This window comes from Populus nigra, chromosome 8, assembly GCF_951802175.1.
Source record: "Populus nigra chromosome 8, ddPopNigr1.1, whole genome shotgun sequence".
Taxonomy (NCBI): domain Eukaryota; kingdom Viridiplantae; phylum Streptophyta; class Magnoliopsida; order Malpighiales; family Salicaceae; genus Populus; species Populus nigra.
The window spans coordinates 17,870,606-18,012,785 of record NC_084859.1 but is presented as its reverse complement, the minus strand read 5'-3'; the positions used below and the strand labels follow the sequence as shown (position 1 = coordinate 18,012,785).

Sequence of the window (142,180 nt, the reverse complement as noted above, 5' to 3'; positions counted from 1 at the left end):
CCACCATTTTAGGGTTTCTAATCACCTCCATCAAGTAAGAGATTAATCAATTGTATGTTAATTTCTGAAAGGGGATCTTTTTAATAATTTTCACATGAATTTTTTTTGTTTTCTTTTTGTTTTTTAATTTGAAAAACAAGGATGGTGCCTGGTGTCAAGGGTTATATAGAAGCAGAGAAACAGAAGGTGAGAAAGATGATTTTCTTTTATTTCATTAAATGATGGGTTTTGTTTGTATTCTTTTATGTCTGATTTTGTGGGGTCATATTTATTTTTATCTTGAGATAACTATGAAAATGGGAATTTTGAATCATGCAGGGGACACATTAAAAAGGGTGTTTTTCAGTTGCATTGAAACATGATCAGAATGAAATTTATATAAATATAAAAAAAAGAACTGTTGCATTAAATGCTTGTTTTTCTGGTTTACACTTCGTGGTTCCTTGAAAAACTAATATGAATGTTAATTTAATAATGGGATCTGCTGTGCTTTCTGGGTTGATGAATAGATAACTTATTGGTTAATTTTCATCTGGGACCGTGTGGATTGCAGTAGTTGTTACGTGTAGGCTGTTCATGATGGTCATGAGAATCGGCCAGGCTTACTAAGTTAACTGGCTGAATGGAGAAAGGTTTCCTTGGACTAAATCTATTAAGCAGATTTTGATTTGCTGCATTTAATGAGGATACTACTCAAAAAGTCGGTAGGATACCAAGTCTTTTTGTTGGATGCTTTAATGTCGTATCTTCATGACATTAATCACTTAGAACCCGTAAGAGTCTGTATATTGACTTCTCAATAGCAGTGCCTTCTGAATGCTAGAAAGACAATCAGGGAGTTTTAAGTCTAATCAGAGCAGGTTATGAGCTCTATTTCCTCTTCTTAATCAACTTAAAGCGATCTCAGGGCCACCATGTGCCCTTCTTAGATCCTTTATTTCTGCTTGTCAAACCTTTTGGTGTAGAACCATGGTATTTTTTAACTCTTTCCTTGTGTTGATTTTTCATGTGGAGAAGGACTTGGTTTGTTGAACATGCAGGTCGTGGAGAAGTTGCAGTCTGGAAGTAAATCTAAAAGGGATGGCTGGAGATCGGAGCTACCAAGGGAAGGTTTAGGAGGAGCAGTGATAGAGAAATTGAAACAGGAGAAAAGTAATGATGTGGTTTGGCAAGGAAAATGTTCTGGTACAGTGTATGTTTGCAATTAATACCTTACATATTAAGACAAAAAAAATTGTGCTTTGGTATTGAGATGGTTCTCTGCTCTATCCGAGTTTAGTAAGTTACCGTGTTTTTTTTTTTCCTGTTTTTTTTGTTGTCCAGCTACATTGGAGGGAGTGAATCTGAAGGACATTTTTCTCTGATAAATGAGGCATGCTCAATGTTAGTAAGATACGGAACATGTAGTGCTCTATTTAGTTATTTATTTATTGTCAGTGTGAAGTTTTATTACAAGTTACTTGTCTTTTCTTTGAGGTATAATTTGAATAGTATTTACTAAAATTTTGGCTGCTGTGTGTTTTAATAAACCTGAAGTTTGTATTGAATGTTTAGTGCTACCTTCAGTACTTGTCATACTCATGATGGCCACGGAAATTAATGGAGGAGCTAACTTCTATAGTATTGTTAAGCTTACTCATTCAGAAAAGAAATTCTTGTCACGTCTGTTAATCATAGAACACTGGTGGTCATTTGAAGACATCTGTTATGTGTTGTCTGTGGATATGTGTCCTTGCAGAAGTGGGCATTACAGGTAGTCATAATTGCTTGGATCATTTTATTTTCTAAAAACTATTTAGAAACATTGAATCTTTAGTAGTTATTAATTTGATCTTACACATATTTACTCTGAACTATCAAAAACTATGTTATTTGTTGAACCTGGAATATGTCTGTCATTTGTGTTTGTAGGAACTGAACAGGTTATTTTTTGTTAATGTCAAAAAGGAAAGACCGGGCATTTGAGAGATCTTTCAAAAAATGACATTTTTGACATTAAGTTTAGTCAGGTTTGTAGTTGACAGTGAAACCTTCATAAGAAAATTATTTCATCCTCGCAGTTTTGTCATATGCTTTAATGTGGTTCCTATGATAAGCTTAGTTCTTTGCATTTCATCCCTAGACGCACTAAATTTGGTTGGGATTGTAATATCTGTTGAAAACATCTTAATTTTGACATTATGTGCTGTCCAAGAAAGGATTTTACCCTCATATAGTGGTTTTCCATATGATGATTAGTGTAGGTCTTCCTGTTCCTCCCATGTACACATCCTCATAAATGTGTTAGTGAAGCTTAATTGGAATTCATTTTCAGGTTTGCACATACTAATCCACTGCATATGGACGTGTTCCAAACCATAGCACAATGTGAGGCAGAAGTGGTAGCTATGACGGCAGCACTACTTGGCAGAAAAAACAAATCTTCTGGAGGAGAAATATGCGGTAACATGACTTCAGGAGGAACTGAAAGTATATTATTGGCCGTGAAATCATCCCGTGACTATATGAAAGCTAAGAAGGGAATCAAAAGACCAGAAATGTAGGCCAATTTCAAACACCTTGTTTTTTTTTTATTAATTCCTGGTCTGCAAGTTGTTAATGTGAGTGATTTTCTTCCCAAGCACAGGATCATACCTGAATCTGCACACTCAGCATATGACAAGGCAGCACAATATTTCAACATCAAGCTGCGGCGTGTTGCAGTAAATAAAAATTTTCAAGCTGATGTCAAAGCAATAAGACAGCAGATTAACAAGAACACTGTTTTGGTACACATTTGTAAACCCTTTTGTTTCATTTTCTTTTGTTTCATTTTGTTATTCAACACCTTGAGCTCTTGCCCTAAGAAAAAGCTCCAGTGTTGATGTTGTCATCATATTAAATGCTCTAACATAAGATTTACTTACCAGTAGGCCTAATATTGATACCATGATACTGCAGATTGTTGGATCTGCACCTGGGTTTCCTCATGGCATCATTGATCCTATTGAGGTGAGTGATCTACGCACCCACTACCTTCTCATTTCTCAATTTATTCAAATTTATCAATGTTCATTATCATTTAATTCCCAAAATATCAAATTGATTTTGTAGGAGCTTGGTGAATTGGCATATAGCTATGGAATATGTTTCCATGTTGACCTTTGTCTTGGTGGCTTTGTATTGCCTTTCGCTCGTAAGCTAGGGTATATCTTTTTCCCAAGCAACTGTTTTTTCCTCAGTGATTACTGGTTTGTTTGCCATTTTTGCCATTATCCCTGAAACTCTTACAAATGCCTCTTTGTTTATACAGAGTCTGCAAATATCACAAATTTGTGGCCCTTTTTATATTTCTGTGAAATGTACACTACCAGAAGTTATTCTAATGCTTGAATAATAACTATTTGGGGCTAAAGCTTGATTGTGAAATTCTTGGATAGCATTTTGGCTGTGGGGCTTTTTTTCTCCTTAAGGCATGGTTGATAAGAGAGAAACAAGATTGCAGACAATTTACAAAATTAACTGGTTTGGCAAGAAAGAAGATTGTAGCCTTGTCTCTTAGTTGTTGAAAAATCATTTCAACTCAAAAGCTTAGGTGAATTCCCAAGAATGGTTTTATATTAATGCCCATAACACTAATTACTTGATCCAAGAGAGTGCAATTCATCGAAGACTAGTCTATATTGAGGTCATAATTAAGCTCTAAGTTATGTAGGTCCACGAGAAGGATGTTAGTTTCCTGCAAGAAAAAAAGAGTTATCTTTCCTGTTGGAAATTGGACAGGGAAATGCAATAAATGGTGTATATTGAACAATGTTGCCCTAGTTTAAATCATTTCTCAAAATCTGACACTCAGGGGACCATGAGGCACTCTGTTCATGGTAGATGGTGCTCAACAAAGAATGTATGTCTATGGTGAGACCCCATCACCATAGGCAGCGCTATGGGGTCTTGGTTAAGGGGTTTAGAGCCCTTATTCTACCTTGAACTTCCTTTTCTTTCTAGGTCTATGCAAAGGGTCCAGTCCAAGGTTCCACTATGCTTCACCAGGACAACATATGACCATTGTTGAACTCCAATGATAGTTGTAACTGGCTCTGTTATTATTCTACATTTGTCTGTTGTGTGCTTTATAGATTTTGGTACACGGTATGAAATATCAGACTGTCAGTTGCTCTCTCATTTTCTTGCTCTGGCTTTTCCGCAAGTTCAGGTTTTCTTCCCATTTCAGGTACCCGATTCCACCTTTTGATTTTTCTGTTAAAGGAGTCACCTCAATATCAGCGGATGTGCATAAATATGGACTTGCACCAAAAGGAACAAGTGTAGTTCTATACAGAAATCATGATATTAGAAAGGTAAAAACAATAGTTTTATCTGTAACTCTAGGCATGAGTGATGTATGTCTCTCTATTTCAAATTTGGATCCTGAACTGGCTGTACAAATGTTGATGAAAGATAATATACTGGCGCTTTTAGTTCTCACCACGCTGCCTGGCATTGCAGAACTGGTGTTCAGTTCCTTGACTTGTGGATCTCTTGTGTAGCTCACATAGTTAATTATTTGTTCCCTTTTTCATCATCAGTGATTCAAATTGCAGAAATATTGCATCACTCACATTGTTAATAATCGAGATCCATATCAAATGTGTTACTTGACTTGTGGATTTCATTTTTTTTATTGGTGGTTCTTTTGTTTTAAATTCTTGATTTTTTTTCTGATATGAGTTTCTTGTTATGACATCTTGGGGGGCATGCTACTGATAATTTGTTCGCTTGGCTGTTTCCCAACAGCATCAATTTGTTGCTGGTAAGTTTTACTATTTATCAAATAGATTATCAAACAAATGAGGCCTTATTTTTTGGATGATTTTCAAGACCTACTTTAGTAAATTTCCTGGGCATTCATAAGCATTATCAACACGGAAAAGAGGCAGAGTTTATCTTAATATCAAGTTTTATACAATAGACAATAGGCTTTTCTAGTTGGCTGTTTGAAGCCTGTGCTTCTGGTATTCTAATTGTGTTTTCATTGTGTTGTTGTTGCAGTGACTGAGTGGTCAGGTGGGCTCTATGTCTCTCCTACTATTGCTGGAAGCAGGCCTGGAGGTTTGATTGCTGGGGCTTGGGCAGCGTTGATGGCTCTGGGGCTAGAAGGTACTATCATGTTGTTTTCCCCTACTGCCTATCCAGATGTCCCATTGAATGCTTCTGTTTAACCTGATGTTTCATTACATCCTGTAGGGTACCTGGAAAACACTAAAGCAATAATGGAAGTATCAAAGAGAGTACAAAAAGGGTCTGTGTTGTTTTTAACTTCATTTTCCTATTTTCTTGGGTTGTAAATTCGTTGAACAATGGAGAATGATTCATTCTTTTTACAGGATTAAAGAAATACCAGAGTTATTTATCATTGGAAGGCCAGACATGACAATTGTGGCATTTGGATCTAATGATCTAGACATATTTGAAGTCAATGATATCATGTCATCCAAAGGCTGGCATTTGAATGCATTGCAAAGACCCAACAGGTAGGTTTTTGTTTTTGAAGGAGAACTGTGTTTATATAGGGCATTTATGCTTGGTTCTCCCATGTCCTCATTATTCTTGTTAGAAGATAGCCACCTCTGGCGCCAAGCTATTGTTCATTGATGTGAGGCATTCGATTTAATATTATTATTCTAATTGTTTGCAGTGGCTGGTATAAGTAGTTTATTCTCTGTTGTATTTCAGTCTCATGAATTGCTTCTGAGCATGCAATTATGAGCATATTTTTGTACACTGATTACAATTTTTCACGTGGTTGAATCAGCATTCATATCTGCATTACCCTTCAACATGCACCCGTTGTTGAGGACTTCCTCCGGGATTTGAAGGAATCTGTACAAACTGTAAGTTGTATTCACCAAAGGAGTTATCAAAGTAACTCGTGTAATTTACTCATCTTTAGGGTTGTTATGTTTGCTTTTGGGAGGTGCTAGTGGGAAGGACATCCGGATATGGTTTCACTCGTTTGATTTTTCATTTTTCGTCCCTTTTTTTTTTTCCTGAAATCTACCAGGTGAAAGAGAATCCTGGTCCAATAAATGGAGGCCTAGCTCCAATATATGGTGCTGCTGGGAAGATACCAGATAGAGGCATGGTTCAGGAATTGCTGGTGAACTACATGGACAGTACATGCTAATGACATTTCCATGCTATGGTTTTGTGTCTGTTCTTTTTTCCTTTCATTGTTTTTTGCACCATTGATTTGTATTAGAACGTGTTGGTGAAGGGATGCAAACTGAAACAGCACAAGAAATAGAGCAATCACATGTAACACAAAATTATGCCTAATATGGTTACCATACAATAATTTCAATTCAGAATTTCATCACTCATATTTTTTTTTTATGATCAAAACTGAATATTACAACACAAAATTATGCCTGATGGGTTACCGTACAAAAAAATCAATTTAGAATTTTAGTACTCAGCTCTAAAAAACATTATCAACAAAGTTTTTTAAAAAATAATAATAAAAGAGTTTAACTAAATAGAAAAAAAAATTCTAAATTAACTAGAAAAAATATGGCAAATTCATCAAGGTTTCATTGAAAACCTTCCCAGCTTATGGCTGGATAAAAAAAAATTATGCCATTCCGTGTATTTTCTGAATTATGAAATATATAGTGGAAGAAATTGCTCGTTTCCCGTTGTCCTAAACCCCTTTCAGTCCTATGATGCTTGGGCCAACTGCCAACTTAACTAGGGAGTAATTGAAATGGTTAAATTCCATTTTCATGCTGATGTAGAAACTAAAGGATCTGATACTAGATGGGAATTGACCTAGAAAGATAATGTGAATGAGGATGTGATACTAGATGGGAATTGATCCAGAAGATAGATTATGGACGAAAAAAACATGTTTAGATCCAAAAGGTCTGATTATGTTAGACTTGATTAGCATTCTAAACAATGATAATGGGATATGCGATTATTGGTTTAAAAAAGATCATGGCATTTTGATAGTAGATCCATCCAAATGACCCATAACTCCTTCCTTTTCACAAACATGGAACTAGAATTCTAGTAAGGCTTACAATACAATTTTCTCCTAGCATAATAATTACAAAAAAAATAAATAAATTGACAGAATAAAGAAAATCACCACACCATCAAAAAAACCAATATCTAGCTGAGAACTCTACAACTAGAAACCCGAACTCCAAACTAGAGATCCACTTCCGCCAATACCCAAAAGAACATGGAAGACTTGCTTTCTGAAACTACCCACAACAAAGTACAAAAAAAACAAGAAACCAAAAAGATTCAGCCAAGCTAAGCAAATATTTTTATCTCTGCACCGTATTATTAATTACATACTGTATCACATCACACCATAATGTTAAATCACGGTTTCAGCTTACGATTGTGGTGGTCGCGATTGCGGACTTCATAGATGTTGAATAATGGGTTATAAGCATTGTTGCTGTACGTGAATTTATATTTAAGTCGTAATGAACTTTAATAACACATGATTTGCTAATAGATTTTCTAATTATACATAATGATAGCATTTGTAGCAGATAAAGATTATATAAACAGCATATTATAACTATAATGAAGAAGGGGAAAAAATGAACTTGAAATATAAGAAAAAATAAAGTCTAAGTAGACTGTTCTTATCAATATAACAGCTAATAATGGTATATAACTTTTTTATTTTTATGAATTGCCAATAACATTATTAAAACACCGAAAAGTAGCAACGTAGTGCTCCGTATTCCGTTATATAACAAGGTTATTACGTGGGTGTGTGTTGGGATGATGCATGGGGTAATGTTTTTCACAAAATTACGGTGCTCTGACGAATCTTGGGGCATGAAGGTGTCTCTGTCGAAGTTTTACATGTAAGCAATTTCACCGCATAATGTTTTCTACTCATTTTGAAACTTTCTCTTATCCCCATACTTTGCCTTTCGGTATCCTGGCCATCAATTATTCTTTCTGTATTTTATTTAAAAGAGAACAAATATCGTCTGTCTTGGTCACTCTGGCGAGTGATTCGCTTCATTGATTTGGATAGGTCACCTGTGTAGTCATTCATGTATAAAAAGGGTCTGCAAGGTTGCGGATGAGGCTCACCTGCTACCCTTTTTCATCCTGTATGATTCCCAGCTCATGTGTGTAGTCACAGTCAAGGATGATTTTAACAATTAGATGGTAGAGACACCTCCATGAATATGCTCCCCTTGAAACAGATTTAGCACATTAAATTATGTATCAATCTGGTTTATAGGGATACGGCCAACAATGACCCAGAAGACTACCCATAATAAAGACTGGAAAGGGTAGAACTACTAGTAAATGGATAATATTTGACAAAATGTAGCAGCTCGACTGCTGCAAATGCCTCTTAGAGCTCCAAGACAAAAATTTATAATCAAAACATGTGCACGAATCAGGAGGCTATCAACAGCAAAACAGAATAGTAGACACATGATAGCTGGTATCAGTACCAAAAGCAACACATCTGCAATACAGTCCTTGAATAGTCTTAATAATGATTAAGCTTAGCGTGGATTCAATTCTTCTGCTGTGTGACCATATCCTAGACCCACAATAGCAAGACTTTCTTCTTCTTCTTCTGCCTTTTTTTACAAGCTTCGTATGGAGCCATTTTTAATAACAATCGTTAATTTAACGTGTCATTTAGTGCTGTTTAGTATGTTCTGCGCTTAATTCCAGTTTTATTGTTATGTTTTCTTTCACTATCTCACCATACATGAGTGGTTAATTTGTTGCACACTTGGAATAACGTGCTGCATCCAAACGAAGCCTTAGTGTTACTGTTAGTCACTCCAGTGTAAAAAAGCTTTGGCAGCTTGAGCTACCTTTTCCTGTGTAACTTGCTTGTACCCTTCTGGCTCGGTTTGGTGTGTGACCTCTTTGTCTGGGGCCAATCTGTCGTTTGCAGCTCATTTACCCCAAGAAATGACGGTTGACATTCGAAATTCATTTGGATTATAACTGCCATATGCTTACCGCAAACAGATATACCTTACATTACATGACAATCACTCAAAAGGCAGGTTACTGTGAGAACTGCCCTTTTTATTTATTTTTCCCACACGAGTTCTTCATAATATCATAATCTCACTCACATATTACAAGCAACAATCACCTATAAGGAAATGTTCTCAAACCCAACGTTACTTCTTTCCAATTGAAGGAGATACTTTAAAACCATACTTGACAGCTGCATTTGCCTTTCACAGCTCCAAAACCAGGTCTGCAAAGCAAAACACACAAACTGAATTAGGACAGTTTCAGTTTCCACCAAAACAAGCACAAAATTAGATATATGATGCCACGTTCTGATGCTAAAATTAGCTGATCCACACTATGTCCCTGAACAATCAATCTTCACAATGCTTGAAAATAACATGGAGACCATAGAAGAAGTCACACTTAAAAGAATCTAGAGTAGAATCTCAAACAGAAGAATATCCCATGTAATGTCAAAGAACAGATGTGTTTGTGTTTTCATTGATCATAAAGAGTCAGAAACTGATCCCAGCCATATTTTCCAGAACTCGAGTTCTAAACAGTCAAGTTGTGATGACCATAAATTTAGTGAACATGTAACTTGAAGGTTGATTGCCCAATTATGGTCCTGTAAAAGAGCAGTTCTGTCAGGGATACTTACAGTCTGCATCTGTTTTAATCCAGCATTCCCTGCTTTCGTTAGATTCACAGCCCGTAAACGTGAAGTGGGGTGGGTTAGATTGACTCTTGAAGCGTCTTGTGCTCCTCCTTGAAAGGGTTCGAGGAACTATGGTGATGTCCTCATTCGGGAGTACCTGACCCCCATTGTTGTTGCTCTTCTTATTCTCATTTTTTTGGGGCTTGCCGGCCTTCCTCGTGGATGTTGAGCTTTCAGGATGAACTTTCCTGTGGAACATGTGTAGGATCTGCATACGACACATCAAGCAGAACTTCACAACTCAGGATATTGCACTTATTCAGTAAAACTGAAAATATGCACACTACTTCATCGGGGTCCAAAAAAATGTTCGGTGCACGATTATATGTGCAATACTTGATCTGTATTTCTGTCTTCGTGTTTGTTTTTTTAATGAGGTCATTTCAAGAATTTTCTTTAAATAAGCATTTTGAAGAACATATGGCTGGGAGATAAAAACTGTTAGAGTTGGTGAATTGCGTCACTTTTGCCTAATTCTTCTTTTCTAGTTCATTAGATTGTCAGCAGGTTTCGAGTATAGCAACAGGGACAGTATCTGTATTCCCTCATCTTACAAACCTCCCATCACAATCCATTGGGATTTGAAATTGGGATTCTCGAATTGGCCTACTAATTATATATACTTCCAATAATGATTTTAGTTTAGAAGTTATGATACCTGTAGACATACCTTGCTTAGTTTTGTTTCTGCTGAAGCAGAATCAAGAGTCCCTCCTCCAGCTGAAGTAGAGCTCCTAGAAGAAGCATGGAGAATTTTCTTCTTCAGAGTCTTTTTCATGAGATTCACGGCAGATTTATCAGCTTCCTTCTCCATGCGCTTCTCCTCTCTCTCAAATTTAATCCCAGAATTTTCCTCTGCTATTTTTGTTTTCTGAAATAGCTCGCCAAGTGATGTCCTGTGTTCCTTCTTTGCCACAGGTGTTGTCTCTGAAAGTTCAATTGATGATCCAAAGAGATATCCCTGCAGGGGACAGACTGCATTGGAATCTCGCCCTTCCATTGGCTTGCCACTGAGTGTAATAGTGCTGCCATGACTGCTTCTTCCAGCACTAACATAACTGTTCCTTCCTGATGAGTCATTGCAGCAATCTTCTGCCAGAACCTTTTCCAACTCATCATTAATGAGCTTCAGTTCATTCTCTGTCACCTCAGTCTCTTTCTCAGTTATATTCTCGACAGAGATGGGAAATGTTGGTGTTGATGGGTCAGTGTTGACTGGCTCTGAACCAAAGGTACCGATTGCCAGAAAACCATGGAATAGCTCGGATATTGCAGCTGATGATTCTTCTTCGTAGTCTCCTTCTTCTTCTTTTTCTTCTTCTTCTACTCGAGCTGCTTCTAAGCCAGAAAAAGAATTTCGAAGCTGCTCTTTCTGGGCTTGCCTAAATGTTCTGGTCCCATAGTTCGGTTTTCTGTAGTGTTGGTGGTCATCAAGTGATGGCTGTCCTGTAAGGCAATTGCAAGCATTGCCTGCCACACACACACACAAAAGAAGGAAAACGTTAGAACCTGATTCTAGTAGTGCATTTTGGCAGGAATGCCATGCCTTGGTTCTTAACCGTATTTTGCTAAACTAAGGTACAAAATTTATCATTTTTTCTGCGTTCGGGGTCTTATGGATGGTGTTCCAGTCATAATAGCACGCAGCATGGAAAGCTATCGCCTTTTCCGAAAGTCTGGAAATAATTCTATTATAATATGCTCATCATTTTTGTTTTCCTTTGTTAGTGGCATCGCACATCAGGTCTCTCATGATGGTTAACTACCTTTGCTAGGAGATTGATAAGATCCTGAAAGCCAAGAATCTGTCTTCTGTGCAAGTGTATGATCTGAGTCATGCATGACAACCTATTAATTTTGCACCTACATTTGGCCTCTTCCTCTACATGGATAATCTTCTACCCTCTCAAAAATCTAATGGTCATCATTTCTATGTTCATGCCTATTGGAAATAGGAAATGTTTTGCAGGAAAACAAAAATGGAAGATACCTACCAATAGCAAAATCCTTCAGTGGTTCACTACCATTTTGCCGAAGCTTACGGTGCATCCAACCTAGTAACTGCAATAAAGTGGGATTCAGCAATTAGATCAAGAAGCATTGAGAAAGATTAATACTTTCATTTTCACGAGTATAGTAGAGTTTACCTTCATCTCTCTTCTCTCTTGAGAAAACCTCAGTTTCAATCACTTTGGTTGTTATGAGGGCCGGGCTAGGATAGGAGTTGCATTTCATAATTACAAGTCGAACTGTTTATGAATAAGATGTCAAATCCAACCTGGAAGCTCCAATGATCTCAGATGAAGGTGGCTCGAGAGAACCACAGAGAAAGTTCCAAGATTCGGGTTGGCCATTCCTTGTCAAGATCAAATAATGCGGCCAAATGGACAATGGGTCCTGGACCTTATGAGCATATGTTTCTGTATAAGCCATGTACTCGTTTGGGTATGAGGTTGATAAATTTTTTTATTTTTACATGATTTCACATTGATCATTATATCTTTAGCAGCGTTGCAACATCTTATTTGTTACAAATCTGATAGACCTGTATTTGCAGGTGCATTTTAATGGCATTAGCTGTAATAGATGGCCCATATATGTGCCTTTCGAATTTGACATGTTTAAACGCATGCAATTTCTATATTGTTTTAATATTACTAACTGTTACTCCTATGGTACTCTACTAGTTACTTCGTGGAAAGACTTCAAATGCAAAAGCGGGGACTGAGAAGAACATCATGTCGGAGTTTAATGAGTTCAAGGACAAACTGACAAAGAAGAAGATCTGTTCTTATCGGGGTACAATAAGCTGAATTATCCTTTTGCTTTTTCCTTGGTCGACCTCAGGGTGGGGTATTTTAATTTCTAAAAGTCTCTTATCAGATGAACAATAATGAACTGTCATTATATTTAATAAGTATCTTGATTCTGCATTTTCTTTTATCGTAAACTTTGCCATGTTTTGCTTTCGCAGTAAACATCATAGGCATGGCTCAAATCTAAACCTTTTCACAGTTCTGGTGCCATGGAGCTCCTAAGAGCCTGGTTTTACTCATGCCAGGTAACACTACTATTAATCACATTCAGGCCGTATGATCTACACCGCTTCCTGGAAATTTCTGCCGTGGATGGCTAATTAAGTTGCCAAAAATACTGATCAAGTTGTTGTGTGTTTTCAGAGGAAGCCATAAAAAATTATAGTATATCACAGTCATTAGATGTGCTTTCTTAGCTCGTTTGGGAAAAGTCTGTTGCCTGTTGGCTATAAAACACTGACCGTGCCCCACAGTCAATTTTATGAACAGGAGAGCTGAAAAATGAGGAAAGTGTTTTTAGCTTAGAGACAAAAGGTAATAATAGCTAGAGTCATCCTAGATGAGAACAACAATCTTTCCACGATAGTTAAGTAGCATTGTAGGATCGAGCAACTTTGGTTTCAGTAAGTGTACAGGAGGATAAAAAAAAGAGACTTTTTAATGGATTCATATAAAACTATTAATCAATTAATAATTGAGACAAAACGCAAAACACATCATAAAAATAAATGTAGCCCTAGAGGGCTACCGAGCACACTGTGTAAAGCTCCATTGGAACAAACAGATGGTTTCGATAAAAGATAAAAAGATTGAAAATGATTTCTGTGATGACAGCGCGTGTAAACCATTTCTGAGTGAAACTGCATTACCTGAGCTCACATGTTCTTTGGCTTTCTAAAGCCTGTATTTGGGCAAACTTCAGTTCTAATAACTATCTACTAGTGCTTGGTCTCCATCACCTTCCATGTTAATACCAGTGGCTTCGAGTGGATATCTAGAATTACCTTGAATTTGCTTCCATAAATTTATTTTAACAAAAAAATCCTGGCAGAAAATACTCTATAAATCCTAAATACTAAAGAAGCTTTGCCGAGGACGGAAGCTAGTAAATAATTGTACTGCTGATTGATTGATATGCTAATTAATCTATCACCATCGATTTGATTTTACTTTTTAAAGTTAATCAAAGATAGCTGGGCCATATACTTTGATATTGTATACAGGGTAAATTTCATGATCTCAGGATATTGTTCCCTCTTAATCTGTGTACTATCAAATTGATCTTTGGAAAAGAATAAAAGTATGATGATTATCTAAGCATGACCTACTTCGGAATAGAGATTTCAGAAAAACTCATTGATGATGGTGTTACAAAAAAAAAAAAAAACCGTTAAAACAAAGAAGAAATTAATTAAAAAACCAAATCAAGAAAAAAAATCGATCAAACCAATTTAAAAGTCATAAAACTAACTTGGTTCGGTTCGGTTTTGGTTTTAAAAATTAAAACCGGGTAATCAAATCGAACCCAATATAAGTTATAAATCCAATTACAAAAATAATATAAATAGAAAATTAATTGATCCAATTTCACTGACCCTAAAAATTTCCCCCCTTTCCCCTTAAAAACAACCGTCAATTGTTTTGCTTTCTCATTCCATCTCTCTCCTTCATTATCTCTCTTGTTAAACTTGAGAGGTCATCACAAACAACATCCATCTCCCATGATTTGGTCTTTTCTTTTACTCTATTGCCTCTATTTGATGATTATTGGCCTTTGTTAACGCTTTTTTTTCTTTATCTCAAATGTGTTGTTTTCTTTTCTAGTTTTCTAAACTATTCAAACTCTCATTTTATGTTTCTTAGCCGTATAGAAAATGAAAAGCCTTTAACGCATGTTTATTGTTATGTTTTGATGGGTTTGTTCTTGCTACAATTAGGTTGAGATTGTCTCTTATTCTGATCACTAAAACTCCCCATGTCCATGCTTACAAATTTCAATGAAAATTTGTTGCTGCAACTTTATGTTTTCACCTTTTTTTTATTGTGTATTGGCCGTTGTCTCTTAGTATTATGCACACATTATTTTTTCTTTTGGAAATACAAAACATTTAGATAAGTAACTAGCACCTTATTTAGTAATGCAATAAAAAGTGACTAAGAGATTAGATTTTTTGGTTACAAAAAAGAAAAACAAGCTTGACCAAACCCAATCTATTCTGTTTGAATCAATTCTCGGTTCAATTCGATCTATTTTCCTAGAAAAGTTCATCTTACAGTTCAATTGGAATTTTGAACTCAACCCAAATCGAACTGGACTATGAACACCTCTATTGGTCATCATAATTCAATGGTAAAAAGAAAGTGTGGTTAGAAGTTTTAGAATCAAAGATTTAAAAATAAAAACTGATTGGGATGGTGAAACTACTGTGTATATAGATTTAGTGCACTGTGGACGAGAATAGTGTAAATATTATTTTGCCCTTCCTAAAAGAACTCTTTTACATAGCTTTTGGGGGTAAAATTGTAATTGCATAAGGACCAATTGATCATTATCATTTTAATTAGGGTCAAATATGTCTTTTTCTTTTTAATTGCATAATATAAATACTAGAATGCCCTTGAAATAAATAAATAAAAAGACTAGCTAATGCCCTTGAAATAATAATAATAATAAAAAACTAGCTCTGAAGTAGGGGTGAATTCATCTTTTTCTTTTAAAATGCATAGTTAATTTACTTGGTGAACCCTTGAATCATGAATTTTTAAACTTGAGTTTATAAACTTATTCATCTTTTCATTATGGTATTTTTGCAATTATAGGGTCAATGCAGGAACAAATTCATCTTTTAGTTTAAAAATGCTTAGAGAATTTAGTCCGTTACACATTGAATCATAAATTTTTAAACCATGGTTTAAGGGTTTATTTATCTTTTCATTGTGTTTTTTTTTTGTAATTATGGAGTCAAGACATGGGCAATTTTGTATTTTAAAAAGAATGATTAATATTTAAACAATAAAGTTTGTTAGAGCGTGCACAATACATACCAACATGTGAGGCCACTTTGCATGCTGAAAGTGGCACGTGCGGTGAAGGTAGGAGGTGGAAAATTCCCATCCACAATGATGTTAAAAATCTCATGAAGTCCTCTTCCAAATGATGTGGTGCGTGTGGTGGTTTGTTAGGCGATTTGGCTCCAATGATTTTTTTTCTTCTTTCTTCTTCTTTTTCTCTCGTTTTGCCTTGAAAAACATGTAGCTCAATAAAAAAAAATTCAGGTTGTCTTTTTATTTTGTTTAGATATTTGATTCAATCTTGCTTTTAATTGTATGATTTTTATCTTGATAAATTTCTCTTGAAAACTTTAAGTTTGTTTTCTTATTTCACTATTGATTGAGATTTTATTTTTCCTCCTATTTTATCTTGGTTTCAAATTCTTTCTTTTGATTTTAGGTTTTTAATTTGATTTTTTTGGTAAAATGTTTATTTTTTTTAATTTTACCCTTAAATTAATGAATGTTATCCCCCCCCCCCTCTATTTTTTTGTTTAGCATTTGGTCCTCATTCTGTTATATTTTTTTTTAGACTTTTATTAAATTGATTTTTTTTTAATTTAATCCTCTAACATTGATATGTTATTTTTCTCTTATTTTATTTTTGTTTCAGATTTGATCATTTTTCTTTTGATTTTGGGTTTTTGTTTTGATTTCTTATGTGAAACGTTTGTTTATTGTTTTTTAATTTTAGTCTTAAATCAATGAATGTTATTTTTTTCCTTGTTTTTTTTTTGTTTAGATTTTGGTCCTAATTCTTTTATGTTACTATTCTTTTTTTGGAAGCCTTTTATCAAATTGATTTTTTTTCAATTATGTTCTCTGACATTAAAAAGTTATTTTTCCTCTTATTTTGTTTTGGTTTAAGATTTGATGCCTTTTCTTTTGAATTTAGTTTTTTATTTTTATTTTTTATATAAGAAGTTTGATTTTTTTTTAATTTCATCCAAGTTAAGGATCCAAATCACAATTTTTTTTTTTAAAAAAAAAAGCATACCATCACTCTTGGTATTTATTTTTAACGCTAAGATTTTTTTCTAGGCCGCCTGAAGCGATGATCTCGGACTAGTAAATTACTGAACTGAGTTCAGAAGTTGGCAGCAATAAAAGCAGATTTCAGGGAAGGGGAATATGAGCAATCCCCTAAGACATATTCTCATGAATTCGGCAGCCATGAAAACAAAGATGGGAGATTTATGGTTTGTCGTGCAATTTTATGCCGAGACAGTACTTTCATCATAAAAATTAAAACCGAGCAAGACTAATGAGGATGTCAATTTGTCTCTGTATACATGGCTATGAAATTTAGTATCAATACTATTCAACATAGTAAGAAGTGGAAACGCATATAATCACAACAAAGATTAGTAAGATAATATGTATTTTATGTCATGATTAATTAAATGTTTAGACAATTACTAAATAATAACTTACTTTGTTAAAGAGAGTCTTCTAGTTTATATATATTAAACATAATGTTAATGTATTTTTGTGTGTTAATAAAAGACACATTACTTATCGTAATGGAGTTGGAATAAAGATTTTTTAACATTATTTTATTTTTTCATTCATAGTAGACGTGTCTAGTCCACTACTAGAGCTAGCTTAATAGCTACTAAACTTTTAATTACCACTTATAAATTTTATACAAAATAAATATATAATAATACATAGTATTAATTTAGGAAAAAAAATTACCTGATATATGGATATTTTTAAAAATAAAATGCTCTGGAAATGAAAGCTTGCATATATAGGGAGCAAACCATGTGTTTGCATCCAAATTATGGGTCAGGTGAGTTTCTGTTCCAACCTCTTTTGATTACCAACATGAAACTAGAATACGAACCCGTGGAAAGTTTACTGCCACAAACATGAGGGAGCCGACTATGCAGGAGACACTAGAAAAGGTCATCCATTCCCACTTAACATTTTCCTATCATCAAGTCCAGACACACAGATCCCCACGGTGATACGAATGCAAGGTCTGATCCCGAATTACGGTGGTGTTTGTCACTATCCTAGTAAACTCTCCTTTTCGAATCAATTTTGAAGATGGTGGGGCTGCTTAAGTTCTCCCTCTGTTGAACAGGAGGGTTTTTGCTACCAAGCAGCAAAGAATATCAAGCACAAAGATAGCGTCAAGCAAGTGGTGCAGATGCACAAACGGAGTCGTGAATGAGGATGACTTCATATTCTTTAATTCTTGCAGGCGGTGTCGATCCTACTGGACGATTGAATCTCGAATAATCGGACATAGTAAAGTACTGGATCATCTTCGTCAACTTCAATTGTGGATAGTATCGAATAGCCATTTAAAGCCTTAAAACTGTAAGGTCATGGATAGCGCAAATAAATGTAGGCATTAGCCCAATCATGGCTGAAAGCGAGAGGCTCTGATCAACCTCAATTAGCAAAAAAACTAGGAGACAAATCATCCCAAATCAACAATGGTCTTTATGCTGTTTTTGGTCTTCAGGACCTGGGGCCTTTTGAGCTTGTCCTGGATTGCGGTGAAGGAGGCCGATCATCACTCTGTACCTGCCCGACTGCTCCTCGACATTCATATGCTTCTGTGCAGAAGAAAGCAAGGAGGAGAGTGACAGATTCTGGTTTTGATCATAATCAATCCAGAGTTGTCATTTCTGATTTTGTCTGAAAAACCTCTCTGTAAGGATGTCCTGATTTCAATTCAATCGCAGGTTTCATATAGTTATTTATTTTCTATTTTGGTTTAGGATGTTCATTATTTTAATTGATTGATTCAAGCATAATTTACAGTTCAGAGATTTATGCTCTGATCAAGGAGTAATGGCACCAGAGATATCCGGAGAAAATGGTGCACTCATTTATTTCTTAAACTTCGAAGTTTTCGCCAGGCGAAGAAAATAATGCATGCGCAACTCCCTCAGAACTATTAAGCTTAGCTGGTTGGCGATAGCTTGATACTGTGAAAGCCGCTTGCAATTTGGAATTGGAAAAGTCTTGTTTTGTATCTAATGGTTCACTGAACCATAAACTCACTGCATCGATAATTAAATGGCTGTTGCGGGATTGGAAGGAAAATATTGGGAAAGAAAATATGCGTTTGGAATAAAATGATCTTGGTTTTCTTAATACCAAAACCATATAATTGTTCTCCATTATATGCATTTACAGTTGCAGGTTTATCAATACACAGTACATTACAATAGAGTAAAAAAACATTCAAGCACGGTAGTAATGGTTTATCGGCAGAATTCAAATGTTGCAAGTGTTGATAAGATAAAGAAGATAAGGAAGAATTTGGGTGTTAACACTACATTGGTAATATATTTCTTTGAAAAATAAGGCTAATAAAGTTTGTTTCGTGAAGTTTTACAAGAACTTTAAGTAGATTGAAAAACTCTACATCTACTAAAAAATAAATAAAAACCCAAAAGCATAAAAAAAAAAACAAAATCTAAAAAAATCTAGGAAAAATATCAAAATTGATCCAAACAACTTTCAAGTTTAATTTTAGGAGATCTAACAACCCAATAAGTGACATAATGTTTCTACGAGAAAAACTACATATAAAATTATCTGAAAAAATTTGAGTCTAGTTTTATAATTGAATATTTTATCATTACTATTTTAAACTGCTACTATAATTTAATATAATGTGACCTTCTTTTAGGATCAAACATGTCTTACTGCTTTAAAAAATATCAATATAATTTATTTAGATTAAATTTTCATAAAGTTATGATAAATCCGCATTCAAATGCTAACAAACTTTAGTTTCTACAATTCTAGCTATATCATATAAATAAAAATGCAAATATCAATACAAATCATTGAAGGCAAATTGTATTGATTAATTGATTATCATGACTTTCAAATATTCAAGAATTAATGTATCCTTTTAGATTAATTGGATATCTAAAAGGAAATGTTAAAAATATCGTAGAATACTTAACTAGTAAAATTTTAAAAAATATATTACTAAATCTGAAGGTGTTTAAAATTATAATGTGAGATATTTTTTAAAATATTTTTTGTTTAAAAATATATTAAAATAATTTTTAAATTTTTTTTATTTTTAACATTATCATCTAAAAACTATAAAAAAAAACATTAAAAAATATTTTTTTAATATTTAAAAAAAAACTAAAAACAAAAACAAAAATTTTCTTAAACTAAAGATGTTTCGTCTAGTTGGCAGCAATATTAACATGATCCTTATGGCAGCATCCATCACCATCTGATGGGACGTTATGTTGAATTGATTAAACCATTGCACCCACCACCCAAGCGCGTTCTTTAACTATAAAATAAAAAGAAATTCAATTTTTTTAAAAAAAAAAAGAAGCAAAAACAACCTGCCTCTATACAGCTAATTGGATTACATTTACAAGCATCTACAACAATCCACAACCTCTTTAAGAGAGGAGAGTGGATACCATCTATCTTATTTGTTTAGTTGCTGCAGTGACTGGTGAAGGTAGGAATTTTTTATTGTGTGGTGGGGGGTTAGAAAATTAATAAAATATTAATTTCTTAATATGAATTAATTAAGTATGAAGCAATTATCTATAAAATTAGCACAGTAAAAAATAAAGTATCTTCTAATATATGTCAAGCTTTTAGGTTATTGTGTGTATATATGGATGGAAAACACACAAATTTTTCATTAAACTTTTGTTCATGTCTTGACTAGAAATCCTTTATATATAACCTACTTTTACATCTGCATGCATGTATCCATCGTGAATATACTGGGCTTGTCGAATTTTAATTTGTTCTGTGGGAGCATGCATGTGATATCCTTTCAAATGACTGGATCTTGTTAAACATGGGATCTAAGAGAGAGAAATCACTGTTCAGTTGATTTTTTGCATCATGCATGCAGGAGTGTCTGTGCGATGCATACATTTGAAACATGTTCTTTTAGTTTTTATATCTTAGCAGGGGTGAAGTTCAGGATTGGGCAAATGAAGATGATATCGGGACTAATGTCCGAATCGTTTCTAAACATAATTTAAGCCACGCAGGGGTTGGTGGTCTCTCCTCAATCCATCCCGTCCTGGTCAATATCCAAATTAACCTGCTCTTTTGTCATTTGATTCAAGGTTCATGGACTTAGAAAGGTAACGTCTGACAAGTCCTTAACAAGTTCAAGAATCAGAGGGAAATTGTCAAAAAGTGCAATCTATTATTAGATATATGCATCAAAACTTTCCTTTTCCATTGCCTCCTGCAACCACTGCTCCGAATACAATAACTCCAGCTAGCTTAATTATTTAAGAGTCGCTGCATAACACGTGAATGCCTCCGAGTCTCAGGCAAGAAAGCCAAGAGGAATTGTTAAAAATGTGACTTGACATCTGGGAAACTAGGCTAACTTCGCCTAATAGAAACAGGCAGGGTTCGATATTCACCGAATGCGTTTTCGGCACCTAGTAGCTGTCGGATACACTTTAGGTCTTTCAATAAATGACATTCTATTTTATCTTATGATCCAATTGTGTACTATGGTTTTGTAATTTTAAACCAAGTATATATTAAACTTGAAATCAAGGTAATTTAAAGCATTAAACTGAAAATTAGAGCATTATGATTCTTGTAATTTCTTTCTGCGTCTTACATAATAAGCATCCATCTTCTAGTACATTATTCTCAACCAGAAGTGGGGAATTCCATAGATGATTATTCTCAGTATCATAATTGATCGAAGCCAGAGATCTTAATAATTTTCAAGTCTATTAATTGGCTTATTCCAGCTTACTGCTTGGCATTCTGAAAATTACTACTCTTTGCTTGTAGTCAGGAGCATCAATATCGCATGCAAATAAAACATTGCATGCACCTTTCAATAAGAAGAAGAAGAAGAAGAAGAAAGACTAGCAAAACTATATTCTAAGGATTGTTTTTTTATCTCTAATTTTAGTTCAGACTTTTTACTTTATGATATATTAAGGATCTAATTTGTCAAACAAGGATTTCTATATATAATTAGCATAATCTTTAGTTCCTAATACATACCTTTTACAGTGAAGTCATTACATCATAAAAGAATAATCAAATAGCAGTCATAATTTATCATTTATAGTTTGTGACCGTATAGGGCCCGTGCTTTGCTAAGCCCGGCCCAAATTTTTTTTAACATTAAAAAACATTAAAGGCAGTCTAATTTAAATAATACAAATAAAAAAAATACAATAACAATAAATAAAACTTATAAAAAATATTGACAAAATAAAAAAATAAAAATATTGATCTAAATATGGCAACCTTAAACTAAATAATCTAACAATTTTTTTTTTAATTTTTTGACACAGTTGATTTTCGATTTATTTTGTATTCAGCTGATTTTTTTTAATTAAAGTGTATACCCGACAAAGCGCATTTCAATTAGCTAGTTCGAAATTCTATAGGATGACCGTATAGATTATTTATTGGTACATTAATTTTTAATATATCTTTTCGGATTTTAAGATCAACATATAAAATATTTTATTAAATTATTCTAAAAGGTTGTATAGTCCCGACTTAAGATTTTCGAGACCTATTGCAGAAGGTTATAAAACATTTAAATTGCATTAAATAAATTGTCCATTTTCAAATTAAAAAGTCTCATAAATTGCTTAAGCTAGTTATCCAAAATTTACACTTTTCTGTGTCAACAATTTCACCGGATTTTTTTCCGATCGCCTTTTTCTTTGAACTGCCCAGCAAAAATCATCTACACTTCCAAACAATTGAGCCGAGATGAAATTCTAGCCACAGCTGAAGATGACGGCCGACTTCAGTTTTGAGAGGTTTGTTTTTGTGTCATAAACGTGCTCTAAAAAAAATTTTGAGGTTTTTTTTTTCCCCCTCTATCTCCTTGTCTCAATTTTCAGCCCCCCGGGCTTCAATGTTTTCCTGTTCTTTAATTTTTGTTCATTCTTGTAAAATTAATCAATTTAATATTAGGATAATTATTTGATACATCAATGACCCCACAAAAACATGTTTTTATTGAAACAAATTACTAATAAAAAACCTTAATCAACATGGCATAAAAAAATGAAATAAAAATAAAAACAAAAAAAATCTAATAACTTAAAACCCAGGGATTGTTATTCAAATTATTTTTTTTTGAAAATACATCAAATTAATATAATTTTTATTTTTTAAAATTTATTTTTAATATCAACATATTAAAAAAACACCTAAAAAATAATTTTTTACAAAAAAATACTTTTCCATCACAAAATCATGGCCTTGAAAAAACAAAAAAAAAAATAAAGGATTAGATTTGAAAGCAGCTTTGGATGATTCTTTGTTTGTTTGATTTTTCAATTTTGATTTTTTGTTTTAAATTTTATCTAAACAATAAATGAAATTATCTTATATGAAAATGAAAAATGAAATTATTTTATATGAAATTGAACACCATTCAATCACAAAATATTTTTCCCAACATCACATAACCGTAAAAAAAAATCAAAATAAATTATCATCTCTCAAAACCCCAACAAACAGGCAATGCAAAGACTAAAATTGAAAAGAAAAAAATGAATAGCAAAAGATAGAAAAAATAAAAAAAAAACCATGGTGTTTCCCCGCACCCTTTAAATTTTGCTTAATTAAAAGTTAATTAATCCCAGAGAGTGATTAGACGTGCATTTATAACTACTCTTGATTACTTGTGTTAGAAGCGCACACTTTCGTCCTATGGTAAACATTACAGGCTTCACCCTCTAATCGCCATTTCAAACAACAAGATCTTATGCTATCTCATTGGGTCCCAAACTCCCAATCTGTTTGATGTTGCAATAAATGCAAAAATAGAGAGCGTTTCGAGCAAAGGGCAGAACCATGAAGATATGCTAGCACATTTTTACACATAATATAGTCTAATCGCCATTTTATTGGCCCACCACCAGCAGTTAACCCAGCCGAAAGGAATCGAAAGAAAGCATAGAAAACCACATTCAAAAAAAGGAGAGCACCGAATAAAATAAAGCGAGCTTTCATGTCTCGTGGAATCCCTATATCCCAGTTTACCTTTATACACAATATAGTATAATCTCCACCATTTCATTGGCTAATCACAGTGCTTAGTTCCTAAGCAAACAAATTAATCCATCCATGTCAAATGGGAAAACATCCAAACAACTTCGATCGCCGAGAAAATGACTTGGTGCCGGTAAGTACATATACTTTCCAGCAGCCATATCACTAATTAATGATATTAAAAGAGAGAACTTCTTGGGCAGTGGTTTCCATTGGGAGGGGGCCATCATGCCCATATACTCCACCCAACACAAAAAGAAAAAAAATCCAAATTTCTCGAAAAACAAAAAGAAATTATAATAATAATAATTTCTTTCTTTTTGGAACTTACAAATTCGGACTCAAAAGACTCCATAAACGAGAATTTAACAACCCTAACACATCCGGCAACACCTTCCTTGCCAAACCCTTGTGGCGGCTACACACCGCCACCCCATGAGCAGCCGCTTCCACTTCTGTCTCCGCTGCCACCACTTCCTCTGACACTTCATCATAAAGCTTGACAGCCTCCTCCATTTCTTCCCTCTCGGTTATCTTCTCAGGTGACAAGCCATTATCCGGACAACCAACATTGACATTAGCAACATCATCAACCGGACCAGTAGGGGGAGATTCATGGGCAGAAGTATTACTGGTCTCCAGAACTGGTAGTATCTCGGGTTGACCCGGAACATCAAGAACCGGTTTTTCACCGGCCCGATGACCCGTTTTGTCTCTCCTTTTACCTCTATTACTTTTCCTTGACATTTCACCGCTGGTCAAGTGTTCTTCAAAGGCTTCGATAACTTGATGAATGAGTTCACGGTTAGGAGAAGAATCCCACCTGAACCAGTAGCTTCTATAGCAGTCAAAGCAATCACAATCAAAGATTGGAGCTCTATGGTTACTAGTCTGGCTATTATTATTGTTTTGTGGTTTCTTGGAGGATTTTTTCTTAGAATCTTTAAGGAAAGAAGACGGGTTGTTTGTGGTAGTGGTTTTTAAGGACCTCGTAATCATGTAAGCAAGAACTTCACGGTCTTCAAGTGAAAGAACAGAAGCTAAAGCAAGAATAGCAGCAGGTAAAAGCTTTAACACAGAGAGAACATCACCATCTCTTTTAGCACCAACAGAAGAGGAGGAGGAGGAGGAGGAAGAGGAAGAGGAAGATGGAGATGGAGATGGATATACTTTACCTTTGTTCTTTATCTTCATTTTCCCTTTCTTGGCCTTTTTTGGAATTTGGTTCGGTTTTTTTCTCTCGATGAAGCGACCGATGGGCACAGAAAAGAATTGATGAGGGTGGTTTTTTTTTTTTGGTTTTTATTGTGATATTTGGTGAGGTGAGAGAGAGGGGAGGGGAAATTAGGGTTTGTGTTGTTTGACTTGAGAACCAACTAAGAGAGAGGTGCTGCGTATGAATTATTAAAGTTGAAGTTTACGGTAATAATAGACGAAGTTCCTATTTACGGATACTGTATGAATTATTAAAGTATGAATCTTATGATAGGATATACTCTATGGAAAGTGGAAGAACAAAACGAGAAAATGGAGGGGAGAGGTTTTCATTTTTTTTGGCTACCCATTTTTGTTTTGTATATGAATTAATGGGGTAGTTTATTTTTAATGTTTGTTCCGGTGTGAAATATTTTTTTATTAAAATTATATATTTTTTTATTTTTAACATTAGCATGTAAAAATAAATTTTTAAAAAATATTAATTTAATATTTTTATGTATAAATCAATTTAAAAAACACTTTAAGAATATATCCAACCAAAAAAAAAAGGAAATGTCTTGTTTTCTTGGTTAAAAGAGAAAGAATAGAAATTTTTGATAAAGTATTTACCAAATACATGTATTTGAGATTTGGAATAGTAACAAGTTAATTATTTTGTCTTGGATTTGTAGCATCCTGCTTAATTGCTCTTGTGAAATTATATTAAAGTGTTTGTTAGGTTTTTTTATTATTATTATTTTGTGTTAATTTTTTTAGCATAGTGGATTAGTGGAATTTTTTTATTTTGTTTTTTTATTGATCGAGTCAAAACAAATCACCCGTAACCCGGATTCTTGGCGGGCCGAACCCTGACTGGAATTTAAAAAAGGGCGTCCCTGGCGCGTGGTTTTGGCACCACCACTACTTAACAGATAAGGGACCACTGTCTTGTGATACGAGTGGGCGAAGCAATTTGCTTGCCCATCTCCTCTCAGCCACGGATCGTACAAACATTTCTAGCACGAAGGCGAAAGCACAGAGGCCTGGTACGGTTTCTTACGTGTCTAGGTTTGATTATGTTCTGGGTCGGAATTCGGATAAGGACAACCGTCCACGAGCACAGAGAACGGTGTAAGAAATTCAGTCATGATATTCAATATGTTTTTTTAGAGAGGACTGACTGGTGCGGCGTTGCACATGTAAGACGAGGATTGGTCAAAGAATCAAAATATATTTTAACTTTCTCTGCTCCTGATTTTTGACTTTTTTAAAAAGGAGACAGACGGAAGGGTAAGTTTTTCCATTGAAAACGCTAAGGCAACCCCCTCGGTTACTGTCCATTCTGCAGAAGCTGCAGTTTTTAGTCACCCTCGTAAAGTGTACCCTATGGGCTGGACCTTCCTTGCAATTGTAAATTTGTAATTGCTCAGCTCGTGATGTTTTAAAAAGAATTTCTCACTCCTAATGCAGTTTCTGTAATCCCACTATGCCAATTGCCAGGTAGAGTTCTTCTTTGAAAAATTATAATTTTTTTATATTTTTATATAATTTTAATGTATTGAATCTATTAATATTAAAAATAAATTTTAAAAAATAAAATTATTTTTTTAATATATTTTTAGACAAAAAATATTTTAAAAAATAATCACTATTACAATATCAAACAAACAAGTTATTAGAAATGTTAAAAATAAAAAATATTAAATTAAATAAGAAAAACTGATATAAAATTTTAGGATAATTAATTTGAAAGAGAAACCTGATAAATATCTACTTTATTCTTATTCTCATTCTCATTCTTATTTTCTATTTTTTTATTATTTTATAAAATAAAATTATTTTAAATTTTCGGAATAATTTTTACTTTTCAATCCTATTCATACTTTTCGGTATAAACTGAACTCCTCGTACAGACATCGCGCAGTTTCGCAATTTGATCGACGGAGTTGGCAAATGGCGAAGGTTCTTCCTTCATGTGACCGGGGAAAACATGCAAGACCACGGAGCTTTGGCATTGAAAAATCACAGTATACGTTTCTTCCTGGGAAAATGCAACATGGAATGGGTCAATTAAGCATGTTGGAAGAGTCAACGGAAATTTATTGAACAATCTACCTCAGATCTGTTTACCTCCCAAATCCTTATAAACTGATATTTATGTGGTGTGGTGAGTTGAACTTTAGAGTAGGCGCCGGCGAGGTGGCTGCCTTGTTCTATCATTTTCCCTTTTCCACCGGTACTTTTTACTTGTATTTTTTTTTATTTTTTTGTAAATTACCGTCGCCGCCGGTACTTTCACTTATTGTTTTGTGACTAAATTAATCAATATTTTTAAATTAACTTGGGAAACCTTCTCCAAATAATAGTATTGTTATTTTATTTTATCATTTGCTTTTTTCTGTTGAGATTTTCCATCATTTAACATCTTTACCCATCGTGAACCATCATCTCCACCGCATCTCTCCCTTTCTTCTTTTTGTCTGCGCAATAACCTTTCTCCTTCACGTCGTAGAAACCCACTTTGTCACCTTCATCCCTTAATATCCAGCAACTAGAAACTCATGGCTCGTTTTGAATATTTTCACGTACTGATTTGAGGATGGGAACCTTGTAGAATTGCTAGGAATCTACCTATTGTCCTTGTTGGACTAAAGTTACGATTTTAGAATTGGTCAAATCTGAGTGTGATAGATTTGAAAGTATGCGAGAGATTTGTTGAACGAAATACATGGCAGCATGGTTGCCCAGCACAAAACGCAATAGTTTAGTAAATAATTTTTAAATTTCTGATTTGGGTTTTTCTATCTGGGCATGGGCTTGGGTCGGGGGCATGGTTTTGAGGGAATCTTGCATTTTTCATAGCCTTAATGAACTTGATTTGTTTGTCATTGATTTAGGGTTGAGTAAGAGTCACCAAATATCCGAGTACTGTAAACCAATGCATAAGAAAAACTATTAACTGTATGTATTAACGTAAAATCAAGATAGAGTAAGAAAAAAAACCATTACTTTCAAAAGGTGTCGATTGCTTGAAGGAAATGGCTGGGTAAATGATGGGAATTGAAAAGATGAGGGCGATAATGGCAGTCATTTATATTATTTTAATATATTTTTAAACAAAAAACATTTTAAAAAATAATTGATATCACACTTTCAACCACTCTAAAATCTAGTCTTGCATAGCCATTTCAATAATGATAATAATAAAAAAAGATAAGCTAAGATTTTTAGATGATTTTTGGTGAAATTCAGGTGGAGACTAGTGATGGCTACGGAGGTTGAAGGTTTTGATGGGTGTTGGCTCGGTCTATTATTACGAGAGAAAATGGCTGTTGTTATAAGTTATGGGTTTAAAGAAGGAGACTGTGATTCTTGATGGGGAGCATGAAATAGAAGAGAAGGTTAGTATGAAGAGAAAGAATAAGCTGTATGGTAATGGTTATATTCTATGCTTTAATTTATATGAAGGTATTATTGTTATTTCATTGATTTTTAAAATCTACTTTAATCCAAGTTGCAAAATATAATATTTAAAATTAATTCCATAATGAAAAAAAAATTATAGGATTCTTTGAATAATTTTCATTAAATAATATAATAATATGTAAAATGCCCTTAGATGGCAATTATTAAAACAAACATGTTTAGCATCATGATAATTTTTGTTTTTATTTGAAAATATATATTTTTTTATTTTTAATATAAATACATTAAATTAATTTTAAAAAAATTAATTTTTAAAAAAATATTTTTAAAACATAAAAATAACTAGCCCATGAAAAAAAAAAAAAAAAAGCAGCTGTGGAGACTTTGTTTTTCATACATGAAGAAGACATGGCCTTGCTGTGAGGCTAGTTTATCAGTCCAGGGCCCAGGGACATTTTCCTAACAGTTGAATCCATCTTGCAGATTCAGCGGCGGGGCAGCCGTGAAAGGTGAAATGTGTTTAAGTGTTTTTAAGTGGGATCTATAAAAAGTAAAAATAAATAAATAAATAAATATGTATTTTAGCTTTTAATAAGATATAGTTTGTGTTTTAAAGATATTGTACATTAAAAAAAAAAAAAACTCAGTCTCACCCCACCGCATCTCATTACAAGACAGACACAATTGCATACAATACCAAATTTTGTTATCCCCTCGGTAATGGCAACATGTCTAAACACGCCACCGCTCAAGAAAGGCCTTTATTCACTTGGGGAGCGGAGCGTGAGCAGCCAAGACATTCGCCTAAACAAACTCGACAGATGCTTCCCACTGCCACCACAAATTCTGTGGTCGTCAAAAATCAACGAAATCCTAATGCCCATAGTAGGGAAATTAAGATTCTTATTCCCACAATGAAAAGAATGAAAAGAATCATGGAATCATGGAATGTTTTTGAGATTTGCATTGCGGAATACTAGATCGCATATTTGAGCTGTAATGCAGTCGGATCAAATTTATTTTTATGTACAAGTACTGATCTTGTTTTTTCTTGTAAAAAATTAATCACCAACGATATATTTTTTAAATATTGATATAATAACGTATTAAATAATTATTTAAAAGGTTAGGCAAAACTCATCCAAATTACCATGAAAACTAGCTTCTATGTCGATGATGACGAAAGAAAAGGAGTAAAACCCGAAACCTAAATTGGATTTGAATTGGACTGAACTATGTAAGACCCGAAACCTTGATTGGATTTGAATTGGACTGAATTATAAGCCGATGAAATGAAATCACCAAGATTATCCTAAAAATAACCAAAATTTCACAAACTAAATGTCCCTTAACTCTTTCCAACAATTCACTTCCTATCTTTCTATGAAAGTGATTTCTCGACTATATCTCTACATGTATATCAGAATGGTCAGGAGGCGGTCGGACACTTCTTGCCTGTCGCTTAAAGTGTTGCGGCCATTTCATGCAACAAGCGCTGACACCTCATATGCTGGAAACCAATTAGAAGGCTAAACTCTTTAAGGAACGAGTAAAGTATACCAAATGCTCTCTTTCTAAGGGAATCGCATAGGCCTGGTTTATGATTTAAATTTGATACATGTAACATGCTTAATCTGGGACTCCTGTTGCCTATTCTAGAGTATATATATATAGGTGGTGTAGAAATAGCTTGTACCGCTTCAAGTCTACGAGGTTATATAAAAAAGTAAAAGTTCGGAAGTTGCTGATCAGAAACATGTCCTTTGATAACAAAAAAAAACCTTGCACAAGTAGAAGAACTGCTCCAAATGTTATGATAAATAAACAGAAGTGAACTAAGCAGCTTTCTTATCTGCTGATTTGGTTTTGTTTGCAGCGGCAAAACGCTTGTCCTCTGCCATCTTTGATTCATTTTCACCCATCTCCCTGAAATACTTCTCAAAAGCCCGTGGAAGGAATTTCGGGATCAAAAAAAGAAGAAGATTGCTTGAGAAATATGCTAGATTGGCAGCTGCTAGACTCCTCCCAAACCAATACCATGCAATGTCCTGAATCAACCACATGAAATATGTTAAGCTAATCAGCTCTCATTTAAGTTAAATCTAAATCATGGAAAAGAAATTAAGAACCACGTACCTTAACTTGAGCAGTTGCTGGTAGAGTTTTGGTAAGCCACACATCGTTTATCCAATCAATGATAACGAAGATCCTCCTGGCCGTATAAAGCAAGGGTACTAATGCCCTCACTGGCGGTGAAAACAAGGACAGACCACTTATTATGTTCTCAGTAAGGATCTGAAACGAGAGCAAGAACAAATGAGGTGTTACTGACCGGACTGCTTGATCATCACCCCTTGCAAACCCACCCAACACGTAGGCTAGGGGCAAGAACAGTCCTATGGTTGTTCCCAAAATGACGTAGAATCTAAAAAGTCTGCTTCCTTGGAAAATCTCTGATGAGGTTCTGCCATATGAAGGGAAAGCGAAGCGCGAGAGGGCTAGAAGATAAGCAGAGGTGAAGGCTGGGAAGACTAGATCAAGTAGTGGGACAAGGCCACTAACTGAGAAAACCATAATGAAGGCTACTAGTTGAAGTTCTATAACACGCAATGATCCCATTAAACCTCCTCCCATCGAATTCTGCTGTTCCTGTCGCTTAAGCGGAGCCTTTTGCTGAGCCTTTGTTGCTGAAACAGTGGTTCCATTAGGTTCATATGGTGGATTCACAGCGAGAGAGACACCCGACATTTCTCCTTTAACTTGGTATAAATTTCTCTGTATTAGAAGTTTGGATGGTTCAGAATAAGAACAGGGCATGCAAAAAATGGGAAAAATTAAAATGTGTTGAGCAGAATTAGCATGAAATGTCAAACGGAAATCAGATTTTGAATGAATATCTAAACAGAAAGTCATCAAAACTAAAGAGACTGACCATTGGGATTTATTTAAAAATGAAAAAGAACATTAAACGAAAGACGGGACTGTACAACTACTATATGACCAGCATCCTAAACTATAATCGGAGAATTATTCAACCTAAGAGGTTAAGATAACTAGAACAGCCTAGAAAAACATTAATATTACTGATATGCAAAGCAATAAAGGTGATCAAAAGTTATTATCAAGAGTTATGATAAAGGCAGGATGAATGTTTTATACTCCAAAGAAAACAGAAGAAGCAAAATGAAACCACGACAATGATACAATACCACCAGAAGATTAAGAAAGAACCTGAAACAAAGGGATTGGTACTGGTTCAAGAAGAAGAAGAAGAAGAGAGATCTTACTGATAAATGCAAACGAATGAATCATTCAAAAGTATGATCACCGAACAGAAAGGGTCAAAAAAATATTAACTAGCGGTGACTGTGCTGCAAATGTAATTGCCACAACGTGCCTGGTGGCTGCTCTTGAATGGGGGATGCTGTCAGCCTTGCACGTGCCAAACCACTATTTTTAGAATGGATTCGAATTGCTATTGCCAAACCACTCTTTTTTATTTTCTTTTCACTTTCTTTTGACTCTGTTCAAGGATGAAAATTTAACTCAACTCCATGAATATTAAATTGAATCGGCTTGAATAGATAGATTTTCTAGATAGTTGTTATATATATATATATATATCAAAAAAAAATATTTGGAAGAAAGTCAGAAAATAAGAAGAGCGAGAAAAGGATGCTGAAATGCCGAAAAATGCCAAAATTGATTGAGGAGGTTTAAAAATACAAAAGGTTGAAATTTGACAGTATATTTTTGACTGGTGAGAGCCTTGTTGACAAGAAAAATTCAATTTGAGGAAGAAAAATCCAAAATCAGATGTTTATGGACTCAATTAAATCTTATCTAAGGTTTAATTGAATTTATGGAGTGTTTGATTGCAAGAAAAATTGATTTTTGAGTCAATATCGGCTTTTATTAGATGAAATTAAAGTTCTGGAGTCTAATTATAATTTTGAAAAGTTAATTTGGTTAAATATGAGTTTAATTACATAATTATTGAAGTTTGATGGCCAATTAGGGACTTAATTGAAACAATCCGAAACCAAGGACCAAACCGGAAAAAACACTAGAATCAAGGGACCCAATTATAATTTATCCGGGGGTTTGATTACAAGATTGTAAAAACATCCAAGGACCAAATCAGAAATATCATTTAAAAATGGAAAACGGTGCCGTTTCACTGAAGCTTTCTTCACCAGCAACGGTTTCATGCAGCTGGCCCTTCTTCATTAGTAACGGTTCCATGCAGCTAGCTGTGAGACATTACAGCAGCAACAGCGCCAATTTGTTTTAATTACGGGGCATATGTCACGACTGTCATCCCTCTGCAAACGTTATCAAGCTGGCCGTTACCAGCACAAGGTCTTTGGCCTATAAAAGCAGGAGAAACAGAGGAGCAAAGGAGGAGGAGAACGACAGAGGAGAGTAAGAAAACCAGAGGGGAGGGAACGAGACAAAGGAGAAAGAAAGCAAAGAAGGTGAAACGTAAAGAGGAGAAAAGCACCGAGACAGAGAGCAGAACAGAGAGGAGAGCAGAATAGAGGGGGGAGAAAACAGAAAAGACGAGATAGAGAGGGAAAGAAAAAGAACAGGAGGAAACAGGGGGAGGGGAAAAGATAAAAAAAAATACAGAAAAGAACAGAGAAAGAAGAAGACGGGAAAGATATGAAAACAGGGAGGAGCTTGTTTTAAAACAGGGGAAGAACCGCTGCCATTCTCAATCACAACCGCACCAGCACTGCCAACGCCATCGTCAGCTCATCATCTTCTTCATCCCAGCAGCCACTGCCATTCTCCATCAGAACCGCACCAGCACTGCCAAAGCCATCGTCAGCTCATCATCTTCTTCATCCCAACAGCCACGCCAAGAACAACTGAAAGGGGAATACAGGAGAGAAAAACAGAAAGAAAAGGGAAGGGAAAGACGGAGAATACAGGGGCTTCATCATTTCAAAAAAAAAAACAGAGAAAAACCAGAAGAAAAAAGACCCAGCGTTGATCGTCTTCATCGTCCCCAGAACCAGTCACCACTGATCCTGCGCAGCAGTTTCATCGCCATCGTCTTCATCTGTTTTAGATACCAGGTAAGCTTTCCATTCCTTCTCCTTCCGTTTATAATTGCACAAACACTGTGCATGTGAAATTTAATTATATCCTGGCTGTAGCAGGCGTGCGTGAATTGTTCACGCACGCTTGCGTTTAAAAGCCAGTCGGGTCACTGGCTTGGGCCAGTGACCCGGCTAGGCCTGCTGGGTCCAGCCCCGCCACATGAGCCGGGCCGGGTCTAGCCTAAAAAAAAAATCTTTTAGAAAAAATTATTCAAAAAAATCTGTGATTTTCTGAATTTTACTGTAATTTGATCAATATTAATTTGTATTTTTATACTGTAAATATACAAATCCGGCATTAAAATATTCGATTTTCATCAAAACAAAAATAAAAAAATAAAATGTTTTGTTTTCATGCATATGGCCAAGTTTCTCTAAAAAAATTAAAAAATAAAAAAAAATCATATTGCATCTTCATAAAAAAAAAAAAGTTTTAGCATGCATTTTTGGCTTTAATAACCGGTTTATTAAAGTCACGAGAACTAGCCAATATTTCAAAATTTTCAAAAAAAATTATTTTGTTTTTATTTTAATATCTGGAATTGCGACATTATACGTAAGACATATTATGAATATTAAATTCTTTTGTTGGCGTTAGAACGGTTAGGTTTTACCTGATAAGACAAGGACCTCCTTACCGAGGAGAACTTTTCTTAAATCATAGACGGACCAACAACTAGACAACACGACAAGACCTTTTAGGTAGGGCGTATTTGGGGTGCTAATACCTTCCCTTTACGCAACTCCCCGTACCCGATCTCTGAGACCAGTTAAGGTTCCTAGTGACCAAAATACTAGGTGACGACTCTCATTCCATTTTTCCATTAATAAAAGACAAGAATTTCTTGTCTCCCTATATTTTGCCAGATAGATACATTTTAGATAATTTTGAGGGTGGATGTTCTCGCTGCGACACCGCACACGTTGCGACATATATATATATATATATATATATATATATATATATATATATATATATATATATATATATAAATCTATGTTAGAGAATAATACAAATTATATCATGAGACCTCACCTAAAAACTTAAGCTATTGGGTTGAGATGGTTCTTTGACATGATATCAGATCCTTGATGATCAAGTGGTCACAAGTTCGAATCTCACCATCCTCATTTATTTGATAAAAATTAAGCACAAGGTAATGTGAGCCTGTGCAAATTTCAAATCCAAATGACTTTCAATTGAGGGAGTGTATTAGAGAATAATACAAATCATATCCTGAGACCTCACCTAAAAGTTTAAGCTATTAGGTTGAGATGTTCGTTGACAATCTAAACATGTTACAAGATTTATACATTTGTATTATAATTATATATGTAAAGCATTTATATTTTTTTTAATATGATCTAATATATAATATCCTGAGCCCTTCATTTTGAAATCTGTATCCGTGAAGAAATATATTAAGCCATGTGATTCACTGTTTAAAATGTATTGAGATAAATATTTAATCATGTAATTAACCTCTATATTTTTTTATCTCTCTAGTTTTATCCAATTTATCATATTAAATCTAGGCGTGGAGTGGAGACAATCTAGAGATTACAATCACGTCTTGTTTTATTGTTGTAATAATATTTTTAAATGGAAATTAATAATTGAATTTTTAAAACAAGGAAAGAGTTGGTGTACAGACTAAAATCTCACATCATTAAAAAAAAAAGAAAAAAAAAACTCACACGTGGGGTGACTCTGGACATAAATCAGATCATCTGGCAACCGAATCAACTGATCCGCGCCAAAACCTTACACGGTATCCAGAATATTCTGAGAAACGAAGACAAGACCATTACAGCATCCATTCGAGCAACCAGGGAACTACTTGTTTTTGCGCATGGAGCAAAAGACAAAAGACATAACGTAAATGCGATCAATTTTCTGGCTGGCGTCGAGACCCCGAGATTTTAACATCCATAGATTTCTTAGAAAAAATCAGTTTGAATTGACCGGTTCAATTTTTTTTAAAAACCCACAGGATGTGTTTGTGATGATTTTTACTTCTGTTTTTAAATGCTTTTAAAAATTATGTTTATCTTAAAAAAACCCAAATATATTTATCTTGAAAATCATCAAATTGATTTTTTTCATGTTTTCTTATGATTTTGATGTGTTGATGTAAAATAAAAATATAAAAAAATTATTTAATATATTTTCAAATGAAAAACTATTTTAAAAGGCACTATACACCACGATCTCAGATATACATTAAATAATACTTTAAAAAACATGAGAAAAATACTATTTCTCATGTCATTGTTCACCAGGAAAAAAATCACTGCAAATTGTCATGTTAACTTGTTTTTCTTTATTTTTTTTATTGCACCCTTCTAGCCACAAATAATAGCTCATTAAAGCACATTTATTAAGGAAAGTCAAGAATTAAAGATACCATACCAAAATGAAAAACATAGCAAATAGCGATGTTTTTGTTAAAATTAGGTGCCGACCAAGAAAAAGCACTTGTGTCGACTCACGATGCTGTTTCTTTCAACGCGGTTCCACAATGTAGAGGCGGTATCCCTTCACAGCGGGATCAATTCTCTTACAAGTACAAGGTACATTGAAAGGACGATATTTCAATGTAAGTTTGTTTTGAAGTTTGTTTTGATTTGAGTTGGTTTGTGTTTAACAATTTTCAGGTTCACAAACATTGAGGTCGTCCAATTAATAACATCGGCCTTTAAATCATCGATGAAAATTCTATTGTTTAAATGGAGTCAGGTTTCCAGACATCCTGATTGGAACCTTATATCGATGCATGATTTATAAGATTTGATGTTAGTGTTAACTTAAATTTTTAACTATTTTTTATGTTATATTGAAATTATTGATTTATTTTTTATAAAATTTTTATACACAGCAAAAATTTGAGTGGGATAGCGCAAATGATAATGTTGCGAGGAGGGTTTGGGAGAATCACGTTGTAACTAGGTAACATAAAAAAACAATACGATATATTTTTTTAAAAATTATATATTAAAATCTCATTGGTCATTAACTCATATAAAATACATTTGTATCATGTAGGTTGCATAACTTTTGGTATGAGGCGCAAAAAAAAGCTAAAAAATATATCAGAGATGACGCTTTACCGGTCTAGAATGACATGACAGTTTGGAAGGATTTCAAGCCGCCATACATCCCGGAGGATATATAGGCGCAATATCAGTACATGATGTCTGAGTGATTCACACAATGCTCACAATTCAGCGTCGAGAAAAAAACCCGGTAAATTCACGGTTCGGCTACCACGCATTCCGGCAGCTCCGTTCATTGCTCATGCGAAGCGGAAGGTAATATTAATTTTAATAACATCTATCTTTAATTAATTCATTATTATTTATAAATATATTTAACTTGCAATATTTTTTTTACAAGCTATGACTCTTAGACGTGAGCCGAGCCTAATAAAGCTTTTTGTTGAGACGCACGTGTGGAGTGAAAACCGCCAAAAGCGGGTGCCACAGTTCGTCGACAACCGCGCTCAACACTTTGTGGTATGTTCATTCAACCATTTTCTTTCGTAAGTTATTGTTATTTTTTACTTGAATTTGATGAGTTTAGTTTTTATTTCTATGAGACATATGACAACCGGTTGAGGGAAAAATATGAAAACGATCATTTGACCCACCTAGATTTTGATTCGGATTTGTGGATGGACTGTAGAGGCTGGATCGTCTGGTAGACTCGATCGAAATCGGGTGTATAGACTCTCCAACATTATGACTGAGAACTTGCAGGCGGCCCGTAGTGTCTTAACCTTTGGGAGCTTCCAATCAGTATCGAGCACCTAGTCTCAAGAGTTCATGGCTTTGCAACAACATACGGCTCATCTCACCGAAAAATATAAGTAACTCTCAGCGGATTATGAACAATTCCGTTAAATGGTAATGGACATGAGATCACAGATGGGTGGTACGTGTGCACCGCATTTTGACCTTATAGTCCCAGGAACGACCAACCTCCTCCTTCTCCTCCGGCACTGTCATTATTCTAGTTTAATTCTTATTTGAACAAGTAAAATTGTAAAAATAACCAACCCAATTTTTTTTTTAAAAAAACCAAAACCGGTTCCAACTGAACGGTTTCGGTTTGGTTCGGTTTTTTAGGAAAAAAATCGGTTCAAACTCGTTTGGCTTAGTTTTTGTGGTTTGGCTCGGTTTTTTTCCGGTTTGGCTTGATTTTTTGCTGGTTTGGCTCGGTTTTTTTTCGGTTTAGGTTTGGTTCAGTTTTTTTGGTTTTAGGCTTATAAAACTGAAACCGAACCGAACCGGCTGGTTTTTTCAAAATTTTAATCGATTTTTTTTCATGGTTCAGTTTTTTTGGTTTTTTTTCCGGTTGTCTCGGTTTTTTGGTTTTTTTGCTCACCCCTAGATTATTCTATACAATTTTATATTAATTATTTTATACAATTTTATTTTTTTAAAAATATTTTTTAATTATCATGGATAGAGTTACCGACGGACTCAATCCGTTAGTATATTCTAGAAAGTTGAAAAACTTTTACCGCATATGCCACTATCACTGACGAAATTAGTCCATCGGTATATTACTGATGGGAATACCGACGAACACAATCCGTTGGTATATTCCAGAGAGTTGACCGGTTCAATATTTGATTAACCCATTTAGGATGTGTTTGCAAGCGTTTTTGCTTATATTTCTAAATGCTTTTCAAAAGTGTGTTTATCTTGAAAAAACATTAAATTGATTTTTTTTATATTTTCTTATGGTTTTAATGTGTTGATGTAAAACAAAAACATGAAAAAAAATTATTTAATACATTTTCAAGTGAGAAACTATTTTAAAAAGCACCATACACCACAATCTCAAATACACATTAAGTAATACTCTAAAAAACGTGAGGAAAATACTATTTCTCATGCTACTATTCACTAGGAAACAAATCACTGCGAATTGCCATATTGATTTGTTTTTCTTTAGTTGTTTTTTTATTGCACCTTTATTGCCACAAATTAATTAATGGCTGATTAAAGCACATTTATTGAGGAAAGTCAAGATTCAAGGATAAGAAAATAAAATGAAAAACATGGCAAATAGAGATGATTTTGTTAAAATTAGGGCTTCATGTATAGTTCAATCCTCAAAATGTTTAGATTATAAGTTTTTAGTTCTTAATAATTTATGAAATTTAATTTTATTCTCAAACTTTATTATTTTATTTTCTAATTAAAAAAAGAGATTAGTTGAATTTCAACATTAAAAAAAGAAAGTCTAAACGATTTAATCCACAGTGAAGCGTGTGGAAAATAGCAAGTTTAAGGTGTGTTTAAAATTGTAGTAGCGGTTGTGGTTTAAAATGTTTTTTCACTTAAAAATATATTAAAATAATATTTTTTAATTCTTTAAAAATTATTTTTTAACATCAGTATATTAAAATAATTTAAAAACATAAAAAAAATAATTTTTAATAAAAAAATTCAAAATTTAAAATAACCCGATATTGAAGCCTCACAATCACTAGCCAAATATGCTTTTTTCTCGTACCTTTCTTCGTTCATGGTTTGATATTCTAGTATCCTAGGCGTAAAGAAACCACACCAATTCATACCGAACTTGATGGTCCTGCAGAAAATAGCTCGACATCTCTCATTTTGACGTTCCCAAACATACGAAGCTCCGACTGCTTGTTCCCAATTCGTACGTCTAATGACTTTGCTTTCAATAATTTTCCAATTTGGTTTGGATAAAAGAGGCTTTGAGGATTTCAATACTCATTTTTGACCGTTGCTTTGAATGCAACGCCTTTCACAAGCAACGCCTCCCCGAAGCCGCACAGTCTCGCACACACGCGCTTTCACGGACACAAAACCTCATTGGCAAACAGGTCCCACTTGTGATGACTTGGCAAGACCCCATTGACACATCAGCATTTACGTACCCCTACGCCACCAACTTCATTTTTAAGTTTTCAATGTTCAAAATTAAACAATTTTATCATCAACAAAAATCAAATTAATTATTTCTTGATGATGAAAGTAAAAAATCAAATTCAAAATTCATAAAAGTAATAAAATTATTTCCGAAAACTATTACATAACAAAAATATTAGATCATTATGCTTTTATGTTTATCATCACAAAAATTTACTTTTATATCAAAAATTAAATCCCATAAAAAAGGTAATTTTGTAATTTTGAAAGAATTGACCATTAAAAATAAGAAAACGCGTAAATTAGGCATAAATTATATGTTTTACTTGAAATTATTTTAGTAATTTTATTGAAGGTAATTAAGAACTCTGGAAACTGAAAGGAAGCCATCTGAAATCTGAATACTCAATATAATATTTCTGGTTTCAACAAAAAAAATATATTTCTGGCTCAGATTTGCCCCTAATGGTCCACCGGCTTACGGTATCGTCTCTCACCAACCAAGAGCAATAAATTCTGAAACCACATTGATTCTTCCACGTGTACTTAAAACTCCCGCGTCTTAATCTATCCGTTAAACCTTAACGTTAACTCTCTCTCCTCTCTCTCTGCAACTCGCCTCCCCGTTGAAGAAGGAAAAGAAAAAAGAAGGGAAAAGAAAAAGATTCAAGAAATTTTTTTTTCCTGTTATTGATTTAAAGAAAAATAAAAAAATGGGAAAGTTGTTGTGCGATTCAACAGCAGCCGTTGCCGAAACGACATTTCAAACGCCAACTTCACCGGCTGTTCATTGGAGGGACGATCCAAAAGCCACCGTAGATCTCTCAGAACAAACTCTGACCATCGCCGCACAACCTACGTGGGAGGACGTGATTGGGTTGGAAGACCAGCAAAGACGCCACTTACAAAGGCTCCAAACCAAAGGAGTGCTATGGAAGCATCCCAAGAACGACGATTCGTTTCCGGCGGTGGTATTCAGGCTGTCGCATGGGGGAGACGTTTCGGCGGACGGGAACTGCCTGTTCACGGCCTCGCAGAGGGCGATGGCGGCGCGTGAGCTGGACGCGCGGAAGCTGAGGAGTAGGACGGTGAGGAGGTTTGTAGAGGACTTTGGATCTGTTAGCGGGGAAGAGAAGGAAGTGATAAATGGTGCTATAAAGCATATGTATGCGCCGGATCTGAAGAACGGGTGGGGGATACATGTCGTTCAAGAGATTAAACTCTTAGCCAACAAAGAAGATCGTGTTGCGCTAGATTCTGCTATCGAGGAGCTTGTTCTCTTAGGGATGCAAAGGTGATTGTTTCACTGTTTCTTTCTCTTATCTTTTTTTTTGTGTTATTTGTTTTTTGGATCTGTTTGTGTTAGTTTCTTTAAGTTCAAGAAATAAAGAAGATTTTTTGTTTTTTATTCTTTTTTTCCTGTCTTTAATTAAAAAATTATGTTTGTAATTTTGAAATGATATGTTATATTGAGATTTTATAGCAGCAGATGGTTTTTGCCACATTATTTTTTTGTATATTTTTGTGTGTCTAAGAAGAGTATAGAAAGTTATGGTTTTTGGCCGATTTAAAACGAGGTGTTGAGGGTTTTGTCAATGCGTTTCCTTGGATCTGTTGGTTCTAAATGGAAAAGGTGAATCGTCACTGTGTTTAGGCTCAAGATATGACAACTGAAAAAAAGATTATTTTTTCTTTCTTTCTGGATTGATTTTTGAAAAGGGAAGTGTGTTTTTGAGATGAGGATTTTTATTGCGGATGATTGTTGTTGCTTCTGCTTGTTTTTTTATTAGAATTTATTTTTGTGATTTGAAGAGAAATGGCGGCAGAGTCAATATACAAAGAGAGGTGTATAGCGGTGAATGATGGCCCGAGTTGGGCAAAATACATGTTGATCTCTGGTTCACCTGATGATGAGGATGATATCATCACTTTGCAGTATACCGAGGAAGGTTTATTATCTGTAGATGAGAATAGAGAAGGTCATGCTGCTGCTTTTGGTGATGATATTGCAATTGAGTGTCTTGCAACAGAGTTCAAGCGTGAAATCTATGTAGTAAGGACTAGATTTTGCAAGTTTAATTTGTTGTTCTCTCTCTGTTTTTCTTTTTTGAATCAACATATCCATTTAATCGTTTATATTTTGGTTTACATAATTGAGCAATGTATATGCAAGTATGCTAGGAATGAATTGTGACAGAGAAGTATGATTGTAAAATTCATGTTATTCTAAATCAGATGTGTGGCATATTCAACTAGTAATTTAGATAAACTACATTTAGGTTCCAAGTCTGATATTGCAGAAATGCACCATCAATGCAACAGCCTCACAAACTAGTTGTTGTTTGTTACACATACATCTCTTGTCATAGGCCAAAATTCTGTGATTGTTTGGCACCATTTGATAATGGTAACTATATGGTTATTTAAGTGATGCACAATATTTTCCAATCTGTTAACAAAATGGACATTTTGTGTTTGTCAGGATATAAAGATATTCATTCTATGTCCCCGAGGCATTTCCTTTGGCCTTTTATTCCTTTTCTTGTTCACATATTGTCTGGTTTGCTCTTGGTATTCATTTCTTGAGATCAAACTATCTCAGATGACAAAATCTCTTGTAGCCTAAAATGGTTTGTTACACTACCATGTGATCTAGTGGATTGCCTCCCTTTCTCTTATCACCGATATTAAGTGGCTATTTTTTTTAGTTTGCGGAGTTCCATTCTATGTAGTGGATTGCATGAGTGAAGCTGTGGAACTGATGCATGTCACTGGAGAGATTTGAAAAATGAATTTTTTCAGTTACTGATTGCAGATGGTAGAAAATAAATAACAACAACAATAATAATAATAAAAATTCTTGTACACTGCTAGAGTAACAGCTTTTCCTTTCACTGATATGGAGGAAGATGCTATAGATGGTCAGTTCAGTTGAATAGCTATTGCATATTCCGTCTGTGTTTGTTTAGCAAGCTGCATGAGGTCATTGTGTATAGCCACTCTTTTTGGAGTTGTTGTTCTGCTATTTTAATATCAAATTCCTATCTGTGATGTTGATGTAGGACCATGGAGTTCTAGAATTAGGAGTTTTAAAACTCCATGGTCCTAAAATTAAAACAACCATTAGTCTTTTAATTTTTATATGTAAATTTCTATTGATGATGGATCTGATGTTGTATGGCAAGTTGTATGTTGTGTTTTAGGTATTAGAGATACCGTAAAAGCTAACTTGTATTTCTTGTATGGAGATACGGCAAAAGCTAACTGCATTGTGAATGCTCAAATTTCCTCATAAATCAGACTTGTAGAAGTTGTATGTTGAATTTTAGTTATTAGAGATACTGTAAAAGCTAACTTGTATTTCTGGTATGGAGATATGGTAAAAGCTAACTGTATTATGAACGCTCAAATTTCCTCGTAAATCTGACTTGTAGGAGTTGCCATTGTTTCACTTCAACATTATGTAGTTTTTAATGCATAAAAAGGAATATTAGGAAAGAATACTTTATCAATACCATGCAACTATGTATTGCTGCTGTTTCCTGATTGAGTTTAGTTTATCAAGTCTTTCCAACATGGATAATTGTTAGAGAGTTCTACTTGTAATGATTTAGCTCTCATGTTCTGGTCAAACATTTTACAGGTGCAGGCACATGGATCTGATGCAATGGTTGACGAAGAAAATTGTGTCTTCTTTCTCCCACATCGTCCCAGGACTGAAATTTGTGAACCCCCCTTCTTTCTCTTTATGAAAGGAACAGGTAATGAAATTGTATAATCTATTTGAATGTTCAGGGTGAAAATTAAGTTCATTTTTCGTGTGTGTGTATATATATATTGTACACAGACAACTCACCACAAAAGATTAACTATTTGATTGAATTTTAGGTACTTTAGTTGCTGGCTAAAGAATTAAATTTTTATTTGTAATACAGGCTGGTGTGGTGCTGGAGCTGATCACTACGAGCCTTTAATTGCTCAGCCATCTTCACTTGTTTCCCAGGAGAAGGTTGCTTTTGTCCTTTGAGGGAATTAGTCCCTGCAGTTTTGTGACCTAGAGAGAGAGGTTGAATAGAAGTAGCCGCCGTATTTGTTTTTCTCCACAGAGTTAGACTTGCAATGTTCTCCTGATATTTTTTTCCCAAATAATCAGGAGGATATGATTGCATGACACAATTTTTTGTTAAGATCATTTAGCATCGATCATTCGACTCCCAGGTTCACTGCCTGCACTTGTAGTATTTGTAGTGAGTTGTATCGGCATTTGTTATTGTTGCTGAGTTTTCATAGGGTGCTTGTATGATCTTGAATTTCTGGCCAAGGATGGAACAGTGCTTGTATGTTCAAAGTTTAATTTGACTGATTAATTTCATCTATGCACCACAATTGTGGAACTATGATGACAGCTTATTTTCTGAGAACTCAGGTCCTGGAAATTGCGAGGCACTGAATGAAGGCAAGCTGAACTGTCTGAATATTAATTACTCAGCTTGGCTAAAATGGTATTTCCATAGTTCCATACAAAGAGAAGCAAAAAAAATATGAGGCGATCTCAACTGTTTTATTTCATTAGCGATCTCTACTGGCCCTTGCGGGGTTCTTAGGTTCTTTTTCGCAGAATGCAATCAAAACTCAAGACAGCTCTCACGATTTTATTAGATTCTGTAATGAATGAATGGTTGAAGATGCAAAACGATATTGTGATGATCTGTAATGTCACAAAACATTGTAAGAAAAGCAATGTGATTGTAATTTCTCCATGGTTTGTAGAAATTCTCTGATAGTCAGCTTCATGAGGAGGTCCTGATTATTTTTCTAATCATCTCTTCAAACAGCATTAGTTGCCTTATCATGGGTTAAAAAGAAGAGATGTTGATTTAGTTTCTCCTAGCATCTCTTTACAGCCCTCTTGCTTTTACTTTTGTTTGATAAAATCTTAAATCTAGTTAATATAGGAATTCTTGATGAAAAAAATTTGTGTTAGACTGGTTATTATAATACTTGTTTAATTAAATAGTTATATTTCTAGATAGATTAGAATAGTTAGATGTGCAATCTCCTTATAATATAAAGACTAATGCATTCAGAATTTAAGTATGTTAATAAAAAATATAGATATAAATATGTTGATAAAAGAAAATATGTGTTAAGAGTTGAATATCACGATCATAAGGATTTTTCAACTTCCAAGTGCAAGTAACAGCTTCAACGTTTGGCAGCAAGCAGTAGACATCACGTTGCACTGTTGCAGCAGCAGCTAACAGTTTTGGTCGCCCAGCAGTTCTGTAGCAGTAGCCTTTTGCAGCAAAAAAATAATTTAATTCCAATAGACAGCAGCTTGTCGCAATTATCAGATCCTTTCTCTTACAGCGTTCAGCAGCATAGGCGCGATAACAGTTCTTTGTGCCAACAGTAGCAGCAGCAGGCCTAGGTAGAAGCACCTCCTTCACAGTCGGAAAAAAAAAATAAAAAAATCCAGGAGCAATAGCTTGTAAAAAATCGAACCAATAGAGTTTTTAAGCCATTCAATTAAAAGGATGGGTTCTAATATAAATTAAATACATGCATCGTTGAGTGTTGACAAAAACAACTTTGAACATTGAAAAATTCAGACATGCAATCTTTGTTTGAGTATTATGCTTGGGACGTTGTTAAGAACAAAGTTCGAAAGTCAATGAATGTGTAAGAAACAAATCAAGCCAAGAAAAAAATTAAAAAGCCTGATATCACATCTTTTAAAAAGTGAAATTATTTGTTTTTGAAAAGATCATGCATGTTGAAACTACCAAAAAAACTTGAGGGATATTTTTAACAAGGCAAAGAAGATAAAGTTACAGAATTTATGGACATAGTTTGAGCTTCTCTGAATGAATAATAATGAGACTATTAAAGAGCATTTCTCACACAAATAAAAATTAGTTAATCAAATGAAAGCCAATAGAGAAAAGATGATAGATCTTCTAGTTATGAAGAAAATTCTTCGAAGCCTAACACTTTGTTTTAAGTACGTGGTAACAACTATTAAAGAATCAAAAGATTTGAGTGAGATGTCGATTGATGAATTACAAGACTTGTTAGCAGCTCATGAGCATCGCTTGAATTCAAAGAAATATGCAATAGCTATTGAAAATGCATTGTAATCTCAGTTGAACATGATGCCCAAAGAGAAAATCTTAAACAAAATTGAGCACAATCAACATTGTCAAAGTAGTAAAAGTAGAGGTGGAAGAAATAACAGTTTTGATTAATGATAAGGATACAATGGAAGGAAAGATTTAAATCAATATGACAAGTCTCAAATTCTATGCCATAAATATAAAAAATATGGTCACTATAAGAAAGATAGCAAGTTTCATATTCATTATCATAACTGCAAAAGATTTGGTCATTATCAATATGAGTATCGACTTAAAAACTCAAATAATAGGAACGTGCATGCCAAATTTATGGAGAGTAATAAAGATGCTCTCAAGACTTTGTTTTTAGCAAGCCATAATATAGAAAAGAAAGAAAATGTGTTTTTATTGATGACTTGTCACATAAACAAGAAAAATAAGAAGGGAAAATTTGAAACCAAATGGGAGTTAAATAATAAAGAAAAAGAAAAGCTAAGAAAGGAAGTCGAATGTATTGCTGAGAAGAGAGAAATTGTTTCTAGATTGCTCAAAGATGAGCATGATAGCCTTAAATTAGAGAAGAAGGCAATAAAAGATCAACATAAGTAAGATGTTGAGTCACTTAATTCATAAATAAAATAGAGCAAGAACATTTTGATAATTATAAAGCATTCAAAAGGAACCAGCAAACTTCTTGTTGGACATAAAGATGTAAAAGAGGGAATTGAAGAGTAGTTCTGATAAAAAGGTGTGAAGAGATGAATATCTATTTGAGCAATAAAAAAATAACCTTTGAGCTAGGGAAAAGAAGCTAACTTCAACATATTGCTTCTGTTAGAGAAAAAGCAGAAAAAGAGTTGGAACAAGTTGTTTTACAAAAGAAAAAACTTAATCATGAGAAAAAAAAAACAGAAACTTATGAAAATACATTACAACTAGTATATGATCAAAGCCCACTTGAAATATCAGCAAATAATGATCAATGACAACATGTTAGAAACGAGCTTATATGAATAAATGTTTATGAGGTAACTGAGATCAAACAATTAGATAATTTATTTACTTATTTTCTTATATTATCATATTATGATCCCGTGATTTTTGAAGATGCATTAAGAAAATAAGGTGGCGAAAGATTTTGGATGATGAAATTGATGTTATTAAAAAAACAATATTCAAGAATTAATGAAGTTTTCAAAAGGATGAAAATTGATGATGGAATAAAATAACACCTTAATTTTTGTCTTTCAATCTATTTTCTTTTTTATTTAAGTTTGTTACGGTTTTTATTATCATAGGTGAAAAATAGATATTCAAGATAATATTAAAGAAAAATCCTTCAACTGAGAGCTTAAAAATATTAGTTCAAGGAAGGGATTGTTAGATAAAATCTTAATTAATATACAAATTCTTGATTAAAAAAAAGGAATTTATGTTATATTAGTTATTAAAATACTTGTTTAATTAAATAGTTATATTTCTAATTAGATTATGATAGTTAAAAAAATAATTATTTTATAAATGTAAGACCAATACATTTAGAATTTAAACGAGTTAATAAAAAGTGCTGATATAAGTGTGTTAATAAAAAATTGTTGAGAGTTGAATATAATCAATAAAGCTTCAGAGATTCAAATAGCTGTTTGTTTTGTTTTGCAGCAACTTTTGCACGTCATACTTTCTTTCAAAGCTCTTCTTTTTAAGCTTCGTCAATGTCAAATCACTTCCTCTTCCTATCCCTCCCCGGTGAACATGGTTCACCGGGGAATCTAAGAAAATTCTTAGCTTGCAAAAGCAAGTGTATGCCAATGAACCCACAACGCCTTCAAATAAAGAAGGGTAACTGGCAATTTAGTATGGTTTGTTTAATTGATTAGATTTTGAGTTTATTTTTAAAAGATTATTAGTTTGAGTGTTATAAATTTTAGAGTCGATAAAAATTTATTTAATTATTAATTTTAATATCTTAGAAGATTAGTAAAAATATATGTAAGCCGGCTTGAATACCTATTTTAATTAAAATAAAATAAAAAAGAAAAAGAAAAGAATTAGGGTACTAGCATTTGTATCTTTGAGAAGGAAGGTTGTATCTAGACACGGTTCTTGTTGCTGGTAACTTAACATGACCCCTCGAAGGTTACATCAATAAAAATAATAGCAGTAAAAATATTTTCATTATCAATATTTAATTCATAGTAAAAATAATAGAAGTAATCGCAGATGATAGGGGATGGAAAATACATGGCGGTAATAATAATAGTATAGCAATGAAAATAATATATTTTAAAAGTATCTTATTATTTTCTTTTATTACTAATCAACGACTAACATAATAGTTATCTACGTGGCAGGTGCACCATGTCTCAAGAAGAAATAAAAATATCACAATTTTACTATTTTCAGCATTTTTATTTTCTCATAATGATATTAGAAAAAAAGAAAATGAAAATAACAAAAACTTCAAATGAAAAATTATAAAACTAATTAAGCAAGTGAGCTTATATTTATCTTACTTATTAGTTAGGATTAATTTTAGGTAAGAATAAAAGCTTAAAAAACACCACTAATGTCTAACATAAATATAAAATAATAATCAATCAATTACTTTTACTTTTATTTTTTGTCTACTTTTCATCTTGATATAAAACCAAAAATACTAAAAAAGTCATAAAATAACCGTTACTCGGATAAGTGCCACATCAATTAATTCATTGATGATATTCCAAAAATTCAACTAGCTTAGGAATAGAGATCTCAAATTGGATAATCAGTTAATCAATTGATCTTAATAATCTCATTTATTCTCCCTAACCAAAGTAGTTGATAGTTTATATTTGGTGTTTGGTAAACTAAAATGACTTGTGGTCAGTACCTGCAAAAGATTTCTTTTTATGAAGAAGGAGACTCTCTAATGCTTAAATAATTATTTTTTTAGAGAGAGAAAATAAAAAAAATATTTTAAAGAGAGATGCTCTGAAAATATATATGGAGTAGAGAATGAAGATTGTGAACTTTTGTTCTGAAGATCTCATTGTGTATTTATAACTCATGAGTCTTGTTTTTTTATGAAGAGAGGGGTCTAAAGTGTAATTTTATCATGATAGCATTTAATGAGAGATAAATATCCCTTATATCTATATTAATATTTGATGGAAATATGATAAGTCCTCAAAGGACTTTGATATACTAAAAAGGTATAATCTTACCTTAATAGCATTTCATGAGAGATAAATATCTCTTATATCCATATTAATGTTTGATAAGAATATAGTGGGTCATTTGAGGATTTTTATACAATTAAAAGTTGTAGGGAGATTGGAATCTAAGATGTCAAATGTAGCTAAACTCATGGAGGCCGAGTTCTTCCCCAAGGTTAGATCCAAATGAGGATGGTCATTCTCTTGAGTGTACCCAAGAGAAGATGGTCGTTATCTTAGACTTGGCGAGCTGCCGAGTTTAAATGCCCTGGGTTTGACATGTTTGCCAGACCCATGTTACCTTGGACTTGGTTGATTGTTAAGTCCAAGTGACGGAATGTCAAATACAAGTGTCTTATGTTTGACATGTTTATCAAACCCACATTATCTCATTTTCTTGGGCGTGTCAAGGGAGGATGATCATTCCCTAAGGCTTTCTAAGGGAAGATGTGCATTTTCATAGGCGTGTCAGGGGCTTGGCACACTACAAAGCCTATTGTGCCCCGGATTTGGCACACTGTCAAGCCCAATTAAGTTTGGATCTAGCTAGCATCTGACCTAGTGTGCTCGAAGCTAGGCACACTGCCAAACCTCCGCGTGGCTAGGCTTGGCACACCCAAGTCCCTATTCAGGGCATGCTCATTTCATTAAACATGCAAAAAAATAGGGTCATAAGTATTTTTTAGACCCATTAAAAAAGTTAAAAATAGAATATAAACTAATGATAGTATTGATCAAAATTCACGAGTATAAATATTCTAATAGAAATAAAAAAATAATAATAAGTAGAAGCATTTATGTAGAAATGATCATAACGTACTAGCACTTCATATATCATTTATCTTTGTCGAATTTTGACATGTGAACTCATTTGATAAAGGGATAAATGGGGCATCAGTATATTGCAACAAAAACTAACTGAGATTTTTTATTAATCCAATTTTATGAGTATAAGTATCTAAATAGAAAAAAAATTAGTTCATATACTCAAATAGAAAAAAAATATATTAAGTACAAGTACTTCAAATGATATTATCTTTGCACCATTTATGAAAAAAGAATCATTCTTGTTCTTTGTTTTTTATTTTCCACCTTCTTCATGAAAAAATGAAAATTAAACATATAAAACGAAACTATATACATTCGATCTAGAAAATTTTGTACATGGGCGAGTCTCTTTCACATGGCTTGTACTGTAACAATTCAAATGTTAAGGTGGCCATGCATAATAAAGTAGCTTTCCATCTATAAAATCAAGCGTGGCCATGTATTTGATTGTTAGTTTAGATACTAAGATTGTGGAGGTGATCATGGCAGGTTGTACATAATATAGGAATCTTGCTTTGCCTAGTAAAAAAGTTACCAACCTAATTTTCTAAGTATTTTGACAATGACCTTGATACCAGTGTTCATGGGCGCTGCACCTCCTTTACAAGCTCCTTTATTGTCCCCATTCAACAAACGTGCTGCCATCTGCTTCAACTATAGACGAAAAGGCTATACAAAACCATGTTCAAAAAGCATAGAAATGAAATGCCCATTTTCACCACAATTCTCTTCTGTTCAAAAGCTTAAGCAAGAAGAATATTAAACATGTATTTCTTTCTACGAGTGACCTTTTCTTTTCTTTCTTATTTTCCTGCTGAATAACATAGATTGAAACAATGTATTTATGCTACATGCATACTTAATTCTGTCCTAGTTCATGTTTATGTTATGCCTATGGGTCTGGCTTTACAGACTGGATTGTTGAATCCAGAAACTAGGGGTCTTCACTGGTTGCTGACGCTAGCTAACACATATTTATTAAGTAAAATTCCAGATGGAGAATTCAAAACCATTAACAGCAATGGTGGAAAGCAATGGAGGCTATAACATATTCTCAACCCGCCATGCCTTTTTACATAAGCAATTTCCTCTACACCTAAACAACAATAAAGTAGGATTTCTTGAATCCCCACCAAAATATCCTCCATCATTTCCCTTTTCCCTCCCTATTTAAGCCCTTGTCTCCATTCCACCATTGTCTGTCAGATGTGTGTCCTCACTGAGCCTTTTCTAACTAAGTTCTCCTTAGCTTTCCCCATTAAAATCATAATCTCTAAACTCACTAAGAAACCCCACTAAACTTCTTGTTATACCTCTTTCAACAATGGATACTATAAGCAAGGCTAAAAAGCTTCAAGCTATGCACAGTTTGAAGACTCAGTTTTATTACAATCTCATGTTTCTTTCTTTCCTTGCCTTGACGTGTAGTTTGCTTTTTTCCTTTCCTCTTTGGTTTCCATCCCTATGTTCAACCATGAAGCTATTTCTATCTCTATCCATCCCAAATAAGTTTTCCTCCTTCTTTAGCCCCAAGTGCTTGTTTATACTGGTAAATGTCATTGTTGTCTTTCTTGTTGGAGAATCAAGGTTTGTTGGGTCTCACTCATCTCCAGTGGGCGAAATTTATGATGAATATGTAGAGAGGAGCTGGAGTCTTAGAGGTGTGTCAGCTCATCAAGACAAGGCAGAGGAGAGTAAACTGGAGGTGAACTTGGTTGACCAAGAGACTAATGTTCAAGATAAAGAAGTAGTGCTGAAGGAAGAAGTTGCTGAATTAACCAACAAAGGAGATAAAGAAGTAGCGGTGAAGGAAGAAGAAGATAGAGAAGCTAATGAATTAACCAGCAAAGGAAAGAAGGATGCTCATGAAGAGGTTAAAGTAAAAGAAGATAGGCATGAGGAGAAGGAAATAAGTGAAGAAGAAGAAGAGGGTGGATTGCCTCCAGAGGAACTAAACAGAAGAGTCGAAGAGTTCATTGCAAGGGTTAATAAGCAAAGGTGGCTTCAAGCCCAGTTATTAGTCTGTTGTAAGGCATGATTACTAGGATCCAGACACTGTAGTGCCGTCAGAAAGTTGGAGCAAATACTGTATTCCTTGCTGCTGTGGTCATTATTTTTGGCACAATAAATCTGCCAAGTTTTCTGTACTTGGAACTTAGGAGAAGGGCTTTGTAATTAATCTGTACTTATAAATATTTATCTCTATTGACAAACAGTTTATAAATAAAGGGCTCTTCATTTTTAATTTTTTTACCATTTATTAATTGAAAAGGAACGGCGAGAGGAGGAAAAAAAATAATGCTCTGGTGCTTTAAACAGAAGTGTTGACAGTAAATATGGTATTGTAAAGGAAAAATTGGTGTTCTTAATTAATTATCTTAGCCCCCTTGCAACTCCCAGCTTGATCCATGAATTATTATTTTTTTAATGAAGCGAGGTACCTCAATACACATAAATTACATAATTTAATGAATCATTAGAGGACTTCCAGATGACATGATTAAGTAAATTAATTCTTATTCCTTGTTTTTAATCTCACAAGTTTAATTTTCATTCTCATTCATAGTACTCTTCATTTTCATTTTAAAACTTTAATTTGCACCCCAATCATTAATTCCATTTTTTATTACCAAATAACATCATCATGGCTGTGGAATTCCATGACACTTGAAATCATGATCCATTCCCTTGTTAAGTAATTTGTGAAGTCATTGGTCATGAGTTATCTAGAATAAAACAATTCACAATATATATAAAGAGGTTTGAAGAGATGGACAAAATTAAATAGCTACCGGTGTAGCCTCGCTATAGTCATTGACAGGAAAGAAAATTATTGGTTGTCTGCATAAATATGCTCTAACAAACAAGATATCTAAGCAAAACCTAGTTATCACCAGCTTGTAGTGTAATGTTGGGTCTTGAGACATGGAAGAACATCCAGTTGTTTCTGCTGACTCTAGGTGGTGAGCGGTGGGTTTGAAATGTCAAGGGGAATATTGCTTTTTTAGGAGGCAAGACAACGCTATTTCAAATGGAACTCCTTGGAATCTGGGAGTATTTTCTGGGCCAGCCTGCATCCATTGTGACTTTGACCCTTGCATGGCTCATATTCCTTCCTTAGCACATAAGAGTACAGAATAAGATAAAAGATGTTCAGGAATGAAATTGATGTGTTGAATAGTTGTTTGATTTTTTAGTTGAATCAATATGATTTATTTTACATAGTTAAAATATATAACAATTTGATATAAAAAGCTTAAAGGGTTGGTAAGTGGTACATTATAGATGATGTCTGATAAGATTGGTGATCAGTGATTGGTAATAGCGGGCGGTGTTTGGTAAATCAGGTGACTGGTAGTTAATATAGGTAAAAGATTTTTTTTTTATGGACGTGAGGACTCTTTGATGGTAAAGGTAAAGTTAGTCCTTGTGTTTGGTAAAACATAATAATATTTTTACTCTGAAAATATATATGATAAAAATATTGAGAATGAAGAGATTGTAAACTTTTGACTTGAAAGATTCATAGTATATTTATAGCACATGAATCTTGTCATTTTATGGAGAGAAATGACTGAAGTGTAATTTTATTTTTGTAATATTTTGAGTTATATTCTACTTAAAATGATACTTAGTATATCAATATAAAATACTTAAGGACCCGCATGAGATTCGAGAAAAATTATTTGGCGAGTGTTGAACTTAGGAAAGGTGTCTGAGCCAATTAGAGATGACAGTGGGTCCGAGCATGTTACTTGGATCCAAACAAGTCTCGGGTGTGATAATTCAAGCTCACAAGGACGCTAGGATACATGCCCAAGACCCTTGATGCTTGGCGCAGTCCTGCATGGACATAAGCTCACTGGGGTGCATTGGGCGGATGTCCAGTGCACTACATTGCGCCCATACAGGGAGCATGAGCTCCGGCTACCATTCTTTATCCCATGTATTTTTAGTGTTTTTTGGGTTTTATTTTTATTTTTTTTTTGTTTGGATTTATTTTGGAAGAATTTTTGGATTCATTTTATTTGGATGGATAGGTTGGTTAAAAAAAAAAAAAGTGCAAGCTGGTTAAAACTTTCATTGGTGGGTGGTGGCTAAGCTCTTGGTGTGTTAATACCTAACATGGTTGTATTGCCCTTGCGTCTCTACAATTTTGATGGAAGTGCATTATATTACAACAAATATACATGAAGCTGATTTTTGTCATGTAGCAAGTCCAAGCATGATGAAAGGGCTCTCCACTTTTCACATGTTTCGCTCCCCGCAATGTTTCGAATCCCACAAATTTTGGATTTACATGCAAGAATACGGTTTAGATACATTGAAGTTCATCATTTTTAAGTTCCAGTACAAAGGCCAGAGGTTGTTTGGTGTCGGTTTCGTTTTATGGTTTCTACTATTTTCGAAAAAACAAGGAACAGGATATGAAAGCTTGTTTATTTTTGGACACATGAACGGGTGGGTTTGTTTGTTTGTTTTTTTTTTTGGTAATTGCGGTTGTTTGAGGAGTTTACGCATATCTTGATTAATTTTTTAAGATTTTAAAGTTAATGACCAGAATTTTTTTAATAATTTTAAAATTTATAACAATCAAACTAAGAGAAGTAAATCTAAAAATCGAGATTGCATGTTATATATAATTTTATCTGTTCTTTAGACCGGGCTCATAAACCCTTTTATATTATTGTACCCAATAAAAATGTAGGCCCAGGATCATTACGGGCCTCGAAGTTATACAAGCCTCCTGAATTGGACTTTTACTATCTTGGAACTCGACTTAGCCCTAGGGTGCCTTGGAAATCCAATGCTCCCAGAGATGAACAATCCTTGAATTAGTCGAAGAGTTATTCTTGATTTGAGTGAGACTGTTGATAGGAGAACATGTTTTTAAATTTCTTAATTATAAAAATTATAAGCTTATTAGAGTACAGGTCTATTAGGAGGGTATTTGGCAATGTAGTTGTGGTTGCTTTTCAAATAAATTTTCGTGCCGAAATGCATGTTAATGATATTTTTTTATTTTAAAAAAATTATTTTTGACATTAGCACATCAAAAAGATTTAAAACATATAAAAAATATTAAATTTTAGTAAAAAAATTTGATTTTTTTGATAACACGGTTTACATCACGTTCCCAAACATATTTTAGATCTATTGGACTACAAAATAAACAAGTAGTTTCGAATATCGTATGAACTTGATTCAATTATAGAGTAATTATTGTTGTTAATTTTTATTGATTATTTATTGCCTTGCATCATTTTTTAATTATAAAAATAAAAATAACATTAGATAATTATTCACTCATCCTATTTTATTTTTTTATTTGAAGGATTTTGTATATATAAATTTTTTACACTTTCATTTCATCACTCACATTCAAGTATAGAATATATTTAAATTTTTTTCTTCACCATTTCATTGTTGTCCTTTTATCTTTATTATTTACTAATAAAAATAACAATCATTGTTAATTTTGTATCACTATAACAATTACTATACCATCATCATCATCACTCTATTTATCATGCATGTACCATAATATCACTATTTCACTACCATAATTAAATGTGTCATATTATTAGTTTTATATTTTAACTTGTAATATGTTTTTATATTTTTTAATTAAATATTTTTTTCTGAAAATATTTTCCTTCATGTACCTGTTGCTAGAGATAGGCGCATGAAAAGCTATGGCTGAGGTGCTGAAGCTTGGAACGCAATTGACGTCTTTGAGCAGGATTCTCATCATCATTATTTCTAAGAGATATTCCATATTCGTAATGTTTTGTAATATGGTAGCAGTTATTTTTTAAATATTTTTTTATATTAATAATATATTTTTAGTTTTTTAAAATTGTTTTTAATATCAACATATCAAAACGATCCAAAACATACAGATTATATTAAATTTTAATAAAAAAATAAACTTTTTAGAAACACAGTTTGCCCAAATAATTTCTTCATAATTGCCTTTCGAGGGTCCTATTGAAAAATCTTATTGTTATAGTGATATTTTTCTAATTATTTTTCGAGTCTATATTGAAAAAAAGTCGAATACAAAGAAAAAAAATATAAAATTTATATAAAAATATCATTACTTAGAATTTTTTATTTTAATTACATCTATTTTCTTTTTAAAAATAAATTTAAAAAATAACTAAACAGCATCGTAAAATCTCTCGATCTTGTCTTGTTTAGCTATAGCAGCCCTCAATGATACAGCTTATCCACATGATTTTGACCACCCGAGAAGCCCACTTATGACCGCACACCAGACCAGATGAGTTTCTTGGTTTTGACAGTCATGTATAATGCTGGCTTTATTATTTTTTTATTCCCGAGTTTTTAGGTTTTTTTCCATGTAAAATGATGTCGTATTGTTAATTAAATTTAAATAAAATTGAACAGTATCGTTACAGAATATTACACCCATATAGCATATTGAAGAATAAAAAAATACAATGAAATATTAAATAAATACATAAAACTAAATTTATGCAAATTTACTATTTTATTAAATAAACCACGAATTGTTAAATGATGCAAATTAATTCTCTACTTTTCTCTTTAGGTTGAAATCGATAATATTAAAAATAAATTGTTAAATGTCTCTTGAATCCTGAATTAACCCGCTGAATCAGCCGAGGTTTTACAATAATGGAAAAACCTCCGGTTTAATTAGAGAGGGAATCAAATTAAAAAATAATTTTGTGATGCCATTTGTCTCTCTGAAGGAGTAGAAGAAGTAATTAATTAATTTTAATATACTGTCTTCTCTCTCTTGAAAAAGAAAATAAAATACAGGTGTTGCTTGCAAAGACAAAAGAGCAGCCTTTCGGAGATCTCAAGGGCCTTGCGATTGCGCTCACCCCTCGACGTTTCCGAGGTTATTCTGAGGCCTCGGTCACCACCATTGCCAACTCCCTCAAAACCCATCTCTTTGATTCTACCAAAACACACACACACACACACTTTTAAAAGAGAAAGCAGAGATTGTTATCAATCTACAAAGATAAACAAAAGAAGAATGGCTGCACTTTATTCGACGACATGTCGTTCACATGCATACTCTCTATTACCACCTTCTTCTTCATCATCATCATCATTCCATGGGCAGAATCATCAACGATTAAACTTCTCTTCTTATATTGCGAAAAGGGTTTTACCAGCTAAGGTTTCTTTTCATTCTCGAAGAAATTATCATTTAAATGTGGTTCTCATGCAAGATGGTTAGTCCTTTTAGTTTTATTGTTCTCATCTTCTTTTTTTTCTTTTTTTCTAAAAACGATTGTTTTTTTAGTCGTATGAATTGTTTAGCAGATTTATTTGTATATTTTTTGATATGTTTGGTTAAATTGCCTACTTGTACCGTTGTGTGTCTTTTTGATTGCCGAATGCTTGATTTGCCTTTTGTTTTATTGCTATAAAATCCAAGGATGCCCTTTAATCTATATGGCTTCGGTTGTGATCAGGGTTTATATATATAAATTAAAAACAGTATAAAAATCAGAGAATTTTTCTGCTTTTGATATTTTCGCTCGTCATTTTTTGAGATATTACTTGATCCCTCTCTTTGTGAATAATGAATATCTATGCTCTCTTGTTTGTTCTTATTTGAATGGTAACTGATTGCAGGTGCAGTGGCCACTCCAGCGACCCCGGTTGAAAATGAGACTCCTTTTAAGAAATTGAAAGGTGGGTTGTTGACTTCAGTGCCATCAACTCAGGAATTCAAGGAAGCAGCTAGTTTTTATGTGAAAAAAGATGAGTCAACTGTCAGTATCACTGTGGTTGGTGCATCTGGGGACCTTGCGAAGAAAAAGATATTTCCTGCACTTTTTGCTCTTTATTACGAGGGTTGTCTCCCGAAGGTTCAAATTTGATTTTTTCTATCGTCTGTCTACCCTTGAAAGTTTGATTTCAATTTTCGATTGTTTATAAAGTTTTCTTTTTGAGCTTATGATAATATATTAAGTTGTGAAGTTATTTGGTGGCAGCATTTTACAATCTTTGGCTATGCTCGGAGCAAGATGACTGATGCTGAACTTAGAAACATGGTTAGCAAGACACTTACTTGCAGGATTGATAAAAGGTGACTTTGGATAATTTTTTTGGCCTTGACGTGAAGTTTACATGTTATAAATATCCATGATTTATTTGGAGGTTGGGACATGATATGTACGTCTGCTTCTGAATTTTCAGGGAGAACTGTGATGAAAAGATGGACCAGTTTCTCAAGAGATGTTTCTACCATTCTGGTCAATATGATTCACTAGAAAACTTTGCTGAGTTAGACAAGAAGTTGAAAGAACATGAGGTAATGGGGGTCTAGGTCAGCACCCTAACAGAATGGATTATCTCTTTTAGTAGTAGATGACTTATGGGTGATTGGCATGTAAATTGAACGTTTAGGAAAATTCTCTTTTCCATCTGTGGTTATGTGGATTGGAGGGCTTCCTGATAAGTATATCACTTTTGACTCGTGGAGTCAGTTGGAAACTGTGCATTATTGTTACCTGTAGACATTCCTAGTAAGGTGCAAAAAATTGGCTGATTGGGTGTCAGGGAAGTTTTAGAGTTCAGATATTTTCTTCAATGCCTAGATTTTATGCGCCTTAGCTTTTGCACCTCTTTATTGATGCACATCCTTTAATTGTATTGGAAACTTGCAAATTGCAATGCTAATCATATAGAATATTCTTGCACCTCTATATTGGTGTTACCACTTACCATTTCCAAGCTGATTGAAAGAGTTTCGATGTAATTATGGGTATAATTGTTGGGTAGGTGCATTTAGAAATGAAAAGCAGCATTGCAGTTAATGAAAGAGGTATTTGGTCATATAATTTTCAGAACTGGTCATTGTGACTATGGGCATGGCAATTGAGCTTGCAAAGTGGTGGCATTTTATATTGCTGGATGCACCTTTAAAATTTTATCACCATCCTTCATTATCATTTTCATGATTTCGCCTTTAAACTATAATTCTCATTGTTCTTTACTATTTTGGTTTTATGTCTGGTGAATTATGCTGCAACTGAGATGCAATTAGTATTTTATCTGTTGTTTAGAATATTGTAGAATGTCTTTTTTTTTTTTTTAAGGTTAAGATACAATGGGGTTCTTTACAAATTTTCTATAAATAGTTCTACAACATGAGCATTTATATAATCGGATTCTGCTTGATAATGAAAGTTGCATGTGCAGGGTGGGAGAGTTTCTAATCGCCTCTTTTATCTGTCAATTCCTCCAAATATATTTATAGATGCGGTGAAATGTACAAGCTCATCAGCTTCATCTGGTATTGGCTGGACCAGGGTCATTGTTGAGAAACCCTTTGGCCGAGATTCAGATTCCTCAGCTGCTTTGACAAAAGCCCTCAAGCAATACTTAGAAGAAGATCAGATATTCAGGTAGAAGATTTCTAAATTCAATCAGCTTTTATGAAGGGATTTGGAGCACAATCTGATCAGATGGATATTCCCTTTTTTTTTCAGGATAGACCACTATCTGGGAAAGGAACTTGTGGAAAACCTGTCTGTTCTTCGCTTCTCTAATCTCATTTTTGAACCCTTATGGTCAAGGCGGTATATCAGAAACGTACAGCTGATATTCTCTGAAGATTTTGGCACTGAAGGACGTGGAGGGTACTTTGCATTATAAAATGAGAGCATACTTTGCAATTCTGCATTCTATTTAAGAGCTTACAGTTAAAACTTTTGAATTGGTTGCAACTAGGTATTTTGACAATTACGGAATAATAAGAGACATAATGCAGAACCATCTGCTTCAAATACTAGCCCTCTTTGCGATGGAAACACCTGTCAGTTTGGATGCAGAGGACATCAGAAACGAAAAGGTTATTGTTACTTGCTTGAAAGTGAGCCATTTTAGCACAATCTTTTTCCCTAGTTTAAATATCATTTCTTGTTGGATTGCAGGTCAAAGTTTTACGATCAATGAGGCCTTTACAACTTGAAGATGTTGTTGTTGGGCAGTACAAGAGCCACACAAAAGGGGGAGTTACTTACCCAGCATACATTGATGACAGCACTGTGCCAAAAGGCAGCTTAACTCCAACATTTGCTGCAGCTGCTCTCTTCATAGATAATGCAAGATGGGATGGAGTGCCTTTTCTAATGAAAGCTGGCAAAGCATTACATAAGAAGAGGTGAGCATTACTACATTAATGGCAAAATGTACCAGGTGTTTGCTTCAAGAAACTAACCTTTTCTCTCATGACCGAGTAATATGTTTATAATACATGTAATTTTCTTGTTTTTCCCAGGGCTGAGATAAGGGTGCAGTTCCGGCATGTGCCTGGCAACTTATACAATCAGGATTTTGGGAATGATCTTGATCTGGCTACAAATGAGCTTGTTATTCGAGTGCAGCCAGATGAAGCTATTGATTTGAAGATCAATAACAAGGTCCCTGGATTGGGAATGAGATTGGACCGTAGCAATCTAAATCTTCTCTATGCAGCAAGGTAATGTTTAAGATCACTTGAATGTTATTCATGAAAAGCCTTCTTTATATGCAGCAAGGTGCATCCAACAATATCTTGATTGCAAATTAACTTGGTATGCCATTTGTAGATATTCAAAGGAGATTCCAGATGCATATGAGAGGCTTCTGCTGGATGCAATTGAAGGGGAAAGGAGATTGTTTATCAGGAGTGATGAACTGGATGCAGCCTGGGCACTCTTCACTCCCGTTCTGAAGGAGCTTGAAGAGAAAAACGTTATCCCCGAGTATTATCCTTATGGTAGTCGAGGCCCTGTTGGGGCTCACTATCTAGCTGCAAGATACAACGTCAGATGGGGCGACCTTGGTATAGAGCAATAACTCGGGGGGGTTTTGACACTTAATAGTGTAGCGGGATAAGACGAGCAGATCGCTTTGTTATTTTTCTGTCATTTGTTAGGGTTACTTAATTTTCTTTATCTTCGTGGGTTACGAAAGAGCTCTTGTATATGAACTCGTTGGACACTAGGAGCATGCCAGTTACTGGTGCAAGCAAGCAAAATTTATCATTGAAGAAAAGGAATATTTTTCCTTTTGTGTTTTAAACAATCCTTTTGTTTTTGGCTTTGCCATGTATTGTTGGTTCTTCGAGTTGAAAATTAGAAGAAATACAAATTGAGTTTAATTTTTGTTAACACGTTGTATTTTCCCTTTTATTATCTGTCAGGAGGTTTACTGAGCCCGTCGTAATTTAATTTTTTATGCTGATTTCTAAAAAATTATAAATTCAACGTAATTAGATCAATTATAAAAATAGTTAATGATGACTCGACAGTGTAGATTTTAATATGCATGAACAAGAAGGAAGAAATTCACATGTATATTGATATTGATCTCATTTATTCAGGCAAGCCTAATGATGGCAAGTCTCTTGGAACAAAATATTTATCTACCTATGATGATGATATTAATGGTAGAAATAAAGTAATATTGTTTATTGGAGAAGAGGGTTTGAGTTTAGATAAAGATGATGATGATATTGGTGTTAAAAAGGGTAAGTTGTGGTGTTGAAGTTGGTGTTAGTATTAAAAAGGATGTTAATGTCAAAAGTTATAGTGTTGATTCTTAAGTAGGTGTTGAAATGGGTAGTTTAGATATTAATATGAGAAGTGATGGGTTGGATTTGGTGAAAAGGGTGGTACTAAATGTGAACAAGATTACAAGGATGATGAAACTAATAAAGATGATAAGGATTATATTTCTTCAAATGAGAGATAAATGGATTGATAGTTTACAAGGAAAAACTTATTTTGAGGTGCATCAAAGTTGGAGAATGAATGGAAGTTAAATATTGATGTGGATAATATTGATGTTGAAGTTTGTAAAAACTCTTACAATAATGATGAATGTGATGAGGATGAAAGCGGCGAGGATGAATAGAAGTAGAAAAAAAATTTATTAAATTTACAATTGGTTATAGGAGTAAGACATTTAAGATGTGTATTCTGTAAAATATCATACTTTTATTAATGTCACTTATTTCATTGATATTCTGAAAAAATATGAAGTGAAACATAGATTTTATTTAAAATAAATACAATAATAAAAAAAAAGATTAGAGCTACATATATGGATGATGGTTGTGAGTAAAAGATATATACTTATTTGGTTCTTGGTAGTAAGATTTCATAATGAAGTCTTTACAAGACCAACATAGTTATGTTAGTCTTAAAAATATAAAAATGACTAATTTTAATTGGGTAGCAAAGAAGTTGCTTCCAATAATTAATGTTGACCCAAACATTTTTATTTACGCCCTCAATAAAACTTTGGATGAAAAGTTTGGGATTAAACCACACCCAATACAACTATGGGGAGATCTAAGACTAAGGCTACAGTTTTTTTTTTTTTTTTGTAATGAAAAGAAGTCATAGAGAGAGTCTTAAAACAATACATCCCAAGTTTTGATGTGTTAATTGGACTTGATATTACTTAAAACTCTAAATCACATTCACCGAGAAAGGTTCAAAGAATATATGTATGTTTGAAGACGATGAAGTAATGATTTGTTAATGGATGTATACCTTTTATTAGGATCGATGAAATCATCTCAAGAGCCTTAATGGAGAAGTATTGTTGTCAATAGTTGGTTTGAAAGGTAATAATATTTTTCCCCTTGCATATGTTGTTGGTGAGTGTGAAAACAAGGACACATATAGAGGGTTTTATATGCACTTTATGGATAAATCAAGCATATAAAATGAGAGGCCTTTTGGATCATGTCTGACAGACAAAAGGTGAATATCCCATTTGCAGCTAATCGTTTTTTATGTAACTTTTGCAACCCATTTGATGTTTTCATCGTATTTGATGCATGTTTTGTTCATAGAGTCTACCAAAAGCTGTAGCAGAGACTTTCCCAAAGGCAACCCACAGACACTATTATAGACATTATTTCAAATAATGGAGCTTTAAATTGGTTAAAAAATCCCTAAAGGGTAGTATTGCATTTTTTTTTTCAAGTATAGATCATATTTAACCACATTAAAGAATCATATTAACTTGAAAACAACACTCTTATTTTCAGACTTCCAGAATGAACTTCAAAGCAGCACATCACTCTCCAAACTCGTTAAATTGGACTTAGTATCGACAAGATTTATGATTACACAGAGATGAACAACCTCTCTCTCACGCATACACACTGCATAAGCAATCATGCTGGCTAACGAGGAAGATGAAACTGTCTGCATAGCCCATGTTTCATGATTGGTCCCAAAGGTTAAGGAACTGGAGGGTCCACTGCATTTGCATGATCCAAAAACTTGAACTAAATGTAACTCCTGGATTCAAGGCACTCATTGTCTGCAATGAAAACTCGGCCATGACAGTATCATTGATCCCATGTCCACAGGACATGTAAATTGTTATCTTCACTCTTTTCTTCTTCTCGACTAGAATAGGAAAACTCACTGCTTTCACACATTCACAGTTGCACACGGCCCATAGGTCTACTAACCGACAATCACGTGCTAGTGCTAACTATTGTGGTCACTCAAAAACCTGAGTCACCCCAATTACAACCTCTAATGTAATTTCTTTCGCTTTTTCATCAGAAATAAGGTAATCTTTTCAGTCTCGTAAGAAAAAAGGCATGTGTACCGAAATTAATGAATTTATGAGCATTAACTTCTCGGAAAAGCTTGAAGTCCTAATCCTAGTGGATAAGGAAAGAACACTCTTGAATCTTAATCATCAAGCCATCCTTTTGCAGTTCATTATCCTTATAACCACTAAACAACAACAACAAACAGATAATTATAGCCAACCATGTACATCATGTAAGACAAATGGAAGGTAGTATTTAAGTTGATAAGCATAACAACAACCACCACCTTAATCATAGTATCGTCAAATTATGTATTAGGTTCAGCTCATGTGTTAACTGCTTAACAAATAATGTTAGTGGTCAGATCACATAAAAGCTTTCATCCTTGAAACATAAATATTCTAGCACGATGAACATTAAACTTTACTGGCTATAATAAAAGATATGGCCCAGTCAAATGAAAGAGAAAAGCGGTTACCTTAATCATTTTGTAGTAACTTTAAGTTGAAACATTGCGACAAAAAAAAAAGGTTGGAAATTTCAATCTTTGAACATGAAGCCAAATATGTTGACAAATGAGATTGAAAGGACAAGAAAGCCGTGCCCTTTTGAGATCACCTTCTTCAATCAAAGAGGCTCCTATTTTCCCCTGTTCCCATGGAACCTAAGAGCCCAAATCAATATCAACCACAGATGCCCTCTTTCTTGAATCCTCCACAAGAAGCAAGCATGTCAGAGAACAACATCAACAGCAATAACAACAAGCCTGCTGAGATCGAAGATTTTCAAAATATGATTGCGGACAAAGATGATAGAAAGAAGAAATTAGCACCAAAGAGAAGCTCCAACAAAGACAGGCACAAGAAAGTGGAAGGTAGAGGAAGGAGGATAAGGATTCCAGCTCTTTGCGCGGCCAGGATTTTTCAATTGACAAGAGAATTGGAGCATAAATCTGATGGAGAAACAATTCAGTGGTTGTTGCAACAAGCAGAACCATCGATTATTGCTGCGACTGGTACTGGGACCATTCCTGCATCAGCTCTTGCAGCTGCAGGGGCCTCTGTTTCAGAGCAGGGGGGTTCTGTTTCAACTGGATTGCATGCAAAAATGGAAGGGTTGGGACCAGGCGTTACTGGGTCCAGAGATAGGAATGATTGGACCATGTCGAATACTAAATTAGGAATATCTAATGTGGCAACTGGGGTCTGGCCATCTGTAGGTGGAATTGGGTTAGGATTTGTTCCCAATTCTGGTCAATCAACATCGAATTTTGGAAACGAAAACTCCAGTACTTTACCGAAATATGGGTTCCAAGGGGTTGAGTTTCCAAATATTAACATGGGCTTAATGAGTTTTTACTCCATGTTTAGTGGCACTAACCAGCAACTTCCTGGCTTGGAGCTTGGACTTTCACAGGATGGCCACAGTGCGATGTTAAATCCTCAAGCTTTGAGTCCCTTTTACCATCAGATGGTGCAGGGTCGTGGTGTCTTAGATTCGTTGAATCAAGAAAAGCAGCAAGAGCAACGTCCTGATAAAGATGATTCCCAAGGATCAAGGCAGTAGAAATACGAGATAAGTTTTTAATGGATGGCTATCCATTAGAAAATCAGTAGAACAGTAAAGCGTACAGTCCCATATTTTCTTACCTTTGATGACTAGAAATGAGTGCAAGACTTGACCAGCACTGGCCAATCTCTTGATCAACAGTTTCATCTAAGTTTACTAAAACAGGTGCTTTTCTGCCTTTCTTTAGTTCTATAAGTGAATGAGTACATATTGTCTTCGTTTCTTATTTAGAAGTATTAATAAAAAATAAACTTCTTATAATTTGTCATATGCAGGTTGAAATTGGAAGATAACATGGTTTGAAGTTTACATTTGGAGTTTGTTTCATTTAAGTTTTTGCGGGAGTGTTGTTTCACAAATATTTTGGTGCGAGATGATCAAAAGAAAAATATTTTTGCCACTATTAGACCTACATGTTTCTGTGTTTTCTTGCCTATATTTTCAAGAATTAATGTTTCTCTGAAAGATAAAATTGAGTAGTTTATAGCCCTGTTTAAACAACATACACTTTTCTTGAATAGTCACCCTGGTGAATCTTGTTAAACCAATTTCTCTGGTTTCTTTCGCTCGATATTGTTTCCTGCATTAACCGCAGCCAAAACGATAACCTTTCTGAATCAAACAGCATATAGCTGGTTGGGTCCTTTAAGTCATCCCTTAAAGCTATTTTACCTTTGGCAACAAGAAAGAAAGTTTGAGCTTCATTGCCTGCAGCGTCACATGGCTACAACTCCTACAAGCCTACAAGTTATATACATTTCCATTTTGAGAAAAAAGGTCAGTTCTCACCACAGAATGTTTTCCAATCTTTAGCATAGATATTTCATGCCGGTACAGTCCTAAGTGATTTAATATTCAGGCTGAATGCACAATTCCTTGCAACTCACTTTTTTCCCTAATGAAAATCTGCTTTGCAATATCGGCAGTCAATGCATGAAATTTCGCTTCTTCCTCTCCAAGGAGGATTTCTCGTAGGTCCTAACACAGATTGACAAATGCCTGCTTAAGTGATCATTATCTAATTAACTTAAATCCTAAGCAGCTCGGACTCGTGGGTATGAAATTGATACTGCATTTCTCAGCGGGGTGACCACAGCTCACCCCCTCAGCTTATGCTGAAATCGACTCTAATTTCCACCTAAAAGATTTCTTCTTCTTCTTGGTGCCAGCATCTAAAAATATCTGGAATTTGTTATAGCTCTCAAAAAAAAAAGAAGAAGAAGAAGAAGTTGCCCCTTCATTTCAAACTTTGCTACATTGGTACGCTCTTACAATTCCATGAATCTGGGGAATAATGAACGATGTCCATGAAGTCCAATTATATGATTTCCCCCCCCCCCCCTTTTTTCCCCTAATTTTTCCTGAGATAATGTAATATGAACGTCTTTAATCCAGACACTAGTTGAGCTTTATATTTTATTGTAATATGACAGGCATTTTGGTATATCTTTTAATCCAAGCTATACCTTGTGGATTTGTAATGTGCAACCAACGGGCGTTATAGCTCAATGTATTCTCATTTTGCTTGAAGGAGGGAGTGAGGTCGTTTTGGGTTCAAATTCTAGTCTTGTTTTTTTCTCAAGAACTCTTCAAGTTCTACTCGTAGTTATCATCCAAATAAATAAATAAGGGACTAACCTAGGCAAGATATCTAAAAAAATGATAAAATGAAGCTTACAAGTTCCAACAATATGCTAATGCCTCCCCGGGTGGCTTTATCTTATCAGGATTTGTATATCTTAGATTAGGCAACATGGCCTAAGCCCAACCAGGCATTCACCAGTATTTGACAGCAGTGACCCATAAAACTTCTTTAGTCCACCTTCACTAGGACACCAATTCATCCCCAACACCAAATAAATTGCCCCAAACCAGTATACTTCTCCTCTTCTTGTCAGGAAATAGAGATCGGAATCCGATATTGCTCGAGGAGAGGAAGGATGTGGATACCAGCAAGGACGGAACTACTTGTTAGACGGGGAAGCCTGGTTTCTGGTCTACCTTCTCTTCTGCTTTATTTTATTTTCAAATTCATCCTCGTGTTTTTTTATATGGTACCCCTAGTTGTGAAGTTTCAAATCTCTCCCTGGGGCCTGGACGGTAGAAACCCAGGTCGAGATATCCCAACAAGTTGAGTTTTTTAAGTATTTGTTATTTGTTAATGGGCTTATATATTGAGTTGGGTTCCTGATTTGAAGGAGCTGAAGAAGAAGATGGTGAAGATCTCCTCAATCCTTGAGATGTTGATGAAGTAAGTGCTGAGTAATGAGAGGATGGTTTGGGTGTAACAATGGCAAGCCTAGAATTCTCTCTGAATTTGAAGCCCAGGACGAGGAATGTTTTTGAGATGACCTGATCTTCTGAGAAGAAGACTACGCTCGTGAAAATTACTTTCTTTTCTTTTAAGGACACTTTAGCCCTTTAATTAATTATAACGACAAACATATAATATTTCAAAAAACATTTATTGAGTTTCTTCTCAATCTATAAATTTATTATCAATTATGTTAACAATAATATAAATAAATACGAGAGAGATTATTCTAAACAAACTTTAGAATGTTTCAGATAATTTTTCGTGTCGCTACTTCCCTCGCATTCTAGGATTCAAACCTCAGGATGTTGTAACTTTCAAGTAAATTAATAGCGTTTAAAAATTGTTTTTAAACAAATTTAAAGATTTTTAATTTATTTTTTATATTATTTTAATATTAAAAATAAATTTTAAAAAATAAAAAAATATCACTTTAATTTATTTATAATTTAAAAAAATCACTACTGTTTTTAAAGTATATACACGGAGACTCCTTGAAATTGGACATTACTGAATTTACTTCGAGAATTATGAGCATGTTTGAGAGTGTGATTGCGACTACTTTTTAAAGTGTTTTTCAATCGAAAATATATTAAAATAATATTTTTTTTATTTTTTAAATTTTATTTTTAACATTAGCGTATCAAAATAAAATGATCTAAAAATATAAAAAAATATATTTTTTTTAGAAAAACTACTTCTAAAATATTAAAACAAGATCTGACTAGAAACTAGGACTTCATAACATGCTTGATCTGGTACGTGCATGATGACTTCATAATGTAAACCCTATAGCAAGTAAGCGGACAATATATTTATTACTTTTCCGAAAACACCAGAACCGCTTGTTACAAGTGGACAGTTCAACGTTGTGAAGTGGCCAGATTGGCTAGTGGTCCAAATCAAATGGGTTCTTGGACCACTTACAGATGAATTTGGGTCCAGTCCATTAAGGATGATGGCATACAGCACACACTGACACTTCCCTTGCCGGAACATGTTTTTTGTTTTTACTCTGTAGGATCCAAATTCAATCCAGCGAAGAGGAGGGTTCGCACTATTCAAAAAAAAATTGAATTACCTGATAAGATTTTTTAAGATCTCTCGAAGAATTAAAAATCCGGGTAATTCTCCTAAATAAATTTCAAAAATCTTGGATAAGAGGAAAAAACATTTTGGGGGCGCCCTGAATTTACCCAAAATTCTTTACTGTTTTTTAATTCATTAATAAATAAGTAACCTGTTCATCGATAATTATTAGCTAATAAAGCTCGAATTGTCTAAAGTTTATTGAGCTAAACTTGGAAAAAATGGTTGTTTTTAATTTTTTGAAAGAAAACTTGGGAGAAAAATCAAGAACTTGAGGAAAAAAAGTTAATGGCAATTTTTTCTCTCTCGGAATCACCCGAAAGCTCAGCCCTGTCAAGAAGTATTGCTTTTAAAAGCAAGGTGTACGGAATCGCTCTAGAATCCACAATCACTCGAATGGATGCCGATTATGATGTTCTTTTTATGCTTCGTCTGATAATGGCATTGATTACCGACTGAAGTTAAGGAGGAAGCTGTAGCCCAAAGGCCTCTTCTTGCCTACACTACTCGTTGTCTCTAAACAGGTCGAGGGTCCATGTTGTCGAATGTTAGTTGTCGAAACGGAAAATGTTTGATAGGATGGACTAAAGTTTTCTATATAATCCCTAGAAATGCACTTGATTCTACATGAATAATTGTTTTGAAAATATGAAATTGAAGTGTGTTTGGTGAACATATATACAAGATTGAATTATTGTTTCATGATGTACATCATTTCTGCATGAGATTTAATAAATATTATCTTTTATGTTTGAAAATAGAATTATGTTTAAACTGTGTTTGGTTAATATATTATAACAAAAAAGACATAAAAATATAAACATGCTTAATTAAATATAAAAATAGATATGTTTCTAAAATAATTTTGAAGTGAAATCTTATTTTTAAAAAGAAAAAAGATAGTAAAACATGTTTATTATATCTTAATTATTATTATTATTTTCGATACAACAACCAAATATTATTTAAAATATTGATTATTTGGATATAAGAAAAAAACATAAGGAATATGAATAGAATTTAAATGGGTTAGGAAAAATATAGTGTTTACTCTTGTTAAATAATGCAATGAGAATAGGGATAATCTCTTCCATGTCAATCTAATAAATCATGTAAATTACATGGCATTCATTGCTTCCACTCATATTAATTTTTTATTACTATTAATGTGGATATTCAGGTCAGTTTATGTTTACTTTAATTAATTTTACTGAACCTGAAATTAACGATCATATAAATCTCTAATAAATATCATAATAGCAATTAAAAAGCTCAAACATGATATCACAACACAAACAAATTCTTTAATGTTAAATTCTTATTACTGATCATTTATATTTCCTTCTTGTATAATATAAGGGGAAGGAAGTTAAATTTCGAAAGAAAAAAACAATTGATTTTTTACCTCAAGTTGTCACCTGTAAGTGGTGCAGAGGATTGCTCACTGACTATCATCGAAAGGACAAGACATATCACAGCCAAATGAGCAGCGATGATTTTTTAAAGGTATTTTTATTTAAAGATATATTAAAATATTCTTTTAATTTTATTTATTTATAATATCAATACAGAGGTATTAAAAAAAATTAATTTATTATTTTTTTTTAAAAAAAAATAAAATATATTTTTGAAGCACGTATAGAGCAGGAGCTCAAAGAGGCGGATGACTCCCTTGCCACGGCAGGTGGGCCTTGTATCGCCTTTACCGCCTGGCTTGGTACGGACATCTGTCCCTTTGTCCTTCCCTCTGCTTTTGATTTAAATAAACACCAATGAGGTTGATGCCATGTTGCATAGGTATTTGGTACATTTAGCATTTATCATAAAACAATTAATTTAGTAATATTAATTTTATTTATTCAGCTTTAAAATTATGGTGACTCAATTGTCCAATGGAACTCTTCAAAAAATAAAAAAATATAATATTTTACTAAACTATCTCCACGAGTACACTCAAGGGTTACCTTATCTTGTCAAGAGTATATAAAAAAATCAATTTAATAATTTTTTAAAATCACTTGATAAAAAAAAAAAAAAACACTTCGGCCATAGAAGCAATACCTAGCTCACTCATGTCACATGTGATGCTGTCCGAAATGACCAGAGTTGCATGTAATACTGTCCGAGATGACTAGGACACCAAAAATTTCAACGACTCTGAATACCTCTAACCTCCATGTGCACAAGAAACGGGCATGGTGAGTAATTACACCCATTACTGTGGTCTGTTCTTTATGCTGTTTTCTATTACTCCCACGTGCTCACTTTTTTATAAACTTCAGATTGATTCCCTGCCGACTGAAACATTGTTTTTAAAAATGTAAAAAAGATGTGCCCACGTTGTTAATGTTTTCTTATTTATGTTTCTGTAAAAAAAGATTTTAAATACAAATTAAAAAATTTATACATATATTTAATAATATAAATTAAGAATTATACATATCTATAAATAATAACAAATTTATTGATTTCAATCACAGATTGAATTTGAAACTGAAACAAAGATAATGTTTCTTATAAGAAAAAAAATTTTGTTTTAGTTTGAAATTGGGTACCCGAAGTATTAATTAGTTTGAGTTAATAAAATTAAATTTTATTTTACCAAACCAAGCATTAAATCAACATCAAAACTTATTCTTAACGGCACAAGAATTCCATATAAAAACCTGTTAAGAAATATTGCCTTTATTTTTTTTGGTCTAATTTGGGAGAAATACTGGTTAAATTGAAAAGGTATTTATAATTCCTTTAAACTTGTAAAATCAATAATAAACTCGTGATTTACATGATTTTGATTGAGTTTATTAATTTTATATAAATTAAATCTAGTTTTACTAATTTTTAATTTTTCAAAAATCATATAATTTTACGAGTGTATCTCTTCGAACTTTATCCAATGGTGTGAAAAAAGGTATAAAAGAAAAATATGCTATCGCTATCGTATAATGTTCAGTTGTATCACAGATTCCTACCAGCAGCACACCACTCCCCCATATAATAAGATATACTAAATACATATTCGGATTCCAAGGAGTGAGGGGTGAGAAGGATTTCCATAACCAAATATATACTGATGTATAAAATTGGAACATCAAATGATTGTGATGAGTTACTAGTCTAATTGGCATCCACCAAGTATTTCATTAGTCTACATGCATGGATGGAACAGAGTCCTATATATACAGAGGTTCCAAGGAAAAAGGCGAAAACGATTCTATATTTCTGGAAGCAGCCGAACCAGTCTATTCAGGGGAGGGGAGGGGAGGGTGGATACAAGATTTCTTGTTCTTTAAAAAAAAAAAATTAATTAAAAGGGATCAGTTTTTTCCTATAATATGCGAGAAGAAACATTGTTTATTCCAGCACTGTGTTAACTATTTTCACCATTCAATGCATTGAACAATCATCTTGATTTCAGGAGTGGAGTTGTAATTTTCATATGATCAAAATATCATTTCTCAATTGATCGGAGATAATATAGTAAATTTATGTTTTTTAAATATTATGAAATTACTTCATCATCCTTAAAAGTTAAAAAAAAATAGGTCTTTGTCATGGGTTTTTTTTTGTATTTTCAACTTTAGTTGCACGGTTAAAGAACAATCATACCCTTAAAAACTAAAACTTTTGGCTTGCAGAAAGGATTTTATTTTTTATCTTTTTATGTTTTTTCTACAATAAAATGACATGTTTAACCTTTGATTTTAAAAAATCTAAGCCTAGCAAGGGAGAGTATTATTGTTTTTTCAACATGTTTTTTTTTGTGATATTAAAATGCCCTCATAGGCTTTTTAGTAATTTTAATTATTAAAATATTAATAAATCAATACAAAAGGTGGACGCGTGCAACGCGTCGTTATCCCTCCCCCAAATGGGTGGTGCGCGAGACGTATTATGATGACCAAAATCCACCAACTATCATGTCATTTGACACGTCACGTGCCGGTGCAACTATTAGTATGGCGTGTTTAGCCTGGTTAGCGGCGGTTCGACGACGATGAAGGTTTTTATTTTCAATAATCATTTTTTTTATCCTTTTCAATTTAATATCTATGTATTTTCTTTCAATTATTTTTCTATGCATGATTTAGTCCTCATTGTTTTTTTTTTTAATTTTTTTATGATTAAGAATTTTGCTTCGTTGTTTTTTCGTGTTTGTCTTCTATAATCATGACTCAGTCCACCAGTTTTGATAATTAGTCCAGTTTTGATTTGATATTTTTTAATTTCTTTTTAATTTTTTTTTCATTTTCATCATTTAACATTAACTTGTTAGGTCTTGAGCTTCGTGATTTGTTCTGATTTTTTTTGTGAGGTTATATCTATTTCATATCATCGAGTTGCGAGTTATTAAAGTTAAGCATTTTAAGCATGAAATGTTGTGTTTTGATTTTGATTTTTGTTTTAGATTTTTTTGTGAATTTGTGGACTTAGAAATTTTCAATTTGGCCCTTCATTTCAATATTTGATGGTATTTTAGGTTTTGACCCTCAATATTTTGGTTTTAAATTTTTATTCTTGGCATCTTTATCAAATTTTAATTTATTCTTGATCTCATCATTGGATTTATAATCTTGATTTTTTTTTATTTTATCACCCGGGTTTGCTAGTATTTTTTTATCGATTTTTTCCCTAATTTTATTTTTTATTGTTTGGATTTATGGGGATTGACAACAAGTATTTTTTTTCATTCTTTTTATATGATGTGGAGGTCTTTTTCATTCTTTTTATATGATGGGGAGGTCGTTAACTTTTTTTTAAAAAATACACTTACAATGCTTTGTCATTAATTTTTTACGCTTTAAAAAATCGGGTCAACTCACAACGAAATGTGGGCAAGCTATTTAATTTTTTTTTTCTAAATGAAGAATCTAAATAAAAAGACAAAGTGATTTCTCCCACATTATGTATATTTAGTGTGTGTTTGGTAATGTAGTGGAATATATTTTTAAAAAATATCACTTGAAAAAATATTAAAATGATTTTTTATATAAATAAAAATATTTAACATAAACACATTAAAATCATCAAAAAAAAAATACAAGTAAAAAGACCATTGTGATATATCTTCCAGCCGTACACATTTTTAAAACAATTTCAAACGCCTTTTCAAATATAAAAATAAATGATGCCTTAGCATAGAGTAAAAGGATGGAAAAGTTACTTTTATAATTTTTATGTCCCTTTTACTAGTGTTTGGTTGAACTTTAGAAGATGAGAGAAAGTTTCTCGAAGATTAGCATTTGACTTAAAAAATGGGGTTAAGTGTTAAGTGTGCGATGAGAGAGGGGTAAGGAAATTTTAAATGGGGAGATTCTTGAAGTCCTGTGTGTCCTTTCCATTTTTTATTTTAAAATTGTTTTATTCTTATTTTTTTCATTCACTTATATTTCAGATCAGATATCCCTTAACACTTAGCACTTTTTATATATTTAATATTTTCATTTAAATCTTAATTATTTAACATTTTTTTTCCTTCAAATTTTAACTTAATACCAAACACAAGCTTAACGAGGAGCTTGCCATAAAATCAAAGGAAGAGAGAGTAACCCTAAATCCAAACAAAATCCAACCAGATGTCAATAAGATTAATGTTATTACCTATATTTTAGAGCGTTTTGAAATATAGACCAACCTGTATTTGAAAAAAGAATAATTTAAAAATAATTTTTTTATATTTTGAATCGTTTGGATGAGTTGATCTAAAATATAATTTTTAAAAAATAAATAAAATATTATTTTATTATATTTTTACATAAAAATATTTTAAAAAACAATAAGTAAAGGGACCTTGAAGCGCAGCAAAATCTTGCTACATTTTCATGTGAATCAGAGATGGACGAAAAGTAAAAAAATGGGTGCCAATATTTATTTTTTAAAAATTAATTTTGATATAAGTAATAAGTATATGAAAATAATCTTGAAAAAATAATAATTAAAAAAAATCAATATTTAATGTAACGCCTTTTGAAAACCAGTTAGAAACTCTGCAGTCCGTAGAGTATTAAGACGTGCTATTGATAAAAAGAGTATAAAACCAGGGCAAGAAATGTTGAAAACCCACTTACACTAGCCATAGAAAGACTTGGAGCCGCCTTGTGAAAGGATACCAATTAATAATCACAAACCCTCAAACGGAGAAGAAGAGGAGACCAAGTTCTGGGAGGAGGGGGCGTAGGTAGGCCCCATGTTACCAGGAGACAACAAGCCTGTTTGACAGTGCCCCGTCCCTTGCTTTCTCCTCTCTCTCTTATGCTGATTATTCTCTCTTTTCTTTTCTTTTTGAAGGGATTAGTGTTGTTAATGTGAAGTCCCTCCAAAACTCTTCGTCCAAACCAAGAGAACCCAACAAACACACAACACAACAGAATTCAGAATCCGAAGGTACAAAAAACTGATGACACTGATGGAAAGAAAGTACACCAGCAAACCAAAACAAAGCCAACTCATTTCTCTACGTTTTTGACACACAGACATAATCCTCTGCTTTGGTTTTATAAATCTCTCCTTTTTCTGGTTCTTCTTCCTGTTCTTGTTCTAGTTGTTATAGAGAATATGGACTGCTGGTCTCCTCTTGCAATGGATGATGAATTTGAGAAGCTTGTAATTCGAATGAACCCTCCAAGGTGAATTTACTTTTGTTTGCTTTTAATTTCATTTAATGTGCGAGTTTTTGTTTGAATTGAAAAGGGTGGTTGTGTTTTCTTGAAATTTTCATTTCTTGAGCTCAAAGTTCAGATTTTTTTAAGGATTTGGCAATATGCGTGTGTGATATTGTTTCTTGTCTGTGTTTAATTTTGCAGGGTTACAGTTGATAATGCCTCAAGCAGGAAAGCCACTTTGATTAAGGTGTTTGATTGAATCATTTGGATGTTATTGGTTCGTTTTATGAGCTTTTGTGAGTTTAAAGTCTGTAACTTGATTTTGTTTTGTTGATAATTTTCAGGTTGATAGTGCTAATAAGCGTGGTAGTTTGTTAGAGGTGGTTCAAGTCTTGACTGATTTGAATCTTTTAATCAGACGAGCTTACATTTCTTCAGATGGAGAATGGTTCATGGATGGTTACTTTTTTGTCCTTTGCCTTTTCATTCAAGTTTGGTGGCTCTGTAAGTCAATTAATTGTTGTTGATTTTCTCGTCTTAAAATGGTTCTTTTGCAGTGTTTCACGTTACAGATCAACATGGGAATAAGTTATCCGAGGATGATGTGGCTGAAAGAATTCAACAGGTAGGTCTGCTAAACTGGCCTCCATTTTAACCAAAACTGGAAAATGAAAATCTTTACATTTATAGTTTCCATGTGAAAGTGGAATTAAAGAGACTTTAAAGCAAATAACTTTGGTGCTGAGTCCTGACTTCTTTTCTAAATGTTTTATGTCCTAATGGAGCCTTAGCTCCAGCAAGTGCCTCTGTGTTTTTAGCCATTTCACTCGTCATTAAATTTTGACAAGAATCCGAGAGCAAGGCCTCATTTTTTGTGCACATTTTTAGACTATAGTACTTCTATTCTCTCTGAATTCCAATTTTTCTTTCAAAAAGGAGGTAGAGAAATTCATAGAAAAGTTCAAAACTGTTGAAAAACCCTTGGTTAGATATATAAATGTCATGGAAGGAACAGACAAGTCAAATTGTATAGAATTCCAGATGCAGTGAGGAAGTCACCGGGCACTTCTTTTTGTGGATCCAAGTCCTTTAAATTTATTATTCTCCTTAGTTTCGCTCAAGGAGATAATGAAAGGAGCAGACGAGGAAGAAATGGTGGCTGTTGTTTGGTCTCTACTATGAAAGTTTTACAACAATATGTGTGGAGCCATGTAATTCTCAAGTCATGTTCATGAATTAATTTACATGTCACAGTCACTGGGACCAAGAGGACCAAGCTTCCGATCCTTGAGACGGTCTGTGGATGTGCAAGGAGCTGCGGAGAACACAGCTATTGAATTGACAGGAAGAGATCGACCAGGCTTGCTTTCAGAAATTTTTGCTGTTCTTGCTGACCTCAAATGTAATGTGGTGGCCTCAGAAATATGGACCCACAATTCAAGAATGGCATCTGTTGTTTACATCACTGATGAGGCTACTGGATTGCCAATTGATGATCCTGATAGGCTCACTAAGATCAAACAACTTCTCCTATGTATTCTAATCGGTGATAGAGATAAACGAAGTGCCAATACAGCTGTGTCCGTGGGTTCCACTCACAAGGAGAGGAGGCTGCATCAGATGATGTATGCTGATCGTGATTATGACGTGGATGATGCAGATTGTAGCTCAGCAAGTGAACGCAACCGTTTTGTAACGGTGGAAAACTGTGTAGATAAGGGTTACACTGTTGTGAACTTGAGGTGTCCAGACCGGCCGAAGCTAATATTTGATACAGTGTGCACGTTAACTGACATGCAATATGTAGTATATCATGCAATTATCATAGCAGAAGGACCGGAGGCTTGCCAGGTTACTCTTTATTCCTTCAAGATGCATTTAATAATTTTCTGTTCTTTTTTGTTTTGACCAAACAAATGTTTTTAAACATTGCTACGGAGGATCTCATTTGTTACTTGTAATACAGGAGTATTTTATTAGGCATATGGATGGGTCCCCAATTAATTCCGAAGCAGAGAGGCAAAGACTAATTAATTGCTTGGAGGCTGCTATTAGGAGGAGAACTTCTGAGGTACAGATATGCTCAAGTTTGGTTTTAATGCTAGGTTCAAACTTGTCAACATCTCACTAGTATTTGATTTATTGAACTGTCTTGATGCAGGGCGTAAGATTGGAACTTTGTTCTGAGGATAGGGTCGGCCTTTTGTCTGACGTGACTCGCATTTTTAGGGAAAACGGTCTTTCAGTCACTCGAGCTGAGGTTACTACCAGAGGTTCCCAGGCTGTGAATGTTTTCTTCGTCATTGATTCATCAGGACATCCAGTGAAGAGTGAAACTATTGAAGCAGTTAGAAAAGAGATCGGTTTGACTATACTTAATGTGAATGATGATGCTTACTCGAAGTCTCCGCCCCAGGAACGTGGGTTATTGTCTTTAGGTAATATCTTCCGATCAAAGTCAGAGAAGTTCCTTTATCACTTGGGTCTAATAAAGTCAAATTCTTGAGCTGTTCAATGGCTAAACTAGGCTGGTCAGCCACGTAAATGTTGGATAGTTTGACTTAGTTGCACAGGTTGTTCCTTAGAGCTTCAGTTCACTTCCCTGTTGATCTTGGACAAGGCATCAAAGTTGCAATCAAATATGAATTCGTAAAGCTTGTTGTAAATATCTTGTTCGAGCTTCCTTGTCCCATGTGACTTTGTAAATATTGTTATACTGGCTCAAAAACTTCATCCAAAATGCAGCGCTGAGGGTCATTCTGCGTGATGGTTTAAGCGCTATGATCAACATGATTTGCATTTTGGATCCTGATGCTATGTAAAGGCTCCTTTAGTGCAGGATGCATTGCAGATTTGATTTTATTGGATCATTGAATTTGAGAGTGGTGATTCCATCGCACAGCTGTGCATTAATTTGATTGTATATTTCCTTTGGTCCCTCTCTTAGCATTTTTCTCATTAGCAGGTAACTCATGAATAGAGAGCAGGCGCTACAGTGTTGAAGATTATATTCCCCTAGCAACATTATGGCCTAGGCATACAAATATCTATTGGTGGGATGTTTTAGTTGTGCTTTCGCCTACCAAGAGTATACAAAATGGTGATGTGTAATGGGACAGGGAAGTTTGATAGTGGTTCAACTTCCCTGTACGTATGTATATAGTAATAAGCCATCAAGATTGACTTTTGCTGCAATTCCGACTAAAGAAAGTGCTTAGTGCTCATGACTCGATAGAAGTTGGGTTGTGGTGGTGACATGCCTTGATTCAGGGCTTTCCTGAAGCAAGTGACACCTTCAAGTGCTCACGAGTAGGTAAGGGGCACTCCAAAAACGGCACACTCCAAACTAGTATGATTAAATGCCAGTAGTTTTGAGAAATATGTGAAAAAACTTGTTCATGATTTTTGGTTTTTTTTTTTATTTTCTCGATTTAATTAATTTATCGATTTTTTTGCTTTTAAGAAATATGTGAAAAAACTTGTTCATGATTCAATTTATCCAATGCTTTTGGTTTCTTCTGTACATCCGTTTGTAATTGGAGAGGGGCTGAACATGAAAGTCAGAGCACGATATAAACTAATATGATTAAATACCAGTATAGATGATTGATTCTATACTTCTAGCTTTTGATAGAGTTTCAAGTTCGGCCCTTAAGGGGTTGGATCATTCCACAGCGAGGAAAACTTTTAACGAGTAATTGATCAATCCTTAGATCATGCATGTGAAAGACAAATAACATAATTATGACATAGGAAAAACTCTAAAATGCAGGCTCGGCGATTGGATAAGAACGGGAATCTAAAGTCTAAGATCATAACGATGCAAATAGGAGACTTTGTTAGTGACTTTGTAATCATTTCGTAATTAAGACTTTCTTATGAAAAAAGACAGCAGAAAAGTCACCGACAGAATCTCGACGGGGGAGGAAAGATGTTATGTAATTCCACATCCTCCAGCACCTCATTGATGCGTCCCTTTCCCCTTTCTGATTTATAGTTCTTATGATTATGATAGCTGCATCGGCAACATAAACGTGGCCGGATAAGGATCTCACAAACGTCAGCCGCCAGTACATGTGGGGTCCTTTTTCTGGTGTCGTGGGACCCTGTTTCGCCGTTTCGAACGGTGGCGGAAGAGGACTGGATCCTTGAACGAATAGAATAAAAAGGTAGGTCTCGCAGTTGAGTCTTTAAATCTTCCTCGAAGCACGTAAGTTGAGGAGATGGAGTGGTAGAATTTTTGAGACGAAATCATTATGTCTACTGTATCATGCATTACATTAATATTACGTTTACAATGTAAGAGACGAGTGTTGCTGGCTGCTTACTATGCAGAGTATGGAGATACGTAGTCAAATTTAACATGACAACATCGGACAGCTGTTGTACCTGGCTACAAGTATAGTGTTCAAATTGATTTTATTATCTTCATTGTTAATTAAAAGGAAGTTTTTTTTTAATCTCGTTTAAGTTTCTTGTAAGCATAAGAAATCATTTTTTTTTCTCTATTTAAATTAATGTTGTGTCGCATATATATGTCAATATATAATATATTGGCATACATGATATTTAATTTTTTTTCTTTATTTAAAATTGTTAGGAAATAATTAATAGATCGGCATATGTCAATATATAATATATTAGTATTATTTTTATCTAATATAAAGATATGAGAACCAGCATATATAATATTTCTAGAAAAATATATACAAAATCATGTTTTACAACAATCAAATGTAACAAACATGAAATTTTTATTATAAAATAGAATAGCATAAAAATAAATTTATTTTCAATGTGTGCTTCCGAACACCAAAGAGTATCTTCTATCTATTTTTTATAATATGGTCAAACATAAAAAAATAATAATATTTTTTTTTAAAAATAGTTATTATAGATTTTTTTTTTCCAAAAGAGTTTTGTCTCCTCAAGTTTATCAATCAACGCTACTTCTAGGCTTTTAGCTACCACAAGTTTTGTTCTTTAAAAAAATATATTAATATTAGCAAACACAAGTTGATAGGAAAGTGTCGAGAAATACCCGACTAAATGCTTGGCTATTAATTATTTAACGACAATTATTAAAACAAAACATCATCAACAACAACATGATAATTATAATAATAATAATAATGGTCATGAAAGTCACCCCACGAGAGAGGCGACGTCGTCGTCGGCGCAGTCATAATTAACAAAACACCAGGAGGCCAATTCCTGACGTGTTAAAGATGGAGACGACGTTTGCAACTTGCGGTCATGTCATTTTACTAGACGTACCAAAACTAAACATTCGATGTCTGAATGATTGATGTGAGTTACAGTGGTGGTTTTCTGGTGGCTTCATGGAGCTTTTGTATCCCAAGGCCCTACTCGGGCACAAGTTCATCGCAAACCCAGCTGTGAACTCTGTTACTTTTAACCCACTTCCAGTTTATTTTAGTGTTCTTGGTGGTAATTATGCCTCACTTCCAGGTTCCCGTACTGGTGCCTTTCCCCCCACTTCCTCACTTATATTACCGCATGTTTTAATCGTGCTTGGACTCACCAGAAATCTAATATCTATTAGTAAACATACATGTGGTTTTTCTTTTTCTATCACCTTTATTAATGATCGTTTTGTTATATATAATTGAGTCACCAAAGGGATGGTGGTGACTTGAAAATGGGCTATATGTTCTTCAGCGTGGACTTCAACCTCTAATTTTTACTGTTAAGACATCCACAATTCAGGCTGTTCTCTCTTTTGCAATTGCCAGTCATTGGCCTCTTTATTGGCTTGAAGTCAAGAAGGCATTTCTCAATGGTTTATCTCTCACCCCATCTTCTTCATGAGACCTTCTTGCTTATTTTGATGCTAATTGGGCTGGATGCCGTAACATGCGAAGATCAATTTTTGATCATGCAATTTATTTTAGTGATAATCTTGTGTTCTGGAGTTCTACAACTAATGGTATCCTGATCAAGCTGTGAATCGAAATATCGGGCTATGACAATTACCGCCGCTAAAATCAAGTGGCTTGGTCATCTTCTTCAAGACCTCAAGGTGTCTTCATCCTTGCCTTCGATCAAGCTTTGTGAAAGTCAAAGTTCCATTTTTATTGTTGTTAATTCAGTATCAAACAAATATTCAAAACACAATGTTGTTAATTCAGTATCAAACAAACATACAAAACACATTGATTTGGATCGTCACTTTGTGAGAGAATTGGTGGCTTCGAAAAAACTTCAGATTCACTATGTTCCAACTAATCTCTCAATTACAGACATGTTTACCAAGAGCCTTGGTCGATCTGCTTTCATTTTTCTTCATTCCAAGCTACGAATTTTGGACAGGCTTTAGAGGGGAGGGTATTTCAGTTATACAAGGATCCAAAGAATCCTCCTCAAATCATGTTTGTGACAACTCCTTGACTGTAGGAGATAATATCTAGTATTTGAATTTGTATTTATTTAAATATATTTTATTATATAACAGAATTACTATACCCCACAAAGAATTGGGCGGTGATTTCATAACCTTTTCACTGCTATTACCTTGGAATCACATCCCAAGTCCACTCTGAACACTTTAAATAAAAACCATCGCCATGCCATCATGAGCACATTTAAAACAAAGCTGTGGAAGTTCGGATCAAATAATGAAAATGATATGCTCCAACAACCATGTGATTATTTAATTTTTTTTCTATCCGAGAAACAACCCTTTTTGCTCAAGCTTTCTAATGAATACAAGTGAAGAAAGAAACTTTTTCAGAGGTTAATTCCATACTCGTTTAACGAAAGCCCTCCAAATGGGGTAGACTACTCTCATGTTCGATGTTGAGGAGAAGGGATGGATAGAATTGATAGCATCAAGCTTCATTCATGGGAAGCTCACCACTTTCAAGGATCACCACTCTCTTTGTGGGACGGTCTCCTCTGTCTGTCTCTTGTGACTCGATCAATTTAACAATGTCCATGCCTTCCAAAACTTGACCAAAAACAACATGCCTCTGATCTAGCCATGGAGTCTGTCATTTCCCGTGAACAGAAAAACAAAGAAACATGTGTCAAGCCATATAAACGTAGCATAAATCTGCAAAGATTTGACCACTTGACAAAGCTTTTAACTAGATGGAATTGATCAACAAAATCAATAAGCATTTGTAGAACATAACCTGTCTCCATTAGTGACTACTAAAAACCACGTTAGCTATAACAAATAGGTGCTAAGCCAGCATGAAAATGGAAGCTACTCTAAGAGAATGGAATGGAACATTGTTGGTGAAATTTAGATGACATAGACCATCAGCTACCACAAACAAAAAAATGCAATCCAGTCTTCAAGACCTACGTATACTATCTAAATGCAGGTATGGTCAACAAGAAGTTGTGTTAAATATAGACTAATTCTGCTTTCTTTGTAATGGCCACGTTGCATACAGAAAAGCCCGGCAGGCAAAACCACCTGCATACTTTCCAGCAGAAAAAGGGAGGCAACACAGAAAATACCCTGCTCCCCCCCCCCCCCCCAAAAAAAAAAAAAAAAAAAAAAAACAAAACAAAACAAAAGAAAGGCAGAATGTTAAAGTTGGCTTCAGAAACAACCACCTATCCTAATTCTATTGATCACTTCTCCAGTATACCACCAAACCCAGCTAGTAGCAGGGACATTAGCTTCCTAACATAGCAAAGAGAGGTAGATATAGGAATTATTTTCCTTCTTTAATCTGTCTATTTGAGATTCTGCACCGATTATATTAAAAAAAAACATCAAAGATTCAAAACATTCTCAGCCAAATCGAAGAAACTGTAACAAGAGGATATCACGTCTTTGTCTGCCCAGCCACAAATGAGCATGCCTCTACACACATGCATGAGGAATGTGTCTAAATAAAATGACAATATCTACCTTGACAGTGCAGATGAAAAATTGGCTTCCATTGGTGTTGGGCCCTGCATTTGCCATACTAAGAATTCCTGGTCCAATATGTGACACTGCAAAAGATATGAGATTTCATAATTAGCCATGCAGGGGCACATAGATAAAATATACAACATCCAACACCAAAATTTAAAAATGATGACCACGAAGAATCAATCACTCATATGGGGAAGTTTCAGTTCAGTGACTGCTCAATCTCAAGACACGAAGAGAGTGAGAGATGGAGAAGCGATCATCTGTCTTCGACCAAGGAAACATCCTAGGTGAGATTTACAGTTTACTGAGCATGGGTTTCCAAACTAGTACAATAGATACATGAGAAGTATCAACTTACACTTGAAGTTTTCATCTTTAAATGTACGGCCGTATATGCTTTTACCTCCAGTGCCCTGCAAGTCTTTCCAAATATCAGAATACAAATCTAATTGAAAACGCTTACAATGCCCCAAGTACAAAGCTAGCTGGTAGTGGCACAGATGCATGTACAAGATATAACATGAGCTTAGAATATCATTGACAATGTTTCATTTCTTAACAAACTCACGGAGAAACAAAGGGGAACAAAAGCATAGAAATTGAATAAAGAGCAAATTTCAAGGGTCTCATACACTGAACAACACACCTCCTGCACTATTAAGAGAATTATTCAATAGGAACTTGAAAGATGAAAATGTTTAGGAGGTAAGAAATAGAGGTAGAAATTAGACATTGAAGTTCTCGTAGCATACCAGCTCAAAATTCTTGGTTTGTCATTGGATATTAAGCCAATTACTATTTCTAGCAAGCCAATAAAAGGAGGTGAAGATTGCCTTTAAAAATAACAAAGGGGTCAAATTTGCGTCAAGTTACAAAAACATATTTGTTACTATTTTTTTAACCTATTCAGTTTATTTATGTTATATATAGGTTATTTAGGAGTCAAATAAGTGTTTTCATTAATTTTTTCTGATGTTTTATTTCGAGTCTCCGTATCGTCCATATTTTGCACAAATTCGTTTTGCTACATGCGAAATCATAATATTAGTTTTGTTTTGCTTATTTTCAGTATCTTATTGATTCTTGATTCACTTTATATATTTTTAGCAGAATATTCAATAGGAACTTGAAAGAAGAAAATGTTTAGGAGGTAAGAAAATAGAGATGGAAATGAGACATTGAAGTTCTCATAGCATACCAGCTCAAAATTCTTGGTTTGTCATTGGATATTAAGCCGATTACCATTTCTAGCAAGCCAATAAAAGAAGGTGAAGATTGCCTTTAAAAATAACAAAGGCCTCTAGCACGGAAAATTAGTTGGTATCTTTGACTGTATGTATACTTAAAATTTACAAAACAGGGATTCAAATTTCAGCTAACTAACAAAAAAATATATCACAAGACAAAAAAAAATCCTTTTAGTTGAGATGCACCCAAAAGTGTGAAGAGAGAACTCACATTTCCTTTGTCAAAGTCCCCTCCTTGAATCATGAAATCTTTGATGACACGGTGGAAAGCAGAATTTTTGTAGCCGAAGCCCTTCTCTCCTGATCAAAATACATAATTGAAACCAGATTTAAGAAAATACTCAAAGCATTGATGTTTAGAAAAGAAATAACTGATGGATAGTATAGATCTTAAGTTCATATGACACAACCTGTGCATAAAGCACGGAAGTTCTCCACCGTTTGTGGCACATCATCGCCATATAACCCAATGACGACTCTCCCAACAAGCCTCCCTACCGGATTCCCAATCCCTATATCAAAATACACTTTGTTGGTCACCTTTGACTGTAACTCTGCAACCTGAAATTTTTTTTAAGAAAATAATTCAAGACATGGATATGCAAAACCGCATACAATTCAAACTTCATCAATCCAAAAAACTAATTCCACATCAAAACCATCACAAAACAAACTCTAAATACACATTTCACATAGCAAATCAAATTTTCTGATCCCAAATTTGTTCCTTGAACACAATGAACAGTTGCGTATATCTCTAAGTGCTCAATATAGTCGTCAGAACTCAAGAAAGTTAAAAAAAAATATTCACTAAAATCTAAAAAAATCCCACTGTCCAGGTCTCAAGCAAAAAAAAAAACTCTCAATCAATTGAACCGATAAAAACCACGTTATAAACTAGAAACATAGAATAATCCCAAAAAAAAGGGGGGGAAACCTGCAAAAACCCTAACCTCTGCACTAGCTCGAACGGAGCTGAGAACACGGGATTTCTTTGGAGAAGAGGTTGTAAGAGAAGCAAAACGAAGCGGACCCGAGAAGAAGAAGCTCGATGAAGACGAGGAAACATTTGACGGTAACACATTTCTAGTGGGAAACCTCACAGCATTACACTGGGTGGATCTTACTGATTTTACCTGAAACATAGTATTTTGTGGAGTTGATAGTGAGCCCACATTTGTCTGCAAAAAAAAAAACACATTTTTTGGTTGGGTCAGAAAAATGGGGTGTGCTTGGTTACTGAGAAAATAAAAGGGAGAAGGACTACCAGGGTTGTAAAAGAAGCCGCCATTGATGGGTATGTCGTTAGGCGTGATTTTCCTTGGTTTTAGTTTATAGAAACAGAAGAGAAGATGATGCGACGATGATTGTGAAATTACAGATATTGTGTTTGGGTTTACAATAATGACAAGTATGTCCTCTCAGAATCTCCTGGGGTAAGTGTCGAATATCCAAGAACCATAACCATACCAGTCAAGGGAGGCCCCTTTTTTTTATAAAAAAAAAAAAAAAAAAACTAGCATTGGGCAGCTGAAATTAATGGCAGCCAATCACTGGATATGATATGTTCTGTAATGATCGATGGCTTGGATTTTTTATTTTATTTTTACATTGGATGATATATCTGCTATAAATATCAATTAGATTTACACTTGAGAGTTTTTTTTATTTTTTTCATATAATTTTTTTTTTAGAAAAATTTTTTCCTTAAAAATAAATTAATAAAAAAATCTTAGATTAATCTCTAAATAGTACAAATTTAAAAAAAAAATATTTTTTACATTGTTTTATAACCATCTCATCGTAAGTTTTTATTATTATTATCATAAACTAGTATCATTATTCATCAACTATAAATATTTTATTATTAATATATTTATTATTTTATTATTATTTTTATGTAATTTTATAATAATATCACCACTATGATCATCATTACTATCACTTCGCTTTTATAATGATTATTATTATTATTATCATTGTCTTATTATTAAAATAATTATAATTTCATCATTATTAACGCTAACCCAGCAACCATTATTCTATGACCATTTATTATCATCAATATTATTAATATCATGATTATTATAATTATTATTAATTTTTCCATTATATCCATCGCTACTAATACTTTTATCACTAACATTGTAAAAAAAAATTTATCTTACCATCATCATTAAAAATTATAATAAGAATTAATTTACTTCCCAATAAAACATTTTTTTTATGCAGCCAAACAATGCAAATAACTAGTTTTCTATTAAAATACTTTCCATACTACTTTTCAATGCCAAAGAAAAAAACACTAAAAATAATTCAAATAAAATATTTTTCAATCAATCTCTAATAAAAAAAATATTTCAACTTCTCAATCGAGATAAAAATATTTTTTTTAACACTATCAATGCTTAATATTCATAATTATTATTATAACCACCATCATCATCATAATCATCTTTTTATTGTTAATATACTCATTCTTTTTTTTATCATCTCATCATCACCACCATAACAATACCCACGACCACCACCCCACCATTTTATTATCAATATAATCACTATCAAGTTTAATCAATGTCGGGTTTTAAGTTAAATTAAAAAAATATTGACCTCTTGAAACTCAGTTGACTCGACTAAGTTTGGTGAGTTGCTAGATTTTAAGTAATTTGTCAAATCCAATCAGGTTAACGTCAAGGAAATTAGAAAAAAAAATGTATTTATTTTGATAAAAATAATTAATCTGATTTAATTGGGTAACTTATAAGTTAAATTAGATCAATTATGAAAGAATTAAAGAATTAATCATGAGTCAGTAAATCATTATTGTTGGCTGTAGACACTTAATAATCTTCAAGGCAAAGCATATTGCAATTAATGCTTGTGATTTCCTTAGCTATTTAAAATTTAATTGTACCATGAACATGAAAGAGCATTCTAAACAATATATCTAGCAAATCATAGAGGTCCAAAAACCCCTTCATCGTATCCATTTAACTCAACCCGTACAGACACTTTCAACTTTAATCCTAATACAAATGTAGAGATTCTTTTATTTGAAAAACCAATAACACGACATCGTTCTATCGTAATATAAAAAGTATATTCTTAATATAATCATGAAAAATCCACCGCATAACTTCAAATTACTGTTGTTATTACATACTATAACGTTCTTAAAACCCAAATCTTTCTATAAAAAGGTTATTTTATGTAAATTATAAAAAGGTACAACGAGCCACACAACTTTATATATTGTTTGGTTTCTATTCGAGATAAATAAAATAAAATATAATATTTAAAGTACCTTTTATTTTAAAAATACAGAGAATCATTCTAAAATTGTATTATATTTATTATATTTTTTTATCTTTTCAATTAAAATTTTTATAATTCTTTTGTGTTCGTGAGTTTTTTTTTTCTAGTAGTTTTTTGCTTTTATCTCACCTTACGAGGGCTTGATTGATGGCTAGCTTAGCTAAAATGGTTAAGAAAGAGCAAAATTATATTGTATATATTTAATTTGATGTACATGCTATTTTAATCCACCGACAATTTTTTTATGTTTTATATAAATAGTAAATATTTATTTTTTAATAATATTTTTAATACGTGTAACCTTACATAATAATTTTTTAATTTTTATTTTATTTAATCAATTTTACATGTGTTTATTTTTATTATATTTTGATTAAATAAAAATTTCACTTTGACAAACAAAATCATTAAACACATCGAGGTCAAAAGTATGTATTGCAATGTCAAATATCTCTATCTTTATCTCTTGATTTTTTTTTTATTTTTATTTATTGTTAATGACTATTTTTATTTATTTATTAACACTTATAGTTTTTGATTTATTTAATTATATATATATAAATATATAAATTTTTTAATTTACATTTAAATGTTTTTTTATATACAAAAACAAGAAAAAAAAACTGTGCACATAATTTTTTTAATAAAAAATATATATCCATGTGCATGTCGCGAGTCGAATGACTAATTACATTCCTAAAATCCAAACCCTTCATGAATTACGAAAAGGTGAAAGTGAGCATTCTACACGCACATGTTTTTTCAAACATTGCCAAACCCACTCAAACACTTCGACTTGCAAAAGCCCAAAGTTCTCCGTATTACCCCAAAATAACAACCACCACGATAACAATTATAACTATAATTTCATCTCACCATGTCAGTGACATGTGGCCAATGGTTGTTGAAGCCCTTGGTATCAGCTGCTAGTACAAGATCCTCCCACTCTTATCTGTCTACTGTTTCAGTGTTCAAGCTCTTCACTAAAGAGACACCAGCCCAAGTCTTTGCAGCAAGAATGGCCACCAGTAGCGGAGCTGACAACAAGACAAACCCCGCCAAAGTCATTGATTCACACTTGCACGTTTGGGCATCTCCTGAAGAGGTAAACCCAAAATCCCAATATTGGAGACACTTACAGCCATTTCTTTCGTTTTCAATCTAAGATAATTGCTTTGCTTCTTGCCTAATGATGAATACCCACAAGTGCTACTACTTACAAAATTCTCCGTACTGGCCTGATTTCTAATTCCTCTTATTCTTCTTGTATATTTGGTGTGCTGTGCTTGAAGGCTGCAGGTAAATATCCTTACTTTCCAGGTCAAGAACCCACTTTACGTGGAGATTTAGATTTCTTGTTGCAGGTATATATGTCTTTACATCAACCTACATGATTGTCTGGGTTTAAGGTTGCCTATATATTATGTTGAGATCTTTGAAATTCAAGAATGTTAGTTTAGAAATTAAGTCACTTTTTATTCTCGTATTAAATCGGTATCTTGATCTAGTACACATTGTGGTCATATTAAACTGATTGTGCATCAACATTTCTTCATTCGACTTGGTGAAATATGATGACTTCTTTTAACTTCTTTGATCCCATTGTGGTGCTGTAGACTAAATTCATGACGAGTCATTCCCTATCCCCGTAGTTTTTTTTTTAGTATCTTGATTTTGTTTTCAAGACCAAATCAACTCTGTAAGTAATGTAAATGAGAGAGGTTGCTGCTAACTGAAACCAATCCTTTCATATTTGCTATCTGTATATTTTGTTTGTTAGATGTTCATGTCGATAATCTTGAATTTCAAACTCAAATCAATTCATGTAATACATATAAAGAAAAACTGCTCCCAACCTAAACACTTTTTTTTTTAATAACTTTCATGTAATAACTGGATAACTCGTGCTGTTCTGTTTTGCTCCGCTACAGTCCTTGGAAGAAGCAGGTGTAGACGGTGCACTCATTGTACAGCCCATTAATCATAAGTTTGACCATTCTCTAGTGACAAGGTTTGTTGAAGTTGTATGTATTCAGTGTTTATAGTTAGTTAATCTGGATGTCATATATTGCATTTGTACATGAACTGGCATACTGGTAGAAAGCCTCATAAAAATGTATGGAACATCCGCTGTAATTAATACAGCAATCAGCATATAAACAATACAGTTTTTCTGAAACCCCTCGATGCTCATATGCGAGAGACAGAAAGACAGAGTTCAGTAGTCTGGGGTTTAGCAATGTTTGATACGTTATTCTGCTCATATGATTTTGGTTAAAGAAATGACATTTTGATATTTATTATACCCCCTCCAAAAAACAAATCTGGTGGTTCACATAGCATGGGAGCATGATCCTTTAAGACGAGGACAATAGATGATACTTTTCCACTAAATACAAATTTCATTGGCTGTTTTCTATGTACTTCTCCAAAAGTGCTATAAGCTATTGTTTAATGACTGAATTTTCCTTGGCCAGTGTCCTGAAGAAGCATCCAAACAAGTTCGTTGGTTGCTGCCTTGCAAATCCTGCAGAAGATGGAAGTGGACTCAAGCATCTCGAAGAACTTATTTTGAAGGTGTATTCCTGTTATTTCATAGCCGTAACGTTGCCTTTGACGGATCATTCTGACATTTTCTCTGGTGTCTATTCATGCTAGGATGGTTATCGTGCTGTTCGCTTTAACCCATATCTGTGGCCATCAGGAGTAAAGGTAAAATTCTTGCTTGTGGTTACCTGAAATTGTCAAGTTTCTAATACATTTGTAGCTCAATAAGTTAAAGGCAGGAGGGGAAGATTTTTCTGTGGCTGCTTTCTCTTGCTTTGAACTGATAGATACGTTTTGAACTTGTTATTGTTTGTCTTCATTACAAGAAACACAGAAACAAGTGGACTGTTTAACTTCTGTAGTTGTACCCTTTTAAAAATGTTGTACATTTGTGGGATATGAATCTGCTTTTCTGAGCTAATGTGGGTTAAGAAGGAAAATCTTCAATAGCAATTGAATACACTGTTAAGAGACGGGGCTTGAACTTCCATGAGAGTTATCAATAATTTTTTTTTATTGCTGGGCATTAGATTAAAATAGAGAAGTGCTGGGGTTGGGTTGATCTAGGTCTTCGAAACTCATAAACTACACGATTAAGATGCAATGTAAACTCCCTTTTGAAATTTGTAACAAACATCAAATCTTAATTCCCTGACATATGCAGTGCACTGAGATAATTACCAAGAAAGTTGTATTCATCGAAGTTGGTAAATTATGCAGATGACAAATGACATTGGAAAGGCACTGTTTTCCAAAGCAGGAGAACTTGGTGTACCAGTTGGTTTCATGTGCATGAAGGTATAACCATTCTTATCCAATTTTCCACTCAAACCAAAAGCTCAAAAGAACTAACAGAACCCTATTTCTCGTCATGTAAAATTTACTTCCAAGTGCACTGCAATATTTGCCTGAATGTTTGGGATAGCATTTACAAGGTAAAATCTTTTCAGGGTCTCAATCTCCATATTTCAGAAATTCAGGAATTATGCACAGAGTTTCCTTCCACAGTTGTATTGCTTGATCATTTGAGTTTTTGCAAACCACCAACGTAAGCTGTCTCTTAACTTCTCTTGATTTGATGAAGCTTTTCAATCTTTATCTGGGTGGAAGACAAATTAGCTGTTTTTGTGCATGTTATCGTGCAGAAATGATGAAGAAAGTTTTGCCTTCTCTGAGCTTCTGAAGCTATCAAAATTCCCTCAGGTATGGTTTCGATGCTTGCTTGATTTGCATTTATGACTGATGCTGCCATTTGGTGAATCCAAGGCTGCCTAAATTTTAATCAAACCCAGAACAGTGGTAGACAGCCTCCACTTTCTTTCCTTTTGTTTTCGAGTCTTTTTAGGAAAAGACAATAATCATAGATGGCATGAAACTAAGACAAGTAGATTTTACTTTCTATTAGATTTCCTTTTTAGATTTCTCAAGCTCTATGTAAGGTGTCTTATACTTTCTCATTAAATATACTTATCTTTTCGCAGACATCTTTTTTTGTCTCCTCATGAGGTTACACATAAAGCTTCCGAGATGATCAAAACATTTCAATCGAATTTGAAGTCAATTTCAATTATTAGTTACACTGTTAAATGCCTTATTCTGAACCTTTTCATCTATTTAATTACCTTTCCTCCATGTAGCATCCAAATCATCCAGTTGATGACACGGCTTTTTCATTTGTTCCACAATGAAATTCTATTCCCTCTTCTTATATGGCATTCAGATCATCCAGTTGACTCCACTGATTCTTTATCTGTAAAATGAAATTTTATACGTGCAGGTGTATATTAAATTCAGTGCCCTGTTCAGGGTGTCAAGAATGCCATTCCCATACCAGGATCTGGCCCCCCTCCTCTCCCAAGTTGTTTCAAGCTTTGGCGCGAGCCGAGTCATGTGGGGCAGGTAACTGCTTTATCTATCATCTTTCCTATCACCCTAGAGATTAGAGAGAGGCATGCATGGCTATTCTTGACATCTTCTTTTCGCTCCAGCGATTTCCCCTATGTTGTTCCTGAATGCGGTTACAAAGGTGGAAAAGAAGCAGCACTATCCATCGCCAATCAAGTACCTTTATCATCATCCGAGTTGGAGTGGATAATGGGTAAAACAGTGATGCAACTCTTCCAAGGCCAATGGGTTCCATGAGCTTGTACCAAAAAGATTACCCCCGCCATGCAAATCACAACAGAAGATGGTTAATTGTATGGGAAATAATTGAGGAATGTTTCTCTTAGCCTTTCACAGGCCCATGCCTGATCCTAAGTCTCCATGTTTTCAGAGACTTTTGAAGATGCTATTGGATGGTATGGGCTGAACATATCAAAACTTACCAATCCATCCCGTCCTTCCAATTTTTTTTTTTTTTTCCCCTTTTGCTAGATCATTTAAATCTTATGAAAGGTAATAAGTTTTCCATGCCCAGATGAAGGTAACGCTTATGAGATATGCAATACGAAACTTACAAGGGAAAAAGACTTTCCGTCAATGGAATTATTCAATCAGTTGCGCTAGAGCTGGACTGAAACTTACAGATAGCGTAGGAGCGCAAAACACATTAACAAACATTAAAAAAAAAAAAAAAACCTATGCATGTTCCGATTTACAATTTCTTGGGTGTTGATTCCAAACAATCCAGTAACCCAGCAGCATTCCTCTTCTTCTTCCTTCTCCTCAACTGGTCACATATGTAAGCCCTCTCCAGTTGCTCAACCCTCTGCGATAGCGAGCTCAACAACCTTGTTTGCATATCATTCCTCTCAAATAACTCAGCCATCAATCCCATCATTCTCTCATTATCCTCCATCATCCTCTCCAGTAACTCTTTGCCCCTCCTCCTTGTACTCTCATCATTGCTTTTCACTTCTCCTTCATCCCCTTTCTTCTCAATTTCCACCCCACCGGAATGTTCTTCTTCATCATCTTCCTCCATCAAACTCGCAGAGGAATCCGATTGACTTTCCGTCTGACTCGTTCCCATACAATCACCATCTTTATCAACTTGTTTTTCCAAATCTCTTTCTTCTCCTTGGCAAGCCGTCTCATCATTCACCGCCTCTTTCAATTCCACGGTTTCATTAACCACTTCCAGCACCCTCTCTGGTTCACAATAATCACTCATCAACGTCGGCACATCACCATCACATTCCACTTTCCTCTCACCTTCACTAGCCATGTCAACATTCTCCAAAGTTCCATTAAACTCTTCCCGGGCCTCTCTTGAATCAGCAAGCACAGAAACAACAGCCTCAAACTCAGCAGCACCATTCTGCAATTCATCAGCAGCATTAGCAACACTGCCATCTTCTTCCTCTCCTTCTCCCGTTTCATCCACACCTTTCTCTCCAGCTGACACAACAGAATCATCACCATTAGCAGCAGCAGCGATAGAATCAACAGTCTCCTGCAACGCAATCGCCTTTTTAATAACCGCCTCCCTACAATACCCGACACCAGAATCCACTCCTCGCACCGAATCACAATAATCACTCATCGATGTCGGCACATCACCATCACATTCCACGTTCCTCTCACCTTCACTAGCCATGTCAACATTCTCCAAAGCTCCATTAAACTCTTCCCGGGTCTCTCTTGAGTCAGCAAGCATAGAAACAACAGCCTCAGACTTAGCAGCACCATTCTGCAATTCATCAGCAGCATTCGCAACACTGCCATTTTCTTCCTCTCCTTCTCCCGTTTCAGTCACACCTTTCTCTCCAGCTGACACAACAGAATCATCACCATTAGCAGCAGCAGCAGCGATAGAATCAACAGTCTCCTGCAACGCAATCGCCTTTTTAATAACCGCCTTCCTACAATCCCTGACACCAGAATCCACTCCTCGCACCGAATCCAACTTCAACAACAAACTCATTAGCATCTCATTAATCTTCAACTTCTCCTTCTGATCTCTTCTCATTAATTCAACAGTCTCCTTCATCAAAATCCTCTTCTCAGTCTCATCCACTTGTCTCTTTGTCGCCAAAATCTTCTTCATGCTTTTCCTCACCAGGAAGCCTCTAAACACCTTCTGGATCTTGATTGCAGATTCGGATCTGGTCCGCTCCGACCCGACGTAGCGGACTGGGATTGAAACCACTTTCTTTGGAGGGACCGTCGTCGTTCTGTGATGAACTGGAATTTGAGGGGAAGAGGAAGGGTAGTTACGGTGAATCCTGTAGAATGGAGTATCCATGACTCAAATCAGATCTTGTTGGGTTGGAAATTGAGGTTTTTTTTCTTCTTTTTTTTCCTTGCTTTTAGTATGCGAAGATACTTTGTGAGGGCTACATGGTGTGAGATTTATAGAGAAGGATTCTACATTCGTTCCATTCCGGATGGGACTGGCGAGTTCCAGAAGGTTTTCCTCCGGGTTCTACTTCTAGAAAACAGTCGAATGTTCTATTTGCGCGCGCGTCCAGTGAAATAGATTCTGACGTGTCGCGTGACGATTGCTTGCTTATTTCCTTTCTTTCTTAATCCGTCGTCGGTTGCGTGTTTTTGAGAAATTGAGAATGTAACCCTTTTGTTTTTTTTATTTTTACTCTGGTGCACCAATTTCTTTCGATTTTGCCAATCAAGTACTTTCCTCAATTTCTAATTTTCCAATATGGTTTTTCTAGTAGAAGTACCTCCTCCAAAAGGATATTATATTTAATTAATAAAAATATTTTAAATTAATAAATGAAAATATCAGCATCCCATCACTTCAAATTAATATTTCACTGAAATGTAAAGCCAGCTTTAGCTCTTTTCTTTTCTTTTTTGAAAAAAAAAAAAACTGCAAGGATGATTTGCCTCTACATCGAAAGGTAACCATCTAGCCAAACTACCATCAACCTCGTTAAATCAAAGCTGTAATGTATTTTTTTTCCAGTCAAATTATAAATTTAAATTTAATTTTAATTTTTTTAAATTTTTTTATATCGTTTGATTTGCTAATATTAAAAATAAATTTTAAAAATAAAAATATTAATTTGATATATTTTTTAATAAAAAATATTTTAAAAATCAGTCGCCATTATCCCGATAAACACTACCTTAGTCTTTACAAATTCAATATTTTTTTAAATGGCGACTCGGGAAGAGCCGATTTTCGGTCCAAGACTCATCTTCCTCGTTAAATATGAACTCCTTCGGCCAGCACAGCTGTGCTGAATAATTTGTTTGAAGGGGATGGCTTGCTGCCGTTTGGGCCATGCCCAAACAGCAAGCAATGGCACGCAGTTTGGGTCAAGGCCTAATAGCAGGGATGCCTATCCTTCAAGGCCCTCAACAACAAATCAGGCCGAGTCCCAGTCATTCTAAGACTGAATCCAGTCCGGTGCAGATTCTCATGAAGTTTAGTGAATGACAATACAAGGTAGAGTTATTTTATTTTTAAAAAACAGAGATAGTTTGACACCACAATATCTTATGCTTATTAATGAATTATCGATGCAGTATTATTTTTCTCACCAATAATTATATTCTCAACTTTTTTTATAAAAGAACATTTATTTTCATATTAATTAACTTTATGATACCAGCTATTTCACCAATAACATAACGAAAAATGACACGAACAAAAATTAAATAACAGCAAGATTTATTATAAGTTAAAACTCTAAAAAATCAAGAACACCATAACTATAAAAAAAACTTAAAATATTTAATTTTTATTCATTTAAGTCTTGTTTTTCAAAAAGTTATTATAACCCTTTATAAAAAAAAAACTAAAAAACCCTTCAAATAGAAAATTTAGGAAAATCTAATAATGCCAACATGGAAGCAAAAATAAAAAACAACAAAATGAACTAAAAAAAATATTTTTTTTTTAAAAAAACTCAAATATTAAAGAGAATTTTTTTTTTCTTCAGTACTCCACTCTTATAAAGAAAGTTACTGTGAACAAGACATATAAATGTCTTGGATGACCAGTTAAACGAAAGAACAAGTTCATTCAATAACACCACTTGGAACAGAAATCGAGGTGAGGCAACTCAAGGCCATTCAAGGGAACTCGAGGCTACACGATCATAATATGCAAAATAGACAACACAACCATTAACCATATATATTTTTCTCTCTCCTAAGCTCTCATTTTTCCTGGGGCTATTCTTTCCTTTTCTCTTATAATTTACTGATTGACATGAAAAAGTCGAACTTGTTATTGCATGAGAGCGTGGAACAACCCGGCCCAAGCACTTCAGCCAATCTTCACGACTTCATCAAGACTATCGAACCAAGTATATATATAGAACAAATGCCGCGCTTCATTTAAGAGTAGTTCCGAAGAAAAAGAGGAAAAATTAAACAGAAGGAATGTGCTGCAATTGTTGGTGGCAACAGTACAGAATACCTGACAGTTGTTTGTAATTCAGATTCTAGATACACCTCAAAAACCCTAAATGAGAAGTGCTAAAAGCATTTACATATGGTCAATCAAAAGCATGCACGATGTAGAGGTTCGAGCAACTTCTTTGAAGTTTAAGGCACTAAGAACATGAGATGAAGAGCTATAGTACTGTTGCAAAAACTTCAAAGCTAATTTCATACCAGTCATGAACTGGAACCATGGACCATGAGATGGGATGGACCACAGTAATGTCAGCTTACCAAATCATGAGAACAAAGATTAATGATCAGATTCAATTGTCTGGAAAAGCAATAAGAAAACAAATAGTTGTAGTTTTGGAGAAGCTAAATCTCTAATTGTAAGTTAAACAAGAGAGAGGATGGAAGGGAGAGATCAGCAAGGTAGATGAGGAGGGAAAAAGCGACTGGTCTAAGTTAGATTCCATTTAGGACTGCAGCACAGTCCTAATTAGCTTTAACAGCCCACCCTTTTTCTAGATTTCAAGGGATCCTATTTCATTATCCCGGATCACTGTTTTTGCATCATTTATGGTTGCCATTCTGTAGGATCAGTTGTTCACTTTGCGTGAACTTCCCGTTCTTTGTTGATCAAAGAAGCTAGATACATCTCATCAACTGCAACCAGAATATTTCCAATTAAACTTGCAGCTACTATTATCCCAAGGACCAGGGAGAACTCTGACCTCAGTGTAAATATTTGATACAACTTGCTAAAAGAACGAGCTTGGAAATAGTTGTTTTATTCAAATTGAAGTATGGTTTAACATCGACGAGTCTTGTCACACTAACAACTGCTATTTATTTGGCAAATTCCACAGTCCATCTACACTTCCAAAACAAAAATGTTTTGAGACTTGAACAAATAGCAAGATGCAACAATAAAATGTATGTTTGTGTGTGCGGCTCAAAAGAAAACATGCATAAGAAAACAGGACATGAAGTGAGGACTGATACTTAAATATTCTCAACCAAGAAGATTGCCTTGAAATTTTCAATGCTGAGCGTGAATTTTGAGGGAGGAGAGTGAAAAGAAAACAACCACGACAAAAATCCGTCCATCACAACCCAACATGTGTTGTGTATAGAAGAAGAGGATGCTGCAGGCAATTGACAGCACGACAGGAGAAATTTTTTGACCACTAGGTAATGCTTCACGCGCCACCAAAACTCCATGGAACGTTCCACGCACCTCCATAAACTTAGTTTTTTTGGCTGATTAGATGGAGGACTAGAAAATCAATTTACTACTACAATCCGCGATGAACTCTCTTTAATCTTCAGTAAACTTTCCCCGCCATTTATATTTTTGGTAAATAGTTTATGATTTCGATTATATATATCAACACAAATACTTGTCGTTGAGTGGGAAATCACGGACACTCGACTTTTAACAAGATTATAAAGTAGGATTACATCTGAAGTCGCATTTTCATCAGATCTCATAACTCTCTTTTTAGCACCTCGCTTGCTCCCTCCAGAGGAAGAATAAAATTTATAAGAACATTTGAAATTGCAAGGAGCTGAAACCCAATTGTATTTTCACAGTGATTTGAACTCGAACTGCCTAGCAGCTCAGAAATTGATGCCTATAATATTCAACACATCGAAGTAATGAGCTCCCCGATTTCAACAAAAAGTTTATGATTACAGTTATTCGTAGGGCCCAAGACGTAGGCAAGCCCTCATGAAAATCCACAATTGAATCAGTTAACCAGGCCCGCAAGCCCAATTTGTCAACAGCTCGCCCCTGCTTCAGCAAAGCAAGTCACCTATACAAATTAAAATAAATAAAAGAAACTTAATTCCGATTTTTTTTTAAAAAAAAAACCAGACTCCCGGAGTCCATCGTGACGATCATGGCATTTTGGATTATCGTCACCGAGTTGCTGCTACTGCTCTTCGTCTCCCTTTCTCTCGCACTCTGTGCTTGTGCTACTGCCTCCTGCTTCACTCTTAGTTTTGACTTCCGATAATTGCTTCGATTTTTAAGGCTTAGATCGCACCGTTTTGCAGATGTTTTAGGCTTAAAAGTCAATTTCATCCTTGTACTCGAGGTTTATTCTTAATCCCACCACTACACGAATTCTTGTCATATAAGATGCAGAAAATTATAAATAACCAAACAACAACAATAAAATTTTAGATTCTTCGGCTGGGAATTTATTATAGCAAAAAATGCTGTCGAGAAGCTTGTGTAGATATATATATATATATTAAATAAAATTATTGGACCAGCAGAACACATAATCAAATAGCAAGTTTTTACTGAGACACAAACTCAATTATGCATTAGCTTGTGGTGGACGATGCACCATAGTAATTTAAAAAAAAAAATCTTAATAACAACACTATAAGCCTTAATTTCGCAAAAATCGTACCAGTTTAGTGAGTCAGCTTAATAAAAGACTCTTAGTGCCTTTAGTAATACTGTTTCAAAAAAGCTTTAATGTTTTCAGTAATACTTTTTTATAGTATTATGATCAACTATACCAATAATTGAAAGGAAAAAGTAGAGAAAAAGAAAAAGAAAAAACATGAATAAGTGACATTACCGAAAGGGATTTGTACAAGATTAAGGAACATAATCAATGTTATAAGCAAAGAGTTCGGGTAACAAGGAGTTTTTTTTTGTTTTATTAACGTGAATATCTAGAGTAGAAGCAATCAATTAATGCAATATATAATGAATCCCATCAAGATTTAATTATATTTTTTATATTTATCAAATAATTATTTAATTATTATTACTTCAAACACAGAAGCAACATACAAACCAAACCCACTCTATCCATCACAATTCGTGCGATATATCTGAATCTAATTAGCTCCGTACACTGATAAAACTATTTTATGTTTCGTCCCTAGTGTGGGGATGTAAATCACATAATGTTTCTTATCAATCATGGAGTTAGCTTCTCGTGTCTTAAGCCTGAAACTATGTACATTATTACAAAAGAACAAAAACAGTACCTTACAAGACACCTTTCATAGATTGTTATAACAGTGGAATGAAACTTTTGTCATTCTCAGGAAAACTAAACAAGTTTATAATTAAGGGTAAAATTATATTTCTTAAAGAATTTATCAGGCTTTGCAAAATAATTGATTGAGAACAAATTAGTGAGTATATTTTTTTAATACAGTGAAATGACTTTGTTTCTTTTAGAAGTAAAAAAAAAATCTACACCTTTCGACTAGGGATTTCTTTTTAAAATTATTTAAACAGTAAAATCATGCTAGTAAAATAAAAATAAAATACACTTGCACATAAGAGCTTATTCATCGTTTTCTTTTGTTTGGAGTGACACAATTACTCTTTAAATTAAAAAAAAAAATTGATGAGGCTTGTTTTAAAGATGTTTTAGTCTTTTCATTCTTGTTCTTTTTTTAGATTTACTTAGGGGTGGTTTGATAATTCTAAAAAAATAAATATTATTAACACAAAAATTGTTGACACTTGCAACACACTCGTCAACATGTATAAGGTTGTCTGGTTACCAAATGCCGCCATCTGTAGGGACATTAGGGACCGACGAGCTGTTTTTTTTCTGGTGATGTGATGCGTGCTCAGAAAGAAAGTTCTGTTGGGCTCCGTTGCCCAGTTTAAGTTAAGCTTTTTTTAGATCATTTATAAAAAAAATGACCTTTTTTTTCCTTTTAAATTCAACATTTGAGACATGGTTATTAGATCTTGAGCTTCATTATTTGTTTCACTTTTTTTGTTTTGTTATCTCAATCTTATATCCCATGTAATGGGTTAGTGAAGTTAACTCGAGTTGATTCAAGTTTTTTTTCACAATCTTTTTTTTTAAATTGATTTTTTTAACAATTTCATTATTTGACATTAAATTATTAACCCTTGAGCCCTGTGATTTTTTCACTTTTCTTTATGTGGGGTTATCTTAATACAGGTTAGGCAAGTTAACATGGGTTAGCTCGGGTTTTTTTAACGTATTTTTTCATTTAACTTTGGTATTTTTTGCTAAGTCCTTCTTTTAAAAGTCCAGTTTTTATTTTTTATCTTTGATCTCATGCATAGGGTGAAGGTTAATCAAGTTAATTTAGGTTGACTTGAGTTTTTTTCTCAATGTTTTTTATGAAATTGATTTTTTTTCAATTTAATCATTTGGCATTAGATTATTGGCCTTTAACCTTTGTCATATTTTTACTTTTCTTTCTACGAGGTTATCCCGAGTACAAGTTATCAAGTTAACTTGGGTTAACTCATAATTTTTTTAAATGTTTTTTTATTTAATTTTAGTTTTTTTGCTAGGTTTTTCTCTTGAAAATCTAATTTTTTTTATCCTGATTTTATATTGCGGATGATGGGTTAATTTAAGTTAACCCGATCTAACTTGAATTTGTTTTTTCGATGTTATTTTTAAAAATTATTTTTGTATTTCATCTTTTGACTTAAAATTATTGTACATTGAGCTTTACAATTTTTTTTTTCTTTTCCTGCGAGTTATTTCAATGGATATTATTTTGTACATTAAAAGAAATTTAACTTGATCCGATGCTGCGAGCAAGAAATAGTATGAACTAAATAGCCTTTTGGTCTATTGATGCAATGTTGAGTGGGGCTATTATCATCCTCTCGTGCTCTAAAAGAAGTCCTTATTGCCGAAAGGTTTTTAAGCCACCTTTTGTTTTTACATGTCAAAATAATTCTTCTTAATCCATCGATCATTAGCGATCTGAGGTGAACCTATAAATTATCTAAACACTGTAAAAAAAAATAGATGTTTTTTTTTATAGTGTTTTACTATTAATATAAATAGTAAGGCATTTTAATATATATTTTAATTGTTTTATATTAATTTCGTATTTTTGCTAGCCGGAGGGGTTACAAAACTAATTAAGGGCATGGGTTTAATTATCATTGGGAGTGTTCATATTTGCTAAATTGTAACAGACAATTTGTCCCTGTAACATTTTTTTCTTTCAAAAAGATAAAGTTAGGCCAAGTGCGCGACTGCCTGATACGGTGAGCTTGGCTCTATGCTGTTTTTTATTTATTTATTTATTTAATTTTGACACTCAAAATTATTTTTTTACTGCATCCACTTATTTTTCAGTTTTTATATAATTTTTAAATTTTTTTATTAGAATTTTAATAATCTTTTTTAAAAAACAATATTAACACTGATAATAAATTGTTTAAATCAAAATTATTATTTTTTTATTATTAAAATTCTTAAATAGATATGGAACATGATTTTATTATCTTTATATTTTTTTTTAGTTTTCAATCACATAAAATATGTGTTGACTAAGATAAATAAGAGATACATTAATACAAAAAATTATCAAGATATTTTTTTTTTAAAAAAATTATTATATTTTCAAGTTTAATAACAATACCAACAAATTTTCTGAGACATGTATATTTTTTTATATTTAAAAAAACTTGGATCCCCTCACAATCTAGCAAGATCATACAAACTAATTATGTAATCAAAATAATTGCAATTCATCATAAGACGTCTGTGATACTTGTGAATTGAGATACTCCATTTAAGATTTAAAAGAAATCATTTGTTATACAGGTGGTTTTTAAGCAATTTCTTAAATATTATTTAAATAAGTTATGTGTGGTTAATATCTCAAGATAAAAGAGATATATTTGTATTTGGTTAGAGAAATTAAGATAGAAACATAAAATAAATCTATTTCTAAACTAATTTTGGATAAATTCAGAACATAAAATACAGAGATATATCCATTTCGTCTCAATTGTTTTCATCATTTATAGATAAAAAAAAAGGTGGGGATACGGGTTTGCATCTAGAAAAAGAAAAGAAAAGGAATGTTACGTACCGGGTGTATATAGCAAAAATCCCTGGAGGGTCGATTAAAAGTTAAGATTTCTTGCCGACAGCTAGCGTCTTCATGCATTATAATTAAGATCTGAAGACATGTGAGATTAGAAAGTCAACATGCTTGATGCTGGAGATGGATCTATGTACTTGTCTTGGTACCGATAATTCTCGAGTGTTCGAGGGCAGAAGATTCGAAGTGACTGGATGTATGACCGAGTCAATATTGACGTGTAAATGAAACTGGTCCTCGAGTGATTATCACTCCACGATGCAAATTAGTAAAAGATGCACCAATTCTCTCCTGCGATGTTTCCAGGAACAAGCCATGAGATGAAAAAGGTTAATGATGCTCCATCAATTCAATGAAATATACTCCGTGATTAACTTTTGTTGCATAAGTTTCTAAAGGGAATAGAAAATCTCATGCACGATACTAGAAATAAAGCATTTGCTTATTTCTAGTCAGCGACAATTGCTAATGGTGTATATTAATCAGAAAAAAAGAAAGAAGAAGAAAGAGACAATTGCTAATGGTGTCGCGTCGATCGATTACATCCACATCAATCCGTCATGACAGGAAATGGTACATTATATATTATATTATATGTAAAAACTAAAAGAGCACATTGTTTTAACTCACAATGAAACTACTTTTTTGTTCTTGGGTGGCAATTTTTTAAAAAAATTAAAATTTGGTTCTTGAATTATTTTTTTCATAATTAAGCCTTTTTAATCCCACATTATAATCCAATTACATATTTTTTAGAAGTAAAGGTTCAATTAAAAAAAAATTAATATTAAAAAAAAAAGATAAAATAGAAGGCATCTCTGTAATTTATTTACAAAGTTCATTTTAATCATTTATTTTTTTAAATTATTAATTAATCAATCTTTAAAATTGTTAAACATTACATTTTAGTATCAAATTTTATTTCTTTTTATTTGTGTACTTTGTTTTTTTGTTTTATTTTTTTAATTTGTTTTTCTTGAAGAAAAAAAGAAAGGTCAATGGATTCTTTCAATTTAGAGAGAGAATGTTGTATAAAAGTGAAGTGACATATAACAATAATTTTATATTATTCCCGTGTAGTCAAATTTTTTGATACAACTTTTTAAAATGCAGCCTAGCTCCAGACATGTATAAAGAAGGCTAGTAGATTCAAACTTACAATTTAAAGAGAGAAAATTAAATAAAAATGAAGTGATATGTGTGTCTATATATATATATATATATATATATATATATATATATATATATATATATAACAAAAATTTTATATTATTTATGTGTAGTTAGATTTTTCGATATAACTTTTTAAAATGCAGCCTAGCTCTAAATGTGTATAAAAATAAAGTTTTAAACAATTTGATTACTCCATTTTGACTTTTAAGAAGACATTTTTATTCATTAGTGATATATAACAACAATTTTATAGTTAAGGTAGTTCATAATTCTGCGTTTTCTTAACTTCATTATCGGAATCCTAGCTTATCTAAGGTTTTAAACTTGCCTATAAAACATGTTTTTGGGGAAAAGAAAGAACAAATAAGTAAAGGCATAACTGTAATTATTTTTTTTCATTTTCATGATTTTTTTGTCCTAGTATTTTGCATATTGAAAATTTGGAAAAATATGGGCAATATTCCGTCAGCAACGGAGCCACCCTTTGGTCAAAACAAAGAATGCAAGCTTGGGGACTAGTGTGTATCTATGTTTGGTGGCTTTAGTGGCTCAAAGATGACTAGGTATTTGATCGAGTTGAGGCATCTGTACAATATCAAAACGTAGTTATTTATTTATTTATTTATTTATTATTGTTATTGATAGCTCTGGCTTAGAGGCTAAGTGGATTTTTGAATGTGTTTAATGGTTATTATGATACTGTGGGTACCATGATTAAATTGTTTCTGTTTCACCATTGTGGAACCTCATTTACTATGCGGGTTTGAAGTGTCATGGGATCAAGTTTCACAATACGATAAAATTGAAAAAATACTTTTTTTTTTTAATGTAAAATCAAAGAAAGTAGAGGGAGGTCAAGCTATTGTTATTCTATATCGGTTAAGAGACGAGAATCTTACTTGTTTATATAATATGAGGATCTCTTTTTTCTCCAAGAAATATCTTTTTAATAAGAAAACTTACCACATGACTGAACACACGTTAATTGAGATAATATAGTGGTCGACATGCATGTTCAAATATGAAAATTTTCCAGGTTTTCCACCTGGAGTTTATTTCTTCAACAAATTTTGTGGCGGCACCAAAACTTTTATTGAGGTAGTAAAATATGAAAAATTATCCTGTCATTCAGGATAATCTCTGTATCCTACGAAAAGTACATTTTGATGGTGAAATAAAAAGAGTACATTTTGTACATGTACAATTGTAGTGATTAATTCCCCCCTCCTTTCACAAGGGCAAAAATATTTGCCAACGATGTTGATGATGTAATACTAAACAAATTTCAAATAGATTATTATTATTGAATAAAGAAAATTATAGAATTGCAACTTGACATTTGAAAGAATTCTTGTAAACATCAACCGATTGTCTTTCAGATAATAATTGATCTTTTTAATGATACAAACAACAAATAAAATTCTTTAATTAAAATCTTTAATTTGAATTATTCGTGAAGGAACTTGTTGCATTTCACAAATAAACAAAGACATGGATCCAAATATTAAATCTAGACTTATAGATACAATTAAAGGAAAACTAGATCAAGATTTAAGATCTAGATTTGAAAACTAGAAAAAAGTAAAACTAAGGGAAAAATATATAATCCCTGCCAACGGTAGCTAAGATTAGCTAGGATTGGAGGGTGTGATGACTAGAGGGAGGGAGAGACAGCTGGGCTTTATTTTATTATCAATAGGATCTTAATGTATTCGTACATCTTGTTTGCATGCATGTACATAAGCAGAACCTACAACCAACGACTACAAATGGGACATTGATTTCGTCAGGGAAGGAAAATATAAATTGGGCAGGGCAGCACCCCGATTGCTAGGGCATCCAAGTATGATGTTGTCTAAATGATAATTTAATGTCGGAGTTATTTAAAAATGGAAACTGTTGATGTCTAGTTGCCCAACTATTTCTATTTTGTTGAAGTAAATTGAAACTTCTAGCCAAATATATATTTCTATTTAGAATATTAAGGCTATATATTTTTTAAAAATAAGTTTTCGTATGCTCATCTTGTCATATACGGTAAATATTTTTAAAAAGTAACATTAATCTTCTATTAATCCGATATTTATCCTAGCTAGGAATGATTACGTTGCTGGCATAAATAATAAAATTTACTCACACATCGTCATCTTGTGAATTCATAAACTTCATACTAGATATGGTTTTCTATGATTGCATTCTGGTTTGGTGACGTACCTGTAAAATAAGTTTTTTTTAATTAAAATAAATGATTCTATAATGTTTAAATTAATAAACACAGGAGAAGTTAAATGAATGTGTGAAAAGATAGCGTGTGGCAGAGAGAACAATGATGTATGTTAAATAAATAAGAGAGCTTGAGTCTACCTTCCTTCTTACATCGTGATTTGTAGTATTTATGTACTTTGTAGACTTTTATCCAAAACTTGTATAATTTGATGATGCCAAGTATTAAATAAACTTAATTGGTGAAGAAAAAAAAATTATAAAAATATTTATCTTTCTAGAAAATTTAAGTCATTACTTAATGTATTAAGCTTGCTATTGATATATAGATTGATGCTCGTGAAAAAGTTATCGGTTATAAAAATAGCTAAGATAAAAATAAATAACTATTAATAAAAATTAACAACCAAAAACTCAGCACGTAATCATTTTTATTGATAATCATCTATGAAAATATTCTCTTAAAATAATACAAGTTTTTTTGGGAAGGAAAAAAATGATATAGAAAACTTCCATGAGAGATATAAGAGAATTAGATAGGGTAAGCTTTTTTCTATTTATGAGCTCGGTTGACTCTTTTTGAACAGGTTTGGTTTGACTTTTTCCCCATCATGTGTGAATAAATTGTCATAACCATCAAGGGGGAGATTTTGTGTGAATGACTCAATATATTAAAATGTGCACAAAAATAATAACAAATGAATAAATAATTAAAGTTGGATGCATAGTCAACTTGGATGGTGGAGTGACATTTGAAATGCCCCTGGCTGGTAGCCTGGCGCAAGAAATGGTCCATGGCTGATCATAATTGCTCATTTTTTTTATTTAATAATAAAATTTCAGTCACATAAATATTTTTGAAAATAAGAAAAATAGAGAAAACATGTTATAATCTATATTTCCAAAATAAATCTGTCTTTAAGACAACAACAATAACCGATAAATAAATAAAAAATCGAATTAGTTCCGAAATTCGGAAGAGAAGCTAGGATTGCCAATGCTGTAGAGGGAGTGCATGACCGTTTATATTATTAACATCACGAGGGGGCACGTATTAAATGTTTTTAAAAACCGACCAAAGCTTATGATTTCGAGTATAATTAATAGAATACAAGCAAGACATGGCTTATTGATTACTCCAACACAACTAATTAATCTCATAATACATTTTGGACATAGCAGAGCTTAGGATAGGAATCGAGTGATCACCACCTACAAGTGGCTAGCTAACACGCCTCCATGTGTGACATCATTTTAATTACGAGTCAATTTTATTTTCCCTAGGAAGAAGTCAATCTCATGCTTTGAACTGTGCTGTATAATCAACTCGTTTATTACTATATTATTTATAATTGCGGTTCAACGCTAGTTTTGATTTTAAATTTTTTTTTCTGAGGTTTCAACTGATTATTTTGATGTATTAAGCGATAAAAATTAAAAAAATATATTATTTTAAAATAAAAAAACATTTTAAAAAGTAATTTTTATTAAACAAGAGTCCCTACATCTACATGTCATCGCTGGATTCATCATCATCTAATAAATTGTAATGTGCATCTCTTTCTTGACTATGATTGATACCTCTATTTTTTTTTCCCCTTTATTATCGATTTAAGAGGCGAAAAATGTTTTATTTTAGTTTGTGGTCAGATGGGCGGTCTCGTAAGATTTGGATGAGATAATCGAGGTTAATTGTCTTCCAACCGTGAATCCTCCAAACTCTGAAGCTGAGATTCTAAACCTTTATTAATATTATAGTCTGCTATTTGTCCTTTGAGCGGACACACAGAGGGAACTGGACAAAAGCAACTAGCCCGCCTTGGCATAAGACGTACATTTTCAACTAAATTGCTCTTATTTTGGGAAGGATTGTATAGATTCTCATGTTTTGCCTTTTCCTAGCTGAATCGTTTGCGGAAAGGAGGATTCATACTGACAACTTCCTCCACCACCTTGATTTTTCCCAAGTCAAAACCAATTAGTTCACATACTTCACTTCTGTATAACTTGTTTGTATAATTAGTTTTCTGTCCTTCTTTATTATTAACCTGATAACCCGTCAACTTAGATTAGACAAGTGAATAACCTAGATGTTTTTATAAAAAAAAAAAAAACATTATTTCAGAGTTTTTTTTTATAGAAAAAATTGATTAATCCACCCAAATTGCTATCCTGAATTCAAGCTACGTTGAATCTTATATATATGATTCGATGAAATATAATGAATTCCTGTTGGGGTTTATATTTCGCATATCAAAATAAAAACAAAAGGAGGCACATGATAAGACAGCAATATTAGACGGCTTAATTAAACAGAAATTCACATAACAGAAGTAAATCTTACATAGATGGCCTGGATATACTTTTCCAGTCCTCTGCTTATCCTGTACAGTAGTACATGATTAAACATAGGATAAGACATAACTCAACCTTAAAGGCTTAACCCCACAGCTCACCTTACCACACACACATACCTGACAAGCTCTAATTATCGAAACAACAACACAATTCTACATAGACTTAATTTAAAACTGATTCAAAACAATCATCCTCGATGGGCTGAGAAGGTGATAAGATCCATAATTCTTGGCAAAGCTACATCCGCGATGAATCTTGTTATCAATACCAGTGTCCTCCATAGCCATCAACACTTTGTAGAAGATATCAACGTTGCAGGGTAGTGTTAGAGGGCCTTCAGGGTTGTAACCATACTCAGACTCTGCTTCTTCAAGCAGAATCTTGAATAGTGGGTGGTTTGCATACTCTGTCTTGATCACAAACCTTTGTTTCTGGGGTCCAACGTAGACTGAGAAGCAACCTTCAGGAGCTACGCGTGATTTCCTGGAATGTTTTTGATCATGGTCGTCTTCAAGTGAAACTTTAATATGCGGGCATGATTTGCTCTTTGGTGTTAAAGAACGTTCCAGTCTTGACGTTCTCTTGCTTCCCCTGCCAAACGATATGCATCTCTCCCATGTCTTGATGATCAGATTACCTTTGAACTTTCCTTTCCCCTTGCTCACATCCATTCAAAAATATATGTTTATGATGACACGAAATACACAAAATTTGTACGGCAAGAACTAATTAAATATAGCTAAAGAAAAGTATTGATGTATATTGTTGGACTTAGCAACACATACCACCTCCTCAATCCTTATAATTGAAAACAAGGTAAAAGAATTGGTGATTTGGGTATGGAGTTTCTACTTAACTAAGAAGAAAATGAGAAAGAATGCTTTGATCATATGTTAATCAGATGCATAGTGGATTCAGGTTAACCTCTGTCATAAACCAAATAAACCATGACCTTCATCCTTGGCATCATTGAGTTACTCATATCTACTAAACAAAGAGAAGAAGTGGTCGTGCAAATTAAAGGAAAACAAACAGCTAGAAATTGTTTTGACAACAAAGTGAAACAGAAAGATGATTCAAGATAAAATATTAGACATAACTGGAGTATATCTCAAGAATTGGGGGAGGGATGAAGAGGGTGATGGAAGAGGGCAAATCAAGGAGCCAGAACAGATAGAGTCTCACAAGATGTTCTCTCACTTGCGTCTTCAAGGGGTCAATCTCGGCATGGAACGATTATAACTAGCTCTGTCCTAGTTCATATATAAAGCCCACAAATGGACATAAAATATTGTTGAAGATGCCCTCTTGTCAACGCAAGAAAGGTCTATTTCTGTTACCTCTCTATCTTTGGCCTTTTATGGGTTTCTCTTTCTTTTCTTTTCTTTGTGAGAGATTTGGCTTCCGGGATCCCTAAAATGACAAGAAGTGGCTAGTTTCTGTGAATTGAGAAATTTACAGACAAGTGGACAACCAGGTTTTACTTTTTGTTATCATGGCTGTAAAATATTATTTTTATAGATTTCTTCTTAGATCACCTGCTAGAACTGTTTTTGGATCGACGTTGCTAGTGGTATGTATTATATATAATTTTTGTTTTTTTCAACGAGGAATTAACCTCTAGCTGCTAAATACTGCTGACAACTATATAATTCGCGGACCCAGTATTGGTGAAATGATAAGAACCTGCAATAATGTACATTTCAAAATCTATGTATTGTTCGAAATTGCATATTAAAAGATAATAAATAACTCATTAATTCCCACAGGATCATTTTATACCAAAATAGCTAACAGGTTTATTTTTAAGAAATTCATCAAATCAAGGGTTTCTTTTTTTTAATCTTTGGGAGGGTGACGAGCGGCCATCACCCAAAGATGGAGTTAGGAATTTTAGTTTGATATGAACAAATCAAAGAATTTTTTTTAGAAAAACTAAAATTAATTTTTTTTATTTTTAAAATTAAAAATCTAATTTATGGAAGAAGAGGTGCTAGAAAAAAAAATAAAAAATTCTTGCCCCTGCCCCTGCCCCTGCCGCCACCAGTCCCCTAACTCCGCCTCTACTCAAAAGTCAAACCTCTCTCTCCCTAAAATACAAACCTCAATCGTATAATAATAAATTTGAGTTTTGCTTGCACGTGACTTAGGAGGAGTTAAGAGAGCCAGGAAAAAGAATTTCCATTTCATAATCTGACCAGCACAATTCACGGTATAATTAAATTTTTGCATATGTTTCGCAACCATCACAGTATTCGTGGAAGATTCATGGAAGCTAGTTTCTGCGTGCTAACCAATATAGGCCGCCATCACTGCTAAAAAAACACAGAAAAACATGGGCCGGCAACAAAATCATGGACGCTTCATTTCCCCCCTCGAACAGTTTATCTTATTTGCGTTATCTTTGATAAGGAACTCAATTTGATCCATCAACGAAACCAAATATATATATATATATATATAAATAGTATAATTCTTCCCAGATTTTATTACAGCAGCGCTGGTAATTTAAAAGAAATTCAATGCAGCGACAGGAGAAACTCATCGAGAATAGTGTCGGAAATCTTAAACAAGCTTTTTTATTCAAGGATGCGTATTTTATGAGGTGAAAAAAAAAGGTTACTCTATAACAACTTTCTCAAAGTTTGCTTACATCCTTCCAGGGAAGAATTAGATAAAGATTGGCATCGTAAACATGATCGATGAAGAACATATAGCTCATCGAGCTAGGTTAAAAAATATATATATAAACAAAATGAGTATAAATACCAGTATTATCTCTTTAATTTTGTGTTTTTTTTTATCGTTATATATACTTATTCATCAGCAAAAAAGATATAAAAACCCTTACAGAATAGTATCCAAGACGACTAAGGTTGGTGATAAGAAATATACATGTTGCAAGCCACTTTTCTGATATCTAAATGGTGGATGGCGCAAGCTCAAGATTTTATAAAGATTATTGGGGGAGAGCTTAATTAAAAATGGAAGATAATCTTATTGTTTGTGAGATTATTGACAAGCTATCAGCCTATCACATACTTGAAAGGAGTTTCAAAAGACTATAAGCCATAAATAAAAAAGAAACGTTCTTAGAGACACTCATTACTCACATTTGAGTGGGGAAAGAGTAGAGGACAAGATCTAATCATGAAACAAGACAGCTATGGACAATAAATCTAATTTTTGAAAATAAAAACTTACCTAAAAAAATAATAGCCTAAAAATACCATATGGAAGCGTAGGAAGAAAAAACATAAGAAGAAAAATTGGTAGACGTCCGTAATATAACAATGAAAATAGGAATCAAGTATAAAATAACCACGCACGATTTTAATGGATATTTTATTTTTGTGACAAGAGTGGATATAATATTATTATTGCTGGAGTTTTTAATTTTTGTTTTTGTGAACCTAAAGCTTAGGCCAACATAACAAATAAGCCATTTGTGATGATGATATATAACAAATTGAAAAAATTATTCTTAGCATTTTATAATTTGGTTAAAATTACACTAATTTATTAAGTTTTAGAAAATTATACTTTGCATCATTATTCAACATAAATTTTTAAATTGAACAAAACAATCAAATTACCATTATGTATAATATATCACAAAGTCAAACAAAAGACAAAAACATAATTTTCTCTCGCTTTTATTTCCTATGCTTTTATTTCAATAAATAGGTATGCGACCACTCACCCCTTCTGCAATCATCATTTTAGTTTACTTTAGGGAATGGAATTTAATGCAAATCACTAGGATGACATCAAGTAATTATATTCAATTGGTACAATATTGAATGTTTCAAAATAAGTGTTTGTTCTAAAAAATAAAAAGATCGTGCAATATCATACTTGGTAACTCTGACCAAAGATTTTATACTGATATTATCAATATTAATATTGTTTGAATAATAATTAATAACATCTATTAATATTAATATTAATATTAATATTATTTGTTTTTGTGTTTAGAACTGTATTTAGATCTATTTTAAAAATATATTTAATTTTAAAAAATATTGAAAAATATTTTTAGTGTTTTTTAATCACTTTAATATATTGATATAAATAAAAAAATAATTTTAATATATCTTTAAATAAAAAAATTAAAAAAAAAACATGCAATAATTCCAAACACATATAGTGGAGAAGCACTGCTCCTAGAAGCATCAAATAATTTCAAAATCTTAGTGGTCAATTCATTAATTGCGGATTATGTATGCAATGACGGACGGTCCATGATTGTAAGAAAAATGGCCATCAGACGTCATCTGGCCGGTGGAGTTTGGGTAGTCTCTAGCTAGTTGAATATAGACTACTAGTATTTTATTTTATTTTTGTCTGCACGTAAGGCTATTTTTAAGAGCCATTTTTTAAAAAAAATTTATAGCTATTAAAACAAATACCTTAAAAAAGAGTTTTAAGGGTTTAAATTCTAGAGTAAAAAGTATATTTATTCAGTCAAAATTTTTTTTTTTATTTATGTATTTTTTAATTTAACATATCTATAATTTTTTTTTATCAACAACATGGTTTTTTTAATAAAAATTTATAAGAATTCAAATAACTTAAATTTAAGAGAAGAAATATGTATTTATTTAGACGACACTCCCTTTTCGTTATTCTTTTTTTTTTTACTAACAATGCTTCTTCTTTTTTATTAGAAGCTAAGTTTTTTAAATAAAAATTTATCATGCTCTTCAACCAAAAAAACTAATGTCCCGCGCGAATACTATCACGTGATTATATAAAAAAATAAATAATTCAAGTTTGATATAAAAATATTCATAAAATAATTATTGATTTTACCAAAATAAGCTCTAATCTTAATTGAAAAATATTATAATCATTTTTTTAACTTTTATTTTTTAAAAATTATTATTAAGTAAAAATAAAAAACAAAAGGTGCAAAAAATCTTTTAAAAAAAACACACACAAATCTACGCTTTAAGGCCCATGCATGCTTGGCCTAAAAGAAAAAATCCCAAGTGTGGGAGATCTAGAGGCCCGAGTATGGGTGCTTGATTTTGTTTTTCTTAATAGACATAGACGATGTATCATTTAAATATTTTTTTATCATTGAAAAAATAGGTTTTGGGTTTTTGAATATTTTAAACTTAATTTTCAATTTGTTTTCATTTTAAAATACCCTAAAATATAATAAAAACCTCAATAACCCCATATCCAATATCTAAACACCCTCTAATGACTCTAGAAAATAAAAATTAAACTACTAAAAAATATTTTAGGCTCTCAATATCTACTTTTTACAACATAGTTAAAGGAAAAAATCACCTAAATTGTATTCCTATCTTTAAAACAAATTTATTGACATAAAAATTAACCTTTTATGGTTGGTCAGAATGTGATAAACCAAAATTTTTCTCTCTTCTTTATTTTTTTTTCCAATGATTTTCTCTCTCCCTTCACAAGACTCTAGGATTGAAATGTGATGACAATAAAGCACAAGGGCTAAAACATAAAATTACAGGGTCCAAATATATAAAAATAAAAAACTTCAAGGAGAAATGCATTGGTCCTCTGCAATGCTGTCCACAATAACTGAGTGTAGGAAAAATAATAAGATGTATGTTAAAAGACATAGATAAATTAGTTTATTTTATAATATGATATGTTTTTATGGAATGCAATTTGGCAATGGCCAGGTCCCCAGAGGAAAGCTTTCTTATGGCTCATGAACAATGATAAGCTTTTAGAAGCAGAAGAAAGCTTTCAATGGAGGCCAATTGTACTTTGTGTTTGTCTGAGTTCGAGTCAACCATTCACGTGCTACGAGATAAATTCTTATGGAAAAAGAATTCTGGGATAAATTCTTCAATGTAGAATCCGAGGATTGCTTTCAATGGTCAGGCTATTATTTTTTGTGATGCTTGCTGGTTTTGTGGAGATGGTGCAATGATAAGGTGTTTGATCCCCGCACAGTTCCATGTTAATCAGAATCATATGGTTCGTCTTATCTGCAACTACACCGCAGAAATCAAAGTCAGCATGGAAGGGGGATTTTAATTCCCTTTTTTGTAGAGCTGTTACCGAGGCTTATGAGGAGATTCAGCGGGAAGATTCGTAGCTGGGTTTGCTGCTGGAATTGGTACCTGTAATGCTCTTAAGGCTGAGCTTTGGGCTGTCAGGTACGGTTTGGACCTAACTGGGAGTTTGGGGGCAAGATTTCTAAACTTGAAGGTTGATAGTCAAGTGCTTAAGCTTATTCTATTCAAGGATCAAGTGGATCTGGGGCCAAATCTGTGCTCGGCCCTTGGGCCCTTTTGTAAAAAATAAAAGGTGTTGAAGTACCCTTGTATGACCGTTGCAGAATTCCCATGCTGCCTTCTCAGAGTTACTGTTCCTGGAAATCCAACACAGTCAAATTCAGCACCAATCTGAATCCCTAGTAATCCAACGCAGCCACCGTGGAGAGTTACTGTTCCTGCAAATGATCTGTTGTCAGTTCTGATAGCCAAGAATAGGAAAAAGAAAAGACATGAACTGGCCATGGAAAAAAAGGTGATGTGTAGGCTGGATATCCAAAACGATGGATTGAGGTGTAAAGCGAACAAAGAGAAGAAATAGATTCCAAAGTTGAGTAACAAAAAGAGAATGGCATTTGGGTAGAAGGTGATGATAAGCAACCCAACAAATCTTTTATTTGGTTGATCGCAGAATCATCTCTGGTGTTTCCTTTGAACTGGACATCATAAACGTGTGAAATAAAGTTTCACACAGAAAAGTTTTGTTGTTATTCATTTGTTTACTATAGAAAAAGAAGAAGAAAACAAAGAACATGTCATATTTTAAATTGGCTTTAATCACAGCAAATAGCATCGCATCCAAAACAATCCTATCAACTAGTAAAAGAGAATCTTATCGTCTAATTATTGGCCATTACCGAACCAGTTACCTCTGCATGGGAAGACAATGAGAATCTCTCCATCCTCCACTGATATCCTGGCGAATCCTGCTCCTGATTGTGATTGTCTTCAGTAAAAACATTGGCCGGAGCAGCAACATCAGCTCTTGCTGAGCTGAAAAGAAACAAAATTTCTACTTGCAGTGGAACATCAAATAAATGATTGATGTGGTCCTGTGGATGACTAGGAGATATCCCATTAATACATGCTACTGCGTTTTAAAAAGAGAAGAAAAGAGACAGTGGAGGGTTTCTATATATAAAAAAAAAGATTTGTATTGTTAAATGGTATTTTTGAGAGAAATTACTCTGCAAATCAGAAGGTATTTCCTTGTTTTTGATTAGTTTTTAGCAATTAAATTCTATTTGTAATTCAAATCAATTAAATTATCTGCGGAGCAGCAGAATCCCAACACAAAACAAAACAAAAGTATATTGTATAACTTTCGACTCACATTGAAAGCTATTAACTTAAAAGAAACAGTCGTTAATCACACGGGATTAGATTAAAACCCAGGAAACACAAATCTGTAACAGTTAACTAAAACCCAGATCCCCGGCCATTCAAGAAAAAGTAAAAATTATGAGAAACTATTCAGCAAAAATTAGAAAGACAAAAACAAAAGCAAGGCTAGAAATAATCTGATGGGCTTTCAATCTTTAGATCCAAAACCCTTTACTGTAATGGAGTAATGAAAACTTGTTTCAAGAGAAAATGAGAATTTTAATGTGGTAACAAAGAAAGAAATATCATTGTTTTGTGTGTGTGTATAAACACAACGACACAATCCAAATTCAAGATGTATAATATAAGTCAGAGTCAAAGTTTATTGTTATCTTCCAAAAGAAAAGAAATAATGTTGAATATAACGAATAAGAGCTCAGAGGTTAAAGGATTCAGGTTTTGAACCGTGTTGTTGGTTCATCTGAATTTTTTACTGTGTTGCAGAATTTGATTTTTAAATGAGTAAGGTCAGATTAATTTTTTTTAATTTTTTTTAAGTTTGTATTAATTTAGATTTTAAATCAGCCAGATGTTATTCAATATATACTAAACACAAGATAAAATAAATTATTTAATCCAGTTCAAAGCATACCATTCACAAAACAATATAACTTTTTGTTTAATTCATATTGTCGGAACATGCCAAATATTATTTTATTTTATTAATTATTGTTATTGTTATTATTTTCATTTTAAAACTAGTTAACTAAAATTTATAGTAGCATATATTCATATTTATTAAAAAAAAACTATTAGATATTACCATGATGGACTATTCGACTAATATGAATGATAATGTCAAAATAATAAAATATTTAATTTAAAAGGAAAGGAAAGGGGATGCTTGGCGGTTATTTTGTCCTTTCAGCCTCAGGTATCGAACCATTTCTTTAACGGCGAAACATGTGCGAATCCCTGGATAAACATTTAGAGAGGGTGAGAAATGGAGAGTCGCACTCGCACCACTCTTGTGTCTCGCAACTCACAAACAGAAGTTTCTCTCCCTCCCGAACTCCCTCTCCTACAATTCCTCTCGGATTCATCTTGACAAACCCCTAAAAACCAACAAAAAGTACTCTCAAAGTCATATAATTTGGTTTCAAGAATCAAGCAAGAAATTCTTGAACCTTGTTTGACCAAACAGTGCTGCTACCCCATCAAGACAAGACTGCATTAACAACCCCAATATTGTTACATCAAGTTATTTGAGTTTTCTCGTGGTGGGAGTACTTCAAGCCTTCATTCTGATTGTCTTGACAATATGGACGTCGACAATTCCTTTCTTGAACAACAAGTTAGGAGTACCGCTGCTAAACGTAGCAGTAACTCCTTGAATGATTGTGACGGTAATGGTCATAGCTTTTTGAAGAAGAAACCGAAAGAAGAGAGAGATTTAGGTTTCGCTGTGCCTGATCGTGGGTGTCTTGCTCCTGTTCCTCTTAGCACGGCACCCCCACCATTAACATACAATGATCATCAAGAAGGGCATGTCGGTGCTGGTAACAACAACAATTAACAAGGATAATCAAGTGGCTGCTGTTCCGGTTGTACGTGGTTGTAAGCAGTTTTGGAAAGCAGGGGATTATGAGGGAGGCAGCGTTGCTGACTCATCTGCTGATCATTCTGGTGGTTCTATAGTCCATGCTACTCTAATTAATTTGTGGCTTAGTTTTGCTTGTTTTGTTTGCAATATTTGTGAGCATGTCATTCTAGTTGTGTTATTGTTTGTAATAGCTACTTAATTCCTGTTTACAAGAACAGTGGGCATGCAATGCCCTTTTTAGTTTGTTTTTTGAGTTCTTTCATAATTCGTTGGCATTGGAAAGTCACTTCCTTTACGTCCATTTTATAGAGGCCACAAAATTAAGGAATATGCATTTTGTACTGCTATATTTTCTAATCAATGTATTGATATCCGTATAGTTGGCATGGATCATGTCAGGGTGCACCCCAAGTTCTTGCATTCAAACGCAACCAGCCATAAATGGGCACTGGGAGGTAATTAGTGGTCGTTGAATTGTACTAATATCTATGTGTATATATGTTTGCTTAACTCGAATAGGTGAGTTTTATTCATCAGGGTTCTTATTTGCAGCTTTTGCTGAACTCCTAGACAATGCTGTAGATGAGGTATTTGTTGCTCTTGCATAGTTTCAACGAAAATTTTCTTTTCGTTTCTTTTTCTTGACTGCTGACGATTTTGTTTAGGTTGGTCATGGAGCTTCTTGTGTAAGCATAGATGTTCTGAATAACAGCAAAGATTTCTCTAAGATGTTGCTAGTTGAAGGTATGTATCTCTATAATTGTTCTGTGCTGATATCTTGTCAGTTCTGTATTTGACGGGCTTGGTGCATACCAAGTGGTAATGAATTCGGATGCAAATCCCCCTAAGAATTTCTGAAATAAAAGAGTTATTCCTGTTAAGAAGCTCAACTACTCAAGACCCTTCAAGTGAAAAAGAAAAAAATTGAAGTTCAATTGAGTGTTTTGTACAGATTCCAGAGCACACAAGAAAGGGCTTCTCGTTGTGCGATGAATTAATGAGGGAATATTACACATGCCTATTTATTGGGTGACTGGTTTCCAATCTTTGCTTATGTTGATTACAGATAACGGTGGTGGGATGACTCCTGACAAGATGCGGGCATGCATGTCTCTTGGATACTCTGCCAAAAGCAAAATGGCTAATACTATTGGTCAATGTAAACCATTTAATCAAATAATAAGCTCTCACTGAAACTCTGGAATATGCCATTTAATCAAACTTTTGTTTTATATTATTCAGATGGAAATGGCTTCAAAACTAGTACAATGAGGCTTGGGGCAGATGTGATTGTGTTTTCTCGCTGTCGGGGGAAGGATGGAAAAAGGTTTTTTCATAACTCTCATTTGGCCAAAGTGTTCATTTCGATCATTGACATGCTTGTTTGATGTGCCGATATAACAATTCTGGCTTGTTAATGTCAATTTTCACCTCGAACAGAAACAAAATTTTTCACTCTGTATATTGGTCATGGGCCATTCAGCGACCGATAATGCAATTTTTTTTCGTTGTAGTGTAACACAAAGTATCGGACTGCTGTCCTACACATTTTTAACAGCCACTGGAAAGGAAGATATAGTGGTTCCAATGGTAAGACCTTGATGCTTGAACCAGATATGAGATGATTATACAATTGGAGAAGTTTGTTATTTAAGGAATTAAGTAAATTGTTGGTCAACAGACAACACTCTTGGAATTCTCTTTTGATCAATTAAAAAGAATGAAAGTAGGGAAGGATCTGTGTGGTGAAGAAATGATGGAATGTTATTCAGATAGGAGATATAAGAGATTGAGAAAAAGTAATGGACAGCCAATGTTATCCTTTAGTGTCTAACCATAATTAAAATTTCCACTGGACATTTTGTTTTGGATGTAGTTTTTGTCATGCATGTTTTACGATTAATTTGTCATGCTATTCTCCTGAAAAAAATTAACATTTTCCTGTTGAAATTTCAAGATTGACTTTGAGAAAGGAGGACGTGGCTGGAACAAGAAAATACGCTCTTCTTCAAATGATTGGGATATGAATTTAAAAACCATATCGCGGTGGTCGCCATTTGCAAGTGAGGAAGAACTTCTGCAGCAGGTAAGTTTCATGTTAAATCCTTCTCTTGTTTGTACCCGTCTAAGGCTTGATGGAGACTGCCATATTTCTCCATTCAATGCTACTTTTCATTCACTTGCTCTTTTCATTCTCACAAATATGAATTTATTTGAAAAGGGAAGAAGATTAAAGGGGAAAAGGACCAATCATTATATGTAGTTTCCAAAATAGAGACAGATTGTGGACTTTTTTTCATGCACATTAACGTATTATATTGCATTTGAGATATTCCATCCAGAATTCGTAAGACAGGACAAGATAGCTTAAGTATTTTCCAAAAGCTGGAGTGTATGCCCCCTAGGAATTTCTCAGGTTAGGACCTGAGAAGATCTTTCAAATACCATGCCAATGCTTGGGAAAATAGAGGTTAGAGATATATATTGGTCTTAAAATTCTATCTTATAGTCCTTGCTTGCTGATTTCCCCAGTATGGTTTCCTTGAACTGCATTTCATTTCATTCGCAAATAATTCAGCGTCCTTCGATGATCTACACGGATCATTTTGCTGCCATAGTCATTGTCGTCCTGATATAATGGTCAATTTAAATCTCCTCACTGGCAAGGCATCATTGCACAACCAGTTGCAAGTGCAAACATACTATAAGTTATTTTCCTATTTCATTGTATTCCATTCTATAATCGCATGCTATGTTATGTTGTAGTTTAACTTCCTGAAAGATCAAGGAACACGTATCATCATCTACAATCTTTGGGAGGAAGAAGATGGGCATCTGGAATTGGATTTCTACACTGATGCACATGTATGCCTTCAGCATTGTTACTTTCTGGTCAACATTTTCCCCATCTGGAATTAATCCAGATCTGAAAGTGGTTTCTGATGTGATATTTTTTGGTGGCAATTGGAAATCACAGGACATTCAAATTAGAGGAGACAATCGAGATGTTAATAATGTAGTAAAGGCAGCAAAAATATCCCAACTCCAGACATTTTTTAACTTATCAACATTCATTAAGAGTACGTACAATATCTTTACTTAAATTTGAAATGTTATTTGCATCTCCTTGTTCGTGGACATTTTTCTGTTTCTATTTATTTACTTAGATTTTCTTGCTTGATTGTGTTATATATTCAGATGTTAGAACTATGTCTTTAAAATAAAGCCTTCTTGCCACTGTTTAATTGGTTTCCACCGAACATTCTTTGTGATTTCCGTTGAAGAAATAATTTGAAGTATGATTTTCCATGACCAATTTGTTCAAGAACGGATCCACCCAAGAAAACCCGGGTTCAAGAGCAAGATAATTAGGGTTAGAAGCAACTTAAGTTATAATAAGTGATACGTGAACATGATTTTTTCATGATTCGTCATCTGCCTGCCTGCCTGCAATATCTAAGTGGATTATATATGGGTGGGAAGGGATCTGTATATCTTTCTTGGATCAAATTAGTAGGTTATGTTGTTTGTGGACTTGGATTGAGGTGACTGGGGTACATGCCGATTTTTCAGTCATCTCTTTTCGCTTGGAAGTTCATGCTATGGCTAGTTATCTCTTTTTGTTAAGTTTTTATCGTTGAAACACAGAAAGAAAAACATAACTTCTCTCTACTCTGAAAAATCTTTATGTATTTCTATAATTGTTGCTGACTATGCTCTTTCGTTTCTTTCCATTTCTAGAGTTATGCATCAATTCTCTACCTAGAAATTCCACCAAGCTTCAGAATTATCTTGCGCGGGAAAGAAGTGGAACCCCATGACCTAGTGAAGGATATGATGCTAGAGCAGGATATTTCATACAAGCCTGTGAATGTTCTAGAGAGAGTTCAAGAGAATAAGAATGTAACGCTAACAAACTCCTCGATTTCTTCGGTTTTTGTTGGTTTCCCTCCAGTGACCCGGTTTTTGTTTTGGCAGATGGCTGCAACCGGGAAAATTGGGTTTGTGAAGGATGCTGGCAATCATATTGACGTTCAGGGATTTAATGTTTATCACAAGAATCGACTTATCAAGGTTATATTTCTGCGCATTACATATCATTTTCCACTTGATTGAATCTGGCAATCAAGTTGGAAAGACCAAAGTCTTAATGCAACATTGCAATAACACTATGCTTTTTATATGCTGCGGATGAAAAAGAATCCATTCCTGCTACTGTTGGATATATACTTGACCTGCTATTTGTAGAGAAAAGAATTGCATTGCTGAGCGACTATGCTAGCTTGAAGCATTAAGATAATCGCACTTGTTTTCTTACACAAGATCTTGAACTAAGCTTCCACAAGATTTAGCTACGATTTGCATGGAATAAAATCCATGAATAGTATTTTTTATGCTAATCTTGCGATTATGAGCTCCTTTCTGAGTGGTTGTCCTTTTCCTTGCATCCTCACAGTATTGCCAGCACAAGCAAACAGAACAAAATTATTCATTTCAAGTGCTTGTATCATAATTGTTTCTAGGAATCTGTAATCATTCTAACTGTCATATTTTATCCAAACTCGTGTTCTTCAGCCTTTTTGGAGGGTGTGGAATGCTGCTGGAAGTGATGGTCGTGGGGTAATAGGTATTTTCTTAGTCCGCGAAGTACTTAAGAGTAATCTGCATTCCATCAACGAGTATATAGCTAAATCTCCGTCTCTCCGGGTGTGCTTTTTTGTTGGAACAGGTGTATTGGAAGCAAATTTTGTTGAGCCTGCTCATGATAAACAAGGTTTTGAGCGCACAAGTGTGCTTTCAAGATTAGAGGCAAAATTGATTAATCTGCAAAAGACTTATTGGTTTGTACTTCTCACTCGCTTTGCTTTCAGATATTTCCAAGTGATTGACATTTGAATTTTCAAAAACTTTTTTTTTGGCATTTAGGAGGACAAATTGCCATAAGATTGGCTATGCTGTGAGGAGGCAGTCTAAGAACCTTTCTTCAGACACAATACAATCAGCATGCAATAAAGACATGAACTCTGCACGAACGAGTCAGAACGGACGGTGCTTTACTGATGGAAATAAAAGATCCTCGCATGATAATGCAATTTATCAGAATGGACATGGCTCTGAAAGTCGACAGTCCAGAATGAAAAACGGATTGAATTCCTGCAAAATATCAGATGTCAATGATGCAAGCGAAGGTGTTAGATATAATGCACCCTTTGCTTCCAGGGAATCTCTGCACGACCCCATCAAACATAAAAGCACCCACCTCTTAACCTCTCCTTCATATCCAAAGGTAAATTCTCCACATGCTTATTTTTATTTTTACCCAAGCTTTTTTGCATAAATATTTCTGTAATAACGTTTTTTTTTTTTTTTGATGTCTATGTCAACTTGCAGCCTGTTGTCATCAGTGATAATGGCCAAATTACCACCAATGGCAACGTGAAGACTTTATCCAACTCAAAAGCAGAGGATCGTGAATCAAGGTTCCTCTGGAAACAGAGCCTCCATTTTGTTCAGATTTTGGTTGTGCCATATACACGACTTCTAAATACTCTGTTTCTTGTTATTTGCATGTTGAATAGAATCTGTGGGACTGAGAATCACCTTCTGCAATATGAAAGGGACAAGTGCCGGAAACTTGAAAGCCAGGTATATGCTCCTAACTTAACTAATAAATTCAAATTATGCTGCGCTTGTTAATTTGTCAGGGTATGTTGTTTTGAAACAGTGAAATCAAAATTTTACTGTGTCATGGTTTCTTCAATTTCATGCTTAACTAAGGTTTACCAATTCAAATAGGAGTTAAAAGACGAACATGGTCATAGAAATCCACTTCTTGTTCCACATTTTTCCAAGTAAAGCTTAGACAAGAACACAGTTGAAAGAAGTAAGAACGAATTGTATATTCAAGGAATGAAAGTAATTCAAAAGTGTAGACAAGTATTCAATTATTCACATCTGTTTTAAAACGATTACTCTCTTTAATTTTCCTCACTTTTTTGCTTAATTATCAGTCAAAACATCTTGGTTTTCTTTTAGTATCCCCAATTTCTCATTCAAGCACTCTCAACGTGCATGGGAATTTTCATAGCAACAATACTTTGAAAGAGTCCATTTTCAGAACTTTGACTTCGTGGAGTTTCAGATGTTGATCAGAATTTTATGCCACTAACACTTTAATTTAAAAGATGTTGAATATTGATTGAGATGAGTAAAAAACATATCGTATTCTTAGTTTTTCATTATTGAAACTTGGAAGATTATATGAAATTAAAAGAGAACGGGCATTGAAAAAGAACAGAAGAAAAATCAAGGACAAAAATAATTAGTTTGATTTGATTTCCACACCATGGATCTATTCGATGTTCCCCTTTTCAATTTATCCATCTATTTCGTTCAGCTTCAAGAGAGAACAAATGAGCTTGAGGCAGAAAGAAGGAAAACAGAACTGTCGGAGAAAGAGTTTGAGTGTCTTGTAGTTATGATACAGGAAGAAAGGACCAGGCAGGCCGAACGAGAGGATGAATTAATGAAGAAGATTAAGGTTTGGATGAGGAGTTTAATTCATTCTAGTAGCTTGATTACCATAACACTATTTCATGATTCTTACAAGACCCTTTTCTCTTTATGGTTTGCTTCAGTGTGGATCCCAAGCTATCGAGGATCTAAGAGAGAGGGTGAGACAGCTAGATGCCAAGGAGCTCCTAAGCTGCAAAATTGAAAAGAACTGCTACTAATTAAGCAATATTCTTGGACTTCGTTTGGTTAATTAATTTAGTTGTAAGTAGTAGAGGTTGTAAATTAGTAGTATTACATATACGATAATTTATTTAATAAAATATTAATAAGATAACATATTTGATCAATTAAAATCAACCCAAGTTAATACATAAAATTCATGACCCCAGAGATAATCTTGTCAATTACAGTGTTCTGTGTTTTGAGGTCTAGTAAAACCTGAAGATGTTTTAGTTTCTTTTTAATTTAAAATTAATTTAATTTCTGCTGCTTTATTTTTGGGTTTATTGTGAATGTCTGTGTAAAGACTCAAGCCCCTTACTTTGTTTATCTGCCTCGTATTTGTTTCTTCTCTAACATAACATTATGTATGAAGATTACTGTCTTCTGTCAGTATGGGGTTGCATTCTGACTAAGTTGGTGTGATTTTACATGTAATACTGCTATGTTTTGTTTTGTTTTGTTTTGTTCTGCCATTGTTCTCTGTATGCTTTAAGACAAGTGCTTTCATTTCTAATTATTCAAGAGGGGGTGGCCGTGGGGTTCACTGATTTGCATATTATTTCGATTTGATGGCATTAGCGATCCAGCTACATGGCCATTGCATTCTTTTGTTCCACTTTATTGAAATGATTTAGTGGTTGTTCGATCTTTTACTTTTTGTTAACCAATGGACTCCTCAAAATCTTTGATGATTTTTTGTTTGCAACACTGGATTTCTTACTTGGATCTGACTAGGTAACATGATGTTTAATTTTTAACTAATTAAATAAAATAGATAAAATTTTAATCCGAGTTAATAAAATAGACATATAATCTTGAATAAGAAGCAAGTCGGTCAAGTTAATCAGTCAAACTTGCATCCAGAATTATAAAATCGAGAAAACATAATAGAAAAGGAAATCAAAGAAAACTACAAAGTTATTTTATTTTTTTAAAAAAAATAATGTTTAATGATAAAATTAAAAAAAAAATAAACAAAATAAATAATGTCTAACTCTCGTTAACTTTTCAAATTTATAACCCAGATTATTAGACTAAAAGTGTTATACATTGAAAAATTATGAAGCTCAATCCCAACAAATCAAACACTAAAGAATAAAATTGAGAAAAATAATTCATGTAAAAGATTCAAAATTAAAAAATTAAAAATTTAAAAAATAAGGATGGAAATAAAAAAAATAAACTAGAGAAACTAAAATAAAAATTTGAAATTTGAAATTAAAAAGAAAAACAACTATAAAAATAGAACAAAAAAAAATATAAAAAATGAAAATTAAATTAGAAAAAAAATATCATAATTAAAAATTAAAATTAAAAACCTAAACAACTTTTATAAAATAACTAAGGAAAAAATTAATAATAATAAAAAAAGATGAAATTGAAAAAACGGTTACAATATTTCTAGTGCATCGTCCGTGGAATGTAACACCAATGAAACACAATATTCTCAGATTCCAAGGGATATACTCACCCGTGAACAACCGGAGGCCCCTCGTGCCTCCATCCTGGAGGACCTTGATGTCCGGACGCAAAACGAAGTTTTCCCTTACGGAAAGTTCCTTATAAAAGAACTGACCTCCCTCCAGGTAGGGTAGTCTTGGAGGACCCGGACCCGGACCCGGACCCGGATAGAACTTTCGGCAGTCCCCACCATCTTAGATCAACCTAAAGTCATCCCTCATCAATAACAAATAATACACGTATTAAATGGAAGCATGTTTTAAGAATTCACATGACGCTTCGAACAGGGTTAGAGATTGCTTTATTACCCAAAAAAAAAAAAAAAACCCCTAAAAAACAAGAAGATTTTAGATTGACTGAGAATTAAATTTTATGATTTATTTTAGTTTGTTTTATATAAAATTATCTTCATTTTCAAAACTTTAGTCAAAGGTTTGACTTGCTAATTTGGGTTGACTCGAGTTGTTTTTTATGTCATTTCTATAATTGATTCTTTTTTCAACTTTATCTTTTAATATTATATTGATTGAAAATTGAGTTTCATAATTTGTTTTAATTTATTTTTTATTAAGTTTATTCAGGTCTCATTACCCATATTGCGAGTTTGGTAGGTTAATTCAGGTTGACTGAGGTGATTTTTTGTTCTTTTTTTAATTGAATTTTTTTTTAATTTCATAATTTAATATTGAGTTTATTAGAAATTAAAATCATAATTTGTTTTGATTCATTTTCCATGAGATTACTATAATCTCATGACTTAACATGCAGATTATAAAGTTAACTTGAGTTGATCTGAATTGATTTAATATATTAATTTTAATATTTATATAAAAAAATTATTTTAAATATTTAGTTTTGAATCAAATTAAATTTTTATCAGTTATTTATGTTTTTTTTCAACCCACTAAATCAAACATATCACATCAAATTAATTTCCAAATGTTTAAATTTTTTTCTACTTTAATGTCTATATATTTTTTTTCTTACATTAAAAACAAATATCTGATCCGACACAAAAAAAAAATCTAGTACAATATACTCCCTGATTTTCTGGGCTCTTTGTTCCTAAATAATTTAAAATCATAGCTGGCAAGTGAATTGACTTCCTTGCTCCTGTCTAAAGTCCATGACTTACTGGTAACGGACTCTTTTTTCCTCTTCAACAACCATATTTTCTTCCCTTTAGCTTTGCAAACACTCACCGCACATTTGTTAAACCTTTTACCTCCTTTATTTTTACTAGCTTCTTAAGTATCGAAGGATCTTCAACTTCGCTAAAGAACTTTCTTTGTTTTGCAGGGCCACCGCAGCCTAGCAACCCGCACTTACTTAAGAACTCGGTCTATCTCAACCTTGTTAGAAGCCACATCTTCAGTAAGGGCTTTATTATAAACCTCATCACCCAGGAATTTGATAATTCCAACATGCAGCATTGGTTGAAATTTGAAATTACATCTATCTCTTGGGAATCTTATTTTTCCTTGTAACACTGTCTTAATTATGCTTGCATTTTGTTCATTATTTCACTTGGAGCAGGGGAATGGCAGCTGACTGAATTTTTGCTTTATGCATGCATGCGTGTCCGCACATTTAAGCATAAACTTGTGAGTGCTCGGGTGTATGTGTGTGTGCTCTTGCTTTGCATGCAGGTGGGTGGATGGGTAGTGGCGTTTATTTATGCGATGATTTATTTACAGAAAGTCAATGGTAGCTGTAATTATCTCATTAAGGGATTAATGGATTACATTGTATTCCTATACTAATCTGTTTTTCATCATACATAGAAGCTTCATATAATTATGAAATATAACATATGAAACATGAATTTGGAGATAACTGGAGCAAAATATCATGGATTTTGGTTCTGAGGGTTATTAGGTGGGGATGGAGGGAAGTATGGTATCCAAGTTCTGGGATCTCTTAGATTAAAAGCAGGCGGTGGTGGAGGTGCTAATGAAGGGGTATTCGGTATCCATGCCCTTGGATTTCCTAGATTAAATGCTGGTGGAGGCGTTGGATGGAAAAGAGATGGGGTTGGTGAGAGGGGTGGAAATGGAAAGGGCAAAGAAGGTGGGCGAGGAGATGGCAAGGGAGGAAAAGGCTGAGATGGCGTAGGTAATGGAGGGAAGGGTGATGGTGACATGTTAGGCAAGGTATGCGATGGGAACCCATAGGGTGGGAAGTAAGGGAGAAAAAACTTTGAAGAGTTGAAAGAAATCTGCAACTCTTCTTTGTGTTTCCCACACAAGGTAGCATTTTTTTTGGAAGGTCTGTAACTCAAAGCATTCATGCTGTAAATACAGAGATTGTTCTGCTTTGACTTGACTGATATCACGTCTGTTGACATCTTTAAACCAGGAACGTTGCAGGCTGGATATGAGCTCCGTATTAAACTTGTCTGGCATACTAATTCAATTGTCGATCCCTCCGCACAATCAACACCATCAACCTCTGGCACTGTCACTTTATATATTCCATATCTATCTGTTGTTCTGTTAGCAGAGAACTCAATCTTCTCTGTAGTTTTTGGTGAGATTGCTTGGAATGTACATTGAATGTGAACATCCGCACCTAATCAGTCCAATATGATTGGCAATGAAAAGATTTCAGAAATTTTCTCAGCGTGAAATTGAAGGGTTTGTTATATTAAGAGTTATTAAATTACCTGGCAAGAAGCAGCTGTATCTGGAGAAAGTGTTGGTTGAGCAGGTATCACAGTAGACAACACCAACAATAATGATTCGGGAGGTTGGATTGTTTGCTGGTTCAGCAATGAGAGAAAGTGGGAGTGCAAACAAAGTTGCTAGAAGAGCATGAATAATGATTGGAGCCATGGGAGCAGACATGGGAGAAGCGGGAAGAAGGTTCCACTAAAAGCATCTCTAGTTAGTACTCCTCTATGAAGATCTTCATTTAATGTAGAATTATTCTATAGATCTAGAAAAATATACTATGTCTGCATATAATGAGCCCGTGAGTAGATTGGTGTTAGGACCAACTGTAATAGGACAGCTAAAATGCTTTATCTATTCACTACAAACAAAGACATGTGAAGAGCTCTTTTGGCAGATTATGTAGAAAAAAGATTTACTCCATGTTACAACTCTGTAGCAGATTGGCAGGTTGTGGACACTGATTTGGAGGCTCTATTATTTCTCAGATCGGAACAGATCATTATCAGGTAGTCCAAGGCATAAAAGGGCAGCGCCGAAGGGAGTCCTAAATTTTTTATGTTCTGCATGAAGTATGTGGCTTTGCTCTCTGACCCATTATTGTTTTTTCTTTCACTTTGCGTTTGTGTCTGCGTTTTCAGCTAATTTTTGACTAATAGATGACACTCACCATGCAATTTCTTCGTTCGACATGCACTATTCAATGACCAAACTGTTTGTTTTTACATGCAATAGTCAAAACCCAGCTTGAGTTGCTCTCTTCAACTGGCAAATGTTTTGCATGAATGCGTCTGATAACAAATGAGAAAGTGTGCTCTTTGGACCCAAGAAGAGTTTAGACCAGGATGAAAAATTCTTATATCCAGATCGACTGGCTGCTAGTGCTTCGTCTGGACCCCAAGATTCTTTGCAATCTTCAAGTTTGCGGCCAAGGTTTCCCATGGTGAAAGTTACTTTGTATTTATTATCATTACTCATGAGAAGTATTAAATGCACTTGGTTTTTCCCCATCTATGAAATGAATTGTTAAATTATATTTTCTCATTTATTTTTCTTTAATGCTCTCATATGTTGCAATATATTGTAAACCAAACTCTAATTGCATTGTAATCGGAGCCGGTTTAAGCTAAGAGTTGTTTTTTCAATGAAACAAGGCCTTCTTCATTTAACCAAAAAAACTCTAATAATAAATAAGGTATTTTTATTAATTATATTTTGTGAAATGAAAATTACCTCCACTTAACAAAAAAAACTCTTAAGTATAAAATGAAAATTGTCCAAGGGTTCACTTGTTAGGTATATATAAAAAATAAAATATTTTTTTAAATATTCTTTATTATTTTAAAAATTATAGTTTATATTTTAAGTCAAAATAATTTTTAAATTTATTTAACACTTTATATCCACGCAAAGAAAAAAGTTGACAAAAAAGTTTAGATTATTTACATGTTTATCATTATATTCTAATTAATAACTAAAAAACTCTTATATTAAATATTATAATTTTGCTATTAAATTGTTTTTTTTTTAAAAAAAAAAAAAGACTAATCACCGCACCTGCATCCTTTCCTCGTCGTCAAAATCTGGTCCCCAAATTCAACAAATCAAAATAGCAGAGCACATTAGACCTAGCCAAACCAACGAATGAGGATGATTTTTGGTGGGGTACCAATAGATGAGATCTCGCAAGGAGCCTTGGATGGAGATGATCTTAGTGCTCTGCTTGGTGATGTTGATGGACATGATCAGTATTGACTGGCGGACGTGATTTCTTTTAGGTTTATCATCAAATACATTATTTGCAATATGGGAATTTATAGGGACCCATCACTAAAAGAAGTTACAAGACATGGTATTTCCTCTCACATATCAACAGTAGATACCTCAGCTAGGATTGTAAAAAACTCTACCAGTATTTTTTAATTTAGTTTTTATTTATAAATATATTAAAATAATACTTTTTATTTTTTTAAAATTTATTTTTCATATCAACACATCAAAATAATTCAAAAACATAAAAAATTAAATTTTCATTAAACCTTGTCTGGAACTATATTCTAAATAGCGTCTAAGAACTCGTTTGTTTTTGCATTTCAAAATCGTTTTTGAAAAAAATTTAAATTTTTTATTCTTTTCTTTGCTTTAAATTAGATTGTTTAGTATTTGCATATCATTTTAATATACTAATATTAAAAATTATTTTTTTAAAATAAAAAACATTTGAAAAATCAATTGAAACTAAACCTTTACTCTAAAGTCTAAATATGTGCTTTTTTTTTCACCAAAACCACATAAATACCCCTTTATGCCACTGGACACATCAAGCTCTCCATTGAAGTAGAGTTCATTGAAAGACTAAAACTGACCTCCAAGTCAATCAGAAACCTTCATGTCATAATATGAAAATAATGTTTTTTGATATTTTTAAATAATTTTGATGTATTAATTTTAAAAGATAAAAAAAATATTATTTTAATATATTTTTAAATAAAAAAATATTTAAAAAAACAACCAATACTAAACCTTTAATCAACCTTATCTGCCCTTCTTCTTTTTTTTTGTACCATGACCACATAAATACATAAACACCCCTTTATGCCACTGGACACATCAAGTTCTCCATTGAAGAATATGCCATTGGATACATCAAGCTGATCTCCATTGAAGTAAAGTTCATTGAAGACTAAAACTGACCTCCAAGTCAATCAGAAATCTTCATGTCATAATCCATGACACAGAAAGAAAAAATAATTTTAATCCATGACACAGGTTTCAACTTTGTTTCTTTATGTCCTAATCAGAAAGAAAATTTAATTTTAATCCATTAGACATGTTTCAACTTTGTTTCTGTCTTTATGAGTGTGTTCTTTTTAATATATTAAAATAATTTTTTATATATTATTTTTATTTTCAATATTAATACATTAAAACTATTTTAAAAAACTAAAAAAAAACATCAATTTAATTTTTTTTAATACAAATATATTTTTGAAATACACTTTACAGTACCAAAACAGTCACGGGCGGACGCTTTAAAAAAGCAAGAAAACAATTGCTTTTAGAAATTGAATGCTTATGGGCCTTGTATTGTTAATTGCTCAGGAGAGTTAAAGTACATCAGAAACAATGTCTGCCTGACCACAATGTCAAAATTCCTGTCGAAGGTCCCAGATCTTCAAGATTGGTGAGTATGGAGGATTGATGTTTGTAGATATATGCCTTGGATTCTCAATAATAGATTTGGCATATACAAATAAAAAAAATTGAAGTCGTGGTTTTGGGATGGGAAGAGGAGGGGAAAATAATTTTGTGAAATATGATGAATTGACATGTAATATAGGTTATTGAAGTAATATTGTTTATGAGAATAGTTTAGTTTTTTCATTGAAATTTAAAAATTGAATTGATCTAAAATGTGAGTTATAATTTCTAAAAAAATAAAAATAAAGTGAAAAAATAAATAAGCTAGGGTAATTTTTTATCATTATTAATCTGGTACTCTACAATATAGAAAATCAATATCGTAGAAGTGTTTTTTTATTTAAAAATATATTAAAATAATATAGTTTTTATTTTTAAAAATTTATTTTTGATTTTTTTAAAAATACATGGACGTGCTGCCTTGAGTCCAGAGTCATCATGGCATCTATCCGGCTCATTTACCGTTCAAAACTAAATTGTATTTCTTTAGTTTTGAATTTGGTGGTTCTGACGTGGCATAAAGCAAATTCTGAATCTGGTCAAAGTCAACGGAGAAATCATAGCTCGAATGGATTACGTGGCTGATAATCTTGATGACCACTTACACCAAAGGAAAGAAAAGGACATTCTTCATACAAAGAAGAGTGGTCAATTACATTAATTTCTTCATTGAACATCCATTCCATTCCATAACATAGTTAGAAAAGCATCACAATATAAGCTTTGATGATTATATAATATTCTCAGACTGGAGAGCTGCAACTAAGACAACTAGCTAATGTACGTCATAGAAAATTGAAAAGAAAAAGTTAATTAGAAATTAAAAATAAACTAATCTCCTCTTTTTTCCTTGTAATGATAATTTCCATGTTCAGGACCCAGTTTGTGATGTTAACTTTGTTGATCGATGATCAAAATCAAAGCCAGAGTGCTCCAGCTTCCTTGAGGAGGGGCACGAGAGTTCCACTGATATGGGAAGCCATGACTCGTTCCATGGCACCAATTAACTTCCCTCCAATGAATACAACAGGCACAGAAGTTGAATTCCCGAGCAGCCTCATTAATGCCTTCTTAATCTCTTCCCCTCTTGGGTCATGGTCGAGCTCATAAACAGTTGGGTTCACGCCCATCCCACAAAAGAGTCTCTTCACGGCATGACACATGCAACAGCTGCTGATACTAAATACCACAACAGCACTCTCCGATGCCAGCCTCGCAACCTTCTCCAATGGGTCTGATGCCATGCAAGTCCTCGTTGCCACATGGTAACCCCATGACTCAGCCTGATGATATTGCATCTTAATTTCCTTGTAATTTACACGCTAACCCGGAACAGAAACAACAGAACTAAGAAATTGAAGGAGATGTAAGTGTGTGGGAGTGAAGTAATTGAATAGAATTGTTGGTGGTGGTGGTGAGGTTTATATAGGGGGGAATATGGAGGGGTATGACTGTAATATCAAGGAGTTTGTCTTTTGTTGTCTCAACAAGTGCTTAGAACTTAGAAGACATTGTGGTTCTTGCTTAATGTGAAGATTAATTTCGTTTTGATCAACGTGAGAATTGACTTGAAATTAACATTTATTGAGAAGAAAATCTCGTGGTTTTTTCTTTAAAAAGGATTGTTATATATCTGTATCAAGAGGACATTATGTGGGCACTCATAGAAGGGATTTTGGCTTTGGGTGGAAGCAAAGGTGGCACTTGGCAGGTTTAGAAGGCGGCTATTGAATTCTTTGTCTACTGCAGAGGGCATAGAGTGAACAAGGTTTACCATTCCTTAATTTTCTCTTAAAGAAAAAATAAAAAAGATTAAAAAGGTGACATCTACTCAGGCATCGAGAGACAACTTAACAGGAAGGCTTTTAAAACAGTAGACAAGCCGAAGCCTGAAGGAGAGTTGCATAGAGTAAACGGCTGTCTCTGTCCTTGTTGTCGGATCACGAGATTAAAAGGTTTGTTTCTGTGACGTCAAGATTTCGCGCTTTTAAGCCAAACGCCAGGTCTTCATTTATTTGGGTTGGATTAAAAAAAACAAAAATATTAATATTGCATGCATTGCCACCATGATCATCCTTCTCTGGCTTTGTGAATTGACTTGTACTGGTCCGTTTTGAGAAGTTCAAGGGCATGCGGTTCTTGGAAACAAAAACCAGTGCGTGCTATAGCCTTGGCCAAAAAACTACTAAATGAGGAATCGCAAGATATGATAGCTTTTGCCTTTTGGTCCATTGAAATCTTTGTCTAGAAATTAAGCTGATATATATGGACATGTTTCTGTGTTGTTGATTTGTTTTGTTTCTCCCACTTAGCGTTGCCTTAGTGACCTAATTTTTTTGTTGTGGTGGACATTGTATATTGTCTATTACAGGGGGATCTGGAGTTCTATGGATATATTAACGCCCACAGCTTGGTATAAACCTTGTGCACATAATCCATTGTGTGTTGTATAATTATGTCTGTATATTAAGCTTGAATTGGCATCAACTTTGCTTCCTTTTACTTTTATTTTGCTCGTCGACATCATCTTCTTTTTGGAAAGTGCTGTTACTACATATATCTTGTAATCGATCTCGTTCAATTTTGTCGCGAGCAAATCACCAAAAAATAGCAGGAGATGAAAAGCCATTAGGGAGATCCTTAACGTGTGAAACCACACCTTTGTCGTAATGGTTGAAAAATAATAGAGATGCCATTATGCAAAGTCACTGCAAGTGGTGGAAAATTAAGCATGCTCGACATGCTCATAAATATCATCAATATAATGTACCCTCTCTCGACCCCCACAAAACCAGAAGAATAGTAAGAAGAAGAAGAAGAAATATACTCCCTTATTTATTTATTTTTTCAATGTGATTAACTTGGCAATTAGCTAATTAATGCTGTTAACAGTGATCAACGGCGCCACAAAAACAAAAAAAATATTTGGAGCCTAATTCTAGTGATAACCGGGTTTGATCTGACATTATCATCCAGTATTGACATTATCAGCAAACGTGCTAGTTTAAGTATAGATATCTATTTAAAAAATCTAATCCGATAGGTTTTAGTCTCACTATAAAAACCAAAGAGATGCCTCAACCGTCAAGATATATATGTGTGTGTGTGTGTGTGTGTGTGTGTTTATATATATATATATATATATTACTTCAGTTTTAAAATTACAATTTTCATTTTTCACCAATATTATTCAGAAAATATTATACTCGTTTTCAATTAAATAAAATTTATATATCTGTCAACAAGAACTGCCTTACTGTTTTTATCCGAGCATTAAAATGATAAGCAGTCCTCCCGCAATTAATTGACTAGCTGGCTGATCATTAAAATTATTTGCAGTTACCAATTATATATAGTAGCCGGAAAAGACAATTATAACTAATAATTAATATGACAGAATTAATGAAGCTGCATTAATTAAATTATCAACTCGGTCATATATCGTTCTATCGTGCGCCCATTCATGCCACATCATTCCAGCTATACAGCACAGCTCGGGGTTAAAAATTAAAAAATAAAGTTTTCTAATTAGCCATGTTTCTACTCTAAAAATTGGCACTTTGGATTATTTAGGAGACGTTGACAAAAAATCAATACTTTTTATTACAACACACAATTAATATTCACCAATCTAGAAAAAAAATGCAGTAAGAACCTGAAAGTTTACCTTGTACGTAAAATATATAAACCATCATATATACCTACAGAAGTTATTTCCAATTTACAGCAAACCTCAACTCCAGCCTCTCGGATGGGAAATTTTTATGCATTTCTAAATTCGTACCTTGGGCTCACTACCCAGATATAAAATTGCAAGAGCATGTAAGCAACCGTAATGGAGGGAAAGAGATCCAAAGGGGCAGGGAAGGGGAGGGAAGGGGAGGGAACAATTACACTACTGTCTACTGCTAGCTTTATTCCTCTGTTGGTATGTTCTCCTAAAGCAGAGACAAAAAATGACAAAACAACAGGTGCTATCCATAGACGAAGTCTATGAAACCAAACGAAAGGGAGAGAAAAAAAAAAAGGGAAGGCGTGGCCTGCATCACAGGCTTATTCAGTCGGCGCTGCTGCTGGGTACGGTTGTGCTGACCACCGGCGAAAGATCAGGATTCCTGACGTTCCGAAATCTAGCTAGCTAATCACCTTTTTAGCTTATTACATGCAGTCATGTACTGCTATTTGCCTATTTATTCTCTGGTTTTTCTTAGCTCGGTATTTAAGCATGCAACACAACATCCTTCCTTTCTAAGTGTAGTTCACCTTTAATTTCTGAAGGACATGGGCATGCCATGCGTGATTAACCCCGTTGAATATCTACTGTTAAAGGACTGCTTATCCAGGAGATTGTTATATTCAGAGTGATAACTTTTCCATTATTTCTATTTCAGTGTATCAATTTTTTTAATTTTTTTTCTATTTAAAGTGTGTTTACTCTCAGTTTTTTTCTAAAATAATAAAATCTTATCGATTTCATCAAATACATATTGATGTGATCGTTAAATTGACACGTTAGTGTGCTTGGTGTCCGCCGCATATGTATTGCCAATCGAGTGTGTATGTTTTTTCTACGAGTGTTTGTACTCTTTTTTTTTTTTTTGAAGTATGTGTGTTCTAATTAAGAAATTTATCAATTTTTCCTTTTGATTTTGAAATCTAAAAACTTTCTACTTTTGCAATTTTATATAGATCAAGCTAACTGAAATTTAAGATCAAAAGAATGGAATAAATTCACTATTAATTCAAATTAAAATAATAATGACAAAAAACGTAAAAATATAAATTTGTATTGACTATAAGTGACTACGTAAGAAATTAAAAAAAATTAATGAGTAACAATTAAACACACATATAAGAGATCAAAGATCTTATTGAGAAATTGGAACGTATGTGTGTATGTATATATATAAAAAATCAAATTCTTTGTATAGTTTATTTGAGTTTAATTAGAATTACTAATTTTATACAGAGAATTATTTGTTTTTATCTTTTAAAAATAGTGCTAGAGGTTTTTTTTTATTTTGTGAGAAAGTGGAGGAAATTGAGTAATTGAGTTTTTTTAATAGATAAAAACGACTCAATATGCTTAGTGGTCAAGTAGTCTTTTATTCATATGTTATTTTTATCAATGTTTATTGTTTTAATTTTAATTTTATAACTTATAAGTCAACTTGGAATACATAATTACATAAATTAGACATTTGTTAATTTTAAAAATGATAATAGCTCAATTGATAGATTTTTCAGAATACAGACACTCAAATAAAAGAAATAAAGGTACAAGTAAGATATAAATATAAATATATTTACATTTTATTATCATTATTATTTAAGCTCCTTAGCTATTCTTCCCGGCTATGAAAGTGCATGATTTTATTGATGCCCAATAAGGTTGGAATTATAAATTTGATCTATTATATTTTTAAATTATATATTATTTATTCGGCAAATTAAATCTTGTTAAATTTGACCATTAAAACTAATGATCAAACTTTAACCATTAATCTAAATGCTGTAGATAACATTATTTTAAAACAATTTAATTTTTTTATAAACAAAATAAAAAACGACACATCATTCGGCATTACATTTTACCATTCAAACAAATTAAAAAGAAGGGCTTTTTGAATGGATAGTCTTCCTCGTTGTTTGAAATGCTACTGAAAACCTCTTTACCCCAAGAGCCCAACAGAGTTATTTTACGAGTCAAACTCCTGGCATGGGGTGGAAGTTATAAAAGGCTTCTGGTGTTTCCAAGGGCCAGAGTGTCTACTTGATGGACATATAAGGACTCTAAAAATCATTCACTCTCATGATAGACCAACTCCTGATTCGTCATTCCCTGCCCTCCATACTCCGACACACTTACCATTTAAAAAAAATAAATTAATAGGGCTTGGTTTTTTTCTTTTGACTGAGATATATTGCATTGTGAATTAGAAAAAATAATGATAAGAAAAAAAACCTAGTTATCAGATATAATATAGTCTTTTCTCAAGAATTCATTAGTTAATACCATATCGATAAGGGATAATTTATTCTTCGAGACACTTACTTTTTTAAAAAAATAAATTAAAGGGCTTAGTTTTTTACTTTAGACCCAAATATATTGCATTGTAAATTAGAAAAAATAATGGTAATTTTGTCTTTTTAAGAAAAAAAACCTAGTTATCAGAGATAATATAGTTTTTTTTCAAGGATTCATTAGTTAATATCTCAATATCATATCGATAAGGAATAAATTGATTTTTAAATTTTTTATAAACACGATGAAATAACTAAATTATCTTGAGTGGCACACGAGGGAGTGTTTAGTAGTCAAACGATGGCTTTCGAAGTGGCATTGAAATCATCTTGGCGACCCCTCCATCCCTAGATTGTACGTGTGGCCAACGAACCCCAGTTTAGAGCTGATGACCTTTTTTTTCCCCTTATTTTCTCTCTCTTTCATGATTCTCAAGTTTGATTCTCTAAGTTTCAAAGCAGCTCTTCAATTTTTATTTTTATTTTCAGGTTTGATCTATGTTCATTTGTTTACTGTTGGTTTTATTTGAAATAATTTATAAAATTAAAATTTTTATTAATTTTATTTTTTTTTAATTTTTTTCACTTGATAAATTTAATCTCCGTTCTTTTGATTATTATTTTTTTTCTTGTGGTGATTTTTATTTTTTTATAATTTCATTTTCTTTCAGTTTTTTTCTTATCAAATTTAACCATTATTTTTTCTATTGCTATTTTCTATTGTTTTTTTACTTCTGACAAATTTTTAAAACACAAGTTGCTTAAATGTTGTTTTTATATTAGAAAAAAAAATTACATGTAGAACAGCATAGCATGGGTCACCTAATTAGCAACATTTCGCGAGGATAAAAAGCGGATTCGTGGCACAAATTGGGTGCCCAAGTTAGGATGATAATTAACTATTCAAGAGGAAAAGTCAACGGGAGTGAAGTCAAGGGGTGAGAGAACCTTTCTAGATCAGTACCTTGATTTTTTTATATGCACGTAATTTTATCCTATACTTGGGCTGAATTGATTTTTTTTTAAATAGCATAATTAATTAAAAATATTAAAGGAATAGCACAATTTTAAAAAATTAACAAAATAACACATTTACATTGGATTGTTTTTAATTAAAATTGTTTCGACTCTGTTATTCCTCCAATATTTTTAACAAACTATGCTGAAAACCAAGAATAGCCAGCTAAATTTGAGCAAGACTTTAGTACGAGAATTAATTGTAGCAACGCCGTTTTGAATTGGGAGGAAACATCATGACTCTCGTCTGTTTGCCCAAAAAAGAGGGAGAACAGCTATACAAGTGTTCAATGTTGTCTTAAAGAGCCCATTTGCAGACATTTATTACCTCCCTGCTCTTGCAATATATGTTCACCGATCATCAATTAGTCACCGTCCCAGTGGAAACAACATGGACCTAATTCATTTCAAAAAAAAAAAAAAAAAAGAGGACCTAATTAAATGAAAAAAGAGAGAGTTGAAATCCGAGAAGTCCTTGTAGTTTTAGTAACAAATAATTATTCATTGGATTAGTAATTTGATGAAATCACCTCTGGCTCAAAAACCTTTTGCTCTAAACATTGAGGATAAGTTAGTTTTTTCATGGTGATATTATTATCTTCAATAATTTGTGCAGGAAGTTGATAATTTTATTTTTTTTACATAGTAAATTTATTGATTTACCTCTATAATAACAAAAAATTAATGCCTTTTAATCATAGGCTTTGTGGTCTTTCTTTTTTTAAAAAATAATTAAATTACTTTGTTAACTTTAAAGATAAAATCAACATAACTCTCTCACAAAATCAATTTTTTTCCTGCTTGGAATTATCCTAATTTTATGCTTATAGTTATAGAGTTTGTGAGTTAACTTAGAGTTTTTTTTTATACTCCGAATACATTCATGACATAATCTTTTTATTTTTTTGTTAATTTATTTTTTTATTGTTGTATTTTGTATATTATTTACATCAAATAAAAAATATCAACCCTCAATACGGGACAGATATCTAGTGTCCACTATTTTTGCTGACTTGTACATCGTGCTGCAATGGACGGTGAATTGGTGATGCTTTGGCCAATATTTTTTTCTTTTCCCTTTGTTGAGGGGTTAATTTTAACCTATTTAAATTAAATCCATCTCGTCAATCACGTCAACCACATACTATTCGTTTGAAAACTAAAAAAAAATCATAAAAACTGTTTTTTTTTCCATCACGCGGAGGTTTTAAATCTAGTAATTAAAAAAAAAAAAAGGAAAACAACTCCTCAACCATCGTATTATCGTGCAACTTCACATGTCCATCCACTAAAAAAACATTAATTATTTACTATTTGATGGGGGACATGGTGGGAGGAGGCACAGTCAACGGGCACTTTTCTACAAGTCAACAAACAACTCCTAGTTTCCTGCAGATAATAAATAACAACATAAGAAATCAAGTGGTTCTAGTCTTTAGTATAGATAATGCTGCGTCTGAAATCAAAGTGTGGAATCATGAAAGAATATCGATACCAGTCAGTCAGTCAGTATCTTCGAGCTGCCTTTATTTCTCGCGTGTGTTCTAATTCGGGGGAATGAATTTCCGAGTATTTTTTTATTTCTGGGTGGGGATTACTTGACGTGCCTCGGTCGAATGAGGAGGAGTGGAGTGTAGGGTTGCCCATGTCACGCAACAGGCCGTGTGATCCTTCCGCCACTGCTTCTTCGACTCTTCCCTTCTTTTTTTTTTCCTGGTGCTGAGCTGGGAAATCTGTGATCTCATGGCACCCTTAGCAAAAGCCATGTGTTCTACGCTTGACTTTAAGTTCACTGGATCTTTCATAGCCACCATCGCTTTGGTTTCGCACCGTGTCAAAGAAATCTGCACCGCTCGGGAGGTTTCATAAAATCATTTTAATTATCCCACTTGGTCTTTTGTATCTTAATTATGATGGATAAAGGATATGATATGAATATCAAAAAATGTAATCTTTTTTAGTTACAAATCAATGATATTGTTTTGAATAAATTTAATTTCTTACATATAAAATAATTAGAAAAATATAAAAATAAAACAAGCATCATTGTTGTTCTTCTAATATTCTGAAGAGAGAGGGACAGCATCAATTTGAATAAACTTTTATTTTAAATCTGCTCAAATTATTAAAATAGCAATATTGAATTGCATTTAAAAAAAATATATTTCAAAACGATATTATTTATAGCTTTTAGATTAATGATTAAAGCTTGACCACATGGTAGATTTTAATTTGTTTGCTAAATAAATGTGGTGGTAGCTATAAAAAGAGAATAATGGCTAAAAATAGTATTGTTTAGAAAAATACAATTGTTTTTTTATAGTAAAAAAAATATAATTGTTGAAGATAAGCATATACTACAATGGTAATAGAAATGATATATGTCAAATTTTAAAAAATTAAATTATAACGAGTTTAAGGTGTTGTTTTTAAAAAATAATCAAAGTATATTATTAATTATTTTATAATAAATAAAAAAAATGACAATCAATGACAATAAAATATTATTGAGATGATCAAATATTTTTTATAATTTTGTTTACATGTTTTAGTGTATAACTATATAAACTCTATATAAATCAAAAGCAAATCATAAAATTATCAAATAATAAATTTCTCTTCTGTATCTCTTTCTATTCTAAATTTATCCATGGATATGCTTGCAAAACAATAAAAGTAAACCGCGGAAAAAGGGGCGCAAGCGCCCGTGTTCCCCTAATTCACCTTCTCTCCGGGATACAGTCAATCAATATTTTATCAGTGGAGGCTGGGCACTCCATTTTGAACCGTGGAAAACAATGTCCAACGCGTACATCCAGCAGGATTACAGCCTCGAAATCCAGGGGGCAGAAGCCCACAGCCACCATTCCAAGACTGAAAGCTCCGATTCGGAAAGACCATTTGACCGTCATTCTTTAAGCAAAGACAAAATTTTGGATTTCAGCAATGTAGACTTTCCCAATTCCTACTAATCTCTTGATCTCCCACACCCATCCATGGAGCATCCTCGCTCCACTTTCGTGTCTGCCTTTGAAGATTGTCGGTGGGAATGTGGGATGGTAATAATTATATACCGAAACAAATGCCTGCTCGAAAAATTAAAAGAAAAAACAAAATCTATACAATGACATGTATCCACCGGTCCAAGTTAAATTCGAAAGGGCAACAATAATTTTGGCATTTTCAAATGCCCACTTGATGAATTTCCATTACGTTTTCTAAGAGGTTGAATTTTCCATGAAGAGGCATCTAACTCCAGAAAATAAAATAATTATTTTTATTTTTATTTTTAATATAAATACGTCAAAACAATATAAAAACATCAAAAACTAATTTAAAATTAAAAAAATTAATTTTTTTAAAAAATTAACAAAAGTCTTCCCATGATAATTTATTTTTTAAAGAGTTAGGCACAGTGAACTTGGAGAAATCTGCGACGCCAATGTGAATCATGATTGAGAAAAAGAAGTTCCCCAAGAATAATATTTTCTTGACGAGGACTGGATTCTCCGATTTGAACCGTGGAAACCAATGTCTAGCGCGTACGTTCCAGCGGGATTGCACACTCGTAAAATGCTAAGCAACCATCTGTTTTTTTTTAAAAAATATATTTTGTAAAATCAATCTTTAATCCAATGCAAAATATTCATCAACCTTGCATATATACACGAGAGCACGCAAAAAGAAACAAAAATAAAGTTAGGTGGCCGAAATAAAAAAAAAATCACTATAAAAATTACAATATTTTGTGAGACTTTTAATAGTCCAGCATGGTAAATTTGCGTTCTGTTTTCACTGCTATGTAATTATATTACTATGTCTTGTTGTCTTGGTTTGAATTCTACTTTATAATTCATGCATATCGATTTGTTTTGACAGTGAGGAGCCTGGAAAAATGTAATGAATTCAAGGAAGTAACTTGGAACAAAAGGAGGAGAATTTAATTTAAGAAACAGTCCTTCAAGGGGCATTCCAGAGATTCTAATTGACATTCAATATATATAATTATAGATTTTATAACACTTTCTCTTGAATGACCATGTATTAAAAATGTCTTATTAAAACTTTATAAAGAAAAACCCAATGGAAAAAAAAACATAAGTGAAGGAAAATAAAGTACAATATTCTTGTATGATTTTTGAATATTTCAGAATTTAATAGAAAATTTTATATAAATACTTCAAGATTCAATTCAATAAAAGGTTTTATATAGATACTTTAAGATCTATATTTGAATACTTCAGGATTCACAAAAAAATTAAATTGCCTCATTAAAAGCTTGCAAAGAAAAACTAAATGGGAAAAAAACCTAAGCGAAGGAAAAATAGTACAATTTGAATTGACTTCACCTTAAAAGTACATGTCTTATAACAAATCTTCACCTTAAAAGTACATGTCTTATAACAAATCTTTAAGATGATATATTTCAATATTATAGATAAACTTCTTGAAAGTTAAGGTTGGTAAAGACTTTGTAAATAAGTCAGTTAAATTATCACCTGACCTAATTTACTTGATATTAATTTTTCCTTTTTGTTGAAGCTCGTGTATATAAAAAAACTTTGGTGAGATGTTTTGTTTT

The 142,180-nt window shown here is 33.4% G+C and overlaps 15 protein-coding genes, 1 long non-coding RNA gene and 1 pseudogene across 20 annotated transcripts in view; 9 read left to right on the top strand and 8 right to left on the bottom strand.

The window, feature by feature from the left end:
• The window catches only part of LOC133702124 (sphingosine-1-phosphate lyase), a 6,673-nt gene extending 314 nt beyond the window's left edge, over positions 1-6,359 (top strand). The window contains exons 1-15 of one of the 3 annotated variants that reach the window (XM_062126346.1): positions 1-34; positions 141-186; positions 1,041-1,192; positions 1,324-1,383; positions 2,315-2,539; positions 2,627-2,768; positions 2,941-2,991; positions 3,094-3,185; positions 4,211-4,337; positions 4,774-4,789; positions 5,029-5,136; positions 5,224-5,278; positions 5,364-5,510; positions 5,792-5,870; positions 6,041-6,359. The exon at positions 1-34 is cut by the window's left edge and continues 314 nt beyond it. In XM_062126346.1, the coding sequence (XP_061982330.1) occupies positions 1-34; positions 141-186; positions 1,041-1,192; positions 1,324-1,383; positions 2,315-2,539; positions 2,627-2,768; positions 2,941-2,991; positions 3,094-3,185; positions 4,211-4,337; positions 4,774-4,789; positions 5,029-5,136; positions 5,224-5,278; positions 5,364-5,510; positions 5,792-5,870; positions 6,041-6,163 (1,457 nt within the window). In that variant the 3' untranslated portion in view covers positions 6,164-6,359. Of the gene's footprint in view, positions 35-140; positions 187-1,040; positions 1,193-1,323; positions 1,384-1,779; positions 2,010-2,314; positions 2,540-2,626; positions 2,769-2,940; positions 2,992-3,093; positions 3,186-4,210; positions 4,338-4,773; positions 4,790-5,028; positions 5,137-5,223; positions 5,279-5,363; positions 5,511-5,791; positions 5,871-6,040 lie in introns of those variants that run through there. The other 2 variants (XM_062126347.1, XM_062126349.1) reach the window with 2 other exon arrangements.
• A 2,679-nt stretch (positions 6,360-9,038) lies between these two features.
• LOC133700425 (protein LAZY 1-like) lies at positions 9,039-11,972 on the bottom strand. Its single transcript, XM_062123946.1, has 5 exons — positions 11,875-11,972; positions 11,722-11,788; positions 10,398-11,197; positions 9,671-9,935; positions 9,039-9,253 (listed from the first exon to the last, which is right to left on the bottom strand). Exons 1-5 carry the CDS (start codon positions 11,878-11,880, stop codon positions 9,234-9,236), a joined length of 1,158 nt encoding a protein of 385 aa, XP_061979930.1. The 5' UTR covers positions 11,881-11,972; the 3' UTR covers positions 9,039-9,233.
• An 11,757-nt stretch (positions 11,973-23,729) lies between these two features.
• Positions 23,730-25,056, bottom strand: LOC133700479 (uncharacterized). Its single transcript, XM_062124018.1, has one exon. It carries the CDS (start codon positions 24,811-24,813, stop codon positions 23,947-23,949), a length of 867 nt encoding a protein of 288 aa, XP_061980002.1. The 5' UTR covers positions 24,814-25,056; the 3' UTR covers positions 23,730-23,946.
• A 4,900-nt stretch (positions 25,057-29,956) lies between these two features.
• On the bottom strand, positions 29,957-31,614 carry LOC133700409 (uncharacterized). Of its 2 annotated transcripts, XM_062123926.1 has the most exons (3): positions 31,530-31,614; positions 30,379-31,017; positions 29,957-30,290 (listed from the first exon to the last, which is right to left on the bottom strand). In XM_062123926.1, the coding sequence occupies exons 2-3, from the start codon at positions 30,988-30,990 to the stop codon at positions 30,078-30,080; spliced, it is 825 nt and encodes a 274-aa protein (XP_061979910.1). In that variant the 5' UTR covers positions 30,991-31,017; positions 31,530-31,614; the 3' UTR covers positions 29,957-30,077. The 2 variants fall into 2 exon arrangements, with proteins under 2 accessions (XP_061979910.1, XP_061979909.1); XM_062123925.1 differs by lacking the exon at positions 31,530-31,614 and having other exon boundaries at positions 30,379-31,513.
• Positions 31,615-39,757: 8,143 nt separating this feature from the next.
• Positions 39,758-43,660, top strand: LOC133702146 (uncharacterized). The gene is made up of 4 exons (XM_062126386.1): positions 39,758-40,557; positions 41,076-41,316; positions 42,907-43,024; positions 43,199-43,660. The coding sequence occupies exons 1-4, from the start codon at positions 39,977-39,979 to the stop codon at positions 43,288-43,290; spliced, it is 1,032 nt and encodes a 343-aa protein (XP_061982370.1). The 5' UTR covers positions 39,758-39,976; the 3' UTR covers positions 43,291-43,660.
• A 6,866-nt stretch (positions 43,661-50,526) lies between these two features.
• LOC133700408 (uncharacterized) lies at positions 50,527-51,649 on the top strand. Its single transcript, XM_062123924.1, has one exon. The coding sequence runs from the start codon at positions 50,729-50,731 to the stop codon at positions 51,440-51,442; it is 714 nt and encodes a 237-aa protein (XP_061979908.1). The 5' UTR covers positions 50,527-50,728; the 3' UTR covers positions 51,443-51,649.
• A 4,558-nt stretch (positions 51,650-56,207) lies between these two features.
• On the top strand, positions 56,208-60,572 carry LOC133702400 (glucose-6-phosphate 1-dehydrogenase, chloroplastic-like). The gene is made up of 10 exons (XM_062126739.1): positions 56,208-56,639; positions 57,046-57,281; positions 57,408-57,502; positions 57,613-57,727; positions 58,618-58,823; positions 58,908-59,057; positions 59,149-59,269; positions 59,352-59,581; positions 59,699-59,899; positions 60,009-60,572. The coding sequence occupies exons 1-10, from the start codon at positions 56,438-56,440 to the stop codon at positions 60,256-60,258; spliced, it is 1,806 nt and encodes a 601-aa protein (XP_061982723.1). The 5' UTR covers positions 56,208-56,437; the 3' UTR covers positions 60,259-60,572.
• A 2,947-nt stretch (positions 60,573-63,519) lies between these two features.
• LOC133700985 (transcription factor TCP20-like) lies at positions 63,520-64,967 on the top strand. Its single transcript, XM_062124731.1, has 2 exons — positions 63,520-64,720; positions 64,831-64,967. The coding sequence occupies exon 1, from the start codon at positions 63,644-63,646 to the stop codon at positions 64,550-64,552; it is 909 nt and encodes a 302-aa protein (XP_061980715.1). The 5' UTR covers positions 63,520-63,643; the 3' UTR covers positions 64,553-64,720; positions 64,831-64,967.
• A 9,006-nt stretch (positions 64,968-73,973) lies between these two features.
• LOC133701915 (ACT domain-containing protein ACR4-like) lies at positions 73,974-77,483 on the top strand. The gene is made up of 7 exons (XM_062126108.1): positions 73,974-74,584; positions 74,762-74,807; positions 74,905-75,019; positions 75,118-75,185; positions 75,815-76,411; positions 76,527-76,631; positions 76,722-77,483. Exons 1-7 carry the CDS (start codon positions 74,514-74,516, stop codon positions 77,064-77,066), a joined length of 1,347 nt encoding a protein of 448 aa, XP_061982092.1. The 5' UTR covers positions 73,974-74,513; the 3' UTR covers positions 77,067-77,483.
• A 3,727-nt stretch (positions 77,484-81,210) lies between these two features.
• LOC133700702 (photosynthetic NDH subunit of lumenal location 5, chloroplastic-like) lies at positions 81,211-85,133 on the bottom strand. The gene is made up of 7 exons (XM_062124330.1): positions 84,975-85,133; positions 84,661-84,888; positions 84,118-84,268; positions 83,919-84,007; positions 82,819-82,873; positions 82,452-82,537; positions 81,211-81,570 (listed from the first exon to the last, which is right to left on the bottom strand). The coding sequence occupies exons 1-7, from the start codon at positions 84,996-84,998 to the stop codon at positions 81,412-81,414; spliced, it is 792 nt and encodes a 263-aa protein (XP_061980314.1). The 5' UTR covers positions 84,999-85,133; the 3' UTR covers positions 81,211-81,411.
• A 2,676-nt stretch (positions 85,134-87,809) lies between these two features.
• LOC133701885 (uncharacterized) lies at positions 87,810-91,917 on the top strand. Of its 2 annotated transcripts, XM_062126052.1 has the most exons (10): positions 87,815-88,127; positions 88,315-88,386; positions 88,954-89,033; positions 89,500-89,599; positions 89,681-89,734; positions 90,290-90,367; positions 90,520-90,617; positions 90,715-90,772; positions 91,347-91,468; positions 91,558-91,917. In XM_062126052.1, exons 1-10 carry the CDS (start codon positions 87,900-87,902, stop codon positions 91,709-91,711), a joined length of 1,044 nt encoding a protein of 347 aa, XP_061982036.1. In that variant the 5' UTR covers positions 87,815-87,899; the 3' UTR covers positions 91,712-91,917. The 2 variants fall into 2 exon arrangements, with proteins under 2 accessions (XP_061982037.1, XP_061982036.1); XM_062126053.1 differs by lacking the exon at positions 88,315-88,386 and having other exon boundaries at positions 87,810-88,127.
• A 248-nt stretch (positions 91,918-92,165) lies between these two features.
• Positions 92,166-93,758, bottom strand: LOC133701987 (uncharacterized). The gene has a single exon (XM_062126174.1). The coding sequence runs from the start codon at positions 93,756-93,758 to the stop codon at positions 92,166-92,168; it is 1,593 nt and encodes a 530-aa protein (XP_061982158.1).
• A 13,674-nt stretch (positions 93,759-107,432) lies between these two features.
• On the bottom strand, positions 107,433-108,926 carry LOC133701062 (auxin-responsive protein SAUR32-like). Its single transcript, XM_062124843.1, has one exon. The coding sequence runs from the start codon at positions 108,175-108,177 to the stop codon at positions 107,674-107,676; it is 504 nt and encodes a 167-aa protein (XP_061980827.1). The 5' UTR covers positions 108,178-108,926; the 3' UTR covers positions 107,433-107,673.
• A 6,967-nt stretch (positions 108,927-115,893) lies between these two features.
• LOC133700483 (protein MICRORCHIDIA 7-like) lies at positions 115,894-123,528 on the top strand (annotated as a pseudogene).
• A 2,178-nt stretch (positions 123,529-125,706) lies between these two features.
• On the top strand, positions 125,707-128,400 carry LOC133702362 (uncharacterized). Its single transcript, XR_009843710.1, has 2 exons — positions 125,707-125,821; positions 125,984-128,400. It is a non-coding gene; the product is annotated as an uncharacterized LOC133702362 (long non-coding RNA).
• Positions 126,371-128,141, bottom strand: LOC133702361 (uncharacterized). The gene is made up of 2 exons (XM_062126698.1): positions 127,350-128,141; positions 126,371-127,255 (listed from the first exon to the last, which is right to left on the bottom strand). The coding sequence occupies exons 1-2, from the start codon at positions 127,528-127,530 to the stop codon at positions 126,534-126,536; spliced, it is 903 nt and encodes a 300-aa protein (XP_061982682.1). The 5' UTR covers positions 127,531-128,141; the 3' UTR covers positions 126,371-126,533.
• Positions 128,401-131,224: 2,824 nt separating the features above from the next.
• LOC133700643 (glutaredoxin-C1-like) lies at positions 131,225-131,932 on the bottom strand. The gene has a single exon (XM_062124230.1). It carries the CDS (start codon positions 131,853-131,855, stop codon positions 131,475-131,477), a length of 381 nt encoding a protein of 126 aa, XP_061980214.1. The 5' UTR covers positions 131,856-131,932; the 3' UTR covers positions 131,225-131,474.
• Positions 131,933-142,180: the final 10,248 nt, after the last annotated feature.

What these genes read in the sequence shown, in the direction of transcription:
- LOC133702400 (XM_062126739.1), top strand. Translation starts at nt 56,438, where the DNA reads ATGGCTGCACTTTATTCGACGACATGTCGTTCACATGCATACTCTCTA. An exon ending in GGCACTGAAGGACGTGGAGG is followed by an intron (nt 59,058 to 59,148) that starts GTACTTTGCATT and finishes GGTTGCAACTAG; the next exon opens with GTATTTTGACAATTACGGAA. An exon ending in AATCTTCTCTATGCAGCAAG is followed by an intron (nt 59,900 to 60,008) that starts GTAATGTTTAAG and finishes TGCCATTTGTAG; the next exon opens with ATATTCAAAGGAGATTCCAG.
- LOC133701885 (XM_062126052.1), top strand. Translation starts at nt 87,900, where the DNA reads ATGTCAGTGACATGTGGCCAATGGTTGTTGAAGCCCTTGGTATCAGCT. An exon ending in AGCTATCAAAATTCCCTCAG is followed by an intron (nt 90,773 to 91,346) that starts GTATGGTTTCGA and finishes TTATACGTGCAG; the next exon opens with GTGTATATTAAATTCAGTGC. An exon ending in AGCCGAGTCATGTGGGGCAG is followed by an intron (nt 91,469 to 91,557) that starts GTAACTGCTTTA and finishes TTTTCGCTCCAG; the next exon opens with CGATTTCCCCTATGTTGTTC.
- LOC133701915 (XM_062126108.1), top strand. Translation starts at nt 74,514, where the DNA reads ATGGACTGCTGGTCTCCTCTTGCAATGGATGATGAATTTGAGAAGCTT. An exon ending in TGGCTGAAAGAATTCAACAG is followed by an intron (nt 75,186 to 75,814) that starts GTAGGTCTGCTA and finishes TACATGTCACAG; the next exon opens with TCACTGGGACCAAGAGGACC. An exon ending in AAGGACCGGAGGCTTGCCAG is followed by an intron (nt 76,412 to 76,526) that starts GTTACTCTTTAT and finishes CTTGTAATACAG; the next exon opens with GAGTATTTTATTAGGCATAT.
- LOC133700408 (XM_062123924.1), top strand. Translation starts at nt 50,729, where the DNA reads ATGGATACTATAAGCAAGGCTAAAAAGCTTCAAGCTATGCACAGTTTG.
- LOC133701062 (XM_062124843.1), bottom strand. Translation starts at nt 108,177, where the DNA reads ATGGATGTGAGCAAGGGGAAAGGAAAGTTCAAAGGTAATCTGATCATC.
- LOC133700985 (XM_062124731.1), top strand. Translation starts at nt 63,644, where the DNA reads ATGGAACCTAAGAGCCCAAATCAATATCAACCACAGATGCCCTCTTTC.
- LOC133700479 (XM_062124018.1), bottom strand. Translation starts at nt 24,813, where the DNA reads ATGAAGATAAAGAACAAAGGTAAAGTATATCCATCTCCATCTCCATCT.
- LOC133700425 (XM_062123946.1), bottom strand. An exon ending in ACTGAAGGATTTTGCTATTG is followed by an intron (nt 11,198 to 11,721) that starts GTAGGTATCTTC and finishes TGTGTGTGGCAG; the next exon opens with GCAATGCTTGCAATTGCCTT. An exon ending in CAGAAACAAAACTAAGCAAG is followed by an intron (nt 9,936 to 10,397) that starts GTATGTCTACAG and finishes TGTCGTATGCAG; the next exon opens with ATCCTACACATGTTCCACAG.
- LOC133700643 (XM_062124230.1), bottom strand. Translation starts at nt 131,855, where the DNA reads ATGCAATATCATCAGGCTGAGTCATGGGGTTACCATGTGGCAACGAGG.
- LOC133700409 (XM_062123925.1), bottom strand. Translation starts at nt 31,155, where the DNA reads ATGACTTTCTGTTTAGATATTCATTCAAAATCTGATTTCCGTTTGACA. An exon ending in CAGCAACTGCTCAAGTTAAG is followed by an intron (nt 30,291 to 30,378) that starts GTACGTGGTTCT and finishes TGGTTGATTCAG; the next exon opens with GACATTGCATGGTATTGGTT.
- LOC133700702 (XM_062124330.1), bottom strand. Translation starts at nt 84,998, where the DNA reads ATGGCGGCTTCTTTTACAACCCTG. An exon ending in CTTCCGTGCTTTATGCACAG is followed by an intron (nt 84,008 to 84,117) that starts GTTGTGTCATAT and finishes TATTTTGATCAG; the next exon opens with GAGAGAAGGGCTTCGGCTAC. An exon ending in TAAAGATGAAAACTTCAAGT is followed by an intron (nt 82,538 to 82,818) that starts GTAAGTTGATAC and finishes TATCTTTTGCAG; the next exon opens with TGTCACATATTGGACCAGGA.
- LOC133702361 (XM_062126698.1), bottom strand. Translation starts at nt 127,530, where the DNA reads ATGTCTGCTCCCATGGCTCCAATCATTATTCATGCTCTTCTAGCAACT. An exon ending in ATACAGCTGCTTCTTGCCAG is followed by an intron (nt 127,256 to 127,349) that starts GTAATTTAATAA and finishes TGGACTGATTAG; the next exon opens with GTGCGGATGTTCACATTCAA.
- LOC133702146 (XM_062126386.1), top strand. Translation starts at nt 39,977, where the DNA reads ATGGGAAAGTTGTTGTGCGATTCAACAGCAGCCGTTGCCGAAACGACA. An exon ending in GTTCTCTTAGGGATGCAAAG is followed by an intron (nt 40,558 to 41,075) that starts GTGATTGTTTCA and finishes TGTGATTTGAAG; the next exon opens with AGAAATGGCGGCAGAGTCAA. An exon ending in TCTCTTTATGAAAGGAACAG is followed by an intron (nt 43,025 to 43,198) that starts GTAATGAAATTG and finishes TTTGTAATACAG; the next exon opens with GCTGGTGTGGTGCTGGAGCT.
- LOC133701987 (XM_062126174.1), bottom strand. Translation starts at nt 93,758, where the DNA reads ATGGATACTCCATTCTACAGGATTCACCGTAACTACCCTTCCTCTTCC.